A 113,553-nucleotide genomic window follows, 5' to 3' on the forward strand; every position below is an offset into this window, starting at 1 on the left:
ATTTAAATTTATAAACATAGCATAAAAGAATAACAATTATGTTTTATATTCGATGTTTAAGTTATTCAAAATATGGGTTTAACATGGTAAGGAGTTAGAACTTTTCTTTATCGGAGACATCTCTCGGCTTTTCCTTGTAATCTGGGTCTTCCAGGTTCCTCACGAATAGGTCTTGTCCTTTGGTTTCTTTCGTGTATACTTGCTTGCGCTCTCGTTCTTCTGGCCTAAGTAGATTAATGTCGACAAGCGCTCAAACAAAAAGAACACAAATGGACACATAAGCAACCAAAGGAACTCCAAAACAATGAAGAACTCCGAGGAAAATGATTCTAGCTAATCTAGAGGGGAAAACTCTCCTGTTATCTAATGTTGTGTGAATTTGAAGTATGAAGGTTTAGTTGTTATTTTACACTACTATTTGAACTTGAAGTATGAGAGCTAAGTGTAGTTATCTGGTGAAAACCAGATTTAAGTTATTATTTTACACTACTATATGATCTTAAGAGAAATCTTGATAAAATTATTATAATTACCTTAATGCGAGTCTACAGGTTAATTGGTCATGAAATGACAACTAGAGTTCTCTAGGTGTATGTGAGTGTATATGTATGTGCATGCGTGATACTTACGTCTAAATATATATGAGCACATATACATATACGCATATGTATACTCCTATGTGGTATCCTATTTGTGCCAGGAGTCATAATTAAATTTACAAGTGTAAGATACTAATTTAGTATTATCTAGCTCATATACCTAATTACATGGCACTTTACTTATGGGTTAAACTAATTATGCTATTATTTATTCCTACTAAAATTGTATTTATTTATTATATATAAATATTAAGCTATTATAGTATTGGTACTAAAATTACCGCTATAGCCTAAAACATGGTTTCTCATATTTATCTATATTTAAAACTATCTCTAAATTAGCTAAAAGGCTATTTATAATCCTAGGGAAAAGCACACTCACAATCAATTAAAACCAAACAAATATCCAAAAGAGCTCTTAAAATATGAGATTGGATGGGTAGATAGATCTTGAATTTAAATGAATATCTGTGGTAGAATCATCGAAATTGGAGTTGAAGCAGAGAAGAAACGTGCTTCGGAAGATTTGTCAAGCGGTTAATTTTGAAAAATGAAAAGGGGAGAATATCCCTAGAATATTCTTTGAAAAGGATTTTCGGATAATTATTTTTGAAAAACCAGAAATGGTATTGTGTTGTGGACTAGGTCCACAGAATAATGGACTCGGAAGTTACTATGTACGGTCCATAGTGGATTAGGTCCACAAAACAGTGGTGGCTTGGCTCGGCTTAGTCTTGGTTCGGTTCGGCTCACCCAGTTCGGCTCGGTTTGGCTAGGTTGGGCCTGCATGTTAGTCACACATGAGAGAGTGACTCAGTGGGGCCCGCTTGTCAGTGCACTGAGGGGATAGGTGAGGGCGTCTTGGGCAGAGGGAGATAGAGAGAGATCCAGAGAGGAGGGAGAAGGCAGCGGTAGCAACCTAAGGAGATGGGGTATGGAGTGCTGGAAGTCAAAAAACGTGGCCACGACCCAGATCTGAACCAGCTGGCCGTGGTGGAGGGAGCTTGACGGCGACGAGGCTCAAGTATGTGGGTCGGGTGCTAGGGCCGGCATGGGGTTTGGAGATCGGCCTGGGGTAGAAGGAAGGAGAAGGGGGAGAGAGGGGAGGTGCTCACCGGCAAAGGCAGTGGTCGACGTCGGTGGGGTTGGCTGAGGCAACGACAACTAACTTTTGGGGAGGAGCAAAGAGGAAGAGGAGATGGTGATGGCACCGGTGGAGAGGTGGGGTGCGGAGAGGGAGAGGGAACTCAAGCGGGTTTTATAGCCGACAAAGGAGAGAGGGAGGACGGTGACACTGTGGCCAGCATGGTTGTAACAGCATGTTCTCCTAAAAATACCTAATGCGAAATTTCTGAAAGAATACCAATAATAAAAAGATGTTAGGTGCTTGTTGTTCCTCTTTGCAGCTAGAGTTTTTCCTAATTAAAATAATTAAATTAAAGTGCATAATCTAATTAGAGGAAATATTAAATTAATTCAGTAAAAAGAATACAGAAAAGTGAAGAAGATAATAAAAACTCTTCGGTCCGAAATCCCTTCCCTCTTTCGTTGGGCCCACTTCCTTTCACGTGGCCCATTCCACTCTCGATTCCCCCAACCTGCCCACACTTGCCCTGGCCCATCTCCCTCCTTCCCTCCCCTATGATGGGCCGATGCCATCTCAACATAACTCTCCCACATGTCGCACCATCTCTCTCTCTCTCTCTCTCTCTCTCTCTCTCTCTCTCTTGCTGTCAAGCCAGATCCACCGATTGGAATCGTCTCCCTCCTCTGATATCCTTTTCATATTCTACATCAACGCTATTTTCAAAGTCCCGCCAAATCCATCACCAACTTAAGGAATTCAATCGTTGGTTGATGTCATAGATGGAAACCACAAACAATGCCATCACACCATGATCGTTTTCACTAAGTAATCGCTGCCCAAAACATGGAAACCAACACACGTGTGCATTGAACCCTAGCCTGCTCGAACCCTGCCTCCCAACCCTATAAAAGCCGCCTAAAACCTTCCCCGAGAACCCCCACGCCGCACCGAACCTATTTCAGTCCTCCTTACTATGAGAGTGGCGCTCGAAAGCATCTCTGTTGAGTTAGCATCACCGCCGTAGCACGTCATCATTGCCACGCCAAAGGAGAGCTTCTCGACACTCGTGAACCCCTCCATAGAGTTCGATGTCGCCTCCCGTTACTACTCCGCCGCTCGCCAGAGCTCTGCGACCACTGCAACACTAGTTTTGACTTCGCCGACAAGAGAGCTATTGTGGAAAGCTCGCCGTCGTATTCAAGCCACACCGGAGTTGAGGTAGGCCATCCACAGCCGTCCAATCTCAAGTGTACAATTAAGATTAGAAGCTGACAAACCCTTTCATTACATAGAAATCTAGCCGCTCAATTTAGATCCAACGCGCCATATTTAATGAGTCTTGACCTAGTAAGTTGCCTTGTCGGCGCCACCTCAACATGCCAACCTTAGTGCACACATGTCAACCCAATTAGAACTCAGTCAGTGCGTTCGTTTTCGTTTTCAATTGATGACATCAGCCGACGCAATAAACCTCATTTTTAGTACAAAAATAATTCGGTTAATTTTATAAATCTTAAAATAAGGTTTTCCTTAATAGTAATAATTCTAGAAATTGATAGATAATTATGTTAATGCCATAAATAGGTTTTCCCTTAGTAAATAATTGTTTTAGTTCTTTTAAATGTTGCTTTAATTCCTTTTAAATCCTATTAAATGTCAATAATTAAAAAATCCCAGAATGGTCCAAAAAAATCTAGAAAATTTCTCATTTCATTGTAATCACCTAACCTCGATCCTTTTACCATGTTTCATCTTTCGAAAGCCATATCTTTACCTTTGAAGCTCTGATATGATCGGTTCCTTCACCAAAAATCCTAAATTGTTTAATTAAGCTATTTTGAGTGTGATTTGATTATTTTGGCTTTTGGGGTTTATTGGCTTTATTTTATTTTCATGATTAGACACCAACGCCCGAAGGAGGAGTTTGTAGGACTTCAAGACTAGGATTCCAAGGAATACCTATTTTTGCAAATGATTTGTTTCCGAAACTGTGTGCTAATAATCTTGCTGGAAATCTCAAAATAGGCTATAACTTAGTTTTCCTTTTTTCCCCCTTATCGCCTTGGTTGGTTGGGTACTTCCCGGAACCAGACGATGCAAGAGGGGACCCTCTGTCGTAAAGTGTGTACTCCTATATGGGTAAAATCTTAGCGGATATACATATATTAGGAGGGGCTTTATAAAGGCCTTATAGTGTTTTCCTAGCCGCATACCTCAAAAGTGTATAAGTATTAGTAGACACGGGTAAAACAGAAAATCACAACTTAAAGGTAAAATGTATAACTTCTACAGCAAGAAACCCTCATATGATTAGAATTTGATGGTAATAATTTTAGGTTGGCCATACTGGTGGAAACTATGATCGCACGATTGAAACCCTAGCTAAGGTGAGGTGGTTGAAACCTTAGGTTAGAGAAGTTACGTTGTTGGAACTAAGATTAAGTAAGGGTAGTTGTAACCTTGTTAGAGAAGTTGGTTAGAAACTTTGATTTGGTCGGATGTTTAAATCTAGATGATTGAAATCTTAACTCTATTTATTACTGTTCATATAATTTATTTACTTATTTTTAATTATTATTTTTAAATAAAATATGCTTTATGCAAATATGGCACTGGCAGAGTAGGGCGGCGGAGGCAGGTCTGGGGGAGAGAGATTTCCTTTTTATTTTAATAATTTTTCAGCGCCGAAAAACGGTGCTGCCGTTTTTCTGCTGAACCGAAACGGCTCTGTGCAGCCCCAGCGCCCTCGCCTCCGGAGTTCCGCCTACAGTTACACTCTACAGGCGGCCAACCGCCACTTGTCAGCAGCCCAAGCAGCAGAGCCGGAGCGGGACCACGGCCTCATCGTGACGAGGCAAGCAGGCAGGCGGGCGGCGCGGGTCCCCCGTGCCGTGCCGTCCCAACAAAAGCGAAATCTCCCGCAGCCTTTTCACTCGCCCGCCGCCCTCCTCCCACCCTTGACGCGGAAAAACCCGACGCCGCTCCTCCGCTGCTTCGGCTTCTCTGTCCATCCATCGGGGCAGGGCGGGGGACGCCGCTGCGTGTGCAGCCCACGCTGACGAGAAAAAGGCCAAGATTATCTCCCGTCCCGGACCGTCGCCATCCGCGCCCTGTACTCCACCCCGCTCCGCCTCGGCCCCCCCTGTTTCAGATCTGCCGCAGTCGCCATCGCCGAATCCTTCCCAAAACAGAAACCACCCACCTGAATCATACCACCATGCGTTAAAAATCACTTCTTTTTTTCTCGCCCGTTGGGGGGTCGGTTGGTTCGTTGGTTGCTGGGCGTGGCGAGTGAGTGATCACCGATGGGGTGCGGGCAGTCCAAGCTGCCGCATGGCGCGGAGGACTCGGCGGCCGTCGCGCTCTGCCGGGACCGCTCCGCGCTGGTGGCCGACGCCATCAGCCGCCGCTACGCGCTCGCGGAGGCCCACCGCGCGTATGCCGTCTCGCTGCGCGCGACCGGCGCCGCGCTGCACGGTTTCCTCCGCGCCGTTCAGGACGCCGCCCCGCCGCCCGGGCCCGGCGCCGCGCATTGCCTCCCTGCGCAGCGGAAGGAGGACGGCGCCGACGCGCTCCCTCCCGCCGCGTTGGTGTCGCCACTCCCAGCGGCGGCAGTGCCCGACGCTAAACAGGTCGATGACGATGACGGTGGGCACATACATTTCCACTCGGACGAGGATGAGAGCTCCGATGAGGATCAGAGCCCCGATGATTGTGGCAGCCATATCAGGTTCTCCTACGACGAGGAGACCGAGCCACCTCTCCTCCCCACCGAGCCCCTCCTGCCCGCGGCGCCGGCGCAGCCCCAACCTCCGCAGATGGCCACGCCGTACGGGTCTGGTTACGCTCCGCCGCACAGCTACGGCCCCGGCCCCGGCCTGGCATATGGATACGGCGGGGGCTACGGCGCCGAAATGGGCGGCTACGGCCAGAGTTTCTTCAGCACGAACGCCCGCAGCCAGCCGCCGCCCTACGGCCAGAGTTTCTTCAGCATGAACTACGCTCTCAGCCAGCCGCAGCCGCCGTCTTTGTCGTACGATCACCGCCCCCAAGTCACCAATGCCACTGTCCATTACTACCAGCGTGACGGTGCCACCGGGCCACAGCTTCCGACCTCCCACGGCGGATATCCCTACCAGTTCCCGCAAGGCGGCGGCTTGCCTCCGATGGCCACCTCCTCTGGCCACGGCCAGCCGTCTACGCCGTTGCCTCCCCCGTCGCCGCCGCGGGTGTCGACCTGGGATTTCTTGAACCCGTTCGAGTCATTCGAAAGCTACTACCAGGAGCAGCCGGTTGGCCCGGCGATCCATACGCCTAACCAGAGCTGGAATGATGTCGGGGAGGAGGAGGACATCCCGGAACTGGAGGACGAGGAATGGGAAGAGGTGGTCAAGGAAGTGTACGGCAATGAGTGCACCTTTGTGAATGGAGAGTTGGCCAAGGAGGAAGGGAGGAAGAGCAGTGCCGGCGAAGAGTTGCACAGGAAGTCCAAGTCGTCGGATTCCAGTAGTAGCACTCTCCGTGAGGCGCTGCATAGGAAGTCCAAGTCATCTGATGGCAGTAGTAGCACCGGAAGCAGCATGGTCCATGTAGTGGAGAGGAGTGTGGTGGAAGAACAGCTGAAGCATTCAGGCGACGCCAAGCCACCTGCTGTGGGTGTGGTGGAAGAACAGCTGAAGCATTCAGGCGACGCAGAGCCACCTGCTGTGACTGGGAAGATGTACAATGACGATGTCGAGGTGGTGCAGGAGATCAAGTTGCAGTTTGACCGTGCCTCAAAGTTGGCAGGCGACATGCGCAAGGTGCTTGAGGTTGGGAAGATGCCTTACAACCAGAAAAACTCGGGATTAAAAGGTTTATGATGCATTACTTGCTTTGCTGTCCAAAGTTTCACTCTTTTGCTATTTTGGTTATGTGATGAAAAAAGGAGAAAAAAATGTTCTAACCCAATTGCTGTTGCAGTGCCCTCATTGATGATCTGTGGACTGCCTGCAATGGATGAGGAGTTCCTGCAGTTTGAGGAGGAAAAGGCTATGGAATGTGGCAACCTTTCTTCAACATTGCAGAAGCTGTACATGTGGGAAAAGAGGCTTCTTGAGGAAGTCAAGGTTCTCAGCGCCCTTTAGAGTTTTGAATTTCTAGCGGAATGATGTGGCAATTGCTTTGCCTTTAGATGTGTGATTGTCAAGATTTAACTATGCGATTTGCTATGATTAGCTAGCTATGAAGGTTCGCTATTTACTATGATTTGTTAGGAATAGCAAGGCAAGAGAGAAACCGACGGGAGAGAGAGGGAGCCTGCCGACCAGAGAGAGAAAGCCGGTAGCAGCGGGATAGATTGGATCTGGACGAGTTGCAACGTCCAAAAGAAAACCTAGCTCTGATACCATGTTAGGAATATCAACTTGTATCCAATAGTAGCCCCTGTGAGTAATATATATGGTCTGTTTGGTAAAGTTTTAGCCTCAAGATTTTTTGTAGCTGTATGTTTCTAGCTTCAAAAATTCGTGGAGTTGGAGTTGTGGGTACACAGAGGGTGTTTGGGTGAGTCATTTTATTTTTATTTCTGTATAAATATAGAGACTTAAATCACTTTATTTTAATCTACAAACTTAAAATCTGATGTCAAACAGGGCCATAGAGTACATAAAGAGTACATAATAAGGACTCTAGTAACCTAACCTATACATGCTGAATAATGACTCTATATTTATAACATGATTAATTGTGCTAGTTGATTAGTATTATCAAAGTTGGTTTAGTTGGAAGGTTTTTAGTAACGTTCTATGTTTACGAGTAATGTACTATATTTGGATAATGAACAGAGTTCAGCTACTTCTACGTGCTGAGTATGCTCCTTCTTTCTTTAAATGAATACTTGTCGGATAGTAACGTACTATGTTTATGAGTAACGTACTATTTTTGGATAATGAACGGAGTTCAGCTACTTCTACGTGCTGAGTATGCTCCTTTTTTCTTTAAATGAATACTTGCTGGATAGTAACGTACTATGTTTACGAGTAACGTACTATTTTTGGATAATGAACGTGAGTCTCAACTACTTTTACTTGCTGAGTACATATGCTCATTTTTTCATTAAATTAATACTTGTCGGGTAATAACGTACTATATTTACGAGTAACATAAATGAACTTAAGTCGCAGCTACTTACACTTGCTGAGTATGCCTCCTTTTTCCTTAGGAAAATACTTTCCGGGTATATAATTATAGGCAGTTATTGATTTTGCACTGCGGTTAAGTCCGATCTGGCACTTTATTTAGAGTTTCATGGCATGTTAAAGTTTTATTTTCGTTTTTGTTTTTCTTCGAATGATGTGTGCTACTATTTCCCTTATAGATACTGGTTTCTTGAAGGAATGATTATGCCTTGTAGTATTATAAATCGGTGGCCGGTGGGTTTGATGTTTCTTATGCTTTGGCTTCACCATTATTATGGCTTTCCTTTGACATGTAGTACCATGATCTAACTTTATCGGACTTGCGTATTCCTGATCTTGTACATGTACATTGTTTTTGTTCAGACTTGATTTCTGCCTTTTTCATGTTCATGTTAGTTAAACTCAGGTATTTCTGTTTATCACAGGCTGAGGAGAAGATAAGGGTGCTATATGATCAGAAACATAAGGAGCTAAAAAAATTGGATGAGAGAGGTGCTGAAGCTCATAAGCTTGAGGCAATTGACATTAATATCAGGAAGCTATCAACAAAGATAAGCATTGCCATTCAGGTTGTCAACACTACATCTAAAAAGATCAACAAGCTGAGAGATGAAGAGCTATGGCCACAAACACGAGAGCTGATTCAAGGGTATGTAATGTATTTCACTTTCCAAAAACAATGATGAATTAAGACGAGTATGCATATATAATTTTTTTGTACACAGTGCATGGATATTTTGAATGAATTGGGTAGATCTGGTAGGATTGCTCATCGCAAACCAAGGGTTTGGGTCATTTCTGGTGCGCATTTGGTACACATTTGTTTGTATGTAAAGTGATTTGTTTCAACTTTGTACATCCACCATTGAGTTCTAACAGAAAATCATTAAATTGCCCTATCCATTTGCTGTTCTTGGCTTCAAGCATGCCAATAGCAGCAGTTCGATATGCCTCATCTGAAATACTTTTGTTTGTTATCTTTTGTCTTTCCTAGTAAGTTGTTAGATCTAGTGAGGTAATTAAAAGACATAACTAGTCTCTGATGGGAAGATGAGTTGGAGCTTCAATATTTCCTGGTGGTTTATTTGACTGATTCCATGGTTAAAGGATACGGTATATAATCAGTTTTGCTTATAAATGCTGATTAAAGGCATGCCTTTCCCTTATGTTTCCTTGTTTTCATTTTTTAATTATGTTAAACCTCTTATGTTCTCAAAATCAATTAGTATCAGTAAATGAACTTGCGTTTCCACTTTTGGATGGCCTCATGGTGTTGTAGTCTTGCATCAAGCAGGCCTACCTGGCTGTGGTTGGTAGCTATAGCAGATAATATTTGATGTGAATGGCACTTGAGTGCCCTGTGAACAAATTCTTTAGCTTTAGTTGCATGACCAGAAACAAGGAGACAGGAGTCATAACATTCAGCATGTCAAAAATATTTTAACAAATTTTCCTATCACATGTTGGTTTACTACGCTACATTTTCTTCTAGCTTTTCTCGGTCAAAGCATTGGCACCTATTATTCTGTACGCATTTGTATGTTATTGTTTTTTCCGTACAACTTTGTTTGGGTGTTGTCATTATAAAGTTGAAAGGCTTCTACACTGCAGCTGTTTTTACTAAAACATTGGTACCTACTTCATTATTGGATGTTAACTTTGATACTTCAAATAGATAATTTTATTCGTTCCGACTGGAAAATATTTTTTTCAGGTTTATGCAAATGTGGCATACCATGTCAGAATGCCATCAGATCCAATGCCATGCCTTGTCCCAAGCTAAAAACATAGACTCTACCATAACTGCTGCAAGATTCAGCGAAGCTCATATAGATTTAATCAAGCAACTAGAGCTTCAGTTGCTGGATATTACTGCGAGTTTTGCTGCATGGTTCAATGCCCAAAAGAGCTATGTTAGCACTCTAAATGAATGGCTCAAGAAGGGAATTGAATATGTGCCTGAAGTAACTGATGATGGGGTTCCTCCCTTTTCACCAGGACGCTTAGGAGCACCCCCTATTTTCATCATCTGTAATAATTGGGCAATCAGCATGGGGAGGATATCCGAGAAGGAGGTAGCAGACACAATGCAGGCTTTTGCCTCCGATGTTCTGCGCCTCTGGGAGAGGCACATGTCAGAGTGGAGGCAGGGTGTGTTGGCCAATAAAGATACGGACAGAGACCTAAGGTCGATGGAGAGGGAAGATGAACTGTCGATGCACAAGGCGCTAGACACACAAAACAAGAAGCTCGTGCTCGTTTCCGATCAGAGTGGCGTATCTTTATCTGCACAGGAGGATGGTCCACCCACTGAGGCTGGTTTGCAATCATGTATGAGTAAAGTTTTTGAAGCTATGGAGAGCTTCGCTGCTGCCTGTACGAATGCGTACAAGGATCTGCATCTTCGCACTGAAGAAGAGGACTCGACAACTTGATCAAGGGAATGACAGAGTTTCCTAGTTGTTGGTACAGGACAACTTACCGAACCTGGTGGTTGCATGAACAGCAACATTGTACATAGCAGCATGACAAACTCATAATTCCAGTCTCACAAACATCTGTGGGATGAATCGTTGAATCTAGATGCATGATACTGAGACATGGTTGATGTTACTCTCTGTGGAGCTCTGCTCCAGTTTTCTTTAGGGCTGGACAAGGTCCTGAGACCGTCTTGCAAACTCAGTGGTTTATTCACCCGTCACCAAAAGTTTTCGTTTTATTCTTTTTGTATACATGGGATTCATTTGTACCAGTGACTTCTGTACAGCTATGGTACAAATTTTCTTCTTCTTTTTTTACCTGTTCATTGTGTTACTGTTAATTCGCGTCTTGCTGTTCAGTTTTTCTTGCACCGTGTTCCCTCGAGAGAAACGAACACTAGTATTGCACATCAAGTTGCAGAAGCAGGATCTGTCAGATCGTTGCATCCACAAACGGCGCCGCAGGAGACTGGCACCGGTTTGGGACGAGCGAAATGTTCCTCCATGCATCGCCGTGGCAGACGAGGAGAGCCGCAGTATAATCTCGCGATCTGGCCGCGCGCGCTGAATGATTTGTTGCGTGGCCAGCGTCGCGGTCGCTGCAGCTTCGCCGTTTCTCCGGCCTCCAAGAGAGCAACGCCGCGGCCAAGGCAGCTTCGCCGGCCTCCAAGAGAAGCACGTGACCCTACATTCCTACTCCGTCTCACTGCACCCTGTCGCTGGCTGTGGGCCAACTATCCCTGGGCCCCGTGCCTAGACACTGCTGGTGCCGAGCTGACGGGGCAAGTCTCTGCTGACCGATGGTGTCTCCATTTCTTCCCTCTGTCCACCTGGCCAGTGTGCTTCCGACCCCGCGCGTAAGTGGCCGTTCCCGTTATTTCTTTGATTTCCTTGTTATTATGGCAATTCATGTTATGCAAAATGGCACTCAAAATATTGTTTCGGAACTGTATAATGACAAGGAAATCAAAGAGCCAATGTTTTGAGTGACAATTCTGTAAAACCCATCTTTATACTGGCAAACCCATTCTTTACGGTGGCAAAAATCAAAATTTCTCGGGTGATTTTCAATGCATCCATGGGCTATCTGAATTTGTATGTTGGTTCTCTAACGTCAGTCCATGTCTGGCAATGAATAAGCTTAGGAGATTGTACATGAATAAGCTTAGGAGATTGTACAAGTACAAGCTACTATTCTAGCTGTAGAATAATTCAGATTGTGGTGAATTTAGTGATCAGACCACTGCTTCGATTTTGGACAGCTGCATAAATCATGCCAACTATGGAAACAAAGAAATATGACAGCAGCAAAGTTGAGATAACTCTCTAAGAAGTTGCAGAGTCTTGAGGGAAATAAGTTCATCTCCAGCAGATACTCTAAAAATTCATCATCTATAACGTTATTATAGCATCCCTTAACATTATTACAGTATCCTTTATTTTTTTCATCTCCAACAACTACTTTATTTTTTACCTTCTATTACTCTATCTACTTTTGTGCACAGTGTTGCCGCATTTGGAGAGCTCCCGCAAAAATAGTGATCCTTTCTCCTGACTCCATTACTGTAGCAATAGAAAACCGGCTCTGCTGGAGCCATTTGCTGCCCAGACAATCGGCAAATTTTGCCACAGTATTGCCAGCACAGTAGTATGATAAGCCTGCTGGAGCTGCCCTAATGCAACACTAGAACTGCAAACTTCACATATAGGCGTGCATACATGTAGTCAGTGGTGGACCTACATTGGATCAAAGATATACAGATGTACATATATATATATATATATATCATATTCTTCGTGTGGCACCAAGCCCAACGGCCCAAGCGGCCATGCTCAACACTTGGCCATGAGTTGTGGGCAAGTTCGTGCCGCCTCAGTGGCCTAATCAGCCAATGCAGCGCCCATGGCCCACGCCCAGCAGCATAGGCACCCAACTAGTCAGCTATGTCCATGACTCCATGCTCCACCTACATCGCCATCGGCCCAATCGGCCAATCCAACGCCCAAACGGCAAACACACACACGAGTCTAGATGGAGGGCAATGGCAGTGACGCGAGCGAGGCACGGTGGAGGCGACCCGAGGGTGGCGGGTCGCGGCGACGCTCAGGTGGCTGGGCGGGGCGGCACAGCACAACGGCCGCAACAACGCCCATTGGAGTTAGTTCTGATTCTGAAGGTAATTTGTTTTGTTGTTCGTACTTCATAGATGTTATTGCAATTTGCCAATTTGTTGTTCATACTTATAGAATCATAGTGCTAATTTGTTCATATTGCTAATTTAGAGTTTGGACGGGTAAAAGTTCTGACTCATGAATCATGCTGCATTGTTGGTTTTTTTGAGTTATGACCTGAATATATATAAACACAAGGAGCTTCGAGTTCTGTTGATTGTTCTAAGCGAGGCTTTGATCTTATGGCTTTTCTTGGGGGAGTTATTATTTATTACAATATGATGGCTATCTCTATATGATCTGGTTATATGAATATGATGGCTTGGCTTTGATCTTGTGGCCTGGTTGGCTGGTTATTAGACTTAGACATGTAAAAAATATCCAATTTGAAAATGTTAGGTCTGCCACTGCATGTAGTCTGAACAGTCCTGATGTGTGCTTCTTCTATCTTTTCTTCTTCTTTTGTAAAAACAGGAAGGAGCTCTACCGTTTCATTCAGACGAAGAAGAGATTACGGAAGATCCAAAGTTCTGACAACAATAGCCAAGTCGAATGTTACTGAAGAAATTCCGACAACAGCTACAAATTTGTCACAGGGAAGACACAAAACAGGAAATTTAACATTGCAACTTTCTCTGTTGGATGTCCTTCCAAGTTTGATGCGCCACCTGCAGTGAATCCAGCTCCCAAGTGCTGATGTGTGCTCCATCTGGACTGTCTACGATCCATGCCCTACCAACTGTTAGAGCAATCACCTAATCATCTTCTACCAGCTATGCCCAGATGCTGTAGTAATTATAGTGGCATAAGTAACAGTGTTAATCAACAGCATGTAGTATCAGTCATCAGACTGTAGCAGAGCATAGTGGGTTTGTCTGTATGACTACATCACACACCCCTGTCCTAATGATACCCCATATGACCACTAACCAATCATCTTATGCTCCCTAGAAATGTGTGATATGAACAACAGCACCAGTGCAATTTGCAGGTTCTGAAGGGTCAAGCTCAAACATGGCATGCAATAGTAGCACCAGCAACCAACAAAATTCAGATTTGGGGCAGCAATGATTAGTTTGACACTTCGCTACCCCATTTAGTGTTTGCTACAATTTCCGATCCATGACTTGATTCCTTTGTTCATAGAAGGCAAGAGGTACCTTGATGTAGCCGAGTAGTTCATCAAAATGTTTGTGTGTATTTCTGCATATATAGCTGAATGTAGTCATATGGATATGAGCCAGTTCGATCATATTATCTTTAAGGCCACAAATCGCCTGAAGAACCGGCAAATAGTTCCACCTCTCCCCCGCGGCAAGCTTTGCCGTCATTGCTCCATATATCAGGGTAGTATGTGATATCGAGAAGGCTTTCGCTCTTCTGGATGATAGTGAAACGTATACAACCAAATGGCTAATGCATAGCTCAGAGGTCATAGCTGTTGAAAGAATCACCATATCATGCAACTTGCACAAATTTGGGGGTAATATGACCGAAATTTCCACACCGTATTTTTCATTAAAAAAATTATAAGGGCGTAGATTGTTTCGATTAGAAGTAGATAGTAGGATTTCCTGAAGAATACTGCTCAAAAGATATGTTTATAGTATATCAATAGCAGTTACCACTAACTAGTAATTACGAGCTCAATTCTCGTGGCTTGGAGCTGGCATGTTTTAGCTATGAAGAGCAAGATCCACTGTATAAGGATCTTGTGCTTGTTGTTGAGGTACATCTCATGTGAACAAGAATATCACGACCAACACATTTTCTGAAACTAATGGTGAACACTGAACAACGTGTATTTCTATAACAGTCCAATAATGGTGAGCAAACAGCAAAGCCCTCTAAAGTTTAGTTATTGTTGAACTGCCCTTTGTATGACGTAAAAAGAGGGAATCACAGGCAAAGCATAAACACCGTAAGATTCTTCACAAGAGAGAGAACAATTAAACTGACAGCAGAAAATAGACCAAAAACTTCGCTTCACAATTGAGTAATTTTCTGTACACTTTTTCTCATATATATACATCAAAATTGTTTGGATGATCAGCGAATCCTCTAAAAGGCGGACGCCAATCACAGGGATCAGAGTTGGTTGGTGCCTTATCTCTCTACAAGCTAAGAGTATTCAGAAGAGAAACTCTGCTCTGGATCATTCTCCTGAACAAAGTTTCAACTCCGTTCTCAAGGGCCGCAATGTCCAACTCCAACGCCTGCAATTGCTCATCCTCACACACAACTCTTTTATTCTGTAATGCCTTGGATACAAGTGACCACTTGCTAGCACTCGGCACCGCAATCTGCTTCGACAGGAGATGCAATGTCGATTCGAGCACTGCCACAGCGATCTCCCTCGCTTCAGCCAACAGCTCGATCACCCTGCAGCACTCCTTGTCAGAAGCAGCCTTGCTGCTGCTGATCTTCTTGAACTGCTTCTGCGCCTTCTTGGCCAAGCGAGCGTAGGACTGAACCTTGACCTGAACAGCCGCATCGTCTCCTCTCTTGAGAACCAGCTGTGTCTCCATGACGTTTGCCTTAAGCTCCGCCAAGCTCTCTTGCATAGCGTTGCAGAGGTCGAGCAGGACGAGAGAGAGCTCGAGCTCCTCCTCCACCGCCTTCCTCTGCTGACGCTGGCTGCTGGGCTTGCAAGTGAGCTCGTCGATGCGTCCGTAGATGCTCCCGAGCTTGGTCAGAGCATCAACCATGGCATCGACGGTCGCTGAAGGTGAGCAGACCATTGCCTTCAGACTCTGCAGCTGTTCCTCGATGCTGCTTTTGTTGGAGCGAGGGCTTGAGGGCACGCTCGCGGATCTCTGGTGGAAGGCCATGCTGGAATGGAATGGAAGCTGTGATCAAGCGTCTTTTCGCTGGAAATGGAAGAGAAGGCAAGCTGCTGCGATGATGTCTTCTGGCTTTGGCTTCCCCCTTTATATAACGAAAGAGGTTGAAGCAACTGCACAGCTGAACCAGCAGACAACATGAATCATTCTCATGTGAGCTGCAACAGAAGGCCACCCAAGAGGCATCGCTAATGGAGCTTACGAGACTGTCATGTCTGCATTATTGGCGGCAAACTCACCAGCACGGGTGGAGATTAGCATCGCTACATCTGATCCAGATCGGGTTATGGATTAATTAGCATGCAACCTGCCGGTGGAGGATTGAACACCTAGTTGACTTCGCTCACCTCCAGCTCCAGGTGTCTCTCTAATTTTGATTCTGATTCTGATCTGCTCATGTCTCAGTCTCCTCGATCCTCCACGTGTTTCTCTAATTTTGTAGCGCATTAGGTGCAGCTCCTGAATAATTAGCTTACTATCGCTCTGTCGTGTTGCAATTACCAGCAGCAAAGAATCCGCTCAAGCGTGTAATATGTGCACGCTGAGGGAAACAACAGAAAAGAGAAAAGAAGTTGTTAATTGTGCTGTATCAGCACAACTCACAATTTTGTTTCCAGTGGTTTTCAGAGGTAAAGAGCCACTCTCATAGGTAAATATTTCCTCAAGTTGCATCATGGTCTTGTGTCACTGTTTCTTTTTAGTCTTTGTGCATTTATGAGCTCTATCTTCTATTTTTCATAACCCTTTGACATTTTAGCTTTTGTAAATGCTTTATGGTATATTTATAAAAGCTCATTAGGATTATATGTTCATGCATTGTATAACATTTTGTCCTTGATATTTGCATTGCTAAAGGGTGAGAAATGAATGAAAAAGGGAGGAATAAAAAATTTACACCAAATCAAAGAAAAATCTGGCATAAATGAAAAATATGCATTTATCAAGTGGGAGCATTTGATTTCATGTTTTTGAGTTGTTATTGTTATTTTAAGGTTTTTAGATTGTCTTTGCCTCTTTTAGGCCTTATGCAAACTTTCTTATGCCAAGTGATATATTTTTGCTCTTTCTTAAGTTTTTGTTCACTTTGATGAACCTATCTTCTTCAAATCAAAATTATTGTGCTTTGAGGTGTTGTCAATGCACTCATTAAGGGTGTGATTGAGAAACAAGTTAAAATATGTCTTGATTTATATGTGATAAGTGATTAATAAGATTGTCGATTTGGTTTGTCGAGTTTTGGATTGCGTGAGCTTGGTTTGAGCATTTTGATTATGAACTAACTGGAGTTGGAGTTGGAGGAATATGTTTGCTTTTCTCATGGTGTGCAGGTGACGAATGCAACTTGGCAGTCGATGACGGGTGATTGAGGCTAAGCGGGTGCTTGGTGCTGGATTATCAAGGAGGCTGAGCGGAGTAAGTGTCATCCTAGCTGTACACATGGAGGTTAAGCAAAGTATGAAACGAAGAATGAAGATGGCATGTTAACAAAGTTAAGAAAAAGGAATGCCGATGCAAGTGACAAGGCGGCCCAAGGGATTGGGAGCAGAAGAGACTTGTCGTCGATCAGGATCGCAAAACGGAGTACACGTGTCGATATCAGGGTGCTTACTTAAAGTGTAAGCAAGTGGCGAGTCATACTTTGAAAATTGTGCAGAGGGTTTCATAGTTGGGTCTCAAAATCATGAGAGGATTGTAGAGTATGTAACACCATTGTAAAGCATGAGTTGAGACAAAGCTAAGCCGCGAAGACGCTGTGACTGTTCGATGGATGGAGCCAGAAATGAACTAAAATACCCTAAGTGATAGGTAGAAGTGTACTATAAGAGAGTGATATTTTGGTAACAAATTAGGAAATTTAATGGTCAAAGTTTACTAGACCTATAAATAGAGGGGTATGGCTATAAAAAAGTTTGAACCAGCCACTTGAGGCTCTTATGTCACTCATTTGAGAGCCTAGTACTATAGTTTTAGATGAGAAGAAGATGTGTGCTTAGCCTATGTAATATGTGGAAGTTTTGAGAGAGAAAAAATCCTTGTAATCCGCCTAAAATAAGACTAAACTATTTAAATAATGAAGTTTATATTTTTGCATATGCTTGAATTCCCTTCTTCTGGTCTCTCTCTATTGGTTCCTTGCAATGTTGGAAGTTTTTCTTTTTTTTGTGATTTTGTTATTGATTTTCACTTTTGCCATTAATCTACAATTTTTCAACCTTTGAAAGTTTTTTTTTATTGCTAGAGGTATAAACATTCATATACTCACATATTTGAGAGAGTCTTGAATCCTTTTGTCTCTAGACCATCAATTTGAAGAGTTGCTTCTTTCGATGATTATCATTTTGCTTGGTTGTTCGATCAAGTTTCAAGTGTTTATGCTCAAAGACTCATGAAATGATCTTGAATAGAGCCTATGATTCATATTCCATCTGAAGAGTATGTTGCCTTGTAACTTTATTTCTTGTTTTGTCTCTGTAAAATTTATACTTCTGTTTGTACGTTTTTAAAGCATTGAGTGAACAAGAAGTAGACTATCTATTTCGTAAAAAATTTATAAGACGTCTATTCACCCTCTCTAGTCGTTATTGTCGGTTCTACGATATCAATAGCAGTTACCACTAACTAGTAATTACGAGGAGCTCAATTCTCGTGGCTTGGAGCTGGCATGTTTTAGCAATGGAGAGCAAGATCCACTGTATAAGGATCTTGTGCCTGTTGTTGAGGTACATCTCATCTGAACAAGAATATCATGACCAACTCATTTTCTCAAACTAATGGTGAACACTGAACAACGTGTATTACTATAACAGTCCAATAATGGTGAGCAAACAGCAAAGCCCTCTAAAGTTTAGTTATTGTTGAACTGTCCTTTGTATGATGTAAAAAAAAAGAGGAATCACAGGCAAAGCATAAACACCGTAAGATTCTTCATAAGAGAGAGAACAATTAAATTGACAGCAGAAAATGAACCAAAAACTTCGCTTCTCATTGAGTGATTTTCTGTACAATTTTTCTCATATATATACATCAAAATTGTTTGGATCATTGGATGATCGGCAAATCCTCTAAAAGGCGGACGCCGATCACAGGGATCAGAGTTTGTTGGTGCCTGATCGCTCTACAAGCTAAGATTATTCAGAAGAGAAACTCTGATCTGGATCAATCTCTGTGACGCCCGTTTTCTCTCCGCAGCCCAGCCCACCCCGTCCGCGCGCCGCTGCCCAGAGGGGCCCGCCCGTCAGCTCTGTCGTCTCCGCCGCGCCCGCAGCCCCGCGCGCCGTATCCGAACCGAACCCGCAGCTGCCGCGCGCCGAATCCGATTTCGCCGCGCCGTCTGCCCTACGCGCTGCGCCCCGCAACAACCCGCGCCTGCCTCGCCTATATAACCCAGCAGCGCCGCCTTTTCCCCCTGCACACGCGCAAAAACCCGAGGAAGCCGAGCGCCATAGCCGCCGTCGCCGAGCCATCCGCTGCGCCAAGTCCTCCCCGCCGCGTCCGAGCTCGTCGCCAGCTTCGCAGTAGCGGGAGGAGCTCGTTTTGCTGCTCGCCGGCGCTTCTCCGCCGCCAGACCGAGTTCTCTCCGCTCGCCGGTAAGCGCCGCCGCCCTTCACCGTCGCTAGCAGCGCCCGAAGCTTCCCGCGGCCAACTAACCCCCCCTCCGGCACTGCATGCCCCCCAGGAAGCTTCCCCGCCCGTCGGATTCGCCTCTCCACCGTCGCAGCCGGATCTCCGTCGACTTCCGAGCACCGCCGCCCGCCATTGTCGTCGCCGACCACCGCCAGAAGCTCCCCGGCCGTCGACAAACTCTCGGTGAGATTCCCCGTGCGCTCCCCGTCCGTTTGCGCCTTTCCCCGTAGAGTTTGGTAGCCCGTAGCGTAGTTTAGCGTGTCTCCGGCGATCCTCCGGCGAGATCCGAGGCGGCGCCGCCGTGTTCCGATCGCCGCCGGTCTGTTTTTCCCCCAATCAATCTCAGCCGTCGGATCCCCTTTGAACGCTCCTGATTAGATCGCAAGATACCCCTTCGCTAGCCGTCCAGATTGCGCCACGTGTCCTCTTTAATCCAGTCAGCAGTCAAGACACCTCAGCGCGCCACGTGGATGTCCCTGTCCTACGTGGCAGAGCCCAGTCAGCAGTGGATGCCCAGTCAGCAGCCCAGTCAGCCTGTGACGTCAGCATTGCGCATTAATTAGGATTTTCAGTATAAAAAGAATTCCACCTATTCTCGGAAAATAGGGAGATTTGCAAGGAGACCCCTAGGCTTCACTGTTTTTGTATTTAGCCCTTAGATAGTTCTGGATAATTGCAATTTGGCCCCTGGACTATAGGATAATTGCAATTAGGCCCCTGGATTTTAGGGTAATTATGTTTAGGTCCCTGAACTTTGCACTTAAGCCCCTAGAACTATCTGTTTTACAATTTAGACCCTGCAAACTTTCAGAAAAGTCCCTGTAGAGTAGAATTAGTGTAACTTTTCCATACGACCTCCGATTTAGGTGATTTTCGCGCTCCCGAGATCGTAGCAGCGTGTACTTTCCGTTCTTAGCCTTTTTAGAGTTAGTTTCTCCTGTTTAGTGTGTTGTACTTAGCTGTTTTGTTATTTCTTTCCGGTGTGTTCTTCGACTTAGGAGGAGAGCAGAGTGACAGCATTCAAGACCAAGTTTTCGAAGATTCTGAGCAGCCAACTTACGAAGGCAAGTGTCCTTGATCACCTTGATTTAACCATAGATCATTATAGTTTACTTTTCCTTAGTTGCATGCTTGTCTAATTTTGAATCCCATGAATAGGGTTTACTAGAATTTGTATGGCCATTCCTTGTAGCCTTTTTGGGGTTTTGGGTCTTGTAAAAGGGTAGTCATGCTAGTGCAGTCATGGATTAGAATCATTATGAACTTTGATTAATAACTATGGAACAAGTTCTTGGGAGAATTGATAATCTTGTAGTAACTTGAATTTAGGGATCCCAACTGGATGGCTAGTATGTGGTGGAGCTATACAGCAGGGTTTGTGTATGTTCTTGTGTGGGATCCTAAGGACCGGTTCTTGGAGTCTGTAACCCGGCAAAACAGCACAACCATGAGGCCTATATGGGTACGGCCTGGCTAAGTAATTAGTGTTCTTCGCATTCTGTAAGCACCAATGGTTGGTTCGGTGGCACAAGAGGGGGCCTCTGCAGTGGATGGGATCCCTGTTAGCGGTGAAACCTTAGTGGGTGCTTATAGATGTGAAGATACTTTGTAACAGCCTTGTAGTGAGACCCCGGCCATACACCCCGGAAGTGTAAGGCAAAAAGGGAATCACGACTCGTGGGTAAAGTGTGCAAACTCTGCAGAGTAAATAACTGATCGATCAGCCGTGCTCACGGTCAAGAGCGGCTTGGACTTCTTCAGGATTAGATGAGAACTTTAAGGGTTGGTTTGGGTAGTCGGGTGGTGGTACTCCCGATGAGTCGGTAGCCGGATATGGGATATCTGGTGAGTCTGGTAGTCGGATGGGATCCGATGAGATATGTTCTTACATTGTTGGAATAAAATCTAGTAAATAGGATTGCTAGGTTGTTTGAGTCTGTTTTTAGCTGAGCATAGTCGCAGTAAATCCCCAAGTTGAACTTTCCTTGTCAATAGCCTGCATGTCATATTTTTCCTCCACTTGCTGAGTACTTTATGTACTCACGCTTGCCTTTTCCCTACCCTCGGATGCTGCTCAGAAGGTGAAGTCTTCGAGGAAGTCCCGGGCGAGGACGCTGATTTCTAGAAGGAAGAAGGCGTTGATTGAAGACCATGTCCTAGGCTGGTGTTTCCCCCGGACAACGCCTGTGGATGGATGGGTGTTCCGCTGCCAATTGAAGATTTATTAGTATTTTCTTTCAGACCTACGGGTCCTTTTGTAAAGATTGTTTACGTTATTTGAGACACAGTTTATGTTATCACTAATGACGTCGCTGCATGTATGTAAACTTGATCCTGGCATACATGTGGAATACATCTGGTTGTTTCCTTTAAAACCGGGTGTGACAATCTCCTGAACAAAGTCTCGACTGTGCTCTCAAGATCAACAATGTCCAACTCCAACTCCTGCAACTGCCCCTCCTCGCACACAACTCTGTTCTTTTGGAACGCCTTGGAGACAAGAGACCACTTGCTAGAACCCGGCATCGCAATTTGCTTAGACAGGAGATGCAATGTCGATTCAAGCATCGACACAGCGATCTCTCTTGCTTCAGACAACACCTTGACCACCCTGCATCCTTCAATGTCAGAAGCAGCCTTGCTGTTGATCTTCTTGAACTGCTTCTGCGCCTTCTTGGCCAAGCGAGCGTAGGACTGAACCTTGACCTGAACAGTCGCATCGTCTCCTCTCTTGAGAACCAGCTGTGTCTCGATGACGTTTGCCTTAAGCTCCGTCAAGCTCTCTTGCATAGCGTTGCAGAGGTCGAGCAGGACGAGAGAGCGCTCGAGCTCCTCCTCCACCGCCTTCCTCTGCTGACGCTGGCTGCTGGGCTTGCAAGTGAGCTCGTCGATGCGTCCGTAGATGCTCCCGAGCTTGGTCAGAGCATCAACCATGGTATCGACGGTCGCTGAAGGTGAGCAGACGATTGCCTTCAGGCTCTGCAGCTGTTCCTCGATGCTGCTTTTGTTGGAGCGAGGGCTTGAGGGCACGCTCGCGGATCTCTGGTGGCAGGCCATGCTGGAATGGAATGGAAGCTGTGATCAAGCGTCTTTTCGCTGGAAATGGAAGAGAAGGCAAGCTGCTGCGATGATGTCTTCTGGCTTTGGCTTCCCCCTTTATATAACGAAAGATGTTGAAGCAACTGCACAGCTGAACCAGCAGACAACATGAATCATTCTCATGTGAGCTGCAACAGAAGGCCACCCAAGAGGCATCGCTAATGGAGCTTACGAGGCTGTCATGTCTGCATTATTGGCGGCAAACTCACCAGCACGGGTGGAGAAGCGTCGAGATTAGCATCACTACATCTGATCCAGATCGGGCTATGAATTAATTAGCATGCAACCTGCCGGTTCCACGTTTTTCTCTAATTTTGCAGCGCCCTTAGGTGCAGCTCCTGAATAATTAGCTTACTATCGCTCTGTCGTGTTGCAATTACCAGCAGCAAAGAATCAGCTCAAGCGTGTAATATGTGCACGCTTTGGCACAGAAAAAAAAACAAAGAAAAAAATTGTTTATTGGAGGGAAACAACAGAAAAGAGAAGAGAAGTTGTTGATTGTGTTGTACCAGCACAACTCACAATTTTGTTTTCAGTGGTTTTCAGAGGTAAAGAGCCACTCTCATAGGTAAATATTTCCTCAAGTTGCATCAGATTTTCTCTAAGGCATAACTATGTAGAGTATTTGACTTTTATGAAAATTTATCTTCAGTCCAAACATTTATAACACAAGCATAAAATAAGTTTCATGTTTATCGTACTCTCCAAGTCATTTTGCACAAGGAAATTTTCATCATAGACATATTATGTACCAAATGTGGGATTAAACCCTTCATATGCCCACAAATTTTAATCAAGATTGCTAAGGAATCTGCAACAACTGGGGGAGGGGATAATTTACTCATAACCTCACCTAGGTTAGCTTTTGTGACACCCGTTTTTCGCCACGCCGCAACCGTCCCGCTTGCAACCATCACTCGCCCATCTCCTTTGGCCGAAATCGCTGCTCCCCCACATTCTTCACACCCCCACATCTTGGTAGCCACCACTCGCGGCTATAAAACCCAAATCGAACCCTCGGTCAAGGCTCCTCTTGCCCCACCGCGCCCAAGCCCTCAAACCTCGCCAGATTTCCTCCACCATAGCTCCCTCATTCCATCACCGGACTTCCTCCGCTTCCTGGCGCCATCATCATACCGCTCCGCCGCTTCCTGATGTCGTTCGAGCTCAGGACACCGTTCGCCGTCCACATCTCGACGTCCCCGACTGATCCCCGTTGAGTTTCGGCCAGTGCAAGGAGCTCTAGCCACCGACGAACCTTTCCCGAGCCACATCATCGTCGTCGAGCCGCCTCAGACTTTGCCGACGCCCGCAACCCCATCAAACGGACTCGTCGTCGACGTATGGTCACGCTCCGCCGCTCACCGTCGCCTCCCGAGCACCGCAGAGTCTTCTCCGCCAACCTTTGGCCGTGCACCGCCGTGAAGACCCATCGCTGTCACCGACCAGAGTCAGAACTAAGAAAGCTTGCCCTCCACCATCCAATCGTAGATCAACGGCCAAGATTAAAAGGTGAGATACCCCTTCGCTAGCCAATCAGATGACGCCATGTGTCCTCTTTATCCCAGTCAGCACTCATAGTCCACGTCAGCGCCACGAGCCTTCCACGTGTTGGTCCACGTCAGCCGAGACGAGCCAGTTAGCAGCCACGTCTGCGTGCTGATGTCATAATTAGGTTTTCTAAATTAAAATTAATCTGTTAATTCTTTTAAATAGGTAATTTTTTAATTAGGTCCCTAGACTTTTTGGGTTTAAAAAAAACCCTTTTAGCCCCTATTATTTTACTTTTAACCCCTTATAGTTTATTTACTTATATATAGGTCCCTGAACTTTTATAAATAAGCCACTAGATATTTCTATTTTTACCAAATAGCTCCTATTCTTTTACAAAAATACCCCTGTAACTTCAAACCTTTATAACTTTTTTCACACGAGCTACATTTTAGGCGATTCTTGCGCTCACGCGATCGTAGTAACGAGTACTTTCTGTTAGTAAGCTTTTATAGTGCTTTGCTATTGTTTGGTATGATGTTCTTAGTTTTTTCCTTTGTGTCATTTATCGATAGTTCCCGTGATTAGTTGATAACATTATGTAACAGTTCGAGGTACTTCAAGATTAAGATTTCGACCACACTGAATAGCATCCAGTCAAGTGTCATTGATCACATTGACCCTATTGTAGGAAAGTGTGTCTTTTACTTTCTAAGTTGCATGCTTGTCGATATGAATCTCATGGCTATGGTTTACTAGATTCTTTCATGATTATCCTTATCACATGTGTTGTAGTTTGGGTGTCGTGGGTAGAAATGCTTAGTCATGTTGTCGTGTCGGGTAGTTTAAATATTAATCTGTATAATATTCTATGCAACATGAACTGGTCTGGTAATATTGGTAGCAACATGGATACTTAGGGACTTGGTTCAAGTGGACCAACGGTGGTTGTGACATTATGGTTATCTCTGGTAATGGTATTCTTCAGTTGGACTGTGGACGTGTTTTAGGCAGTTTGGTTATTGTGGTATTGATGATGGTTAATTTACCCATGTGACTTGTGGTAGTCTTGCCCAAGTCAATGGCTAAGGACCGGTTCATGGACATGTAACCCGACACAATAGCGCAACCACGAGGCCTATATGGGTACGTCCTGTCCAATTAATTAGTCACCCCTCTGGTTCTGTGAGCATTATTGGATGGTTGAATGGCACAAGATAGGGCTTCTACAGTGATGAAATCACTGTTAGCGGTGAAACCTCAGTGGGAGCTTGTAGGTCGGTGGGAGCTTTGGAAAGGCCTTGTAGTGATCTCCTGGCGCACACATTGGAAATGTGTAAGTGCTTGGTCGGTACGGCAATATGGAGACTGTCACCTGGTAATACGGGTGATGAAATCACGACTCGTAGATAAAGTGTGCAAACTCTGCAGAGTATAAAACTGATCGATCAGCCGTGCTCACGGTTAAGAGTGGGCTTGAACTTCTTTGTGATTAGTGAGGGATCTTGGATGGTTGGTTTTGGGTGGTCGGGTGGTACCTCGATGAGTTAGTAGTTGAATATGAAATATTTGGTGAGTCTGGTAGTCGAATGAAATCTGATGAGCTGTTCCTTTAATGTTGGTGTCATCACACATAGCAAATAGGATTGCTATGCCTTTTTAGTCCTAGATTAGGATGGCAAAGATCTAGTAAACCTGAGTCAAGTCTTTCTTACCTTAAGCTTTTATATCATGTTTTTCCACACTTACTGAGTACCCCTTGTACTCACGATTGCTTTCTCCCAACCTCTTTATGCTGCTCAGAAGGTGAGGACTTCGAGGACATTCCGACCGATAGAGCTGAGTTCTAGGTGAAAGAAGATTTTTACCTGAAGATCATGTTGTAGGCTGACGCTCCTCCGGACAACGCTTGTAGATAGATGGAAGACCCGCTATCGCTGGAAGTTATCGTAGTATTTTCTTTAAGACCTACATGTGCTTTTGTAATGAATCTTATTGTGATGTAATGACACTGTTATGTTATCACTTATGAAGTCGACGTATGTATGAAAATTCGATCCTGACATACATGTGAAATGTATCTGATTTGTTATTTGAAAACCAGATGTGACAACATGTTGATCCGGCTATGGTTTGGCTCTATATATAACAAAACAAGCAGAAGAAGTGGCGTAGCTGACCTTGTAGACATCAAGAATCTCGACGACAATTAGGTGCTGTGCTTCTGCGACAAAAGCCACTCATCTCCACGACCAGCTGATGTTTCTTTTTCTTTGTTCAGCTTAAGAGGCATCTCTAACTGTGGTTGAGCTTATAATCAGCGTGTGATGTCTCCATCGTCGGTGGCAAAATCATCTGCACGAGTGGCTAGTTTAATGTTAGATCCAGATCGCGAGATCAAAGAGCATGCTGTGCAACGAGAGAAGACGAGCTGTGGCTACGCTGGTTGATGCAGGCTAGTGGATGGAACAGTTGACTTCATCATTCATGTCTGGTGCGCTGTTACCTGATGTTGCTTTGTTGCAGCCTCTAGCATATGTGGCAATCTCAAGATCCACATGCTGCACAATGTTTTAGTTATCGGCAGCAAGAATAAACAATGCAATTCAGTCTACAGCATGCGTGCATTCTGTAATACATTTTTTAATGGAGATTGCTTCCAGAGTAGGATTGGAAAAATTGCACTATAAGTGTATAAGTTGTCAGTCTACAAGCCCCAGAACTAGTTTAGATTTTTTTCGAGACTAGAAATACTCAAATGATGTATAGACATTAAAGAAGAATCCTGATTCGCTCTGAGAGACTACAAATTACCACACTAGAAGAAAGAAAAGGAAAAAAGATCTAATAAATTCTTTTGGCGTACCCCGATTATAAGGGTGTCGATTAATCATATGTAGAGCGGAATCAGATGGTAGAATTTCGTGAGAAAAGCAAAGGTACCTGTGCAGTTGCATTGGATCCAGCACTAGTTAGTAATTGTTAAGTAGTTGGTTTCTTGGAAACAAGTCATGCTAATTACGAGATCAACTATCGTGGCTTGGAGCTGGCATGTTTTAGCCATGGCATGTTTTAGCCATGGCATGTTTGAGGCACATCTCATGTGAACAAGATAACCAACGCATTTTCTCAAACTAATGGTGAACACTGAACAACGTGTATTTCTATAACAGTCAAATAATGGTGAGCAAACAGCAAAGCCCTCTAAAGTTTAGTTATTGTTGAACGGCCCTTTGTATGATGTAAAAAAAGGTTAATTAAATCCATGTCATTACAAATTCATAGGAATCAAAAAATACTATTATAAATTGGTTATTTGTAATCATGTCATTACAAATATGGTTCTACCACACCAATACCATTTTGTATGCTCGGGACAAATTTTGACGTTCCCTGTATTTCCGTATGGTCCTAAATACCCCCGGTTCGAGCTGACTCATCTCATTCTTCTCCTCAGTCTTCTCTTGTGGTGAAGAAGAGCTCGAGCTTGGGGCTCTGGAGCTCTGCGGCGGCGGCTCCCCCCACGGACAGGGTAGAGAGCACGGACGCAGTGTCCTTGTCGACGGTGAGTGCGGACGCGACCTGTGCCAGGAAGTTGCACGTCCAAAGCAGCACGGGCATGCAGGGGAGGAGCCTGGAGGCGGACGCGGAGGCAGAGCCCGTGGTGCAACATGTGCTTCTGCAACGGGACGATGCTGAGGACCGTGTAGGAACCCGCGAGGTGGGAGTGGGCCAGCAGCTTGAGCCACGGCGATGCAAACAGGAAGGACGAGAAGAGGAGGAGCGCGTGCTTGAGGTGCACCTTGGCGACGGGGGTAGCATGGACAGGAGCGGCGAAAGGAGGAGGAGCGCGCGCTTGAGGTGCACTCGAGGAGGAGCAAGGCGAGGCGGAGCAGCGTGCTGGCCTCGGTGAGCGGGAGGAGCGTAGCGGCATGGAGAGGGTGCAACGCGGACTCGAGGCAGGAGGCGGTGGCCAAGAAGAGTCACGCCGGGGCTCGGCCAGGTTTCAAAAAACCATCGGTAACTGCCCAAAAATAGCGGTTACCGACCTTCTTCGTCCGGTCCGGTTTCAAAAACCGAACGGTAACCGAAATTTGAATTCAAAAAATTCGAAAAAATAAAAAAAATTCAAAAAAATATTAAAAAAAACTAGACACAATTCTAAGACCTTCTGTGAAAAACAATTTCAAAAATAATGTCGTTTGCATTATATTCTATAGGGAGAAAGTTTGAAAAAATGAAAAAAATTGAAGCATGCGGCTCAGTTATTAACTCACATTAAGGAAAAGTGTAACATGCAAACACATATTTTTCTTGTATAAAACATATTTTAAGAGAATCTTTAAAATTGATTTCACTTTATTTAGAGTTTTATTAAATTCTCTATGATTTTTACAAAGTTCACAAGCATAAAGTGAATATGTTAAGAAACAGCACTGTAATTAACTTTTTCATGTATACTATTATTTTTTATACGTAAAGCATAGTATAAATAAGCTAATGAAAGTAGTTTCACTAATTTTTAAGGTGTGATGGGTCAGTTATGAATTAATCTAGTCGCAACACATTTACACAATCATGCATGTTACAATAACTAATTCATGAGTTCATGTATTTTTAAAAGATATAGGATCATGTAAGAAGACTGACAAAATTAGTTTCATGATTTTTGGATTAGCAAAGAGTAAACTATGCATTTAACTTGGTTTAACAAATAAAATTTCTCACAGAAAATTTTGAACTTTTTTATGAGTATAAATACTTTTATCATGTATATCATGTTACAAGGAAGCCAAAAAAATTTGTTTCACTTGATTTGAAGCTCAGATGAATTAGTTATTGATTTTACAAGATTGTGCCCTTTTTTAGGTTTTTTGTTGAACTGCGCTGAAATTCGATAAAACCGCTCGATAAATCGAGAAAACCAAGCGGTTATCGACCCAAACCGCTCGGTAACCGACCAAATCAAAAATACGAGAAAATCGCTCGGTAACCGATCCAAACCGCTCGGTAACCGACCAAAACCGAGCGGTTACCGAGAGGGCAAAAACACGATTTTTTCGCAAAAATTCAAATTTTGCCGAATGAATTTTCTCCGAATTTTTGACCGGTAACCGCGGTTACCGTGAGATTTCGGTTACCGCTGGAGCTCGGTAACCGAGCTCCGGTCGGTAACGTGAACCTTAGGCTCGGCCTCCTCCGCCAGCACGAGGAGCCCATCCACTGCCACCGATACACTTGCTCATAAGCGCAGGAGAAGGCTAGGGAGAAGAGTGAGATGAGTCAGATCGGACTAGGGGCATTTAGGATCAATACCATTTTGTTCTGGGCATACAAAATGGTATTGATGTAGTAGAACTAGATTGTAATGGCATAGTTACAAATAGCTAAATTATAATGGTATTTTTTAATTTCTACAAATTTATAATGGCACAAATCTAATTAACTAAAAAAAAAAGAGGAATCACAGCCAAAAGCATAAACACAGTAAGATTCTTCACAAGAGGGAGAACAACTAAATTGACAACAGGGAGAACAACTAAGATTCTTCTGAATTGGGTAATTTTCTGTACACTTTTTCTTATATATATACATCAAAGTTGTTTGGATGATCAGCAAATCCTCTAAAAGGCGGACGCCGATCACAGGGATCAGAGTTGGTTGGTGCCTGATCTGCCCTCTAAAAGCTAAGAGTATTCAGAAGAGAAACTCTGATCTGGATCATTCTCCTGAACAAAGTTTCAACTCCGTTCCCAAGATCCACAATGTCCAACTCCAACGCCTGCAATTGCTCATCCTCGCACACAACTCTTTTCTTCTGGAATGCCTTGGATACAAGAGACCACTTGCCAGAACTCGGCATCGCAATCTGCTTCGACAGGAGATCCAATGTCGATTCGAGCATCGACACAGCGATCTCTCTTGCTTCAACCGAGAGCTTGACCACCCTGCAGCACTCCTTGTCAGAAGCAGCCTTGCTGCTGCTGATCCTCCTGAACGGCTTGTGCGCCTTCTTGGCTGAGCGGATGTAAGACTGAACCTTGGCCTGAACAGCCACATCGTCTCCTCTCTTGAGAACTAGCTGCATCTCCTGGACGCTGGCCTTGAGCTCCGCGAAGCTCTCCTGCATGGCGTTGCAGAGGTCGAGAAGGACGAGAGAGCGCTCGAGCTCCTCCTCTACTGCCTTCCTCTGCTGACGCAGGCTGCTGGGCAAGCATGTGAGCTCATCGATGCGGCTGTAGATGCTCCCGAGCTTGGCCAGACCATCAACCATGGTTTCAATGGTCACGGAAGGTGAGGATACGACCGCCTTCAGGCTCTGCAGCTGTTCCTCGACGTTGGCTTCGTTGGAGCGAGGGCTGGAAGGCACACTCGCGGACCTCAGATGGCAGGCCATGCTTGGAATGGAATGGAATGGAAGCTCTAAAGTTTTTTTTTCTCTTGAAATGAAAGAGAAGAGAAGACAAAAGAAGGCAAGCTGCTGCAATGGTGTGTGTCTTCCGGCTTTGGTTTCCCTCTTTATATAACGAAAGAGGTTGAAGCAATTGCACAGCTGAAGCAGCAGGCAGCAAGAATCATTCTCATGTGGAATCAAGCTGTGAGCTGCAACAGAAGCCACACAACCCAAGATGAAGAAGCACCGATCGCTAGTTGAGCTTGATTAAGAAAGATGCTGTCATGTCTGCATTATGGGCGGCAAACTCGCGTGCACGGGCCAAGGGGCGTCGAGGTGCCGGTGCAGGAGGGAGCAGCTAGTTGACTTCGCTCGCCTCCAGCTCGAGGCTCCCAAGTGAGCCGCATTTAATCATCTGATTCTGTTCAGCTCTGCATTACGTGCTCGCTGTCAGGGCCTAGTCTCCTCGTTCATACACGTGTTTCTGCCATTTTGTAGCGCATTACGAGCAGCTCCTGAATCAATAGTCTATTATTGTGCTTTCATGTTACAATTACCAGCATCATAAGTTCCTGCTTAAGATCAACGTTTTCTGTGTATTTATGTAAATGTGTCATTTTGATCAAAAATAATTCGGTCAAAAAAATTAGAATAGTAGTTTAAAATGTTGTTTTTGCAACCACAAGAAAAACATACATCATTTGTTCTTTGAATGTCATTTCGGTAGGTCAATTTGCAAATAATCTCTATTACCTTGGAAATTCAAAAATCTAACAGTATGGACCATATAACGAGGAATTGGCTTAGAAAAAGGGGAGCTAATTCTAATTCCCAAGTTGTAGTAGGGGCGGCGGCCATATTTTGGTCTATGGCTATGTCGAAATGATATTATCTTTAACAAAAAAACCTATATAACTTTGATGTAGGAAATTTTCAGATGACCTATTGGTTATGGTTCTGAAAACTGCTACAAAAGTAAACACAAAGAGAAGATATTATGAGGACATATCATTCTTTGGAGGTGGTGACCATACAAATCTTCGTCAAAAATGTGTGGTCGTTTAATTATAGGCTATATAATTGATGTTATATGTTTTCCTCACTTTTTTTTAATGATAAAACGATGATGTAATAATGAATTAAGGTTATATGTATCGAAGGATAAAAAAGTCGAAACTCTTTCCATTATTAAAAAAATTACCAGCATCATAGAATTCGTTCAAACGCTTAAGGACAGCTAGTGCATTTTACTCATTTTAAAGAGTACAATGGCAAAAGTAGAGGGAATATCTCATCTGTAAGTTGCCTAATTATTCTTTTGAACATAATTAAAATTTCTTAATCCTTTGGTTAGCTCAGCTATGCAGTATTTGCTCTTAATTTTTCTGCGAGTTCACGCTGTTTGGGTGTACTTAAAGCGTGGACACTAATCGATGGAACACCACGTGATATACGAGTGCTATCGTATCATTCTCCCCTTCGTCAAGAAAAACCACCCACAGTTTCTCATAGAAAATGTACTAAACAGAGAAAATACAGTGCATGGACAGCAATTCGCATTTTGGTGTTCATTTTTGCCGAACATATTGCACCTGAAAGAGAGCCAATGCATGATCTGTTAGGTTGTTGCAATGCTACTCATAAACTGACTCCACAGCGCTGCAATGCTACTCATAAACTGACACGTATTTCATTAGGCATGCAGGAGATTAAGAAAGGCAAACACAGCACAGAAGTCTCTTAACCTCCAATGATTAAGATTGATTAGACCTCGAGGATCCCAAGGATCTCCCGTTCCATTTAACAATCCAAATATGTCGACCTGTCCATCTCCGAAACATCCGGCATAAACTACACGTAATCGCAGGGACGTACAGGCTCATACGGATAATCTCATGATCCGGTAATGATTTCTGCGTGCGCAACGCCGCGGCAGCTTCGCCGCCTCTCCGGCCAGCCGTCGTTAGCCTCCGGGACGCCACGTGCCTGTACGAACGTACGCGCCGGCCCCGTCGTGCGTCGCGGCTGCCGAGGCCGCAGGAAGCACGGCAGCCAGGCCGTACCGGCTGGCGCCAACATGCCAGCGCACGGAAAACCTGCCATTGTTTAGAGCCGTGCATTTGCATGGTATATATGCGCTCGCACAGCGCGTTCAATGGATGAATCAGCTGCCTGCAACCTGGCGTATCCAAGTCTACGTACTAATCGAGCTCGAAGGTACGGACTGAAGTGATCGATCGGCTGGCATGGAGTACTGCGCCGAGCAGAAGATGTGCAGGCTGAGGCAGCACGTTGCCGCGTCCTCGTCGTCTGCGGCGGCGGCGGCCGGGGCTCTTAAGGGCGTGGCGTGCGTGTACGAGCGAGTGGAGTCGCTCGCGCGGTCCGCGCGCGCCGAGCAGGTGGAGGACGAGCTGGAAGCGTCCGTGGCGCTTCTCGACGCGTGCGCGGCGGCACGGGACGCGCTCCGCGCGATGCGCGCTTGCGCGCTGGACATCGAGGTCGCCGTGCGGCGCGGGGACGGCGCGGGAGTCGACGGCGCCGCGCGCGCGTACGCGCGCCTGGCAAGGAACGCGTGCGCGGACGTCAGGAGGCAGCGGCGTCGCGGCGACCCCAGGCACGAAGAGCAGGCGGACGGCGGGCACTCGCTGCAGGTGGCGCGGCGGCTCACCGTGGCCGTGCTGGAGAGCGTGGTGGTGGCGCTGTCCAAGAGGGTGGCCCCGGCCCCAGGGGCCCGGCCGGCCAGCGGGTGGTCCACGTGCATAGCGAGGGCGTTCCGGAAGAGGGCCCGGGTGGCGTGCGAGGACGCCGACGAGGCCACCACCTCCTTGTCATTGCTGTCGTCCAAAGACTCGCACGACGGCGAGGCGACGTTGCGGGCGCAGCGAGAGCTGAGAGCATTGGGCGACACGATCCAGCTTCTGGAGGACGGACTGGAGCTGCTGTTCAGGCGTCTGGTGCAATGCAGGGTGTTCTTGCTCAACATGGGCAGCTTGTAGCCATAGGCGTTGCTGCACACTGCACCTGTGCCTGGCTCTGTTTGTAGAACAGATAGGATAGAACACATGATTTGTGTATGCAAAAGTTTTGATACATGCCGGACTCATCAAGACCAAAATAGAATATGGGCGTTTCGAGTCACCGATGTTGTCTTAGTTGCTAATGCTTATATAGCTCTCAATCTCTGATGCATCATGGATCATGCTACAAGCAAAAGAAATAAAAAGTTCTCGGAATTCAAATATGTACATGCAACTGAACAGAATTTCACTTCTCTTTTCATATAATATCTCACTCATGTCAGTCTCTTCTCCCTTTTGCATTCGTATATGTTGCTTTCTAAGTAGGTGTTACACCTGGTATGGTGTAAGAGACTACACTTCAGCTGAAAGAAATCCGAACAGAAAAGACACACTACACTTGGCATGCCTCCTTCACCATGCAGGGTGAAGTTGTGCATCAATATGGCATGAATTAAAGAGGGTGAAAATATCATGAACAGACTCGAGACATTCTGCAGAGATATGTTTTTCAGCTCTGTTGGTTCTTTTCCTTTTACCAAAGTTAGTAAGCAGCATATTTGTCTGGACTCGGAGCAAATTCGACATGAAGCTTCCTGTAATATTCTCACCCTTGATGTCACTGAACTTGGAGCAAATTTGCCATCATTTACAGTACGAGAGGTTAATCACCAAGAAGTCATGCCCATTCAGTACTTTTGCGACTGCTGGTTTTGATGCTTTTTTTTTTTTTTTTTGACAGGAGAAAGATCTCTGCTTCTATTGAAAGCAAAAGGACTGCTGGTTTTGATGCTGCCTGATGAATGATGGCAAATAGGCTGCTGAATGATGAGCAAAAAGAACCGTCCATCCACACCTGCTGAATGAATTGAATTCAGACATTCCTGGAACATGCATTTTACCAGTTGAACATAAATGTCGGATCCTGCTTCAGATTGCACAACCATGCCCCAACACAGATGAAGCTTCCATGCACCTCTGACGTTCTATCTGTTTCAGACTTCTGACCATCTACTGAACCCAACAGCACATCAAGCCCTAGGGCATGGACATTACTCTGCTGGCAACGTATCCAACATGACAACCCAGCCATTTTAGTTAGCGATACGTTTTGAGTTAGACAACAAGTGAAGGCCATCAACTTGTCTGTGCCCTGCAATCAAGAGCAGATGGAAGGGTGGTGATGGAGATTCCTTCTGTCCTTCCAGTTTGCCCTCACGCCACACTATCTTCTCAACCTCCTGATTATAAGTAGGGAGAGCGAGAGCACCAACACGATCAATTCATCGTTTGCTCCCTTTGCCTATCTCATCTCCCATCTCAACACCGAAAGATCAAACCAAACCTCCTTCCAAACATGGCTGGCCATCAAAGATCAGCAAGCTGGCCGTCTATGGCTCATCCCAACAAGATCAAAATTGACGAAGCTCTGCACAGCATAAGTTCAGTCATTTCTTCGCCATCTGCCACCATTGAAATGGTATGCAAAGGGCTGAGGAGGCTTGGAGATATCTACAGCTGCATCAGCGAGATCATATGTTTGCATCGCGGCCAAGTACATAGAATGAGGCTGGAGGAAGAAATGGAGAGGTCGCTTGAGGTGCTGGATCTCTGCAATACCATGCAAGAGAGCTTCACTGACTTGAAGATGACCATCCTGGACCTGCAAATGGTTCTCAATAGAGGAAACCTTGCAGTAGTTCGAGTTAAGGCTCAATCCTACATTCGCTTGGTGAAGAAGGCTAAGCATCACCTGAAGAAGGCCATCAACAAGACTACCTCCTCCGAGGATGGATGGTTGGTCAGTTTACTGACCACAGCAAGAGGGATCACTGTCTCGGCCCTCAAATCTGCAGTGGAGCTCTTGTCGAAGCAAATGGCCACCTGCAATGCAAGCAAGTGGTCTCTTATCTCCAAATCATCCCAAAAGAGAATAGTTTTGTGCGAGGAGGTGCAATGGCAGGCACTGGAGTTGGACATTGTAGGCCTGGAGAGTTCAGTTGAGAATCTGTTCAGAAGTTTGATTCAAACCAGGGTTTCTCTTCTGAACACTCTCAGCTCGTAGATTCTCCACTGGTGCGCTGCGATTGGCATCCAACTTTTAGAGGACCTGTCAATCGGCATGAAATTTGTAAATCATTTGTATACAGCTCCAAATATATAGCAGTAGATACAAGTGAAAAGACACGGTTCTGTTCTTTGGAAAAAGAAATTGCATAGCTTTCATAATCTATGGTTATTTATCCCGTTACTTATGCTGCCAAATTGTATAATGGACTTCATGTTTACCTTTGGCCTAGCGCCCCGTTTGAACAACATGTGCTATCTCTATGTAGTATGTACGATCAGAAGTTACCTAAACTGAAACCACAAAAACATTTATCTTAACAGTGGTTGCTTGTTTCCTAGTAAAAAACAAATTGTACAGTATTCATAACCTGTGGTTATTCCTTCAGTTTTGCTAACAAGTGGTATAATGGACTTCATGTATACTTTTACTGACCTAGTGGCCCATCTGAACAACAAGTGCTAACTCTAAGTGGTACTGGCATGCACAATCAGAAGTTATCCAAACTGAAACCACAAAGTCATGTACCTTAACAGTGATTACATGTTTCCCACACTTCCTTCTACACTGCAGAGTTAAAAATTTCAAATATCTCGCCAGACACTCTCTGTATTCATATGCTACTGTTGTATCCTATAAGTTTGCTGTCAGATTTACTAATTCTTTTCATTACATTTCTGATGCGTGCTTATAATTTTTTCTAATAAATTTAATAGGACATGATTATCTCAGGACAGCCAGCAGAAACTTAATGTTAAACGTGAAATACTGTTCCCTGAGTCAAAACTCGTGCATTTACGTGGTTGTCCTCGCTGTTGTTATGGTTGGCTGAAACATGCCAGCGACGCTGCACGAGCAGTGGAAGCGTAGAACACAACCTAAGATCGAATTATCAGCAGACCAGACAAATTATTCCTCTCATCAACACCAAAACTACAATTCTTCCCTTCTTCCTTCATGATCCCATATCAAGATCTGAAAGTAACCTAAACCCTCATGCAGAGTGAATTGTTACCAATAATTGAGACATGCCAGGCACATAAGCACACTCATTAACTTATGCTGCTGTATTAAAAAACAGTCCAATAACAACTTGTCTGGGCTTCGGTGGCTATGTTCCTCAACACATCACTTAACAACGGCACAAAACATATGAAGGGCAGTAGCCAAGATTCTTTCTGTCGCCCGCTCTATTCATGCCATTGCTTATGCCGCTCTGTTATATAGAGAGAAGCCATGGTTGAGCACCAACAAACTGTAGCTTGTCTTGCCTAATCTTCCCTCCCCTTTCAGTTCTCCATACATAGCTCAAATCTTCAACCCCAAGCATGGCTTGCAATCTGAGATCTGCAAGTTTGCCTTCTAGCCTTCGCTCAAACAAAGCCGATGTCGAGTAGCAACTGCAGAGCCTGAAAACAATCATCTCTTCATCCTCGGCAACCATTGACACGAAGTGCGATGGTTTGAGGAGGCTTGCAAACATCTACATCGGCATTGAGGAGATGATTTGCATACCGAGGAACCAAGTTAGCCTCTGCCAGGCCATGCAAAGGAAATCAGTGGAGGACGAGCTTGTATGATCACTTGTCTTGCTTGACCCCTGCAATGCCATTCAGGAAAGTTTCATCGAGCTGAAGATGAGACAATGCAGCTGCTCAAGTCAAGGCATACATCCAGCTAACCAAGAAGGCGCACAGACAGTTCAAGAAGGTCTGAAAAAAGACTACTTATGATGAGAAGGATTGCAGGGTGGTGAAGCTACTAGCAGAAGCAAGACTAATCACTACCTCGCTGCTCGAATCCACCTCGTGCCTCTCGTTAAAGCAAATTGAGATGCCCAAGCGGTCTCTTGTCTCCAAAACATTCCAGTAGGGAAAAGTAGTGTGAGACGAGGAGCAATTGCAGGCATTAGAGTGCAGTGTCAGGGATCTTGAGAGTGGAGTGGAGCTTCTGTTCAGGAGATTGATCCAGAGCAGAGTTTCTCTTCTAAATACTCTTAGCTCATAGTTACCCTCAGCTCTAATCCCTTACGATTGGCATCCGATTAGTCGATCAGAACAACAGTTTTGTAATATATATACGAGTAAATATCAGGTGCACAAGACTATATTGGTGAATACAAACTTAATCACATCCTTTGGATCTATCACAGTAGTCCAAGTTGGAGGTGGGAGTTCACCCATTCCACTTGGGCCAGCTTAGGACCAATCTAACTTGGTCAAATGAGATTAAGTTTGTGAACTCCTACCTCCAACTTGGGCCGCTGTGATTAGGTCCAAGAGATAAGATTGAGTTTGTGTGTATGTTCACTAATATGGTCTTGTGCACCTGATATTTTCTCTATATATACTTGTGTATATGTATAGAAAGTTCATTGAATCAAAAAACAATGTTCTTTTGCCAATTCATGTTGCAAATTTCATCATTTATGAATGTCTGTGATGTTATTAATATCCTGACTAAATCATTTAGTTTCTCACAGCTCTAAAATATAGTGTGCTTGGGGCACATCATGATTTACTAGCAATAGAAAAATAAACCAAGATTTGGGCCACTCCCGTCCAATTAACCTTTTTATACAGTTAAAAAACTTGATATTATTGATGCTAATGAAGTGATGTCTATGTTACAGGTCTCAAGGCAGTAGTTAGTTTGCAAAAGTCATGTTACGAACATGTGCCTCGACTGCATGATCCTTATGAAATGGATCTTGCTCTGTGCAGCTGAAACATGCCAGCTCCACTACCGCGGAAAGCACTTATGTTAGTGACTAACAAGAATCAGACCAATACAATATATGCATGACACCAATAATGCCTAGTTAACAACCTGTTGAACAACTGAACCTGCACTATATTCAAGACCCAATGCAGATTCTTGCTACCAATAGTTAGAACATGACAGAGTGTCATGCCCATTTTCGAGATGTCTGGTGGTCTAAAATAGCGTACATCACGTGGAAAACCTTGATAGCTTGACTACTCTGCAGCACTGTCATGAAACCACAACAGACAGCATCTTGGAGATGAAATGGCATGATTCTTTCTGTGTACCACTCATAAGATGCTCTCCTAGCTGCTTCTGGTGTATAAATAGGCCTTGCAGAAGGGATAGACACATCAAACCAAAGTTTCTTCTTTCTTCCCCATCACCTCAAGTCCTCAACCTCAGATACTCCAATACAAAAATGGCTTTCCATCTAAGATCAGTGAGCTTGCCATCTAAGAGGCAGTCCAATGAGGCCCAAGTCGAAGATGAGCTGCAAAGCCTAGAGGCAGGCATCTCTTCCCCCTCTGCAACCATCGAGGCAATGTGCGACGGTTTGAGGCGGCTTGGAGATGTCTACAGCTACATTGAGGAGATCATCCACTTGCCCAGCAACCAAGTTTGCTCCATCCAGGAAAGGAACATGTTGGATGGGGAAATGGAAAGTTCTCTCGAGCTAATTGATCTCTGCAACGACATGCAAGAGAACTTCACTGAGTTGAAGAACATTATCCAAGACCTGCAAGTGGTTCTCAGAAGAGGAGACGATGCCAGCACTCGGGCCAGGATCCAGTATTTCACCCGCTTGGTCAAGAAGGCGCAAAAACAATTCAAGAAGACTAGCAAGAAGACCACCTCTGACAAGGAGGACTGCAAGCTGGTCAAGCTAATGACAACGGCTAGACTGGTCGCCGTCTCTCTTCTCGAGTCGACATTGTGCCTCCTATCGAAACAAGTAGCCATGCCCAAGAGGTCTCTTGTCTCTAAGGCACTCCAGAAGAGAAGCATAGTTGTTTGCAAGGAGGAGCAGTTGCAGGCATTAGAGTGCGTCATCGGAGATCTTGAGCATGGAGTGGAACTTGTGTTCAGGAGAATGATCCAGAGCAGAGTTGCCCTCCTAAACATCCTTAGCTCATAGGTGAAGTCACTCTAATATCCTGTGATTGGCCTCCGCCTTTTAAAGGATTTGCCAATCCTCATAAATGTACAGTACTTGTAAATGTATAGAGAGTAGTACAATTGAAGATAGCAGTTTTGATCCAGCCAAATTTTCTGTTCAACTATTTATGCATGCTTCTGATTTCAGTGGCATTTTGAAATTTGGGTGATGAACACAAAAACTAATTATACTAGTACATGATCACAGCAATAATGCTCTGGCCAACCACTATCTACCGGTTAGTGGGTCTCAATATCTTAAAAGCCTGTGCACTTGTATGCCTAATTGTTTGATTCTTTAGATGGCCATGTGACCCCGCACTTGTTTAATCCCCTACCTCCTTACTCGGCGGATCATGCTGGCTTGCTCTGCATACGTGAAGCATGACAGATCCAGACCACGAGCTCGAGACCTTATCATGCGATTAGCATTAAGCACCGTTGGGTTCGTTTAGGGTGTGTTTGGTTGCCCGAATGTCTTCAGCTTGGTTCGTACGAGTCATGCAGGCTGAGTTGAGTCAGGTTGAGTTGATGCATGAGGGTCTGTTTGGTTGTCTGTATGTGGTGAGTCTGGCTGAGAAAAGATTATATTTGGTTGCCCGCATGAGTATACGTTGCATTACAAAGAAACTCACTTTTTTACCAAATAATCTAGGTTGGAAATATTTTTATAAATTAGTACATCACAGGATAAGAATAATAGTGAATTTTTTATGATTTTTGAAGAATTTTAATTAAATATTGACTTAGATTTTTTGGATCAAATTAATTAAAATGGGTTGCTAGTGAGCTCTAGTTTGCTCACAAAAATGGTTAGAATTTTTGAATCACTTTTATACCACTAAATAAAATCTAAATTTAAATAAAAAAATTATTATGCACAGTATTTTTGCACCGAGCGAGCCAGCCCCGGCGCGTACGCGCGGAGCCAGGCTCGCTCGATGCGTTTGCACGGGCGGGTGCAGGCCAGCGACCAACCAAACAAGCGCTGAGTGGATACGGTTGTACGCGCGGATGCAAGCACGCGGAGAACCAACCATCCAAACACGCCCTTAACAATCCAAATTGCAAACGCGACTGCAACAGTGGACGGCTGTGGTAGGGCATCGCAACGCAAATAAACAAGCTAGGGTTCATTCGAGACCGACCTCCAGCGAGAAGCAGGGACAATGGGAGAGCGGGCTTCGGCCTACATGTCGTCGTGGATGGCGTGCCGGCGGCTCCGCAAGCGGCGACCTCGTCGCCTCGACTCCTCCCTACTACGTAGTTCTCGCTCTGTTGTTGGCCTAGTTAGGGATGAAAACAAAACAGGAAAATCCTGACCCGTCCTGGTATCGTTTTCTATATTTTACTGCCTGTTTTCACGGGGGAACGAGATGAAAATATGACGAGATAGCCGGAAAGCGGGAGCGAAAACTATTCTGGTCCCATCTTGATTGTTTTTACAGTATCCCATATTTAGGCGGGATACTTCCATTTTTTGCCCTCGGGACCGATGCCCAATAGCAATAGCCTATCCACCGAAGTGCTGAACGATGTTACCAAAGCCCAATGCTCAGGCGAGGCCACAAGGAGCCAACCCAACCCTAGCCACCTGCCCACCTCTCCAGCCGACTGTCGTCACCACTCCTGCTGACTGCCGTCGCCACTCGGCAAGTCGCCATCTCCTGCGCAACTACACGAGTCTGTCGTCGCCGCCGCTCGTGCCGTCACCACCTAGCAAGTCGTCAGCTCGCTACCCGCCTACTCCTGTGTGACTACAGTAGTCTCTCGCCGCCGCTGCCGCACTTGTCGTCGCCAACTCGCCACCCGCCTGCTCTTGCACGACTGTGCCACCTCATGCCCGCGACAAGTTGCTGATGGCGCCCACCGGAGAAGCCCCTTTGGGCTCAGACCACCGGAAAAGTTTTTGGGCTTGGGCTGCATGCTCATGTTGCCGTTGCCGCCACCGTCTTCAGTACATATTCGACTCTTTGATTCGATTGTGTGCACCTCGGCTCATTGCAGGTGGATTCGATCGTGTTTATCCTGGATCCGTGCCCCTGGATCCGCGCCCATTTATCCATAGAACTTGTTATTACTGATGAAGTGATGAACCCATGCGCCCATGTGTGCTCCTCGCAGGCCACCGGAGATTGCGGGAATTCTATGATTAATGATGAACTTTTTTTGGATCGGGTTACTGATGGACTGATGATACATTGATACCCATGCTTTGTTCTGCCATGTGAACCTAATGAAATAATTATTAGTCTTGATTTGCATGTTTAAGTCATCTGTGTGTAGTTCCATGTAAAAATGCATTATTGATCATGGTAATGCTCCCTGCAATGAACATATTTGCCTACAATTCTGTTACAGCTCTACATTCTTTCATATTTGCCTGCAATTAGAGATCTATATTAGAAATTGAATCCATTTTGCAGTAGTAGTGGCTTTGAACATCTTTATATTGTTGCTTCTTGTCAGGATCCAAAAGGAAGGCAAGTGAAAGTACTAGTCAACGTCTACCTCTCAGTGTGTTAGTATCATCTTCAACACATTCCATTGCAGTGGGAGGAACTCATGAAGTGTGCCATTGAGTGTGGGTTGGATACAACAAAGGGTCTCTCACTTTGATGTTTTAACTAGGTGGAATTCAACCTATCTAATGCTTAGGGATGCCTTGTACTTCAAGAATGCTTTTGTGAGGCTTAAGTCATCGGATCGCTGTAGGTATGAGAAAATTTCTCCATCTTCTAATGAATGGGACATGACTTTAACACTTTTTGAGTGCTTGATGATATTCTATGATCTTACTGAACTTCTCTCTTGTACTTCATATCTAATTGTAAACTTGTTTTATAAAGGTTTCTGTGACATAAAGGAATTGCTTGATACATGGAAAGTTAGTGAAGATATCACTATTAGTACAATGGCAATTGCTATGAGTGCAAAGTTTGAGAAATATTGGAGCAAGTCCAATATTGCTCTTGTCGTGGCATGCTTTCTTAATCCTAGATACAAGAAAAAGCTTATAGAATTCTATATGAGAAAGTTCTATGGCCATTTGTACCAAGTTTAGTTTGAAGAGTTTGTTAGTGTTATAAGAAAATTGTATCAATTTTATGTTAATTCTACACCTGCATCTACAAGGGCAAAGAGTAAGGTGAATGAACCAGCACATGTGTTCAGGGGAAATAAAATGTAGACCTTGAAATGTTCTTATATGATGATGATGGCCCTGATGGAGATGGCTCAAATGAATTGGAGAAGTACATGGCCAAACCACTTTTGAAGTAGAGGCAGTTTGATGTCTTAGGATGGTGGAAGAATAAAACAGAAGATTATCTTATTCTTTCACAAATTGCTTGTGATGTGATGGTCATACAAGTGTCAACCATTGCTTCAGAGTCTGCTTTTAATGCTGGTGGCCGTATCATTGATCCATATCGCAGTCGTCTTGATCCTGAGATGGTACAAGCATTGATCTACATCAAAGATTGTACAGCTGCATCAAGAAAAGGTGATAATTTAAATAGTTTGTCAGTTTCAATTGTGTAAGAATTGGTTAATTTTCTTTACTAATGTATACGTGGTCTTTCTTTGATTTTGCAGATTTCAAAAATGTTCCATCTCTTACAAGTACTCTCGAGGATCTAGATGCCATTTATAATGTATTGATGCATTAGGATGAAGTATGCATGTGCTGCAACTATGAAACTCAAATAATGCTATATGGCTTGCTATATACATATATGCTTGCTACTTGTAGAGAATAGTTTGCAATATGTATTAAGCTACTACAACAATACAAGTGTTTCTTCATGTACAACCATAAATTGCTATCTAAATTATTTACTTTTCATGCATTGCAAAATTGTAGGAGGAAGAAGAAGCAAGTAATCCAGACGTGATGCATGATGAGGATGAGCTTTAGGCCCATAGTGAAGCCGTGAAGGAATAATGTTTGTCTTGCATTTGTTTTCCTTGTGTTTTGTTGTCCTATAAATGTAATATGTCATTGTCATGGACCGATGAACACTTAAACACTTATGTAATATTATGGATACTCATTTGAGTGCGAGTGTGAGACATTGTCTTTTGGTTTAGCCATTAATGTTATACATGTCTACAGCTGTTATAATCAACCATATATGATATATGCTTATGGGCTTGTATGATATATTGTGCAAAGTCAAGGTTCTATATTCCTATGATCAAAATCTTTTGTTCTTGTTTTCTGCCAGGACATTGGACACAGTGTTTGATCTAGTCTCTCTTTCCTGTGGTCACATATTTTGCTACTTGTGCTGTTGTTCTGCTGCATCACAGCGTCTGTGATGATTGTTGACGGGCTGAAGTTTGCAGATCACAAATCAAAATGTATGCTAACAGGTAAATGATTTATCATTTATATCAATGAGTAGACACTTGCAAAGTGCCCATCTAACCATGCTATTTTCCCTTTAAGGAAGGGGTCTTTCTTGATGCTGTACACGGTACACCTTGATGAACTTAACATGCTCTTGACTACTGAGGCACAGGTAAGTGTAAGCCATTATAACTTTCTAGGATTAAAGAGGGATGTAAAACCTGCTCTTTTGTGTCTGGTGGTTATGTATTACAAGTGTGTTTTCTGTATTCCCGATATAAATTATCGGTTTTCAACCATTATTGGCATATTTTCGTTCGGATTAGATCGTTTTCGAACAACCGAAAGTGCCTCGTTTGCTTTCGTTTCCGGCTTTCCCGTTTTCATTTCCATTCAGGTGAGAAAATGTGAAAGTGAAAATGATTAGAGGGTTTTTCCGACCGTTTTCATTCATTTTTATCCCTAGGCATAGTCCCATTTGTGAGGCCGTACGTGTGGTTGATATTTTTGTTTTTTATATTTTGAAAATCAAAAATTGCAAAACTAGATATCCGTTTAAAAAATTGTAAAAATATAGCATTCCAATGCTCTCATAATTCAAACACCTATCAAAATAGTTATGATTTTTTTTAAAAAGTATGTTATAGAGGATGCTATAATCTAGATCTCCAAAAAATTCAACTCAAACAACTATTTTTACAATGAGGGGAAAAAACAAATTTTATTGTAAAACTGTGCAAAATGATTTTTTTCCTCATTTTACCTATTATTTTTTTATCTTAATTTTTTTAATAGCATAACTCTACACCACCAATTTTTTTTTAAAAAAAAATTGGGACAATTTCGATATTGTTTTGAATTTTGAGAATATTAGAACGCAAACAGGTTTATTTTTTAAACCTACCGCTAGATGAATGGGTGATAGGTGCTAGCCATTCTTTTAACGGGTGACAATAACCTATTTTTAAAATTTTTCAAACAGACATATTTTTCGTAATTTTTTGATTTTTGAAATAAAAAACTCACGTGTGGTGTGGTGGTGGCCTCTGGACCACTTGGGCTTTCTGAGGCCCAACCCATCAACAGGCGTGACAGCCCAAGCCAGCCCATTTAGATCACTCGGCTGTCGTTAGGGTTTCCCAAGAAGAGGCGGCGGCGCTCGAGCACGCCCGCTCCTCTCCTTGTTAAAAACGGAGCTCACCTTCCAGCTCGATTCCGTTGCGGCTCACCTCGTCTCCAACTCCGACAGGCGCCAGCGCGTTCCGCCGCCGGGACACCTCGGGCGGCCGCCGGACCTCGCCTCAGTGGTGGATCTGCCCCTGCCCGTCCGCCCTCCTACTATTTCTATCGCTGTGAGCTTGTGCTTCTTGCTAAGTTACGCTTGATTCTTGAAATTTCTTGCTCTTTAATTTGTGTGATCTGTAATGGAGGGTAACTTGAACTTCAGTTTGATAGCCATGTCTGTTGGATAATCTCATGATGCGATAATCGTGTGGCTGTTCTAGGTTTCTTACAAATAATATGCAGCCTCCTAAGTGGGTATGGTTATGTTTTAGTATGTATTTGGCCTTGGTGATTAATTAGCCAACCACACACCGCAGCCATCATGGCAGCAATCCCTGTGTGGATGGTCAGTAAGCTCACCTACATTAACTCGTGTTGTTGTGTCAATTGAAGGGATGACACTGCCTAGTGCTTCCTTCTTTGATACATCAGCTCACACCACATCATGAACAGATATGTTTTTCACCTAGATATGTTTTTCGTGATTACGTCTTGTATAATGGGCTCATGGAGCAATCGGCCAAATTGGCCCTTCAGGTTGTAGTCACGGACAATACCGCCATATTGCATTTTTAGGCGCCTGTACTTTAGTTGTCCGCCGCCTAATAAATCTCTTAACAGAAAAGAGTCTCTGAACAGCTTAGTGGACTCCAGTTCATAACAAGTAATTCTTTTGTCAGTTAAATCGATATTCTCAGCCCCTCTAATCAAATATTGTCAGTATCGTGCTATGCCCTTATTCTTTCACAAACAACGAGGATGATGTTTATCAATTCTTCTCTACACCAATCCCTCACTGTTGCCCCCCTTAAGAAAGACATGAGGAAGCTGGGTGAAGGGATAATCTCATGATGCGATAATCGTGTGGCTGTTCTAGGTTTCTTACAAATAATATGCAGCCTCCTGAGAGGGTATGATTATGTTCTAGTCTACATTTGACCTTGGTGATTAATTAGCCAACCACACACGACAGCCATCATGGCAGCAATCCCTGTGTGGATGGTCAGTAAGCTCACCTACATTAACTCATGTTGTTGTGTCAATTGAAGGGATGACTCTGCCCAATGCTTCATTCTTTGATACATCAGCTCACATCACGTCATGAACAGACTAAGAGTTTAGTTTTTTTAAGATCAATAATTGAAGAGTTTAGCTTGTATGATGGGAAAAAATGGACTAGTTGCGTTTTGAGGGCCCATTGTTACGTATTATTGTTCTGTTTTGAGGGCTTTGGATATGGAGATGTATGGTGACTCGTTAGCCGGCTTCATATTTCAGTTGTTCACCTAGATATGTTTTTCGTGATTACGTCTAATGGGCTCATGGAGCAATCGGCCAAATTGGCCCTTTTGGTTGTAGTCAGTGGATACTACTGCCATGTTGCATTTTTAGGTGCCTGTACTTTTAGTTGTCTGCCGCCTAATAAATCTCTTAACAGAAAAGAATCTCTGAACAGCTTAGTGGACTGCAGTATTTTTGGTTCATCACAAGTAATTCTTTTGTCAGTTAAATCGATATTCTCAGCACTAAATCTAATCAAATATTGTCAGTATCGTGCTATGCCCTTATTCTTTGACAAACAATGAGGACAATGTTTCTCAATTCTTCTCTACACCAGTCCCTCACTGTTTCCCCCCTTCAGAAAGACATGAGGAAGCTGGGCGTCAGATGAATTTTGTGTAGCAAGGAAAAACTTGAAGGGAGTTGAGTGGGAGCAACAAAAATGGTGGGGGATGGTTGATATGCTTTCACCTTAATGAAGGCCTTGTCTTGAATATGTCTTATGTATAGAGGTAGCTAATGAAACCATAGGGGGACTGTGATTATAATGTGTTTTGTTGAATTTATCCTGCTTCCATGAAAATGTAGTAATTGTTATGATGATCTGTCTTCCTTTTTTGCGTGCATTTGGTCAATATTGGCTTGAATCTTTTTTAAGGTTGCTTCCTGGTTCTCTATTTGCCTGGGTTAGCAATTGTAGCACTTCTCCAAATAAACTGTCGGCTTCCATCCTTTTGAAGGATGCATTCCATTTGATCAATTAACTTGTAATTTGCAACGGAGGCTAACAAATAGGACAATAGATACATAGATGCCTGAACATGTAATCTGTATTTTGAGAAGGGTAGCAAGAGGTTTGCGAATATGTTAGGACAGTTGAATATGTGAAATTGAGCCTTCTTCTGAGGATTTGCTGTGTAGGTTTTTAACAGTCCACATGATTTTTTTAGTTGTATTACTCAATTCTTGCATGAGCTTTGCGTGCTCAACTATCTGCTTTGCACCTCGTGTTGCCTGTCTTGAATATGGTGGAAGTTTGAATTTTACTTCTGGATTCTGATCATATGTTTATATCTTCTATTTAGATTATTTTGGTGCAAATTCATAATCACTGATGGGGAAGGCAAAGCGCGCATCCATCTTCATCAGGCTGGTTTCAGCAGCTGGTACTGGATTTTTCTATGTGAAGCGCAAGAATCCTCGGCGGATCACCGAGAAACTTGAATTTAGGAAGTATGACCCCCGTGTGAACAAGCATGTTCTATTTACAGAAGCGAAGATGAAGTGAGATTTTTCGAACAGACGACAGGAGGTTGCCAAGTTTATATCAGCTTAATTGGCCCCTCCAGGTTGTAGTCACGGTCACAACTGCTGGCTTGCATACTGATAACTGATCAGGTGGATCATTTGCATGTTGTCTGTCTATAAATCATTAAGGGCTCGTTTGGATCCTCTGAATTGGGTTGAATTGGATTTCGATTCTTGAACCCTTTGGCATACTCCTCGTGTAGATGTCATCCATGCGTCTGACTGATAAAATTTATTTTTATTTACAGTTCCATCAGACATTTTACAACAGTTTCACCAGCACTGAGCAAAAGCAACCTATTAGAAGAGAAACACACCCATCTTTCTCTTCCCTTTTCTTTTTCATACTGTTCTTAACATTTTGCCTATTGGCACCTGTCTATCTACAAGTGCGTCACAAGTATGACCAAGGCTGCACAAACCAAGCGCTAACTGAGCCAGCGAGCCAACTGCTCCTTCCCGGCGACATGGAGGCGGCGTCCTGCGCGTAGAGCGAGCTGAGACTGAACCCTGGGTTGGACCCATACAGCCATTGGACGCGTTCGACGTCGTCCACGGTGAGCTCCGCCTTCTTTTCCCGTGGGCTGAGGCTCGGCTACATGACAGCTTTGGGCGAGGACGTGCCCGGTCTCGTGCGTGGCCACGGACTCCAAGTCGATGGCCGAGTGCACCGTCTCGGGCTCTCGGCGTCCATGTCCACCGCCCGCCGCTCCGCAGCCTCGAGGTGGAGCCGCCCGTTCTTCGGAGAGAAGGCGTGGCCGAGCGGCCCGTCGAACGGGATCCCGTCGCCGTGGCTGCCCACGTAGAACCCCTGATGTCGGCGGCGTCGTAGTCGTCTCTCGGCGAAGCCCACTGGCATGACCCGCGCCCACCGCTTGAATGCGCGCCGGAACACGACGCGCACGGGTAGTTGTCACAACTGGTTTCAAAAGTATAAATTAGATACTCCGTATTATATATATATATATATATATATATGATATTATCAGTAATAATATGAAAATAATTTTATTAAAATAAATACTAAAATTTTAAACAACAGCAAAAGAACACGAGAAAACTCCAACTAAAACTTTAGAGCACACCACAAACAATTGACTGGGAGCAATGCGACATAGAACGCTCCATCTTTACTATAGTCTTCAGCTTTCTTAATCTTCGTGTAGTCTTCTGCAATTGATTAGCATTTATTATTGAAAATAACAAGAGTGATTATATGTAAGTACTCAACAAGTGTGGAAAAACATGATATGAAGACTTAAAATAAGAAATGTTTGACTCAGATTTACTGCAGCTAAGTCATTCTAACTTAGAATTCAAGGAGGTATATCAGTCGTATTTACTATGTGTGACATCAAGACTTTACAATATACATCTCATCAGATACAATCTGACTACCAAACTCACCAGATACTTCATATCTAACTATCAACTCATCGAGTCACTACCACTCGACTACCAAAAATAACTATTCAAGATCCCCCACTAATCATGAAATCTAAACCCGCTATTGATCGTGAGCATGATTGATATATCAGTTTTACACTCTGCAGAGATTGCACACTTTGCCTATGAGTCATGATTCGCGTGTTGTTGTACACTTCCAAGGTGTAGAGGCAGGGTTACTACGTGAAAAAAAAAATCATTAATAACGGGTGATAACCGACATAGTGATGGGCCATGTACGCGTTACTCTTATCGCATCACTAATGATAGATCATTAGTGACGGATCATAACTGTGACCCGTCACTAAGTCACTATTGACTGAACATTAGTGATAGGTTGTAATCTTGATCCGTCACTAATGACCGATGAATAATTTTCATATTTTTTTGACAAAAAAAGTCATAGTGACGCGTCATTGATGACCTAGTCCTTAGTGGTTGACATAGGATGATCCATCACTGATGACCTAGTTATTAGTGACGAGTCACTACTTGACCTGTCACTATTATCATCAGTGACGGGTCATGTGACGATCCATCACTAACGACCACTCATTAGTGACGAGTCTATATCTAGTCTCGATCAGAAGGCACATTAATAACATGTTCTTATTAGACCCGTCACTAATAGGACATTAGTGACACGTGTTGAGCAGTCGTTATTAATGTGGTGTCTCCTTTGCTGGTTTCTTACGTAGTGATCTCACTACAAGGTCATTACAAAGCATCTCCTAATCTATATACACTCACTAAGTTTTTACCGCTAACAATGATTTCATCCACTACAAAGGCCACTTCTTGTGCTACTTAACAGCCAACTGGTGCATACAGAATAAAACAGACATCTAATTAGTTGGTCAGGCCATACCCATATAAGCCTCGTGGTTGTATTATTGTGCTAGGTTATATGCTCTACAAATCGATTCTTAGGATCCCAAGTAGGTATTACCATCAACCCACAATGCATACCCGCATTTGTGCATGCCCACACCATCATCATACCACATCTTGCTCAGAATCCCTATGCTTCATGTTGCTAACAAGATTACCAGATTAGTTCATGTTGCATAGACCATTAAACAGATTAATATTTAAACCACCTAACTTGACAGCATAACTAAATAATTCTACCCATGACACCCAAACTGCAACACATACGATAAGGATAATCATGGAAGAATATAGTAAACCCTAGTCATGGGATTTATATTGACAAGCATACAATAGAAATAAAAGACACATTTTTCTACAATGAGGTTAATGTGATTAAGGACACTTGCCTGGATGCTGCTTAGTGATATTCGTAAACTAGGTCAATGGGATCAAGGACAAAATATGATGAATAAGATGAATAGCTGGAGTGGTGTTTGAATTTGAATGAAATTTGTTGGAAAGTATTTGTCGGAGGGTGAACTCCTGTCGCAGGGATCCCGAGAGACCCCTTTTTAGAGATTCGGCCGGGGGGATGATTATGAATAAGTTCGTCGGAGAAATAAATGGAAGCGGAAATAAATGCAACGGCCGGTGGTGGGGGACGATCGACCTAGTGCAAAGAGAAGTAAATGCACCGGAGTTTAGACAGGTTCGGGCCGCACGGAGGCGTAATACCCTACTCCTGTATGGATGCAATAACTTTTCCTGAGGGGGATCCCTCAAGGAATATGTATGGTTACAAGAATATATTGTCTAACTAAGAGCTTGAGGCTCCTTGTTCTAGCTCTGCTCAGGCTTGCTTTGCAGTGTTCTTCGTCTAAGTGTGGCACGGTCGATTGCTTGGGCTTGTTCTCTCCTCCGATGTTTCGATGGTTGTTCGATTTTTTTTCGCTGTTGTCTGATTTTTCTCCCCCTCCTCTTTCTGTATGCCCATCCTTTTATGCACTCGCTGGCCACGACATACCCCGAACGGGAAAGAAGGGGCACAAGTTCCCAGACGCCACGACTGAGAAAGGCGTCATCATTTCCTCTGGGCGAAATGACAGGGGCGGTGGAAAAACGCGGCGCGCGTCCGGTCACTCGTCACTGTGGACGCCCTGGCGCCGGGCGCCATTGAGAGGGCCCACCGAGCAGCCACAGAGGCACCCGGCGCGCCCACCCTGTCTTGTTCCTCTGCCGCGGCAGGGTGGCAGGCGGAACGCCTTGATCCTGGCAACGTTATCCCGAATACACCGGATGATACGGGACGGGACCCGTGCAATTAATGGCCCCACGCCTTTCTGCCAAAGCATGGCAGGGACTGACACTGCGGTGGGAGCAGTTGGGGATGTCAGGATGTCAGGCCGCGCATGCCCATTAAATGCGGCCTCGGACCTCTGACCGCTTAACACCTCGTCGGCGGGTCCCTCGGGAGCCCTTCTGGGTCGTCGGGGCACCGAGTGCTCGGGGGTACTGTTCACCTCCCCGAGCACTCTCTCCCGGGCACTCTCGCACGAACCTTCGGGGAACCGAGTGCTCGGGAGCTGCCACGTGCAACCCCGAGCGCTCTCTCCCGAGCACTTTTGCGCTGGCCCTTCGGGGAACCAAGTGCCTGGGGGCTGCCACGTGCAACCCCGGGCACTCTCTCCCGAGCGCTTTTGCTCGAACCTTCGGGGAACCAAGTGCTCGGGGGCGGCCACGTGCGACCCCGGGCACTCTCTCCCGAGCACCTTTGCACTGACCCTCGGGGAACCGAGCGCTCGGGGGCTGCCGCACGCAGCCCCCAGAGCGCTCTCTCCCGGAACTTAGCTCTTCTGATCATCGGGGGACTAGGGTGCTCGAGGGCGACCGGGCACCCCCCCCAGCACTTTCTTCCCGGCGCTTGGACTCTGCGGGTCATCGGGGAAAATGGGGTGCTCGGGGACCAGAGGCTGTGGCCCCGAGCACCTTCTCCCGGAACTTAGATTTTTCTCATCCCGCAGGAGGGACCTCGCAGGATGGTGACACGTGGTGGACGGCTGGCTTGGCTTCGGGACTCAGGGATCCCCGGTTCCTGATACACCGACAGTATTGAAGATGAATTTGGATTTGGATGGAATGTGGTGGAAATAGAATTAAACCTAAACTAAAGGGCTAGCTTGTAAGAATTCTAAAGTAGAAAAAGACAAAAGGAAAAAGAGAGAAAAAGGGTTTTCTGTGATTCTCACCAAGAGAGAAAGAGATAGTAGAGCAGGGGAGGTCGTCATATAACATGGGGAGGCTAACTTAATGATATGGTTGGTATTGGTAGGGGTATTCTAAAGTAGCGGAATAACAATGAACGCTCTTAGCTTCGATCATGGCCGTGTCTAGATATAGCGATGAAGATGCAAGTGTTTTCGGGGACTGACTGTGAACTTTGAGAAATCGTCTAAATAGAAATGTTCATATTTCTTAGGAACATGATGATATTGCACAAGTTTGGACATACCTCCTCCTGAGAAGGAGATCGATAAGTAGAAATGAGATGGGTGACGGCTGCGGCATGCTACGGTTGGCAACCACGTTTCGGTTGTGTCGCTGCACAACTGGTGAAGGATCCTAGGTTAACGTATAAGAATCCATAGGACATGCCGTGACGTAGTTGGCACATCCATATGGCTTATGTATTGACGGGGAATGCGAATGCAAACCCGGTGTGCGCGTAGAACACGATCAGACACCGGACAACGGGCATGACGACCTTGATCCCGACAGCTTTGGCCGATATACTTTGGGACATCGTGGAGGGCGACTAGGAGCACATTCTTCTAAAAGGGCTCGATGTTTGGTGCTCTGAAACGCCGGGAACGTGGCTGTCTACTGGAGGTCTTGTGGCTGCACGCGGCTGGCGGTTGTGGCGAGGGCGGGAGGCGGGGATCGTGGAGGCGGTTGATGCGGAGAGAACCAAAGTCACTGTAATACCAATTTATTTTGAGAAAAAAGAAGAAGAGAGAGTTGACAAAATTTGACTTTTTGATCCGTTGCTCGTATGGACGATCGGAGACCGTGGTTGCGTTCATCTTGTCGAGACGAACCCATTTTTCTATTCATATGTTCGTTCCGGGCACTGTGAGACCCGTAGCGAGCTCAATCAATTTAGACTGTTCGTTGTTTAAAAAAGAAAATAAATATAAAAAAAACGGGAAGATAAGTATCGGATGGATCGCTCGATCCATCCAGACACTTCTTGTGCTCGCGTTTTTTTTTCTCTCTCTCTCTCTCTCCGTTGTGCGCTGTGTGTGCTGCTCGCTGTCCGCCGGGCTAGCCCAGCCTGCCGTCGCCGGCCTGCGCGCCGCCACCGCTGCTGCGTGCGCGCGCCGCTGCCGTGCGCCGTCGCTCCGGCCCCTGCTGTCGCCGTGCTCTGCGCCTGCGCATCGCGCTGCTGCCGCTCTCGGAGCCGTGCGCCGGGCCGCCGCTGCCGCTGCCGTGGCCATGCGCCGTCGTGCTGCCGTGCAGGCAAGCAAGCCGGCCGCCGTGCCTCTGTGCTAGCAGCTGAGAGAGAGAAAGCAAGCAGAGCAGCGCGGGAGAGAAGCCAGGAAAGAGAAGGGAAAAAGGAGAAAAGAAAGAAGAAAAAAAAAGAGAAGAAGAAAAAAAAAAAGGAAAAAAATTGGAAATTTTCGGTTTTTCGTCGGATTCGTCGTCAATCCTTCGCAGGTGATTTCTCGGTAATTTCTGGACGTTTGTGGTTGGATTAAATCAAATCAATCAATTCCTGTCGTATTATTTCATGTGATCAATAGTCTGTTTCGTTTCGATAATTGTTATTGATTCGAAGATACGATATCCGAGTCGAAGTATTCTTTTCGTTCATCGGAGCAAAGTCTAATTAGTGAGAGCTTTGGTTCGACTCTGAATTGGAAATAGTATATCATTTCATGTGATACAGTTTCCTGTATAGTTTTCCGAAATATAGGCGTACCGATGGCGTTGACATTATTCCTTTTCGGTAATTGGTTTAGGTGCTTTTGGCGTATTAGCGTGCGTCCTCTTCTTTTTCGTCGTTGTGGCATCTTTGTATTAATGGTGTGTTTGTTCAGGTGGTGCGACCTCACGTCACGACTAGTGCCCGGCTTCATCGTTGGTAAAGGCAAGTGATTGTAGTGAATGGCTACGCTTTAACCTCTTATTGGATTGCCCACATTCCTTAATTACAATGCATTCATCTAATCTGAATAACTGATTATGAGATGGTTACTATGTTGTTTATGTTTTCAGAAGTTTACTCGATGATGGATTTATGAAGTGCAGTAAGCACGATATGCCATTATGCAGTTGTTCATTATTGTTTAATGCAATGTTTTATTTCGAAGTCTCAAGCATATTCCGGGAGTTATGATAGTATGCTTGAAGCACGTCATACATATTCATCTCATGCATTGGAAGTTTGTCGCCGTCTTCTGACCGCGACTGTACCGGTACAGTACCGTATGTTACCCGAGAAGGGGTACGGTGCACACCCTTACGTTACCCGAGGAGGGGTAAGGGTGAGGAGAGCATGTCATGTGCATGGTTATGTCTTCTTATGAAATTCAATGGGTTATTTGCATCAAATCTTATTTCCTTTAATTAGCTTGTATATAGATATATATGCAGCTCTGAAGGCTTATACCAACCGAATGTTAAATGATTAACGTTATCGTTGGACTTGCTTAGTCATAATTGTTTCTCCTAGTGTTGGCGGTCTGTTTCATTACTAGTTTCTATTTAGAATTGTTAGCACATTCATCTGTGGCTAATAGCTTTTGCAAAGTACCTTTCACTTGCTGAGATTTTCGAATCTCACCCGTGCTTTCTTTCCAGGTCCCTTTTGAGGTGTCAATCGCTTGCGGGATGGGTAGCTACACGTCGCCTGCACGTTTACCTTCTCTCTTGATGCCCTGTTAGATATTGTCTTTTGCTCTGTAATGTATATAATGAGTTTGATGGTGGTTCAGTTGTTTGGTCGAGGCTTGTACCTCGTTGCCAGGATCTTTATTTTGCTAGTGTGATATTCTATATCTGTTCTGTCTGGTGTTGTTGCCTGTTATACCTCCACTTTTAGGGGAGGTGCTGCTAAAATTTTTCCCTTAGCTTTCGGCAGATTTTTTTTGGTTGGCCTAAGTGACCCTCCGGGCTTGTTTTGGTCCCCGGGGTGTTACAGTCACAGTAGTCGACGGTGGCCATCGGAGAGACGGCGTACAACACGAGCGGGTCTGGCTGCGACCACCGCGACTTGCCCTTGAAGAACATGAACCGGCTGACCGCGCCGCCGCCGCCCCCGCTCGCCATCGAGGCCAAGAGGGACACAGACACGCCGTGCCCGTCGTCCCTGACGCCGCAGCGCGGGGCCATGATCCGGTCGAGCGTGGGGGAGTCAAGTTGGCCCGTGACCGGTAGGCTCAGCATGGACTGGTACCGTCTCACGGTGACCTCCAAGTGCGCGTAGAACGTGTCCGTCGGGTCATGCTCCAACTTGGGCATGTACCCTAACCTCGCCAAGTACCGCTTCAGCTCGCCAAGCCTCACGACGCCGCTGCCTTGCCGCGCGTCCAGCCGCTGCTTAAACGAGCGCCACGTCGCACAGCTGTCTGGCCGGTGCACGCTCACCGGTGCAGCCCGCGCGGCGGCGGCCACGTGAAGGCACGAGAGTAGGAGGTCAAGTAATATTGTACAGGCGCGAGCGTGGCATGGCAGCATCGGAGCTAGGCGCCGCTGCCGTGGCCGTTAGGCTGCCGGGGTAGCTGTGTGCGGGTGGTTATTCTCGTTAATGGACCCGTGGCGAGGACTGGAGGTGAGCGAGGTCAGCTGGCTGTTCGCCCCTTCACCGGGTATATTTGGCTTCTTTGCCCATTCTTCCTAACTAGTTTTGCTTGGTAAAGTTTTTTTTAGATAATGGAACAAAGTTTCAGCCTCTACCATCCGGGGATGGTACACAGCTGAGCGTCAACCACAAAACAAGCCATAAGACTCAAGTGCTTACAACAAAGCGGGGAATAAAAAAGCAACAAAGTTTAAGCCCATCAAAGGTGAGCGACCAAACGACTGGAAAGGAACTAATAGCTACGCTTCAATTCGATTCCGGAAGCACCAACCAAACTTTGCAAAGACCGCCATCAACATTGTCTCCAAGTCTCTGCAGCCACGCTTGAACAAAGGGCACTCCTCCATCTTATGCAGCAGGGACCACTGTCGGATCCAATAAGTCGCCCTGAAGATTACCTGTAGATATGTATTAGACTTAACCTTGTTAAAAACCACTTCATTCCTATTCAACCATAAAGCCCAACATAGTGCAGCAGCCCCCAACAAAATCTAGTTTCGAAGCTTAGGACCAACACCATACAGCCAAGAACCAAACATATTAGAGAAACTAGTGGGTGGTTGAATTCCAAAAGTAGTGTGCACCGCATTCCAAACAAATCTCGCAAAATGGCAATCAAAAAACAAATGTTGAATAGTCTCATCGGCACTACAAAAACAACATTTGATATCTCCTTGCCACTTTCTTTTTGCTAAATTATCTTTAGTAAGAGTAACTCCCTTTATTAAGTACCACAGGAAAACCTTGATTTTCAGCGGTACCTTTAAATTCCAAAGTGGGGTTTTATCCCGTAGAACTCCTTGCTTAATCATAGACCTGTACATAGACCGGACTGTGAAAAAGCCATTCTTTGTTAGATTCCATCGAAACAAGTCTGTACCCGGTGTGAGACAGACCGGGACAACTTTGGACACCAAGTCATACCAAGAGTGCAGATTAGCATTTACCAAACCTCTCCTAAAAGATACATTAAGTGGTACAGTCCGTAGGACATTTGCCACCGTATCATCTTTTTTTCTTACAATTCTAAAAAGATTAGGATATGCCTCCCTAAGAGGTTTGTCTCCTAACCAAATATCCTTCCAAAACCTGACTTGTTCCCCACTTTGCACTTTAAAACACCCACCGGCCAAAAAATCATCTTTAACTTTCAAAAGGCCGGACCAAAAATGGGAGTCCCCTGGTCGATGCTGCACTTGTGTTAGAGTTTTGTTAGGCAAATATTTCTTTCTTAGAAGCCTTTGCCAAACTCCATCTTCATTTATGAGCCTAAACAACCATTTACTCAATAGGCATTTATTTTGAAGGTCTAGGTTTTGAATTCCTAGACCACCAAAATCCTTGGGTTTACAAAGAACACTCCATCTAGCGAGACGATATTTCTTTTTGTGATCATCACATTGCCAGAAAAAACGTGATCTATAGTAATCTAGTTTCTGAAGGATTCCTCTAGGGACCTCAAAAAAAGATAGCATGAACATGGCTAAACTAGTTAGCACTGAATTAATCAGGACCAATCTCCCTCCAACCGAAAGTAACTTTCCTTTCCAACTACTTAGTTTTTTCTGGAACTTATCTTCAATGTGGGCCCAGTCTTTGTTGGATAATTTCTTATGACTCATAGGTATACCTAGATACCTAAAAGGAAGGCCACCTACCTTACAACCAAACAATTGTGTATACTCTTGTTCACAATCTTTGGCTGCACCAAAGCAGAACAGCTCACTTTTGTGAAAATTAATTTTCAGCCCCGATAATTGCTCAAAGGTGCTAAGCACTATCTTAAGATCTTTGGCCTTGATCGTGTCATGATCTAAAAACAGGATAGTGTCATCCGCATACTGGAGGATAGACAGACCATCCTCAACCAGATGAGGGACTACTCCCTTGAAATTTCCATTAGACTTAGCTCGGAAAATCAAGGTTGTTAGCATATCTGCAACTAGATTAAATAAGATAGGAGACAAAGGATCACCCTGCCTTAATCCTTTCTTAGTTTGAAAAAAATTCCCGACATCATCATTGACTTTAACACAAACACTGCCTCCCCTCACAATTTGATCAATCCATTTGCACCATCTCTGTGAGAAACCTTTCATTCTCAGAGTCTGTTGTAAAAAAGACCATTTTACCTTGTCGTAGGCTTTCTCAAAGTCTAGCTTTAAGATTACCCCATCTAACTTTTTCCTATGCATTTCATGCACGGTTTCATGCAGAATGACCACCCCTTCCAGAATATTCCTTCCTTTCATAAAAGCCGATTGAGATGGTTGAATCACCTTTTGAGCCACTAGGGTAATACGGTTAGTCAATACCTTTGTGAAAATCTTGAAGCTGACATTTAACAAACAAATGGGTCGGAATTGTTGGATTCGTGTAGCTTCCTTTTGTTTTGGTAATAATGTAATTATACCAAAATTAAGACTAAAAAGGGGGAGGCTACCCTTGTGAAATTCATTAAAGAGAGGCATGAGATCGTGTTTTATTAACTCCCAAAAAACTTGGTAAAACTCGGCCGGAAACCCATCGGGCCCTGGAGCCTTATTATGCTCCATTTGAAAAATGGCCGCTCTAACCTCCTTTTCTGAAAATTCCGCCGTTAAGACGTCATTTTCGAACTGTGAAACCTGTGCGATGTCGTCTGTGAAGGACTCTATCATAGAAAAGTTGTTACTATCCGGATCCCCAAAGAGACCTTTATAGTAATTGGTGATGAATTTCTTAAGATTTACGTCACCCGTGATTGTTCCTTCATCTTGCTCCAACCGGAAAATTCTAGTCTTCCTATGTTTTCCATTGGCCACTAAATAAAAATACTTGGTATTGCAATCGCCAGATAACAACCTAGTTGTCTTGGCTCGTTGATACCATTTGATCTCCTCTTCCCTTAGCAGGAGAACTAGTCTCTCTTTATAAAAGTTTTTAAGATCTATTTCCCGACTACTAAGAGTCTGCAACTTAGCTTTTTTATCTAATTCGTCAGATTTTCTAATCAGCTCCGATTTTTCTTTTTTATACTTGCCACTAACATTCTTGGCCCAACCCCTTAGGAATTGGCGAAGCCGTTGAATTTTATGATGCCATTTCTCTAACGGAGTGTTACCTCTTAGTTCCTTTTTCCATACATCAACAACCAACTCATGAAAATCATCCCTTAATAACCAACCTAGTTCAAATTTGAACCCTCGTTGCTTATTTCCATGAGTGCCATTACCAGTATCTAAAAGCAACGGAGTATGATCTGATATTTCCCTTGTTAACGCTTGCACCGTCGCAAGAGGAAATTTAGATTCCCATTCCGTACTTACTAAGATCCGGTCAAGCCTTTCATAAGTTGGTGTTTCTCTGTTATTGGCCCAGGTATATTTTCTGTTTGAGAGATCAAGTTCCCTCAGATCCAAACTATCAATGATAGCATTAAAAAGGAAGGGCCACCGATCCTCATAGCGGTCATTGTTCTTTTCCTGTGGGTTTCTAATTATATTAAAATCACCCCCCACAAGAACCGGGCCAGTTTCCTTTGCACAAGTTTGAACCAACACCGCAAGGAAGGATTCTTTGTGATCTACTTGAGCAGCCCCATACACTGCGATTAGAACCCAATGAAAACCATCCGATTTATTTCTAAGTCGAAATTTGACATAATAATCTCCCTCATCTATACTACCAATATCGAAGACTTCCAAATTAATCCCAAGTAGGATACCCCCGGACCGACCATGAGGTCCAGTCCAGTGCCAAATAAATTCTTGTCCTCCACAGATATTATTAAGGACAGTCTTCGAAAAATCTTTCTTCCCTGTTTCAAGAAGAGCGATGAAGTCTAGCTTCTGCTCTTTTGACAAATCAGAAAGGAACCTATTTTTAGCCAAGTCACTAAGACCTCTGCTATTCCAGAAGATTCCTTTCATTGTGAAACTTTTTTATGCTTTTTAATCACCCGAACTTTTGGCTTTCTCTTGGATCTAGTCAAAGAGAGAGCCTTATTTCTCTTGAAGACAGTTCTAAATTCACAGCTTAGGTGCTCACTGTCATCATCCATAACCTCATCCATCAAATCACCACATAAGTGGCCAAGAGTAATATTTTCTAACTCATTATCTTCTTCGTCACTTAAAAGATTATTATTAGAAAAGACGTCCGTCCTAGACGGCTCGGCTCTTAATCTTGACAATTCAATATCTTTTAAAGAATTAACCGAGTCAACAACTAGATTAGGATTGTTACCCATACTAACTCCAAGAGAAGAAACATGCGAAGAAATTTCATTAACAGAGAAAGGAATGAAAGAAAGGTCCGTGGTGTTACCTCCACTGAAGTCCAAATTCTTCCATGCCGCCCTCTTCTTTGCCTTCTGAATAGAGTCATCGTCATTGTGCTTAGCCAGCCGAGGACTCGAACGCTTTGGAGTGTTGCGCACCTCCTCCACAGCTGCAGCAGCAACCACAGCCGCAGGCGCACCCACTCCTGCAGCACCAAGAACTGCTGTGCTCGCAGCCCTGACACAAGCAGCCTTGGCAAGAGTGGCGCCGGCGCAAGTAGCTAGACCACCAGAACTGCAACCACTATAGCCACGATCAAAATCAGCACCACCTGAACCTTCACCAAGAATACCTGCAGGAGGGCTCTCTGAACTATGCACATCATCATTCGCTGAAAAAACCTCCTCCACCTGACCATCAAGCTGTAAATCATTTTCAGCAAGCACGCTGTCTGCACACTCGATCAGGACCTTATCCACCGCCATATCTATAATATTTTGGGCCATAGATTTGAGTTTATCTTCCAAAGCCAGGCCATCCCCCAAGGACGCATCGCCATCGGCAGTCCCATCCCCCTCATCACCACAATCCTCCTCCAAAGCATCAGCCGGCCTAGCCCTTTTAGCATCTCTATCCGCATTATTCTCCTCCTCCTTCTTCCCATCTCCATCATCACCATACTCTCCGAAGTCCAGCTCCACCTCATCGCCAAAATCATCGAAACCCACCTTCTCCTTCTCAATCTTAAGCTCAAAATAATGATCCCCGATGACTACATCCATACTAGATGGGAGTAAAGCGGGATCCAACACAGCAACTAGAATCCGCCGAAAGTCACTCATCCGAGTTGTAACCATATCCACCATCTGCGTTGACCCAAACATAGTGCCAACGGCCTAAAGAATTAGATACTCTCTCAACCTTTTATGAATGCCGGTGACCCGAAGCCAAACCTTAGGAAGAAGGTACCCTTCCTCCTTGATCTGCCACTCCTGAAATTTCAACCGCACCCCTGTGGTGACCCCGTTTTCCATCACATCAGCCCCACCATAAGCAATAGATCTCTGAAGCTCAGCCTTTGATGGAAACTGAACCACAAAAGAAAACTCCTCATGTGGTACAGGTTCCCACCTCCATTTAATAGGCACAATTCTCTGAAGCTGCACCACAAGTTGCTCCCTAGTGAGAGAGCCGCCCACAACAGTCACTAGAGCACTTTTCGAGTCTTTCTTCTTTGGCAGCGGGGCGTGAGGGATATGAAAAAAACCAAGACCGGCTACCGAGTATCCCACTGCATGAGCAACAGGCTTAGGCATCTTGAGCACCGGGCAACGATGATTGACATGATCATGCCCGTCACAAATGCAACAGTACACCTCATTCACACATTCAGCAACATTGTGTCCCTTCTGAGCACAGCGACTGCACACCTTCGACTTTCCACCCGCCTTACTGCTAGCGGTCACACCATCTCCTGCAACTGCATCAATCCCGTCAAAATCCATAGCAGCTTCCTCCAACGGTGCAACCTTGGGCTGTTGAGGTCCGCCGGCAGGAATGACCGGCACACGAGCATTAGTGGCCGCCGGCGCCATCGCACCACGTGACTGTTTCGGCACAGCTCCCGCGAACGACGTCCTGCCGCCACCGCCATGGCCCCGGCTCGCCATCCCACCATGCCGGCCCGAGAAACGGCCACTGCGGGGGCGGAAGCCACGCCTTGGCCAGCCCTGACCATGGCCAAACTCGCCGTAGCCAGGATCAAAGCCTTGGTTCGCCCCTTGGAATCCACCTCCGAAGCGCTGAACTTCCTCTTCATCATCCTGACGGCGCGCTTGCAACCCGCCTTGACCGCGCCCCGCGCCCCTGGCCGCGTGGATCAACTGTCCAGCGCCACGAGCAGAGCCCCGGCCACCAGCGCCGAAAGCTGCACCTCCTCCATGCATCTCGGCCGCGTTACCGTGCTGTCCATTGCCACGAGCAAGACCCCGGCCAGCAACGCCAAAAGCTCTGCCTACTCCCTGCATCCCGGTGCCTCGCGTGCGTGATGGAGCGGATGAAGACGCGACAGGAGTCGTCTGCCAGTGCCGTCCCGCGCCACGAGCGAAGCCTCGAGCAGCCGTGCCAATTCCTCTGCCGCCTCCCTGATTCCCGAAGCCGCACGCGCGTGGAGAAGACGACGCAACAGGAACCCTAGGCCTCCCTGCACGCGAGAGAAGACCGACGAGACCAGAAGGAAAAGCAAACTGGACCGCAGATTTGGACTGGCCCAAAGCCCTCGGCCCAACACGTACCGTTGCCCCTTCCACTGTGCCGACCTCCCTTGCGGTAATCACGCCTGAAGATTCAAATTTTGAATCCACGCGCCGCCGACCCTCTTCAGCGATCGCCGGGAACGACGAAGACGACGGCGAAGTCTGCATCTTCCGACTCTGCGAACAACGCCTCGACGACACCGTCGCCTTGGCCATCGCGACCGCCAGCGTAACTTGCGGCGACGTTCGTCTAGCCGGCAATGGCCCGCGCCATGGCTTGCCGGCCGCCTGCCGCGTAACGACAGTGCCCGCACGGCAACTACGGCGATCCACCTTGGAACCTGCAGAATCCGAGACTCGACATACCTCAGTGGCACAAATCTCCACCGCCACAGCCTCCTTCGCTTTACTAGGATCTCCGATGCCAGGGTTGTCGTCAACCTCCTCATCCGAGCTGATATCACCTGCCAGAGCCCAGAACCTGGGTCGGGCAAAGTGCCGCCCCCGGCCAGCCGACGGATCCGCCACCGCCGACCCCGCCTGCTCACCGTGGCCCGGCGAAACGACTGCCCATGGCACCGGAGCCAGCGTAAGCCGGCGTCGGTTAGGCATCTCTCCGTCAGCCCTTCCTCCCTTTACTTGTGTGTGCAATTCTGCATTATCGCTTGGTAAAGTTAGACAAGACAAATTTTATTCGAAGAGGATACCTGATGTGACTCTCTCAAAAGCAATTTTTTTTTATCCATCTTACCTAATTCAAACCAAGTAAAAGAACCAAGCTTACCCTTACAGGTTGATTAATCCATCGCACGATCTGTATCAGATGCTCATCTCGACGCCCCTTCGCCCGTGCAGGCGAGTTTGCCGCTCATAATGCAGACATGACAGCATCTTAAGCTCAACAAGCGATGCCTCACCACTTGATTACACATGAGAATGATTCTTGCTGTCTGCTGGTTCAGCTGTGCAGTTTCTTCAACTTCTTTCACTATTTAAAGAGGGGAACCCAAAGCCCGGAAGACACACACCATTGCAGCAGCTTGCCTTCTTTTGTCTTCTCTTCTCTTTCATTTCAAGAGAAAAGAAGCTTCACAGCTTCCATTCCATTCCATTCCACGCATGGCCTGCCATCTGAGGTCCGCGAGTGTGCCTTCCAGCCCTCGCTCCAACGAAGCCAACGTCGAGGAACAGCTGCAGAGCCTGAAGGCGGTCGTATCCTCACCTTCCGCGACCATTCAAACCATGGTTGATGGTCTGGCCAAGCTCGGGAGCATCTACAGCCGCATCGATGAGCTCACATGCTTACCCAGCAGCCTGCGTCAGCAGAGGAAGGCAGTAGAGGAGGAGCTCGAGCGCTCTCTCGTCCTTCTTGACCTCTGCAACGCCATGCAGGAGAGCTTCACGGAGCTCAATGACAGCGTCCAGGAGATGCAGCTGGTTCGCAAGAGAGGAGACGATGTGGCTGTTCAGGCCAAGGTTCAGTCTTACATCCGCTCAGCCAAGAAGGCGCACAAGCCGTTCAAGAGGATCAGCAGCATCAAGGCTGCTTCTGACAAGGAATGCTGCAGGGTGGTCAAGCTCTCGGTTGAAGCAAGAGAGATCGCTGTGTCGATGCTCGAATCGACATTGGATCTCCTGTCGAAGCAGATTGCGATGCCGAGTTCTGGCAAGTGGTCGCTTGTATCCAAGGCATTCCAGAAGAAAAGAGTTGTGTGCGAGGATGAGCAATTGCAGGCGTTGGAGTTGAACATTGTGGATCTTCAGAACGGAGTTGAAACTTTGTTCAGGAGAATGATCCAGATCAGAGTTTCTCTTCTGAATACTCTTAGCTTTTAGAGGGCAGATCAGGCACCAACCAACTCTGATCCCTGTGATTGGCGTCCACCTTTTAGAGGATTTGCTGATCATTCAAACAATTTTGATGTATATATATAAGAAAAAGTGTACAGAAAATTACCCAATTCAGAAGAATCTTAGTTGTTCTCCCTGTTGTCAATTTAGTTGTTCTCCCTCTTGTGAAGAATCTTACATTGTTTATGCTTTTGGCTGTGATTCTTTTTTTTTTGTTAATTAGATCGGTGCCATTATAAATTTGTAGGAATAAAAAAATACCATTATAAATTAGCTATCTGTAGCTATGCCATTACAATCTAGTTCTACTACACCAATACCATTTTGTATGCTCAGAACACGTTCTGACACCCCGTATTTTCGTATGATCCTAAATGTCCCTAGCCCGAACTGACTTATCTCACTCTTCTCTCTAGCTCCTGCGTTCATGAGCAAGTGTGTCGGTGGCAGTGGATGGGCTCCTCGTGCTAGCGGAGGAGGTCGAGCGCCGACGTGACTCTTCTTGGTCACCGCCTCCTGCCTCGAGTCTGCATTGCGCCCTCCCCATGCCGTCGCACTCCTCCCGCTTGCCGAGGCCAGCACGCAACTCTGCTTCGCCTCGCTCCTCCTCGAGTGCACCTCGAGCACGCGCTCCTCCTCCTCTCGCCGCTCCTTTCCACGCTGTCTCCGTCGCCAAGGTGCACCTCAAGCACGCACTCCTCCTCTTCTCGTCCTTCCTGTTTGCGCCACCGCGGCTCAAGCTACTGGCCCACTCCCACCTCGCGGGTGCCTACGTGGTCCTTGGCACCGTCCTGTTGCAGAAGCACATGCTCCACCACGGGCTCGGCCTCCTTGCCTCCGCGTCCGCCTCCGGGCTCCTCCCCCACATGCCCGCGCTGCTTTGGACATGCAACTTCCAAACACAGGTCGCGTCCGCACTCATTGTCGACGGGGACGCTACGTCCGCGCTATCCACCCTGTCCGTGGGGGGAGCCGCCGCCGCGGAGCTCCAGAGCCCCAAGCTCAAGCTCTTCTTCGCCACATGAGAAGATTGAGGAGAAGAGTGAGATGAGTCAGCTCGTACCGGAGGTATTTAGGACCATACGGAAATAAGGGGCATCAAAATTTGTCCCGACCGTATAAAATGGTATTGGTGTGGTAGAACCATATTTGTAATGACATGATTACAAATAGCCAATTTATAATAGTATTTTTTTGATTCCTACAAATTTATAATGACACGGATCTAATTAAACTTTTTTACATCATACAAAGGGCAGTTCAACAATAACTAAACTTTAGAGGGCTTTGCTGTTTGCTCACCATTATTGGACTATTATAGAAATACACATTGTTCAGTGTTCACCATTAGTTTGAGAAAATGAGTTGGTTATTCTCGTTCACATGAGATGTGCCTCAACAACAAGCACAAGGTCCTTATGCAGTGGATCGTGTTCTCCATGGCTAAAACATGCCAGCTCCAAGCCACGAGAGTTGATCGCGTAATTAGCATGACTTGTTTCCAAGAAACCAACTACTTAACAATTACTAACTAGTACTGGATCCAATGCAACTGCACAGGTACCTTTGCTTTTCTCACGAAATTCTACCATCTGATTCCGCCCTACATATGATTAATCGACACCCTTATAATCGGGGTATGCCAAAAGAATTTATTAGCCCGGGATCTCTCTCTGTCCAAGGCTATTCTGAGTTTCTTTGGACATACTTCTGGGTTGCATACAAACATGCTAAAGAGTTCTTTTGTTCCCATTAGTTGCAGCGAGTCGGATTTGGAGCTGGTCGCCTCAGTCCTGCCTTGCCCGGTTGCAAACCTACCGTGTAGGTACCTAGGCCTACCTCTCTCTGTTCGCAAACTGCAAAAGACGGACCTACAGCCACTCATCGATAGATTTGATGACTTGCTGCCTGGCTGGAAGGCCGGCTAATTGACCAGCGCTGGTCGCTCGGTCCTGGTGCGCGCGGTGCTCATTGCCATACCGATATACACGCTTCTCGCTCTGGACATCCTGAAATGGGTGATCAAAGCTCTTGACAAGAGGCGAAGAGCATTTCTTTGGATAGGGCGAAAGGAAGTTCAGGGTGGTCATTGTGCGGTTGCCTGGACTCGTGTCTGCCAGTCGATGGAGCTTGGAGGGCTTGGTATCCACAATCTTGAGATCTTGGGATGGTCCCTTCGGATGAGATGTCTCTGGTTGCAAAAATCGCTACCAAACAAGCCCTGGTTGATGTTCAACCTGGACATACCCACCAAAGTGCAAGTGATGTTTGTGGCATCCATGATATCCGAGGTCGGAGACGGGCACTCGACTCTCTTTTGGTCGGATAGATGGTTGTTTGGTCGCTCTCTGAAAGATTTGGCGCCGGACTTACTTCCTTTTGTTGCGAAAAGGGTGGTCGCCAAAAGGACGGTGTATGCGGCCTTGCAGAACTGGGCTTGGCTTAGAGACATTGGTGCAGCCTTGAATGGGCCGGCGACCTTGCAATTCCTGCAGGTGTGGGATGCTGTTGCGGGCTTTCAGTTAAATGAGGGGATTCTGGACCAGCACCGCTGGACCCCGGTGGCTTCCGGCACGTTCTCGACGCGTTCGGCCTGCCGTCGTTTCTTCACGGGTGCTATTACCTTTGAACCATACATGAGGATTTGGAAGACGTGGGCTCCGCTGCGAGCCAAGTTCTTTGTTTGGTTGGTGACTCTGAATAGATGTTGGACTGCGGATAGGCTCGCGCGGCATGGCTTGCAGCACCCACAGAGCTGCCCGCTTTGTGATCAGGTGGAGGAAACGGTGCAACACTTGTTGACTGATTGCGTTTTTGCTAGAGAGATCTGGTTCAAAATGCTACAATGGGTGCACCTGGGGTATTTGACACCAACGCATGATGACACGAACTTTCAAGCTTGGTGGAGTCGCGCGATGAAACAAGCTCCCAAGGAGGTCCGCAAGGGTTTCAACTCGTTAGTGATTTTGGTGGCATGGTTTATTTGGAGGCTGCGGAATCGATGTGTGTTCGATGGATCTCGTCCCTCAATTGATGGTCTTCTAGTAGACATTCGTGAGGAGGCTTGGTTGTGGTGTTTAGGTGGAGCATCTTGGTTGCGTGTCTTGCTAGGTTGACCTACACTTCTTGGTTGTACTGAGTTTATGACGCGCTGTTTCACCTCTAACTAACGTGGTCGTTGGAACGGTATTGTATTTAAACTCATCTTCGAGTTCTCCCTGTTCTTAATATATTGACACGCAGCTCTCCCGCGTTGCTTGCAAAAAAAAAAAAAGAGAATTCATTAGATCTTTTTTCCTTTTCTTTCTTTAAGTGTGGTAATTTGTAGTCTCTCAGAGCGAATCAGGATTCTTCTTTAATGTCTATACATCATTTGAGTATTTCTAGTCTCGAAAAAAACCTGAATTAGTTCTGGGGCTTGTAGACTTACAACTTATACACTTATAGTGCAATTTTTCCATTACTACTCTGGAAGCAATCTCCATTAAAAAATGTATTGCAGAATACACGTATGCTGTAGACTGAATTGCATTGCTTATTCTTGCTGCCGATAACTAAAACATTGTGCAGCATGTGGATCTTGAGATTGCCACATATGCTAGAGGCTGCAACAAAGCAACATGAAGAGTCATCAGAACCAGGTAACAGCGCACCAGACATGAATGATGAAGTCAACTGTTCCATCCACTAGCCTGCATCAACCAGCGTAGCCACAGCTCGTCTTCTCTCGTTGCACAGCATGCTCTTTGATCTCGCGATCTGGATCTAACATTAAACTAGCCACTCGTGCAGATGATTCTGCCACCGACGATGGAGACATCACACGCTGATTATAAGCTCAACTACAGTTAGAGATGCCTCTTAAGCTGAACAAAGAAAAAGAAACATTAGCTGGTCGTGGAGATGGGTGGCATTTGTCGTAGAAGCACAGCACCTAATTATCGTCGAGATTCTTGATGTCTACAAGGCCAGCGATACCACTTCTTCTGCTTGTTTTGTAATATATAGAGCCAAACCATAGCCGGATCAACACAATTGCCACAGTTTTTCTACTGCTCTCTTCTCTTCCATTTCAGAGGAAAAAGCACTACAGCTTCCGCTGCAGCCATGGCTTACCACCTTAGATCAGCTAGTGTGCCATCCAGCCCTCGCTCCAACGAAATCGATGTCGATGAACAGCTCCAGAGCTTGAAGGCGACCATCCATTCATCCTCTGCGACCATTGGATCCATGTGTGATGGTTTGAGAAAGCTTGGAGAAGTCTACGGCTCCATGGGTGAGCTTGCGTTCGTACCCAGCAGCCAAGTTACACACCAGAGGAAAGCTGTGGAGCAAGAGCTCGAGCACTCGCTTGTCTTGCTCGACCTATGCAACGCCATGCAAGAAGGCCTTGGAGAGCTAAAGACGAGCATCAATGAGCTACGCATTGTTCTCAAGAGAGGAGACAATGTAGCTTTCCAAGCCAAGATCCAATCCTACATCCGCTTGGCGAAGAAAGTGCAAAAGCAATTCAAGAAGATCAGCAAGAAGTCCACCGCAGCTGATCAGGGAAGCTGCAGGGTGATCAAGATGTTGTCTGAAGCCAGAGAGATTACCGTCTCCGTGAGGAGGAGCAATTGCAGGAGCTGGAGTTGGACATTGTTGATCTTGAGAGAGGAGTTGAGGCTTTGTTCAGGACACTGATCCAGAGCAGAGTTTCTCTTCTGAATGCTCTTAGCTTGTAGATAGATCATACAACAACTCTGACCCCCTGTGATTAGCATCCGCCTTTCAGAGGATCTGCTGATCATCCAAACAATTTTTGTGTATATACGAGAGAAAGTGTACAGAGAAGTACTGAATTAAAAAAGCAAAGTTTTGATCCATTTCATGTTGTCAAATTCATTGTTCTTTTTTTTTTGCAAAGAAATTTATTGTGTAATTGCTAAAATACTTCCCTTTCTTTTTCTTTCCTGCATAAACAATTTCACCATATTTCCACCAATGAAGCAGGTTGAGTAAATGCTGTAAAAAATAACGAAGCTCTAATACTGAAGATTCCAGTGCCATCTACATTTTATTATATCAACTAACTAATTTTGCGCACACATAACCTATCTCGATCGTAGGTCCCTCCCGTATAAATCTCAAAGTAAATGAGCGGTCCAAAACGTGACTCATGTGGAAATTTCTCTTCCGCCGTTGGATCTGCGATTTGCGGCTCGGATTGAGCTATAGTCCAAACAGAACGACCTCCCCTGCTCCCCCTCCGGTCGCCGGCGGCGGCGGAGGCTCCCGCCGCCCTTGTTCCGGGTGGAGAACCCTTTCGGCATCAAGCTGCTCCAGTTCTTTATCCGCTTATTCGAAGGAAGCCAGCAGGAGGTGGCGGCGGGAGGAGCGAGGACACGGGCGGGGGAGGCTACGCAGGACGGACTCCCCACAAGTCGCCACCGCCGCTGTCTCGCGTTCGCAGCAGGACTCGTGGGGGTGACACTCGCGGCCCTCGGCCGCCGCACCCGAGAACGACGGTGACGAACTGATGAGCCCCAGCCCGCCTCCTCCCCTCTTCCATTAACACGGTCGATGTACTTCCTTGTGTTTCCTGCAGCAGCTATTCTGTTCAGCGTTAAACCATGGCACTATGGGCTTTCAAAATTTGCAGGTGCAGGGACGATTTTTATTCATCTCAGAGCTGCCTCTTCTGAACATTCTTGGGATGCAGAGCTTCCATGTTTTAGACCGGAAGCGTCGACAACTCAATGAAATCTGAGATCTGAATTCAGGACAAAGGTTGAAGTGAACTCAACTGAGGTTCAACGATGCACTGAACTGACTGAACTGAGGTGAGGTTTAGTTGCTCATAAAAATAGCACGAAATGTACTGATTATTTACCAAATATCTTCAACAAAATTGCAAAGCTAACTCATGTGAGGTTATGAGTAAATTATCCCTTCCCCCAGTTGCAGATTCCTTAGCAATCTTGATTAAAATTAAAAAGAACACAAGCTTGTGCGCATGTGAAGGGTTTAATCCCACATTTGTTACATAGGGGGGCATGCCATTTCATAATATGTATATGATGCAATTTTCCTTGTGCAAAATGACTTGGAGAGTGCGATAAACTTGAAATTTATTTTATGCTTGTTTTACAAATGTTTGTACTGAAGATAATTTTTCACAAGAGTTGAATACTCTACATAGTTATGCCTATAAGAGAAAATCAGATGCAACTTGAGGAAATATTTACCTGTGAGAGTGGCTCTTTACCTCTGAAAACCACTGAAAACAAAATTGTGAGTTGTGCTGATACAACACAATTAACAACTTCTCTTCGCTTTTCTGTTGTTTCCCTCCAATAAACTATTTTTTCTTCTCTATTTTTTTTTCTGTGCCAAAGTATGCACATATTACAAGCTTGAGCAGATTCTTTGCTGCTGGTAATTGCCACACGGCAGAGCGATAGTAAGCTAATTATTCAGGAGCTGCACCTAATGCGCTAGAAAATTAAATGCGGTTTTCAGCATATTAAGTGATAAGATTGTTTTTGCCTCCTTTCCTTACTCACCCGTTTTCAGTATATTAAGTAGTATTTTCTTGTGGCGTGCTTATGCACTTTGTCTAGCATTTACAATTTGTAGACTCCCATGCTGCTTCCTGCTATTTTGGATTCACAGAATGAAATGCATGCTGAAATCATTGGTCCTCGTTAATGATATGATTCGTGAGTGTCTGGTCTTATTGTTTGTTTGTCCTTGTGCAGCAATGTGTGATCATTGTGTGCACTTCTGAATGGTGACATGTCTATGAGTATCTTGATATGGGAAGAAAAAGCATGCTCTGATCATTCAGTGTAAGCATTAGTCGACTGCTACTAGTTCAAGCAAACCAATGTGAGAATAACAAGTATTTCTGCAGGACTACCAATGTCAATTCCCCTCCAAGCCTAAAAAGGTAGTGTTATCCTTGTTTTTTTTTTTCTTTCTATTAGATGTCTGCAGGCTGGCTCTTATACTTGATGTCTCCTGTTTCTTGAAGCAGGCCAGCCAGATGCCCTGGACGGCTGAAACTGAATCCTTGGAGATTACCACTGGGTCCCTTTGGAAGCTAATGACAATATGACATTAATTTGGTGGCTCCAAGTTGAGAAGAGGAGAGTTCACAAGAGCAAGAGGAGGAGGTATTGGGACTTGTTCTTTAACACTCCATGTCTAGCAGGACACTAGAAAATAGCGCGCCGTGTGACCTGTTGCCGATGCAGTATGTTATTTTTAAAAATGCGGCGGTCTGCGACAGGGGGCGCTGGCGGAGGGCGGCAGCGGCGCGCCGGGGAGGGCGGTGGCAGGCCTCACCAGCCGGATCCGGCTAGCGGGTGGCCAGGGCGGCGGTCTGCGACAGGGAGACCGGCGGCTGGTAGCGAGAAAGCGGCGGCGGCCCGGCGACGGGAGGGCAACGGCCGGCGACAGAGGCCTAGGTATGTCTAAAGGGGAGGGAAATGAGAGAAAGAGAGGAGAGGGCCGGGGAGGGGCTCACCGGCGGCGATGGCGTTCGGAGGGAGGCGGCGAGGTGCTCGGAGGGAGAGAGAGGGGATGTGAGGAACGGAAGTGGGGAGAGGAGTCCGCACTGTTCATCTTCTTATATAGAGGTCGGCGACGGGCGAGCACGTGGGGCGAGGCGGCTCGGGGCGTGAGGCGGCGCGGGACGCGAGGTCTGTCGGCGCGGCGATGCGACAGCAGACGCGGGGCGGGGCAGGCAGTGGGGTCACGGGGAGGGAACGAGAGAGACAGAAGAGAGAGGAAGAAGAGAGAGAAAGGAAAAAAATTAGGAATTTGACACCCCCTGCAGTTCTGCAGTTGCCTTTTCAGATCACAAAGTCTTTTTTCAGGTTTTCCTTTCCTCATCAGGGCTGCTCCAGGCGCTTATAATTTCCATTGCTCACAGCAACATGGAAAGCTGATAATCCAGTGAAGGTGTTAATAGTTAAGTTCCCTTGGCCCTATTGTCTGGAATTTTCAACAAGTGGCCTGAACGCATGTTTCACACCGTAGTCGCGTGGTCTAATTTGGTCTGCGTTGTTCCGCTCTTGGTCTGCCGTCACTCAACCACTATTGGTCTATCGGCACGCGCACAAGTTAGTGTCACCCACTCGAATTTGTCGTGCGCGTAGCGTCCACAAATGTCTTCCTTCTCGGTGCCAAGTCCCTTTCCTCTTCTTTTTGTTTATTCGGAACAGAAGTATTTCGGAAAGGTAGCAAGGAGTAGACCCCTTTTCCTCCAGTGAGGAACAAAGTCCTCCTACACTAGTAGCACTGCATCATATTGCTTCCCACCTTCATCAGCTTGTGTTAGCACCTGAGAGCGATTCCAACCAAGTTGTAAGATGGCGGAAGGGCTGCTTCTCCCCGTGGTGCGCGGCGTGGCCGACAAGGCCGCCGACGTGCTCGTGCAGAGCGTCACTCTCATGTGGGGCGTCGACGACGACCGCCACAAGCTGGAGCGCCAGATGGTGTACGTGCAGTCCTTGCTGGCCGACGCCGAGGTGAAGGGCGAGACCAATCCCGCCGTCAGGAGGTGGACGAAGGAGCTCAAGGCCGCCGCGTACCAGGCCGACGACGTCCTCGACGACTTCCAGTATGAGGCGCTGCGTCGCGAGGCCCTGAGCGGTCGGTCAATGGCAAGCAAGGTACTGAGCAACTTCACCTCAAAGAATAAATTTGTGTTCAGTCAAAAGGCGAGCACAGACCTCAAAAACGTGCTTGACAAGATCGACGAGCTGGTGACGGAGATGAACAAGTTTGGTCTGCTGGAGCGCGCGGAGGCTCCGCAAGCTCTGTATCGGCAGACACACTCAGCACTAGACGAGTCCGTGGAGATCTATGGCAGAGACGATGACAAGGAGGAGGTGGTGAAGCTGTTGCTCGATCAGCAAGATCAGCACAATGTGCAGGTGCTTCCCATCATTGGAATGGGGGGATTGGGGAAGACCACGCTAGCCAAGATGGTGTACAATGACAGCAGGGTTCAAAATCACTTTGAATTGAAGATGTGGCATTGTGTGTCAGAAAACTTCGAAGCCACAGCTATTGTGAGATCTGTCATTGAGTTGGCTACAAATGGAGGACGTGACCAACGTAGCACCATCGAGCTATTGCGAGGAAAATTACAGGAAGTCATTGGTCGGAAAAGGTTCCTACTAGTTCTTGATGATGTGTGGAATGAAGAGCAGCGTAAGTGGGAGGATGACCTTAAGCCACTATTGTGTACTTGTATTGGTGCATCAGGAAGTATGATAGTTGTCACAAGTCGAAGCCAAAAAGTAGCGTCTATAATGGGCACCCTTCCACCCCATGAGCTAGCATGCCTGAGTGAACATGATTCATGGGATTTATTCTCGAAGAAGGCATTTAGTAAAGGAGTACAAGAGCAAGAAGAGTTTGTCACGATCGGCAAGCGTATCATCAACAAGTGCAAAGGACTGCCACTTGCTCTCAAGACAATGGGTGGCTTGATGAGTTCAAAACAACGAGTCCGTGAATGGGAGGCCATTGCAGAAAGCAATAGGGGTGGCAAAGATGAAGTATTGTCCATACTAAAATTGAGTTACAAACACTTGTCATCTGAAATGAAGCAATGCTTTGCCTTCTGTGCAGTTTTTCCTAAGGACTATGAGATGGAGAAGGATAAGTTGATCCTACTATGGAAAGCAAATGGTTTTATTCATGAAGAGGGAGAGATGGATTCGGAACAGAAAGGTGAATTTATTTTCAACGAGTTGGCTTGGAGGTCCTTTCTTCAAGATGTGAAAGTGAAGAGCTTTTATGTCGAAAGCAGCGTAAGTTCATTCAGCTTCTCTCGTGAGACAATTGGATGTAAAATGCATGATTTAATGCATGACCTAGCAAAAGATGTCACAGACGAATGTGCTTGTGCAGAAGAGTTGATTCATGGGAAAGTATCGAGTAAAGACGTACGACACATGCAAATTTCAAGTAATGATGACCTGAAACAAATCAGTGGATTACTGAAAGGCACATCATCTGTCCGCACTTTATTACTAACTCCATTAGAATATGAGTATCTTAAGGTGTTAAAACTGACATCATTAAGAGCGTTGTGTTGTGACGATCCTTCTATTATCCCGAGCCAACTCATAAATATGGCACATTTAAGATACCTTGATCTTTCTGGGTCATCCGTTGAGACATTGCCAAATTCAGTATGTATGTTGTACAACTTGCAGTCGTTGTGGCTCAACGGATGCACTAGGCTACAATATCTACCGGAAGGTCTGGCAACTAGTTTGAGGAAGCTCAGCCATATTTATCTTTTGGGATGTTATCATTTGAAACAGACGCCTCCAAAGCTTAGTCTACTGCACAACCTGCACACACTAACAAAGTTTATTGTGGGCACTGAAGATGGATGTGGAATTGAAGAGCTCAAAGACCTGCGACAGCTTGGCAATAGGTTGGAACTGCACAATTTGAGGAAAGTAAAGTGTGGGTCAAAGGCAAATCTACACGAGAAACATAATCTAAGTGAATTGTTTTTGTATTGGGGCAGTGACCGAATTTACAATCTACATGAGGAAGAAGTACTGGAATCTCTTGTACCTCATGGTGAGCTCAAAATTTTGGAGGTCTATGGGTATGGTGGCCTCGCAATCTCGCAATGGATGAGAGACCCTAAAATGTTCCAGTGCCTAAGAGAACTCGATATTACCATGTGCCCAAGATGTAAGGATATACCAATAGTATGGTTGTCATCCTCTCTTGAGAAGTTGGTTTTGCGCTACATGGAAAGCCTGACCACATTATGTAAGAGCATAGATGTGGCAATGGCAGGATACAATACCCCTCTGCCAATTTTCCCAAAGTTAAAGAGGATGGAGTTATGGCATTTGCCTGAGTTGGAGAGATGGGCAGAAAACAGTGCAGGAGATCCTATTAACTCGGTGATGTTTCCCCTGCTTGAAGAGCTAAGTGTTTCTTCTTGCTATAAACTTGGAAATTTTCCAGAGAGCCCAGTTCTCAAATATCTAAATTGTAGACGTGGAGGTGGTCTTGTTCCTGTGAGCATGCCCTTGGGCTCTTGGCCATCTCTTGTTTGCTTGGACATTGGGCTGCTGGCAGACGTGGTGCCTCCTCTCGAGGACCCTCACAGCCAAGGCCGAAGACCTCTGGACACCCTGCAAAGTTTGGAGGTAGAGGGTGATGACGGCTTCTTATCAATATTTGACTTGTCCAAATTGCAACTTGGGCTTGGGGACTACTTGGCCTTCTTGGAACGTTTGGATATCTCAAGTTGCTGCAATATTGTCCACTGGCCTGTGGAGGAGCTCCGATACTTGCCTCGCCTCCGATGTCTGAGTATTGAGAGTTGTGGGAACCTGGAGGGGAAGGGCTCATCATCCGAGGAAGAGGAAATCCTTCCGCTGCCCCAGCTGGAAAAGTTAATGATAGGAGATTGTCACAGACTGCTGGAGATTCCGAAGTTGTCCGCATCCCTTGAAGAAATGGTTATTCGCAGATGCAAAAAATTGGTGGCGCTGCCTTCAAACCTTGGAAATCTGCCCAAGCTGAGGTATCTCAGTGTGCAGGACTGCGGTGCGCTGAAATCACTACCTGATGGGGTGGATGGATTCACTTCCCTTGAGGGGTTGGATATTAAAGAGTGCCCAGGGATAGAGAAATTTCCGCAGGGTCTGCTCCAGCGGCTCCCAACCCTCGAACACCTGAGGATATTTAAATGCCCCGATCTGGAGAGATGTTGCGGAGAAATTCAATCCACCAGCAACAGAACCTGAAATAGAGAAGCCCGTAAAGGGGCTCCTCCCCTTGTGTTGTGGTGACTGGTGACTCTCAACTGAGGTGCGTAAGCTCCTGCATCACCTCTCTCCATCTATCTCGTTCTCTTGCTAATCCGGAGTCCAGCACCATTTTATTTATTCCTTTTTTTATGCATTACCTATATACAGTAGAACTCAATTTATTTGATCTGAATGCATTTTCTCTCCCTTATTTTCAGCTATCTTGGATTCTGAGATTTAAAGCTGAGTTTGATGGGAAGAGGTGTTCCAGATGATCCCTCCATGGCTCCTTGTTAGGATTGCAGCCTGAACTTTACTTTTGCATTACAAGCCTGTACCTTTTCTCAGCACGACCGATATCAGAGCAAACAATTCTTGTTCCGTTCTGGGCTACATAAACTGTACCTTGACTTGCTGATCAACCTAAAAAAAATGCAAAGGTAAACATTTGATCCGATGCCTTGTATACTTCGACTCAACTCTCCCGTCTCCTTGTAACTCTCCTTGTAACTCTCCCGTAGTTTTCATCAGAAAACTCCTCAACTGCTGTTCAACTGTTAACCATGCAAATGTGTAGAACTTGTCACCTGTAAATTTCTATTGTGTGAGAAGATTGTTTTTTGCCTCCTTTCCTCACTCACCCGTTTTCACCATATTAAGTAGTATTTTGTTGTGGCGTGCTTATGGACTTTGTCTAGCATTTACAATTTGTAGACTCCCATGCTGCTTCCTGCTATTTTGGATTCACAGAATGAAATGCATGCTGAAATAATTGGTCCTCGTTAATGATATGATTCGTGAGTGTCTGGTCTTATTGTTTGTTTGTCCTTGTGCAGCAGTGTGTGATCATTGTGTGCACTTCTGAATGGTGACACGTCTATGAGTATCTTGATGTGGGAAGAAAAAGCATGCTCCGATCATTCAGTGTAAGCATTAGTCGACAGCTACTAGTTCAAGCAAACCAATGTGAGAATAACAAGTATTTATGCAGGACTACCAATGTCAATTCCCCTCCAAGCCTAAAAAGGTAGTGTTACTACTTGTTTGTTTTTCCTATTAGAAGTCTGCAGGCTGGCTCTGATACTTGATAGTCTCCTGTTTCTTGAAGCAGGCCAGCCAGATGCCCTGGACGGCTGAAACTGAATCCTTGGAGATTACCAGTGGGTCCCTTTGGAAGCTAATGACGATATGACATTAACTAGAAGTTCGGCGCGGCATTGCCACGCCGGATGGCCCATGGCCACGTAGGGTGCCTATAGTTGCCGTGTTCCGTTCATATTAGTTGGATCATTGAGGTCTTGAGTTCACGCGTTGGATCTTTTATTTACTGAAGTCTTGTATTTCCTGATATTCAATAGTATTATTTGTTTTACTCTTCAATCCCATATTTTCTGTCAATTTTATAATCTGAACATAGTTCCACAAGAACGATTTTATAATAGCTACACTTATTATTTGTGATTTTGTACCGTTTCCTATAACATGTAATATTGGTCGAAGGTCACATCCTAACATAATAATGTTACCTCCAAATGGAACCATTTTAGCATGTGGATTTTGCTCACTCATTATATCTTTGAATGATCTATCTAATGGCTCAAAGAATTGTCTATTTGTCATAATCACTTTATCCCATATTATGAGTGATATTTTTATAAATTTGTGTTTTTTCTGTTGCATGGTTTAGATGCGCAGTGTGGAGGCACCGGTGATAGATTCACTGAAGTACTTATTTATGCTATACACATAAACAAATATGTAAATAGTACATTCGAAGATAAGGAATATCCATTAGAGGAAAACTGGAGTAAGACAACACTAATAAAATTCTTGATAATCAGGAATTGATAGCATTCCTTGATTGAATACGCCAAATAAAGTTCTCAAACAACACTTCAATTAGGTTGCAAAATAAATGTTGAGAGCATTAGCTTTAAACAAATGGCTAAATTTCATGCCAGATTAAAAGGAAAAGATTTTCCTTTATGGGTACAACTGTAAGTGGAAGCTTGTCCTTCTTCTGAATAAAATAATTGGCTTCAATTTGTAGTAACATAAAAATGAGGTCTTATCAGAACTTTTGTAACAAAAGAGGTATTTTAGAATGTTGATCAGTTTATTTGATCTATCATTATTCAATGCAAGCATGTAAAACTGTCATATTAACTCAACAACAGCATTTGAACCACTTTGTATCTGAAAAATGCATTATAATTTTATCACAGGATTATCATGCAGATAAATAGACTTTTGGTCAAAGTAACACTCTAAATTTTAACATAGTTGGCACCCATCCGTAGTAATATAAAAATGAAGTTTGTCAGAATTTCTATAAAAAAAAGAAGTCTACCAAAATGTCGTTCAGCTTTTTTGGTTCATAACTGTACAATGCCATCTTGTAGAAATGTCATATTAACTCAACATGTAGTATTTGAACTCCTTTGTATCTAAAAACTACCTTATAAATGTATCAGAGGATCATCAAGCAGATAAATAAACTTCGATCAAAGTAATGTTCTAAAGTTTTTCATAACTTATCTATTCATATTTAAATATGACTTGTATTGCCACTGAATATGAAACTCTATCGAGCACCGAGGTGCCTGTGTGAGGAGGGGAGTGATCAAGGAAGAGACATAGGTATGAAGCTGCAAATATTTAATTCATAGTTGGTGGAATAAGTTTTGCATTGTACCATAGAAAACATTCATGAATTTTGTAATGGTAACATAGCTCAATTATCCACTCACCTTTAAAAGCATAGCATTCTCTTACTGCATTTCAGTTTTTTCTCCAATTATCTCTACCTAATTCCTCTATCAATGCATCAAAATTGTTTGCATCTCTGTATGGTAAAATGAAATATGAACATCTAAAATTACACATATGTATGTGCAATCTTGTTACTAGTTGAGCCATCGGGGTGCGTAAATTGAGTTTGAGTATCATGATAAAAAGTATTATAGGAGTACACAGAGCGTTCTCTTAGAATACAAAAATTAGGAGAAAAGTATAATGCAGTAGGTTGAGATAGTTGTGAAACACCTTGTATAGAAGATTCTGATGGTGATAAATTTGAGAATTTTGTGGAAGAAACAATAGTTGGAACTTCACAAACCTTGAGGTAGCATTCATTTTTTTTATCCAAAGAAATGGTAGAAATTCCTGGGACTTCTCTCTTTGAAGCAGTAGGTTTTGTAGCAGCTTTATCCTCATAAGATTCACAAGCTGTATTTGTTTAACTTGCATTCAAAGAGGTTACAGAGGTGTTCTGTTGTCTTTGAGTTTTAGATAAAAGAAAATTTTGATGACATGTTTTTGCCAAAAAAAAAAGGCAATAACTATCAAATTTATAAAATAAGCATATTTGTGTTAGCTTAAAATTAGATATAAGAAGTTGGAGAAGCAAATAACAATTTTGAAGTAAAGATTTCAAATTACTGATGGGTTCTTTGGAAAGGGCATGCCAAAGGTCTTCTATCTCTCTTGAGTTTTTTATACTCACTGTTATATTAACTGATAGTACCGGATGAGACATGGTATAATGATGAAAAGGCACAGGATTTGATAAATTCTGAACAATATGGACCATTTGACCAAAGCATCAGCCAAAAATACTTATGAACATGCTTCATAATTTGATTGGAACTAAAGCAAGAATTAAAAATTTAGGATCAGATTATCTGAACATCACTGCTATAGCCTATGTTCAATCAGATTTGATGTGACCTCTCATATATACCTTAAAGGCAGTTTGTGCATCCATCTTAGAGACCAAAGCTGAAGTTGCCGCTGGTATTTTGCTTATGAAACAACATTTAGATAAGGAAAAATGCATTAATTCTTTCAGGTGGCATTTTTTGAAGTGCTAATCTTTTGGTTGGTATATTAGTGTTGCATTCGCGATTTAAATGGCAGTATAATCGCAAACAAACCTACTATGCCATCGTAATCTTGGAACTTTAATAAAGCTCAGAAAGCAAGTACATAATAGTTGCATCATAGGTCACTCCATACTTACTAAGACCAATATGGTCTAGGTATCTATTCTTTTTCCAAAATTTGCATATAGTTAAAAAATAGCTTTAATATTTGTTCTTGGTACCACACAATCAGTAGCATAATTAGCACGAACAAGTCTACTACTGTAAGTTGTTGATGAATCCTGATTTATAATGTGATCTTGATCTTTTCTGCCTTTACAAATATTGTTGAATTGAAGTGTATATAGAAAGTGTTAACACCTACATTTAAGTTTAGATTCAATATAATCGAATGATTTCAACTGTTAACACAACAAAAGTCATTTCTATAATCTATACAACAAAAGATTACAGGAAGTAGATAATTAATATGCTTGCAAAAAAAAATCACATGAGGCAAGTGGAAAGGACAGTACTTGTTGTAGTGGATGAGGATAGTCATGCATTCATGCGAGACGCGATGTCGGCGGTGCACCTTGGTGCGCGTGCGAACACGCCCATCCACCCAGAGCGTGACACGGCGCACATACGTGATTGCCATCGCAGACAAACAGGTGTGTGGGCGAGATCCGCCGCTGCCACGGTCGACTAATGACAATTTTACTGCCGAGCTTGCACAGCGGTGGATGGTCCGGGCGGCGGAGGAAGATACTGACTGAGGGCTTGACGCTCGCATTCTATTTATACTTCTTCTAATTAAACACGATATATACTATTCTTTTTTTATTCCTGCTAGCTACTACTATTGCTTTTCTACATGTTATGTATCTTGGTCTAGTTGATAAGCAGTGTATATGGTATCTTCTTATCTCCCTGCTTGTGTTATTTGTCATGCATGTTTATGGTTGTGATTGAATCGAACTGCTTTGTCAGTATCCATGAAGTGGCACTAGTACAGAAACATGCTTCGCCGCCGGCTCCAAAACCCCCTTCACTGCCGGTTTTGGAGCCGGCAGTGGGTAACGGGCAGTGATAGTCCCCAACTATCACTGTTGGCCCGGGGAACCAGCAGTGAAGTGGGTTATCACTGTCGACTGGTAGCCTTCAGCCAGTAGTGTTTTGCCTCTTCTCACTGCCGACTCTTTTTCCTCTCTCTTTCCTCCCTTCGTCTCTCTCTCTCCCCTCTCTCTCCTCTCCCTCTCTCTCTCCTCGATCTCTCTATATCTCTCTCCCTCTCAATATACATGCATAGAATGAGACACATATTTAATATAAATCAATAATTAATAAAGACACATTCATTAATACATAGCAATTCATATCATTCATTAATACATAATAATTGATGTCATTCATTAATATTGTGTCATTTGTCGAAATATAATAAGTTGTCAAGCCTTTTGGTAGACTTTCTTCTTGTCGCATACTCTCTATTAGAAGGTACAGTGTCATCTGAAGGTCTCTCACGCGTCGATAGCACGATGGGTTCATGAAACTCGCCGTTTGGTTTGATAACATGTTCCATGAAGAACCTGACGATCTGTTCTTGAAGGGCATGTATTTCTGCAGGTTGTAATGCACTTGTGCGTAGTTTAGAGCGCTGCGTTTAAAGAATTGAAAGAATTAATCATTGAACACGTATAGAAATTGAAAAGAATACATCGGTATGTAATTTCATACCTCAAGATCATTGAACCTGACAGTGTCTCCGTCAGGACTAAATGCGTGCATGAAAGTAAAAACATAAAACCCGTAGAGATTGTTGCTGGGTGGCTACCTCATACACTTCAAGAGGAAATGATTTCGTCAGTAGAATGAATTGACCCTTTTTATTCAGTAGAAAATGCAAGACATGAATATTCCCTGCGTACCGAAAAGTCAGTTTTTACATTGTACTGCTTTCTAAATAAAAAGTATAGTGTTATGCATATGGTATGTGGTATATCATCGTATAGGCAATCATCCTACTCTATGCAAGATATCATGAAAGCATAGATTTTAAATGTAAGTGTTATGCATATGGTATGTGGTATATGACAAACATAACTACTTCAATCTCATATATAAGACAAACAAATATGTGTCATCTCATGTGCGAAGGCTCACTAACAAGAAGTACTTCCCTAAAATTTAACTTTATGAACAACATTAAACGTAATAACCATGCTAGAGCAGAACTCACCATACTCAAATTATTAGGTTCATCATGTGTGCTCAAATTTAAGGGTAGAGGTAGTAAAAATAATAATTTATGTTTGCAGCAAACCACCGTTACGTTTACTTGCTTTTATCAATGGCGAAACGACGCTAAACACGATTCGGAGCACTGCCACCTGAACAAGCGCACTTTCAGCACCATCAACAACCGCGAAACACATATAAAACAGGCACATGCTTATTACACCCAAGAACCCTACACTCACAGCATTACCAGAAAACTGACGTTTAGCCAATGGCAGCAAGGTTGCTTTATAAATCCATATCTAAATATCTACTGTGCCGACCATAGCAAAAAAAAAAAAAAACTAACATTTCTAAATTCTATAGAACGAGGGTTAGAATTTTCACGTAGACTACAAATTTTAATTCTATCCACACCTAGACGTAACATGCATCACAAAACCGAAGACCTAACCTGTCTACGCACTTTGAACAAAAACATTCAACAGACCGCCGTTGATAACCAAAGCTCCAAAAGAAATATGAAATTTATACAGTGGATAGATTACTTCATGTGCTACAACTTTTGCTTGAATCTTATGGCCAAAATCCGACACCAAAAACCTCAATTTTTAATATACGCCGCTACACGCCAAACAAATAGACTAAACCCGAGCTCCGGTGACAAAAACACCATCCAACTAAATCTACCGTCAACTAGGGACTAATTAGGGGATTGCCCTTGCAGCGGAGATTGCAAATTGATGATAAATTTGGGGAAAATCCCAAAAATCCCCCTTCTCTTTCCTTCTTATTCTTCTTTCTTCCTCCTTCATTCATTCTTCTTATTCTTCCTTCCTTCTTCCTCTCTCTCTTTGCTGCAGGCTCCCTGCTCCCCTTTGCCTTCGCCAGTTGGTGGCTCTTCGGCACTGGTGGAGGCGACGGTGGCCGGCGATGGTGGCGGCCGGTGGCTGCAAGCAGTGGTGCTAGGGTTTTAAGGCGAGGGCGGCACATGTGGCGTCGAGGGCGAGCGGATGGGATAGGGGTGGTGACCGATCCCATCCAACTTATCTTTATCTCTTTTTTTTTCTTTTTTATTTTCATCCAACCAATGATTTAGATTTATTGGCCTCGCTACGGATTAACCGGTGTCCAAATGGGACGCTTAGATAGTGAAACGGAATCATCTCGACGAGATCTACGTATCTATAGTATCTGATCGTCCATACGGGCAACGGATATAAAAATAAAAAATTTGCACTTGTATAGACCCCGCGGTCAACACCCTATTATTGTAAATATTCGGGTATTACAGATAGCCAGTGTGTCGTTAGGTGTCGATAACTAACTGTTCAATCCTCCACCGGCAGGTTACATGCTAATTAATCCATAGCCCGATCTGGATCAGATGTAGTGATGCTAATCTCCACCCGTGCTGGTGAGTTTGCCGCCAATAATGCAGACATGACAGCCTCGTAAGCTTCATTAGCGATGCCTCTTGGGTGGCCTTCTGTTGCAGCTCACATGAGAATGATTCATGTTGTCTGCTGGTTCAGCTGTGCAGTTGCTTCAACATCTTTCGTTATATAAAGGGGGAAGCCAAAGCCAGAAGACATCATCGCAGCAGCTTGCCTTCTCTTCCATTTCCAGCGAAAAGACGCTTGATCACAGCTTCCATTCCATTCCAGCATGGCCTGCCACCAGAGATCCGCGAGCGTGCCCTCAAGCCCTCGCTCCAACAAAAGCAGCATCGAGGAACAGCTGCAGAGTCTGAAGGCAATGGTCTGCTCACCTTCAGCGACCGTCGATGCCATGGTTGATGCTCTGACCAAGCTCGGGAGCATCTACGGACGCATCGACGAGCTCACTTGCAAGCCCAGCAGCCAGCGTCAGCAGAGGAAGGCGGTGGAGGAGGAGCTCGAGCTCTCTCTCGTCCTGCTCGACCTCTGCAACGCTTTGCAAGAGAGCTTGGCGGAGCTTAAGGCAAACGTCATGGAGACACAGCTGGTTCTCAAGAGAGGAGACGATGCGGCTGTTCAGGTCAAGGTTCAGTCCTACGCTCGCTTGGCCAAGAAGGCGCAGAAGCAGTTCAAGAAGATCAGCAGCAGCAAGGCTGCTTCTGACAAGGAGTGCTGCAGGGTGGTCAAGCTGTTGGCTGAAGCGAGGGAGATCGCTGTGGCAGTGCTCGAATCGACATTGCATCTCCTATTGAAGCAGATTGCGGTGCCGAGTGCTAGTAAGTGGTCTCTTGTATCCAAGGCATTCCAGAAGAAAAGAGTTGTGTGCGAGGATGAGCAATTGCAGGCGTTGGAGTTGGACATTGTGGCCCTTGAGAACGGAGTTGAAACTTTGTTCAGGATAATGATCCAGAGCAGAGTTTCTCTTCTGAATACTCTTAGCTTGTAGAAAGATCAGGCACCAACCAACTCTGATTCCTGTTATTGGCGTCCGCCTTTTATAGGATTTGCTGATCAACCAAACAATTTTGATGTATATATGAGAGAAAGTGTACAGAAAATTACTCAATTGGAAAGAGAAGTTTTGGGTCCATTTCCTGCTGTCAATTTCACTGTTTCTTTTTTCTTTTTGGTTTCCTAACTTGATACAGAGGACTGTTAGAAATAAATTTGTGCCTGGTCTTTTGTTTCAGTTAGCTGTTCTTTTTGGTCAATAGTTAGCGCATGCATGAGGCCACGGTTTGTGTGGATGCCGTGCGTGCGCCGTTGGGGCGTGGCGAGAGTAGCTCGCGGCATCCGAGCCTCGCGCCATGAACGGGAAGCATGTTGTGCGTCGTGGGGATGGACGCGGCACAAGCGCGGCGTGAAAATCGCTCGGGCGTTGGTTGTTAACGTTGTTTTTCCTTTGCTTTATATAGCGCAAGAAAGGGTCTAGAAAAGCAGCTTGCGCGCAGCACAAAAATTCCTCTCGGTGCTCAATTTCTCTTCCAAGCATTCGCGTGTGTTCTAACTTGTGCGGTTAGGTTTTGCCGGGGAGCTCTGACAACTGGTATCAGAGCAATGTTGGTTCCCGCACCTGGCCCGTGCAAGGTCGCCTCATAGGCGGCACCGTGCGCGCTCGCCCTCACGAGGACGACCTCGACATCGCGACGATGGCGGTCGCGAGGTTGTTGTCCAGCGTGTGCTCAAGGAGGTTGGCGGAGCGGCTTCCTACCCGATGTTGATGAAGACGAATTACAACGATTGGTCGTTGCTGATGAAGATCAAGCTGCAGGCACGCTGCCTGTGGGACGCCATCGATCCGGGCGACGTCGAGCTCCATGAAGACCGAATGGCGTTGGATGCCATTTGCAGCGCAGTCCCACCGGAGATGATCTCCACACTGGCGACCAAAGCGTCGGCCAAGGCAGCGTGGGATTGCATCAAGACCCTCCGAGTCGGTGATGATCGAATCCGCAAGGCTAGCTCTCAGAAGGTGCGCGCGGAGTACGAGTCAATTGCCTTCCGCGACGGAGAAACAGTGGAGGACTTCGCCATGCGGCTCACGGCGGTCGTCAACCAACTCGCCACTCTCGGCGACCCGGAACCTGCCAACAGAGTCGTCGAGAAATATCTTCGTGTTGCTCGCCCCAGGTTCACGCAACTCATTCTCTCCATCGAAACTTTACTTGATATATCCACACTCTCGCTCGAGGAGGTCACAGGAAGACTTAAGGCGGCAGAGGACTCGGGGCAGTCCTCGGCGTCATCCTCCCAGCACAGTGGAGGCAAATTGTATTTGACGGAGGAGGAATGGCTGGAGCGGCAGAAGAAGAGAGATCAGGAGGCCAATCGCAGTGGCGGTGGCACTGGTGGCCGCGGCAAGCGCCGTGGCAGAAAGGGGCGCAACGGCGGCGGCGGGGCTGGCAGCTTCGAGGGCTCGTCCGCCGGGCAAGCTCGCAAAGATGATAAATGCCGCAACTGCGACAAGCTGGGCCATTGGGCCAAGGATTGCCGAAGCAAATCCAAGAAGGAGAAGCAGGCCCATGTGGCCGAAGATGATGAGCCCACACTTCTTTTGCTCACGGGCGGGAGTGTGGATTTAATCGATCCGCTTCCACCGGTGGGCCGAGATGTCTCGCCACCAGCTGCCCGGGAGCCCGTGTCCGAGGTGAAATCGAGCGCGCCACAAGATTTTGAAGTTTTCCCCATTGCCGGCAATTGGGGGAGAAAGAGATCGGCACCTCCATCGCACCGCACGGTCGAGCTGGTGGAGAAGAAGGTGTACGCGGCGCTGGATGATGTTGCAGATCGTGATCCACGGCGCTGGATTGTGGATTCCGGCGCCTCAAATCATATGATCGGGTGCAGAACTGCATTCGCCGACCTCGACACCGGCATCACCGGCAACGTTCGTCTTGGCGATGGCTCCATCGTCCGGATCGAGGGATGTGGGACGGTGCTATTCACCTGCAAGAATGGTGAGCACCGCATCCTCGCCAACTTCTACTTCCTTCCGCGACTCTCCGCCAACATCATTAGCGTCGGTCAACTCGACGAGGCGGGCTTCGACGTCCACGCCAAAGGAGGCTTCATGCGCATTTGGGATGAACGAATGCGACTTCTTGCTAAGATACCGCGCAGTCCAGGCCGGCTATATGTGCTCGACATCACCCTCGCACAGCCGGTCTGTTTGACAGCGCGCGCCAGTGATGAGGCGTGGCGGTGGCATGCTCGGTTCGGGCACACGAACTTCGCCGCGTTGCGGAAGATGGGGCAGGAGCAGATGGTCCGCGGATTACCCGTACTGAAGCAAGTCGATCAACTGTGCAAGGCATGTCTTGCCGGGAAACATCATCGAACACCTTTTCCCCAGCACACGTTGAGGAGATCCAATGAACCACTCAAGCTGCTGCACGGGGATCTTTGTGGTCCGATCACGCCGGCGACACCAAGTGGCAACCACTACTTCCTCCTCCTCGTCGACGACTACAGCCGCTACATGTGGGTGGCGCTACTTTCAAGCAAAGATCAAGCGCCGGATGCCATTCGGCGGATCCAGGCGGCGGCCGAAAGGAAGAGTGGCAGAAAACTCCGTGCGCTGCGCACGGACCACGGAGGCGAGTTCACGGCCGGGCACTTCCAGGAATACTGCGCCGAATTGGGAGTGCGGCGCGAGCTCACTGCACCATACTCGCCACCTCAAAATGGCGTCGTCGAAAGGAAAAATCAGACGGTGTGCGGGACGGCGAGAAGCATGCTCAAGGCAAAAGGTTTGCCCGGTATATTTTGGGGGGAGGCGATTACCACTGCAGTGTACATCTTGAACAGGTGTTCCTCCAAAAGCATCGGCGGCAAGACTCCCTACGAGCTGTGGAACGAGAGCACACCGGATGTGCATCATCTACGGACATTTGGGTGCGTAGCACATGTCAAAGTCACCACGCCGAATGCAAAGAAACTTGACGACAGGAGCAAGTGGATGATTTTTGTTGGATATGAACCTGGATCTCCTCCGTTTTCGCAAAATTGACGACGTGCTGGGCCCGAGCATGGCGCCGGACCTAGCCACTCGGGAACTCCAGGAGGAGCTGCTGATGGTGAGTGGCGAAGAACCTGCGACATTTGCACAGGCCGAGCTGGAGGAGGCTTGGAGGAGAGCAATGCTCGATGAAATCACCTCAATCGAAGAAAACAACACTTGGAGGCTAGTCGATCTGCCGCTGGGACATCGACCAATCGGCCTCAAGTGGGTGTACAAGCTCAAGAAAGATGCCCATGGAGTGATCGTGAAGCACAAAGTGAGATTAGTGGCAAAGGGCTACGTGCAGCGTGCGGGAGTGGATTTCGACGAGGTATTTGCTCCTGTAGCTCGTCTCGACTCAGTACGTCTTTTACTTGCAATTGCTGCTCAGGAGGATTGGATGGTGCATCACATGGATGTTAAGTCTGCTTTCTTAAATGGAGAGCTTGCCGAGGAAGTGTATGTCATTCAACCTCCGGGCTTTGTTGTTGATGGACAAGAAGACAAGGTCTACAGGCTCGACAAAGCTTTGTATGGCCTTCGCCAAGCGCCCAGAGCATGGAACATCAAGCTTGATCACACCATGAAGAATCTCAGGTTCAAGCAGAGTCACTGGAACATGGCTTGTATGCGTGAGGTGGTGATGGAGCTCGGCTCCTGGTGGGTGTGTATGTAGATGACTTGGTGATTGTGGGCGGTGATGGCGGTGTGATCAACAACTTCAAGGCACAAATGAAGGCGGAGTTTAAGATGAGTGATCTCGGTCCCCTAAGTTTCTATCTGGGCATTGAAGTTCACCAAGTCGGCGGCAAGATCACTTTGAACCAGGCGGCGTACGCGTCACGGATTGTTGAAAAGGCAGGTTTGAAGGGATGCAATCCTTGCGCTACACCTATGGAGCCCCGACTGCAACTCAGCAAGAAGAGTACCGCACCATTGGTTGATGTTGCCGAATTCAGGAGTTTGGTGGGGAGTCTACGGTACTTGGTGAACACCCGGCCGGACCTTGCTTTCTCGGTTGGGTATGTGAGCCGTTTCATGGAAAGGCCCACGGACGAACACCTGGCGGCAGTAAAGCGAATCATCAGATATGTGGCTGGAACAATTCGGTTTGGCTGTCGCTATGAGAAGGAAGGTGACAAGGGGCTGATCGGCTACAGTGACAGTGATATGGGTGGCGACGTTGACACGCGCAAGAGCACTACCGGAGTGCTGTTCTTCCTCGGCAAGAATCTTGTAAGCTGGCAGTCCCAGAAGCAGAGAGTAGTGGCTCTCTCTTCATGTGAATCGGAGTACATTGCAGCTGCTACGGCAGCCTGTCAGGGCATTTGGCTTGCCCGACTGCTCGGCGATCTCAGGAACACTGAGCCTGACGGTGTCGAGCTCAAGGTGGACAACAAATCTGCCTTAGCCCTCATCAAGAATCCTGTGTTTCACGAGAGGAGCAAGCATATTCAAATCAACTTTCATTTCATTCGTGAAGCCGTGGAGAGCGGTGAAATCAAGCCGGAATTCATCGGCACAGGAGGGCAACTCGCGGACATCCTAACGAAGGCGCTACCACGAGCAAAATTTCAGGAGCTGCGAGACCAACTCGGTGTGATATCCACAGGTTAGGCACAAAGTTTAGGGGGAGTTTGTTAGAAATAAATTTGTGCATGGTCTTTTGTTTCAGTTAGCTGTTCTTTTTGGTCAATAGTTAGCGCATGCATGAGGCCACGGTTTGTGTGGATGTCGTGCGTGCGCCGTTGGGGTGTGGCGAGAGTAGCTCGCGGCGTCCAAGTCTCGCGCCATGAACGGGAAGCACGTTGTGCGTTGTGGGGATGGACGCGGCACAAGCGCGGCGTGAAAATCGCTCGGGCGTTGGTTGTTAACGTTGTATTTCCTTTGCTTTATATAGCGCAAGAAAGGGTCTAGAAAAGCAGCTTGCACGCAGCACAAAAATTCCTCTCGGTGCTCAATTTCTCTTCCAAGCATTCGCGTGTGTTCTAACTTGTGCGGTTAGGTTTTGCCGGGGAGCTCTGACAAGGACAGCTAAAAAAACAAACAATCGCCGTAAAATGGGAGCGGTTCAGTTGAAATTTCTTCAGGAAAAAAAGCAGTTTACTTAGAAGATACTCATGATTATTGGCTAGCTTTTATATAGAAGCAATTTTCATCAGTACACAGTTCAAGTTTTTATTTCAAAGATTTACCATGAGATGGCCACTGTTACTTTAAACATGAGATGTGCCTCAACAACAGGCACAAGATCCTTGTAAAGTGCATCTTGCTCTCACTGGAGTAAGCTTCAGGCAGATGAAATAACACGCATGGCACATATGACAGTAACCAGCATTAGAGTAAGCTGCCATGCTGATTCATCCTGCCAATACTTGGAACAATAAGTTTGGACGGCATGTGGATCATCTTGAAATTGCAAAATTCAGATTCTAACTGTTGTAAGCACAGTAGGCAGGAGAAACATGCCAGCGATGCGATGCCACATGAAGAATCATGAATGATGAAGTCAACTGCTCCTTCCACAGCTCAGCCACAGCTCTTCTCTAGACTCTAGTTGCATAGCTTGCTCACTGATCTCAAGATCTGAATCTAACATTAAACTACACCTCGTGCAGATTATTTTGTTGCTGTCGACCGAGACATGACACGTTGCTCATAAGCTGTAGTTTAATGTAGTTAGAGATGCCTCTGAAGTTGAACAAGAACAAAGGCACCAGCTTGTCGTCGAGATAGCTGGCTTTGTTGCAGCAGCACAGCACCTCATTATCGATGCGATTCTTGCTGTCAACAAGGTCATTGATGCCACTTCTTTGGCTTGTTTTGTTACATATAGAGGCAAGCCATGTCTGTGGTGATACCATCGCAACAGTTTCTCTTCTGCTCTTTTCTCTTCCGTCTCTAGAGAAAAGCAAACCACTACACCTTCCACTACAGCCATGGCTTACCACATCAGATCTGCTAGTGTTCCTTCCAGCCCTCGCTCCAATGAAATCGACGTCGAAGAACAATTGCAGAGCTTGAAGGCAACAACCTCTTCATCCTCTGCGACCATTGGAACCATGTGCGATGGTTTGAGAAAGCTTGGAGAAGTCTACAGCTGCATCGGCGAGCTTGTGTGCTTACCCAGCAGCCAAGTTACACAGCAGAGGAAAGCAGTGGAGCAAGAGCTCGAGCAATCCCTCGCCGTCCTTGATCTCTGCAGCGTTATGCAAGAAAGCTTCTCTGAGCTCAAGGAAACCATCCTCGACATGCAGTCGGTTCTTAAGAGAGGAGATCATACAGCTGTCCAAGCCAAGATCCAGTCCTACATCCGCGTGGCCAAGAAGGCGCAGAAACAATTCAACAAAATCAGCAAGAAGTCCACTACAGCTGATCAGGAAAGTTTCAGGGTGATCAAGATATTGTCTGAAGCCAGAGTGATTGCCGCCTCCATTCTGGAATCCTCATCGCATCTCCTGTTGAAGAAAATTGCCATGCCAAGTTCCAGCAAGTGGTCTCTTGTGTCCACAGCATTCCAGAAGAGAAGAGTCGTTTGCGAGGAGGGGCAATTGCAGGTGTTGGAGTTGGACATTGTTGATCTTGAGAGCGGAGTTGAGGCTTTGTTCAGGACATTGATCCAGAGCAGAGTTTCTCTTCTGAATGCTCTTAGCTTGTAGTTAGATCATACAACAACTCTGACCCCCTGTGATTAGCATCCACCTTTTAGAGGATCTGCTGATTATCGAAACAAATTTTGATGTATATATGAGAGAAAGTGTACAGAAAAGTACTCAATTGAGAAGCAAAGCTTTTGGCCCATTTCCTGTTGTCAATTCCAATGTTCTTATTTTTGCAATGAAATTTATTGTGTAACGGCTAAAATACTTCCCTCTCTTTTTCTCCCCTTCGGGAAGTATTTCGCCATGTTTCCACCAATGAAGTAACTAGTAAGCTGAGTAAATGCAGTGAGAATAGCCAAACATTCATACTCCAGGTTCAGTCCTACGCTCGCTTGACCAAGAAGGCGCAGAAGCAGTTCAAGAAGATCAACAGCAAGGCTGCTTCTGACATTGAAGGATGCAGGGTGGTCAAGGTGTTGTCTGAAGCAAGACAGATCGCTGTGTCGATGCTTGAATCGACATTGCATCTCCTGTCTAAGCAAATTGCGACGCCGAGTTCTAGCAAGTGGTCTCGTCTCCAAGACATTCTGTAACACCCTACTTTACAACCAAGCCTATTTATTAAAAAAAAAAGAAATTTTGGCAGTATTTCCTCTATAGAGAGGTATAACTGACCAAAAAAATATCACAGGCAGGCAGGAACAGATATAACCAGCATATATATAGAGTCCGCCACGACGCTACCAGCGTCGTACCACAACATAAACAAAAACAAACGACGGACCATCAGACACACCACTTGTATACACCGATTGAGCTATCGACATCGTGATAAGTTAGTGTGTGCAGCTACCGAGATCCATCCCCAAAATGCACGTCAACATCTAAACATACCTGTAAAGAAAACACGGGTGAGATTCGAAAATCTCAGCAAGTGAAAGGTACTTTAACAAAAAGCTATATAGCCACAGTTGAATGTGCTAACAATTCTAAATAGAAACTAGTAATGAAATACACCGCCAACACTAGGAGAAACAATTATGACTAAGCAAGTCCAACGATAACATTAAACATTTTAACATTCGGTTGGTATAAGCCTTCAGAGCCGCATATATATCTATATACACGCTAACTAAAGGAAATAAGATTTGATATGAATAATTCATTGAATTTCACAAGAAGACATAACCATGCACATGACATGCTCTCCTCACCCTTACCCCTCCTCGGGTAACGTAAGGGTGTGCACCGTACCCCTCCTCGGGTGACATACGGTACTGTACCGGTACGGTCGCGGCCAGAAGACGACGACAAACTTCCAATGCATGAGACGTATATGTATGACGTGCTTCAAGCATAACCAACATAACTTCCGGAATATGCTTGAGACTTCAAAAAAACATTGCATACAACACTAGTGAACAACTGCAGAATGGCATATCGTGCCTACTGCACTTCATAAATCAATCATCGAGTAAACTTCTGGAAACGTAAACAACATAGTACTCAGCCCAGAATCAGTCATTCAGATTAGATGAATGCACTGTAATTAAAGAATGTAGGCAACCCAATATTAGGTTAAAGCATAGTCATACAATACATTCACTTGCCTTTACCGACGATGAAGAAAATTCGATCAAGAACGTCCGGAAATAGTACCACCTGTACAGGCATACTATTAGAACTAAAGCACATTTAAAACACATAAAATATGAAGTGTCAACTCTACGCTTGAAAACGTCGCGTCTTCGCCTATATTCCGGACAACTGAATAGAGAACTGTATCACAAGAAATGATACTCTATTTCCAATTCAGAGTCGAACCAAAATTCTTACTAATTATACTTGGCTTCGATTAATTGAATACTTCGACTCAGATGTCGTATCTTCGAATCAACAACGATTATCAAAACGAATCAGACTATTGATCACATGAAATGATACGACAGGAATTGTTTGATTTGATTTAATCCAACTACAAATGTTCAGAAATTACCGAGAATTCACCTTCGAAAGTTTGACGATGAATCCAATGAAATTCCGAAATTTCCAACTTTTTCCTCTTTTTTTTTTTCCTTTTCTTTCTTTTTTCTTTTCTTTTCTCTCTTTCTTTTCTTTCCTTTTCTTCCTTCTTCTTCTTCCTGGCTTCTTCCTCTGTGTCGCTTGCTTCGGCCGGCTGGGCTATCACGGCAACACAGAGGGAGAGAGGGGGAGGCAGCCGGCGGTGGCCGGCGGTGGCGGCGGCGGCGGGCGCGGCGCAGCGGCGCGCGCGCACGGCGACGCAGCAGGGGCGCGGCGGCGCAGCTGGCACGGCGCACGGCGGCCGGAGCAGGCGGTCGGCCGGCGGCTGAGCTGCGGCGGCGGCAGGGGCACGGCGGCGGGCTGCGGCGGCCGGAGCAGGCGGCCGGCGCGGCAGCAGTATTCGACGGCGGGAGAGAGAGAAACGAGAGAGAGAGAGAGAGAGTGTTCGCGAGAGAGCGAGACGGCACATGACGTGAAGAGTCTGGATGGATCGGGTTGAGGACCGATCCATCCAGCACTTATCCCCTCTTTTTTATTATTTTTTTTCTTCAAAACAACGAACGGTCTAGATTTATTGGGCTCGCTACGGGCCCCAGAGTGCTCGGAACGGACATATGAATAGCAAAATGGGTTCGTCTCGACGAGATGAACGCAACCGCGGTCTCCGATCGGCCATACGAGCAACGGATCAAAAAGTCAAAATTCGGTCAAATTCCTTTCATTTCTTTCCTTCAAAAATTCGGTATTACATTCTCCCCCCCTTAAAGGAATTCGTCCTCGAATTCTGCCGCTTTCATAGCAACTATGGAATAGAGGTAAAATATTTCAAAACTTATGACTCACCAGTCTCAAGGAGCTCAGGATACTCCTTGCGCATTCGTTCTTCAAGTTCCCAAGTAACTTTTCGTTCTGTTTGATTTGTCCAAAGGACTCTCACAAACTTGATAGTCCTCCTCCTCATAACTCGCTCTGAGGAATCCAGAATACGTACTGGGTGGCACTTTACGGTCAGATCTTTCTCTATCGTAATTGATTCAACATCAATTTTATGCTCAGGGTCTCTCAGATATTTTCTTAACATAGAACATGGAAGACATTATGTACTCCACTCATTGAGTCTGGTAAATCAAGACGGTATGCCAAACTGCCTACTCGGTCTGTGATTAGAAATGGACTAATGTACCTCGGATTAAGCTTCCCAGAGATACCAAAACGTACAACACCTTTAGTTAACGACACTCTGAGAAGAACATAGTTACCAACTGAAAATTCTAAGTCTCGTCTCTGAATATCTGCATAGCTCTTCTATCGACTCTGAGCAGTCAACAAGTTCTGATGTATTTGGTACACCTTCTCTAAGGTTTGCTGGACCAAATTTGGACCAAGTAGTGATCTCTTTCCAACGGAATCCCAACACAAAGGGGAAACACACCTTCGACCATACAAGGCATCAAAGGGAACCATCCGAATACTAGCTTGATAGCTATTATTATAAGCAAACTCTGCTAAAACTGGGATACAAATTTAGAATCCCGATCTGAAATGATCGGTTTTGGCACATCATGCAACCTCACTATTTCCCTGATATACAAGGGAACCAAATCATGTGCCGAACTAGTTGTCTTCATTGGAATGAAATGTGCAGATTTTTGTAAGCCTATCCACGACAACCCAAATAGCATCTCTGCCTCAAGGTGAATGAGACAGCCCAACAACAAAGTCCATAGTGATATGTTCCCATTTCCATTCTGGAATTTATAAGGATTGCATTAATCTTGCGGGTCTTTTATGCTCAGCCTTTACTTGTTGGCAGACACCACAAGCTGCAACATACTTAGCAATATTCACTTTCATCCTTTTCCACCAAAAATTTTGTTTTAGGTCTCGATACATTTTGGTTCCACCCGGATGAATTGTATAAGGAGTCCGGTGAGCTTCTCTCAATATATCCATTTTCACATCTGCCTTCTGTGGTACACAGAGACGTCCTCTAGAGCGTATTGCACCATTCTCATCAATGGTAAATTCCTTTGAATTTTTTTCATCGAAGTCCTCTTTCGAACTTCTAAAAGAAGACAATTATATTGTTGAGCTTCACGTACACACTCAGGTATAGCAGATTGGATGATCATTTGAGTTTCTATCTGCACAGTGCCAGCAAAGCAAAAAGATATCCCCTTCCGATCCAAATCCGAATGTAAAGACATTATTGCTTTAGGTACACCTGTTCTGCTAAGGCGTCAGCTACCATATTTGCCTTTCCGGGATGATACTGAATTGTCAGATCATAGTTTTTGATTAATTCTAACCATCTTCGTTGTCTCAAATTCAGATCTCTTTGAGTGAAAATATACTCGAGACTCTTTATGATCAGTGAAAATATCACATGACCCACCATACAGGTAATGCCTCCAACTCTTCAAGGCAAAAACCACTGCAGCCAATTCTAAGTCATAAGTGGGATAATTCTGTTCATGAGTTTTCAATTGTCTGGAAGCATATGCAATTACCCGACCTTCTTGTATAAGCACCCAGCCAAGTCCAATCCGAGAAGCATCAGTGTAAACTGTGAAACGCTTACCACACTCGGGCAAAGCTAAAATAGGAGCGTTCACCAACTTATTCTTTAATGTTTGGAAATTGTTCTCACATTCATCAGTCCATACAGATGGAACACACTTTTCAGTAAGTCTAATCATAGACTTTGCAATAAAAGAAAAACCTTGTATAAAATGTCGGTAATGGCCAACGAATCCAAGTAAACTCCGAATCTCGGTTACATTGGACGGTCTTTAACATTTTGTTGCCTTCTCACTCTTAGAAGGGAAAACGAATCCAAGAACATACAATATTTCTGCTAATACTATACCAGCCATTTATGAGACAATCTCTTCGACTAGTTCTAAAACCAAGGCATTAGTTGCCAGAAATATCCTTTTTGGTGGATGCAATCACACCAAAAATATTATTGGCTAACTCCACAAACTCGGGTCGAAACCCCCAATAAGAATATAAACCTTCTTCGCTTCAACTTCAACTCCTTCACAGGGAGGATCAATTTAAAACCTTTATGGTTCAAGATTAAAGAAACATCAACACTTCACCTCTTCTACCAACATCACTAACTCCAAAAAAATACGTGTAGGTAGATCTACACAAGAGACAGTCACAACGTTAAGATATAAACCTCCAGTTGGTCATTCTCATCTCGATGTATCATCAAGTCTAGAAGGGGTGATCAGGAGATTACAACCACTTGCCTAATTCAACCCTTCTAAACATCTAACAACTTGTCCTTCATGGTACAAGTTTAGACTTGCACTTTCCATCTTGAATACCAAAACACTTCCATCCAAAGGCAATTGCACCAATAGATAAGCTGTGTTGATCGGTACATTCAGAAACATGCCAAACTGGCATACTAAAGAACTTCACATCTTGCTCACATTCCCAGGCCAGTCATATTATCGGTAACCACGCCACAACTTCTTCAAAGTAAAATTGCATGCAAAAACATATCCTCCTCAAAAGTTGAAAAGACATCGGTTAATCTAACCGACAAGATGATCACTTGCAGAATGCTCATGGAGAGGGTTGAAAATATGACTTCTGCAAACTCAACCCTGTTAATCCAACTCCAATTTAATTATTTTACAAATTTAGTTTAGCAAGCACCATTCGCAACACCAGTTTACTGTCAACGGGTTGAGCGTTAGCATACAATGCTTCTCTCCAGGTCCTTAGAAGGCATACCCTCTCCTTAACAGCAACAAAACTACGGAGATACACCCCAATAGTTCATCCTCTTTCACAACACTCCTTTAAACAGAGGAGCAACCCTTAGCTCCTAAACATAACTCTAATCTCAGCACTTAAATTTCGGAATGAACCCCACTCTTCCCTTGAACCAGGGTTTGGATAGACTTACTCCCAATAGAGACAAACTTCTAGCATGTAAACCTACTCAGACATCTCTCAATCAAATCTCCGTCCTTAGAGAAAACTGGGTCACCAACAGAAATCCAAAACTTTCAAGTCAGAAACTAGTCAATTACTTCTTTAACTTCATTCACTCCACAAGAGCCAACAAGAAACAAAGTTCTAGAACGGATCATGTTAAAAATCTGTCAAAAAAAAACACCACGACAAGCCCTAACAACACCTTCGGTAATTAGGTCAGGAAAAGTTCAGGCGACCTTAAATTTCAACATTCACTTCAACGAGCAAAATTCACTAGTTCAATTGATAATGCTCCCATGGTGACAAGCCAACTTAGCATCCTATCATAACGTTATAGGTCACAGACTATTCAACAAACCCCTGACAACGACAATGCTCCTACAATCCAAGTATATTCTTGGCTTCAAGCTTCAAAGCAAACGACAGGTTTAGCTAAGCGATATCAGAAACATAACACGTTTCAACCAAAATCTCTACCTCAGCCCCGCAAGAGCCAACCTTAGGTATTCCAATCGTGAAACCTCATAAAACAGGTTTGAAACAACTGATGCATCCTTAAGGAAGGTGTCGCTCCATTAGCATCACTTCGATACAAATCAGTTGTTTCAACGCAATCGATATCTCCAACTCCCATAGCCAGTGGACTATTCCACAAAGGCTAACTTAACCAAAATAACTACCTCAAATAATCATTTCAAAACATGCATAGATATTCCAACCACAAAAGATTATTCTCAGATATTAAAGAAACTGACACATAAGATATGTAAACATTTCAACTTAAACACGAGGTGTTAACTAACCCTCAAACATCAACAACTAGGGTACAAGTCTAGCAAAAGATTAGAAAAACTCCCAGAACCCTATTAGGATCTCACTATCAACACATCTTCACTCAATCGGCAAAAGATCGCCCCGACTCCATGGGGGAAAAAAAAAATCCTACACCATTCTAATGTTTAGGTTGAAAACATTATCACCTTATCTTCTATGGTAAGGCACACATCGATCCATTTCTCCGACATTCCGAGAACGAATAGTTAGGGTCAACGATATGGGGGCCAGTCCATCTCGTACCCAAAACATTCGGTCTGTATGTGGATAGTTGGATCGCAAACCTAACTCTTGGTCAACCTCACCTAGCAATGCAGAAAAGGCATCATGGGGGCCCTCCACTTAACCCATCTGCAGTGCCATACAACAGTCATGCTATTGATCCTCTGAGGCTTCTCAGGTTCTAATGACCAAGGTAACTATTTTAACGCCCTGACAAAAACACCATTCCAACGGAACTGACTCCAACAACTTAACAATATATATCAACGATAAAACACTAAGGAATATATGGACAATCAAACAAACAACTTCAATAGTACTTATCTGAGGTAGTGAACATAAGCAAACAAAGATAAACGAGACGTATGCAATGCAATGCATCCCATACCCATTCTATTTGTGCAAGTGTGTCAGGTTCATCATTCAATTACCTAGGACCTAAAGCCTAGGCTCTGATACCAAGCTGTAACACCCTACTTTACAACCAAGCCTATTTATTAAAAAAAAAAGAAATTTTGGCAGTATTTCCTCTATAGAGAGGTATAACTGACCAAAAAAATATCACAGGCAGGCAGGAACAGATATAACCAGCATATATATAGAGTCCGCCACGACGCTACCAGCGTCGTACCACAACATAAACAAAAACAAACGACGGACCATCAGACACACCACTTGTATACACCGATTGAGCTATCGACATCGTGATAAGTTAGTGTGTGCAGCTACCGAGATCCATCCCCAAAATGCACGTCAACATCTAAACATACCTGTAAAGAAAACACGGGTGAGATTCGAAAATCTCAGCAAGTGAAAGGTACTTTAACAAAAAGCTATATAGCCACAGTTGAATGTGCTAACAATTCTAAATAGAAACTAGTAATGAAATACACCGCCAACACTAGGAGAAACAATTATGACTAAGCAAGTCCAACGATAACATTAAACATTTTAACATTCGGTTGGTATAAGCCTTCAGAGCCGCATATATATCTATATACACGCTAACTAAAGGAAATAAGATTTGATATGAATAATTCATTGAATTTCACAAGAAGACATAACCATGCACATGACATGCTCTCCTCACCCTTACCCCTCCTCGGGTAACGTAAGGGTGTGCACCGTACCCCTCCTCGGGTGACATACGGTACTGTACCGGTACGGTCGCGGCCAGAAGACGACGACAAACTTCCAATGCATGAGACGTATATGTATGACGTGCTTCAAGCATAACCAACATAACTTCCGGAATATGCTTGAGACTTCAAAAAAACATTGCATACAACACTAGTGAACAACTGCAGAATGGCATATCGTGCCTACTGCACTTCATAAATCAATCATCGAGTAAACTTCTGGAAACGTAAACAACATAGTACTCAGCCCAGAATCAGTCATTCAGATTAGATGAATGCACTGTAATTAAAGAATGTAGGCAACCCAATATTAGGTTAAAGCATAGTCATACAATACATTCACTTGCCTTTACCGACGATGAAGAAAATTCGATCAAGAACGTCCGGAAATAGTACCACCTGTACAGGCATACTATTAGAACTAAAGCACATTTAAAACACATAAAATATGAAGTGTCAACTCTACGCTTGAAAACGTCGCGTCTTCGCCTATATTCCGGACAACTGAATAGAGAACTGTATCACAAGAAATGATACTCTATTTCCAATTCAGAGTCGAACCAAAATTCTTACTAATTATACTTGGCTTCGATTAATTGAATACTTCGACTCAGATGTCGTATCTTCGAATCAACAACGATTATCAAAACGAATCAGACTATTGATCACATGAAATGATACGACAGGAATTGTTTGATTTGATTTAATCCAACTACAAATGTTCAGAAATTACCGAGAATTCACCTTCGAAAGTTTGACGATGAATCCAATGAAATTCCGAAATTTCCAACTTTTTCCTCTTTTTTTTTTCCTTTTCTTTCTTTTTTCTTTTCTTTTCTCTCTTTCTTTTCTTTCCTTTTCTTCCTTCTTCTTCTTCCTGGCTTCTTCCTCTGTGTCGCTTGCTTCGGCCGGCTGGGCTATCACGGCAACACAGAGGGAGAGAGGGGGAGGCAGCCGGCGGTGGCCGGCGGTGGCGGCGGCGGCGGGCGCGGCGCAGCGGCGCGCGCGCACGGCGACGCAGCAGGGGCGCGGCGGCGCAGCTGGCACGGCGCACGGCGGCCGGAGCAGGCGGTCGGCCGGCGGCTGAGCTGCGGCGGCGACCGGTGGCGCGGCGGCGGCGGCAGGGGCACGGCGGCGGGCTGCGGCGGCCGGAGCAGGCGGCCGGCGCGGCAGCAGTATTCGGCGGCGGGAGAGAGAGAAACGAGAGAGAGAGAGAGTGTTCGCGAGAGAGCGAGACGGCACACGACGTGAAGAGTCGATCCATCCAGCACTTATCCCCTCTTTTTTATTATTATTTTTTTCAAAACAACGAACAGTCTAGAATTATTGGACTCGCTACGGGCCCCAGAGTGCTCGGAACGGACATATGAATAGCAAAATGGGTTCGTCTCGACGAGATGAACGCAACCGCGGTCTCCGATCGGCCATACGAGCAACGGATCAAAAAGTCAAAATTCGGTCAAATTCCTTTCATTTCTTTCCTTCAAAAATTCGGTATTACACATTCCAGAGAAGACTTGTGTGCGAGGAACAATTGCAGGTGTTGGAGTTGGGCATTGTTTATCTTGAGAGTTTCTCCTAACTTGTAGACTGATCATATGCCAACTTTAATCTCTTGCTGTTAGCATCCGCCTTTTAGAGGATTGGTTGATCAGTGAAACATTTTTGTTGATGTATACATGAAGTGTACAGAAAATTAGTCAAATGAGAAACAAAAACAAGAGTTTTGGTCCATTTCTGTTGTCCACATCACTACTTTTGCATACCCATGTGTTGCCTCCCTCATTTACTTGATTAGATGAATTTCATGCAATTGCATTAGTAGATTTGGAAACACATTTCTGTTTGCTATACATTTCTAATATGTATTATTGAAAAACAGTTGTATTCATTACGCAACTGTAATACGTATAATATATTTGATTAATCTACATAGTTATACAACGCCCCCACCAAAATAAATGGTGCAGTTCCATTTATTTTTCTCTACATTTATAAGACATTTTTCTACGATTATCTACAATTTTTGCATGTTATTGCATGAGTTTCTAGAGATTTTGATATTTTGTTTTGTGATATTTGTTGGTGACCAGGGGTTCGGGGTCCATATTAGCGAAAATAAAATAAACCTGCAACATGTTGCAATGTTTAAAAAAATCATAAAAAATCATGCATCTAGTACACATAATGTTTAATTAAACCTGCAAAAGTTCAATTTCAAATTCATCATTGATATCAAGATTCAAAAAAACACAAGTGGTAGTTCACCAACACTATTCGGTTAGCAACCTCCATTAAAGAAGTGTTAGAGCATGCATGCATGGCAAGGTCCAGCCCTAGAGTAAGCTGCCTTGCTGATTCTTGCTGCCAAGAGTTGGAACATGGCAAGACCTATTGCACTAGGAAGTTGTGCATCAGAGACAGACTAGTAGTGATGAGAACCAGATAACAGCTCCTTTTCTCGAGTTTCATTGCATGCTCACCGATCTCATGATCCAGATCTGACATTAAACTACACACTCGTGCAGACGAGTTGCTGCTGATAATTGGGACATGACACACTGACAGCTTCATAAGGTCACCTTCAGAGATTCCTTTTGCTCTGGGTGAACATACACAAAGCATCAACCCGCCGTGGAGATGGGTGGCTATGTCGCAGCAGCACAGCACTTCATCATCGTTAAGATTCTTCTTGTCGGACGGGTCTGCGACGCCATTGTTTTAGCTTCTTTGGCTATATATACAGGCAATCCATAACCGGATCGACACCAACTCGGTTTCTCTCCATTCTCTTCATCTCTGTTTCCAATTTCCAAAGAAAAAAAAGGAAAACACTACAGGTCCCATTGCAACCATGGCTTCCATTCTCAGATCTGCGAGTTTGCCTTCCAGTCATCGCTCAGATGAAATCGACATAGAAGAACAGCTGCAAAGGCTGAAGGCAACCATCTCTTCGCCTTCTGCTACCATCGAGACGATGGTCGATGGTATCAGGAGGCTTGGAGGAGTGCACAACAACATTGAGGAGATGATGTGCTCGCCCAGCGGCCAAGCTACCATTTGCCGGCCACGGCAAAGGAAAGCAGTGGAGCAAGAGCTAGAGCGCTCTCTTGTCTTGCTCGATCTCTGCAACACAATGCAAGAGAGCTTTTCCGAGCTCAAGACAAGCATCCAAGAGATGCAGCTGGTTATCAAGAGAGGAGACGACTCAGCTCTTCAAGCCAAGATCCAGTCTTACGTTCGCTTGGTTAAGAAGACACAGAAACAGTTCAAGAAGATCAGCAAGAAGCCTACTTCAGTTGATCAGGAGAGCTGCAGGGTGGTCAAGCAGTTGGCTGAAGCCAGAGAGATTGCAATCTCCGTGTTTGAATCCTTGTCATATCTTCTGTCGAAGCAAATTGCGACCCCAAGTTCTAGCAAATGGTCCCTTGTCTCCAAAACATTCCATAAAAGAAGAGTCACATGCGAGGAGGAGCAATTGCAGGAGTTGGAGTTGGGCGTTGTTGATCTAGAGAGCGGAGTAGAGACTTTGTTCAGGAAATTGATCCAGAGCAGAGTTTCTCTCCTCAACATTCTCAGTTTGTAGATAGATCGTACGCCAACCCCGACCCCTTGTAATTGGTGTCCTCCTTTTAGAGGATCTGCTGATCGTCATACAATTTTGCAATATGCAATTGAGCAACTGTACAGAAAATTACAGAAAAGAAAGTCACGTTTTTTTGGTTAATTTTCTGTTGTCAACTGCACTGTTTATGAATGTCCATGATACAATCGCCTTTTTTTGGCATCAAGTAATCATGTTATGAAGTTTTAACAGTTCAGTTAATTTTCTTTTTCGACAAAAGAATGCCCAGAAGATGCTCATAATTACTGACATTTAACGAAGCGGTTCATTGTTCAAGTTGATCTTTGAAATGCTTTACTATTAGATGGGCATGTTATGCAGATGCCATGTGTTGCCTCAGCAACAAGCAAAGGATCCTTGTGCAGTGGATCCTGCTACCCATAACTAAAACAAGTCAACTCCAACACACGAGGTTAAGCGTGTAAGTAGCATGAATTGCGCTGAACAGAATATCTATTCAAATTAAGAACTGCACAACAGCTCGATTACACGCGTGTCACCAATAATACTTGGTCAACAACTCCACTAGATAATGTCTTGAGCATGCAATTATGTCAAGATTCATCAGTTGAGTAAACTAACCTGTCGATTCTTGCTGCAAGTATCTTGGACATGACAATGTGATAGCTCATTGAGAGGATAGCTACTGGACTTAAGAAAAAAACAGAACACACTTGGGTCATGCAACAGATTCCATATGCTGCTGCCAGGTCTCAAACCATAGTAGACAGCATCTGGAAATGAAATGGACGGTCGCATTTGAAGCTTCTTGCGCTATCCACGTCAATAAAAAAACGCCGCCACCAGGCCAGCTGGTTGGCCCCTTGTGTGGTGCTCTTGTCTGTCCTAGCCGGCTCGTTTGTTTGTCTTGTACAAATCGATGTGTTTTTACTACTGTTAGCCTTTATATGTTGGTTGCAAGCTCTGGATCATACTACGTCGTCGTGATGCCTTGATTCATTGATTTGTTGTCGCTGGATTCACAATCCAAGGCGACGGATGCAACCGAGCCTGCTGGTACCAAGAAGGTAGTGATAGAACAGTAGTACTGATGGGTTTTCCTGTTGTGTTAATTCATGATTTGCTCCAGGTGATCTGTGATTTTGATTTGTTTGCCTGTTGTTTGATTCAGCAAGGTGCTGCAGCTAGCCAGCTGCTCAGCATGTCGATTCCGTCGGAGTGGTCCATCACACCGGTACTTCAGGATTTGATGGATCCCAACCTGTTCTATCTGCCAGCGTGGTACCATGGAGGTGAGGAACCTGGGATAAATATTAAAGTGATCATGTCCTAGATTGCTCGGCTGCTTTGGATCGCTTGTTTGTTTGATGAGTTCCTCTGTGATTATTGTAATACCAATTTATTTTGAGAAAAAGAAGAAGAGAGAGTTGACCAAATATTGACTTTGTGATCCGTGGCTCGTATGGACGATCGGAGACCGTGGTTGCGTTCATCTCGTCGAGACGAACCCATTTTGCTATTCATATGTCCGTTCCAGGCACTTTGTGACCCGTAGCAAGTCCAATAAATTTAGACCGTTCGTTGTTTTGAAAAAATAAAATAAAAAAAAGGATAAGCATCGGATGGATCGGTCCTCAACCCGATCCATCCAGACACTTCGAGCGCCCTGTTCTTTTTCTTTCTCTCTCTTGCGTCTCTCTCTCTCTCGGTGTGTCGCGCGCCCGAGCTCGTCGCCGTGCTCTGCGCCGAGCTCCTGCCGCGCCGGCCTGCCTGCGCCCCCGTGCTGCTGCTCCCTGCGCCTCGCCGAGCGCCGCCGCGCCTGCTGCGCGCGCCGCGCGTTGCCGAGCCGCCGTCGCGCTGTGCTGCTGCGTTGCTGCCGTGCGCCGCCGTGGTTGCTAACTCCGTGTTGCTGCTAGTTGCTGCACAGAAGAAGCAAGCAAGCAACGCGGGAGAAGGAAGCCAGGAAGAAAAGGAAAAAAGAAAAAGAAGAAAAAAAAAGGAAAAGTTGGAAATTTCGGATTTTCGTCGGATTCGTCGTCAATCTTTCGAAGGCGATTTTTCGGTAATTTCTGGACGATTGTGGTTTGATTTAAATCAAATCAATCAATTCCTGTCGTATTATTTCATGTGATCAATAGTCTGTTTCGTTTCGATAATTGTTATTGATTCGAAGATACGATATCCGAGTCGAAGTATTCTTTTCGTTCATCGGAGCAAAATCTAATTAGTGAGAGCTTTGGTTCAACTCTGAATTGGAAATAGTGTATCACTTCATGTGATACAGTTTTCTGTATAGTTTTCTGAAATATAGGCGTATGGATGGCATTGACGTTATTCTTTTTCGGGAATTGGCTTAGGTGCTTTTGGCGTATTAGCGTGTGTCCTCTTCTTTTCCGTCGTTGTGGCATCTTTGTATTAATGGTATGTTTGTTCAGGTGGTGCGACCTCACGTCACGACTAGTGCCCGGCTTCATCATCGGTAAAGGCAAGTGATTGTAGTGAATGGCTACGCTTTAACCTCTTATTGGATTGCCTACATTCCTTAATTACAATGCATTCATCGAATCTAAATAACTGATGATGAGATGGTTACTAAGTTGTTTACGTTTCCAGAAGTTTACTCGATGATTGATTTAAGAAGTGCAGTAAGCACGATATGCCATTATGCAGTTGTTCATTATTGTTTTAAGCAATGTTTAATTTCGAAGTCTCAAGCATATTCCGGGAGTTATGATAGTTATGCTTGAAGCACGTCATACATATACATCTCATGCATTGGAAGTTTGTCGTCGTCTTCTGGCCGCGACCGTACCGGTACAGTACCGTATGTTACCCGAGGATGGGTACGGTGCACACCCTTACGTTACCCGAGGAGGGGTAAGGGTGAGGAGAGCATGTCATATGCATGGTTATGTCTTCTTATGAAATTCAATGGGTTATTTGCATCAAATCTTATTTCCTTTAATTAGCTTGTATATAGATATATATGCGGCTCTGAAGGCTTATACCAACCGAATGTTAAATGATTAATGTTATCGTTGGACTTGCTTAGTCATAATTGTTTCTCCTAGTGTTGGCGGTCTGTTTCATTACTAGTTTCTATTTAGAATTGTTAGCACATTCATCTGTGGCTAATAGCTTTTGCAAAGTACCTTTCACTTGCTGAGATTTTTGAATCTCACCCGTGTTTTCTTTCCAGGTTCCTTTGAGGTGTCAATCGCTTGCGGGATGGGTAGCTACACGTCGCCTGCACGTTTACCTTCTCTCTTGGGATAAACTTGATGCTCTGTTAGATTTTGTCTTTTGCCCTGTAATGTATATAATGAGTTTGATGGTGGTTCAGTTGTTTGGTCGAGGCTTGTACCTCGTTGCTAGGATCTTTGTTTTGCTAGTGTGATATTCTATATCTGTTCTGTCTGGTGTTGTTGCCTGTTATACCTCCACTTTTAGGGGAGGTGCTGCTGAAATTTTCCCGCAGCTTTCGGCAGATTTTGTAGGTTGGCCTTAGTGACCCTCCGGGCTTGTTTTGGTCCCCGGGGTGTTACAATTATACTGACTGAATTGTGTTGGCACTCGTCTTCCAGGCTATGACGGTTCCATGACCGAGTGGGATGATTATCCTAGATATCTATTTCCTTTGTTGGCCTCCGGTTCAGTTGGAGTTCCTTCTCCACCTTCCATATATTATCTCTAGGTGCCTTCCTTGTGCGACAGGGCCTCGATATAATTCTCTTTTCACTCTCCGGATAAAGTCCACATCCTCGGCAATGCTAGGTTTCCATGCGTGAACATCTTGTTGATATCTTGGATTACATAGCCATGAAGCAATGCACAGAGTCGACGTGGGCCTATGGGGCCTAGCTGGAAGCTGTGCCAATCGGCACGGTGGAGTCTTGGCCAAGTAGCTCCTAGCGGATCCTCTGAATATGCAGTGTCTTCGAGGCCTCTTTTTTTTTTCTTTTTTCTTTCTTCTCTATAAGGGGCAAGCATCTCCGGCCTTCTTTGAGACCTGCAGAGACCAAGGATCGATCCCTGGCCGGCTAGCTCCACCCTTGGAGCTTTGCCAATTGACCTGGGGTCAGTTCCTCAAAAAGGGGCGGAAAAGGGTCGGGGCCTCTTCCTTGATGAGCCAAAGTCACCTTGTTGTGCTGCATTTAAGCCTTATTTGGAAGCATACTTTGAAACAACACAACCTTGCGAAATTGCACTTTATAGAGAATAATCAACAATAAAGGTCACAATTAAGCCCGATAATTATGAGAATATGGCGCTAAAAAGTTACGATAAGGAGCGCCAACACCCCCCATGCTTAAACCTTGCTCATCCTCGAGTAAAAAAATAAACATAAACTATTCTCTTAATTGGAGGTCAGCGTTGCAATCATGAAGCCATACCTATAATCAACCCAAACATAAACCAGTCCAACTGCTCTCAAAGGTTAAAAGTTTAAGTTCAAGTATGTACCAGTTGCATTGCTCATATAAAAGGGGATAGACTAAGGAGTAGAACCAACCATAGCATACGAGTCATTAGATAGCTCTTACTCTCAAGACTGAATATTCCGAAGACCTTTATGTAGGACTGAAACTACTAAATCATGAAAACCAAAGGGGGTGAATGGTTGCGGAAACTAAAAGCTTGAACTATGACGCCTAAAAACTCACCCAAACTAAAAACTCAAAGACTCACACTTCCGATGGTCTAACCAAGCTTTAGAGACCAGTCTGATCGTAACAGGGCTGGTCTACCCATAGATCAGACAGTGGTCTGGTCGCAGATCAGTCCGTGGTCTGTCCGTCAGTCTGAAAAACTGCCTGACAGAGCGTTAGTAAAAAGCCTGTAACTTTTAATTTGTAAGTCCAACAGATCTGAAATTTGGACTGGAGAAACTAGACTCTAATATGAAACTAACCCAAAAAGAATTTTCCAGATCGGAGTTATAGATCAAAAGTTATGGCCCCTGAAACCAAATGCTAGGTAAAATCGGGACTTCTCTAAAACGCGATTACTCTAAAACAACGAGGAATTAACCAAAGAAACTTTCTAGAACTCTTTCCTAATGTTCTAGTAAGATTTTGGATGGATCAACTCGAATAAATTCACACTAGAAAGCGAAATCACAAATTATAGCCAAAACCGAGCAAAACGAAGAACATTAAGAAAAAGCAACGAGATTATCACACTTCTTGATGCTTGAAGATTAATCTTTATTTCATTGAAGTGTTTACAAGGTGCATCCACAACACCCCTCTCCAAATCACGTCCAAAACCCTAGAAGGTAGAGCAAAAGTCTAACCCTAATCTTTTTCTCCAAAAGGTTGTCTTATTTTTGCTCTCCCCCTCTAGTCTATTTATACCCTGAACGTTGCTGCCACAAAGCCACGAAAATTACTTCCACTAGCACTCCTAATCCACCTAGGAAAGCCCTATCCACATGTTCCAACTTGTCCACAATCTTACATAATTCGGACTCCCTTCCAAATTTGAATCCAATCTTCCCAAATCCAGACTCCTTCCGAATTTAACTCCTTTTCCATAATACGCACATCTCCCATGTACGCCATATAGAAACCTCGCCTTCACATTCACCGTTCTCTACCCCGAGCGTCCCACATAACATTCTCGACTGTTCTGAACCTTAGCTCCTCCCTGAGCCTAGTTTCGATCCCCATCATCGACCATGCTTGCCCTCAAGCAACGTCTGCACATGAACAAACAAAGAAACCATTCTAGGAGCATAATTTCTTCCCAACTTGACTCAAATTAGCGCAACCACAATATTTGTAACGTACATAAATCATTAAGCATCATCCATGAACCATGAACATGAAAATCAACTCGGACTTCCAAAAGCCCGACTCAAACCGTGACAAACTCGGCCTCTGCTAGTCTGATTGCCACACCTCACCAATGTAGACTAGTCTAGTCCAGTTTTAGACCAAGTCCTAGACCAATTAGAATAATTTCAAGATCAGTTCCTAAACTAGTTAGACCAATTTCGACCAATCTATACCAGTTTCGACCAATCTAAACCTATTCCAAGACTAGTTCACTCGCTTCTCGAGTAGCTTCCAGACTACCCTGACACTTTGCCCACAGATACTAAAGTCCCTTGTGAGGGACTCAAGGTGTTATATGATCGACGGATAATTATACCTCATATGAATCCTTAATGCTCTTTGATGTATGTTGTAGGGTGGTGATATCGGTACGTGCAGAACATAATCGATTCGTAGATGGGAAATACTTGGTTGAGTTTGAATTTTCACGTACTAACTGCAACAGAGTGAGCTGTATGATTGCAGTTGGATGAATTTTATTTAATGATGTGGTGTGTAAAGCCGCATGTCACCAACAAGATGTTGGCAAATTGCAATTCTATAGTTGGTCATGCAAATAATTTGATTCTCTTGATGAGAGATTCAATTATACCATTTTGAGTATAAACATAAGATATTTAATATTGTAGTGCCCAAAACCAAGCTATTCAATGTAAATGGATTTAATCCTACGTCCAGAAATATTTGCTCAAATTTTGATAATTGGAACAATGAGTTTGGTATAAATGTGGTGCCTTATGTATAAGGGATATATACGAGACTATTTTGAAGATGCATCAATCAGTATTATAGAGTACCTAGATGGTCTATAAAATTACTGAATAGAGTCACATTTATGTTCTTGAATGCATGCAAGAAATAGGGTGACGCATTATGAATTTTAAGGTAAAATGATCTTAAAATTAAATTTCTTATGACACATGTGGTGCACACAAATATGAGGATTTTAGGAATTTATGATGTGAACAATAGAATTGTTAATAATTTTTCTCATCATCTTTAAGGTAGAATGATCAAGATAATCATGCCAAGTCTTGATTTCATCAAGATAAAAAAATTATTTTGTACGTAATATATGGTGCGAGTTTAATGTATATATAGTACAATCTAGATATTATGTAGGGAAACTTGTCATAAACGTTGTTTTTTTGCTAAGAGGAGATATTCCTCTTTATTTTCATCATGGGTTTCAATATTAAAATCATTCTGACAGATATTTCTATAACTTAGTAAGGTATGAGTTGAATTGAGATACAATAGAACATCATCGATTATGACTTGAATACTCATATGGAGAGTAATTATGATACGACCGGAGCCAACAATCACTGCATCATGTTCAGTGATTATTAAAATATTTTCTTATCTCTTAGTAAGAGTTTGAAAATATTTTGTTTCGCTAAGTATAAAATTTGTGGTGCAACTGTCCATTAGGCACATTTCCTCTTCTATCGAATTGACTCCCGTAGAAATATAGAAATGAAGAATTTAGTATAAAATTCTTTATCATATATATAGAATACATACAAACTTTATTTAGTATCATAGTGCTGATACAATATTACGATATACAATATATAATGATGACAACGTATTTATTACAACAATTGATAGACGTAGATAAGCTAACATCTAGGGAGTTAGGAGACTAGTTAAAGCCTCCAAACATGTTATTCGAAGCATATTCAATGATCATGTTCTCTATGCTCATGGGGCCTTCTAGCAGCTAGAGAGTATGGTTGTTACTTGGTTCTTGTAAAATTTGTTGTGAATAACAAGCCTCCGTGTTATTGTCCAATTGAAGATTGAAGTGTGTTCTATATCTTTTTCCTTAATCAGATCGATTACATCCCATGAATTTTAAATACAGATCAATGAAATGTCTAGAGGTACGATATTTTTTAGTGATATGCTTGTTACATCCACACTTATAATAAATATTAGATTTGTCAAGTTTGAGTTTCGAAATGACTTTACCATGGTACGGTGCACTGGGTTTCTGCTTCTTGTTGCGTATGCACTTACCTCTAAAGTTTGTTGGTTGGCATCTAAAAGAGCCATCGAACTTGTTATTCTGAACATTAGCATGTACTTCAGATAAAGAAGCAATACCTATTGGACGCTAATGATGATTCCTTAGGAGTTCATCATGTTATTCGGCCTGAAGTAATACATGTATTAAGTTAGAATAAACTTGATATTCTTTTACATGGTATTGTTGCTGTAAGATCCTATCAGCGAGAAGTATAGTAGTTAAAGTTTTCTCTATCTTCTCTGCATCCGTAGGTTCTTTTTTTAGAAACGCAACTTAGAACATATTTTATGAACATCATGATTGTAATCTCCGACGGATTTGAAATCCTGAGTCAAAGATGTATCCATTCATGACTTGCACCAGGTAGAATGATTGCATTCTGCTGTTCATATCTTGTTTTGAGAGCTAGCCACAGAGTGCTTAAATTCCCCTCCATCAGATACTCAGATTGAGATCCGAATGGATATGATATCTTATTAGGTATAAAGCTCCATATTTAACTTGATCTTTTAGCGGTGGGTCTCCCTCCTGGAGCGATCAAAGTGCCGCTACAATTCCACGAAACGCAAGACTGACTTTGACGTCCATAGCCCATATTGGATAGTTATGACCATCGATAACAAGTTCATTGAACTCTTTCTCAGTCATCTTGACCTACATAGAATTAAACCATATATTTGATTAATTTACTTATGAGTAAATTAAATATTATCATGGTAATGTTGTAATAATTATGCAAAATTTGTAAAGTCAAGTGGAGACTTGAATTTTATAGTGTAGATCTCAAATTACGTAATTAACACATTGAAGATAATCACCAAATGTGGTGTAGATCTCATAATAGTAGAAGACATAATCCAACATTTGTTAGTAGATGCATATGTTCCTATTACCTTGAGTTATGCTTTAATAGAATATTTAGAAGAGCACATTAAACGTATTCATTAAGTCAATGTGACAAAATGTAGATCTCACAGTAATGGTGGATAATCTGCAAATGTGCAGTAAATTCTATAGTTACATCACCTTATATTTCTCAAATATTAAATTGAGGTAATCACTTAATTTGATTTGCATGTTAATTCTACTTGAATTAAGCATTGTTGAGCATAAAATCACTTTGGGATTAATTAAAGAGAATTAATATATAATTCTGCAAAAAAATAATCTCAATTACAAAATTAACATGGTCATTTAACACAACTGCATGTTATAGACATTGTATAAAGCAAACACATTGAACATTACAGATTTTTTAGAAATTAGGGTCTAGAATATGAAGTTATAACAGTAAACAACACATGATGCAATTACAGTAAACTCCAGGGGCCTAAACATAAAATATACTTAATAAACAATACTAGTATGAAAGGATCGAATGGCCCAAGAGCGGGGTGAATTGGGCAATTGAAAATTTCTACTGAAATCTAGAACAAATAGCAATCTTAGCCTAGAGAAAAGGAAATGTAACTATACGAACAAGCTAGGAGAGGGCAACAAAACAAGCAAGCACATACACTAAAAAAAAATACGGAATTTAAAAGCTTGCAATAATGCAAATGCTCAAATTAAACTGTGGAATAGTAAAGAGATGGACAAGATAATATGGATTTTTTTCCCGAGGTATCGGGAGTTGACACTCACTCCTAGTCCTTGTTGGAGCATCCATCAAGGATATCGCTCCGCCTTGAGTCACCAAGACTCAAGTACTCTTTCATGATTATCACTTCTCTATCTCCGGATTGACGGGCATCAAACCAAGTATAAAGATCTTCCCGAGGCTCCCACAAGAACTCCAAGAGCTCACCGAAAACACCTCTAATCACCAAGACCGGCTAGGTGTTGTTAACCACCAAGAGTAACAAGTCAATAGCTTCACTTGATAAAGATCAAGCCTAGACTACAACTAGATGCACACTTGCTACTCTCCAAACAGTAATAAAATCATTAATCTTCACTTAGGGACTTAAAAATCAACTTAAGTGTTCTCTCTTTCTTCTAGATGACACACACAGTGTATGAGCTTCTCTAGGTCGCTAGCAAGCCAAATAAAACCAAGTGAAAGGTTATTATAGGCTAGAGATCTAAATTATAACCGTTGCCTAACCACCCAAGTGAAAACGTTGTTTTGTCTTGCTACAACATTTGTCTGAGTTTTGGACCTGTGGTTGTGGTTCATGGCATGGGTGATGCTGCCATGTATAAATTTGATGTTTTGTGATACAAAACATGCTCAGGTTATAGTTCTTTTGTGTTGCTCTTAATCATGTAAAAATCTGAAGCTTCCCCTTATAAACATATAACAAACTGAAGCTTCCCCTTAATCATGTTACAAGCTGAAGCTATATTGTATTTGACTCCTTATTTCCACCTTGCGACTTGTGCCATCATTTCTAGATATGAGAAATATTTTCAAATTATAATTATTTAATTTCTTTGTTCCTCTTACTCCTCATTCCAGCAACTAACAAAGTATAGGTTGCTGTTTTCTTGTATTGAATTTATAGGCTAGGACAGGTTGTACAATGCGTCCTGCCTTCCTCCATATTATATTGTGTAGCTATAGTGTTTTGAGCACCTCATGCTTTATTTGTCAAAAGAAGGAAATTGGTGTAGTAGAGTACTCCAGTTTTTTGCATGCTTATCTAGCGCTACTCACCACTCACTCCCATCACCCAAAAAAGATATGAGCGACCAAGTGATCTCTGCTGAATTTCTTCCGCGTGCAGTGAGGGTCGCAGAAACCGGTGATACGTGTAGCAGGACTCTAAAGAAACTAAAAAAACCATTTATTTCTTAATACATCTGTTACGTTCATTAGATTTACTTATCTATTAGTCATCCATGCATGTGCTGATCAGATCAGATAGGTTATCTGGGCGGGCAACATAGAAGTGGGCTGCTGTAGCATAATTCAATTCAATTAGGCCCAGTGTGGCAGTATCCTCTTGTTTATTTTCACTTTCTTTTTTCCAATACAAATTTGTTAGATGGGGAGATTGGACGGACATACTCGATTAGCCAACTGATTGCGACAATTCTGTGCTCCCGAGTCTTCACCATCAGTACTACTACTACTACCTAACCTAACTCCGTGCCAACCAAGGCTCCAAATCTATCGATCCAATTGCCTACCTAACTCGATAAAAGTTCATGTTGAATTGTACTTGGTCATTTTAGTAGCACAATCAAGTGCAGGACAGATCTTTCCTGCGCCTGTCTTGCTATTCGCA

The 113,553-nt window shown here is 44.5% G+C and overlaps 14 protein-coding genes, 4 long non-coding RNA genes and 3 pseudogenes across 30 annotated transcripts in view; 15 read left to right on the forward strand and 6 right to left on the reverse strand.

The window, feature by feature from the left end:
* The first annotated feature begins 4,991 nt into the window (after positions 1-4,991).
* Positions 4,992-10,560, forward strand: LOC133895223 (protein ALTERED PHOSPHATE STARVATION RESPONSE 1-like). The gene is made up of 4 exons (XM_062335379.1): positions 4,992-6,540; positions 6,649-6,794; positions 8,291-8,514; positions 9,580-10,560. Exons 1-4 carry the CDS (start codon positions 4,992-4,994, stop codon positions 10,298-10,300), a joined length of 2,640 nt encoding a protein of 879 aa, XP_062191363.1. The 3' UTR covers positions 10,301-10,560.
* A 3,961-nt stretch (positions 10,561-14,521) lies between these two features.
* Positions 14,522-15,348, reverse strand: LOC133896258 (uncharacterized). The gene has a single exon (XM_062336831.1). The coding sequence runs from the start codon at positions 15,346-15,348 to the stop codon at positions 14,632-14,634; it is 717 nt and encodes a 238-aa protein (XP_062192815.1). The 3' UTR covers positions 14,522-14,631.
* A 5,879-nt stretch (positions 15,349-21,227) lies between these two features.
* LOC133895224 (uncharacterized) lies at positions 21,228-22,120 on the reverse strand. Its single transcript, XM_062335380.1, has 2 exons — positions 21,361-22,120; positions 21,228-21,236 (listed from the first exon to the last, which is right to left on the reverse strand). The coding sequence occupies exons 1-2, from the start codon at positions 22,039-22,041 to the stop codon at positions 21,228-21,230; spliced, it is 690 nt and encodes a 229-aa protein (XP_062191364.1). The 5' UTR covers positions 22,042-22,120.
* A 7,019-nt stretch (positions 22,121-29,139) lies between these two features.
* Positions 29,140-30,122, reverse strand: LOC133896135 (uncharacterized). The gene has a single exon (XM_062336655.1). The coding sequence runs from the start codon at positions 29,969-29,971 to the stop codon at positions 29,255-29,257; it is 717 nt and encodes a 238-aa protein (XP_062192639.1). The 5' UTR covers positions 29,972-30,122; the 3' UTR covers positions 29,140-29,254.
* A 2,092-nt stretch (positions 30,123-32,214) lies between these two features.
* LOC133895225 (uncharacterized) lies at positions 32,215-32,964 on the forward strand. The gene has a single exon (XM_062335381.1). It carries the CDS (start codon positions 32,215-32,217, stop codon positions 32,962-32,964), a length of 750 nt encoding a protein of 249 aa, XP_062191365.1.
* A 1,378-nt stretch (positions 32,965-34,342) lies between these two features.
* Positions 34,343-35,050, forward strand: LOC133896034 (uncharacterized). Its single transcript, XM_062336551.1, has one exon. The coding sequence runs from the start codon at positions 34,343-34,345 to the stop codon at positions 35,048-35,050; it is 708 nt and encodes a 235-aa protein (XP_062192535.1).
* A 1,331-nt stretch (positions 35,051-36,381) lies between these two features.
* On the forward strand, positions 36,382-37,060 carry LOC133896117 (uncharacterized; annotated as a pseudogene).
* Positions 37,061-38,190: 1,130 nt separating this feature from the next.
* LOC133896020 (uncharacterized) lies at positions 38,191-39,077 on the forward strand. The gene has a single exon (XM_062336535.1). It carries the CDS (start codon positions 38,241-38,243, stop codon positions 38,955-38,957), a length of 717 nt encoding a protein of 238 aa, XP_062192519.1. The 5' UTR covers positions 38,191-38,240; the 3' UTR covers positions 38,958-39,077.
* Positions 39,078-44,460: 5,383 nt separating this feature from the next.
* LOC133895628 (uncharacterized) lies at positions 44,461-47,395 on the forward strand. 2 transcript variants are annotated; one of them, XM_062336086.1, is made up of 2 exons: positions 44,461-44,705; positions 46,982-47,395. In XM_062336086.1, exon 2 carries the CDS (start codon positions 47,011-47,013, stop codon positions 47,182-47,184), a length of 174 nt encoding a protein of 57 aa, XP_062192070.1. In that variant the 5' UTR covers positions 44,461-44,705; positions 46,982-47,010; the 3' UTR covers positions 47,185-47,395. The 2 variants fall into 2 exon arrangements, with proteins under 2 accessions (XP_062192070.1, XP_062192069.1); XM_062336085.1 differs by having other exon boundaries at positions 44,465-44,683.
* A 192-nt stretch (positions 47,396-47,587) lies between these two features.
* LOC133895226 (metalloendoproteinase 1-MMP-like) lies at positions 47,588-55,259 on the reverse strand (annotated as a pseudogene).
* Positions 53,797-54,587, forward strand: LOC133895629 (uncharacterized). Its single transcript, XR_009905628.1, has 2 exons — positions 53,797-53,830; positions 54,384-54,587. It is a non-coding gene; the product is annotated as an uncharacterized LOC133895629 (long non-coding RNA).
* Positions 55,260-62,694: 7,435 nt separating the features above from the next.
* Positions 62,695-63,847, forward strand: LOC133896201 (uncharacterized). The gene has a single exon (XM_062336756.1). The coding sequence runs from the start codon at positions 63,020-63,022 to the stop codon at positions 63,734-63,736; it is 717 nt and encodes a 238-aa protein (XP_062192740.1). The 5' UTR covers positions 62,695-63,019; the 3' UTR covers positions 63,737-63,847.
* Positions 63,848-67,183: 3,336 nt separating this feature from the next.
* Positions 67,184-68,616, forward strand: LOC133896412 (uncharacterized; annotated as a pseudogene).
* A 270-nt stretch (positions 68,617-68,886) lies between these two features.
* Positions 68,887-71,002, forward strand: LOC133896413 (uncharacterized). Its single transcript, XR_009905750.1, has 4 exons — positions 68,887-69,309; positions 69,393-69,573; positions 70,492-70,682; positions 70,767-71,002. It is a non-coding gene; the product is annotated as an uncharacterized LOC133896413 (long non-coding RNA).
* Positions 71,003-71,930: 928 nt separating this feature from the next.
* On the forward strand, positions 71,931-76,998 carry LOC133896410 (disease resistance protein RGA2-like). Of its 7 annotated transcripts, none has more exons than XM_062337010.1 (5): positions 71,931-75,598; positions 75,756-75,977; positions 76,374-76,463; positions 76,529-76,564; positions 76,646-76,998. In XM_062337010.1, exon 1 carries the CDS (start codon positions 72,109-72,111, stop codon positions 75,532-75,534), a length of 3,426 nt encoding a protein of 1,141 aa, XP_062192994.1. In that variant the 5' UTR covers positions 71,931-72,108; the 3' UTR covers positions 75,535-75,598; positions 75,756-75,977; positions 76,374-76,463; positions 76,529-76,564; positions 76,646-76,998. The 7 variants fall into 7 exon arrangements, with proteins under 7 accessions (XP_062192994.1, XP_062192995.1, XP_062192996.1 ...); XM_062337011.1 differs by having other exon boundaries at positions 76,649-76,998; XM_062337012.1 differs by having other exon boundaries at positions 76,377-76,463.
* A 6,276-nt stretch (positions 76,999-83,274) lies between these two features.
* LOC133896295 (uncharacterized) lies at positions 83,275-84,051 on the forward strand. Its single transcript, XM_062336869.1, has one exon. The coding sequence runs from the start codon at positions 83,310-83,312 to the stop codon at positions 84,024-84,026; it is 717 nt and encodes a 238-aa protein (XP_062192853.1). The 5' UTR covers positions 83,275-83,309; the 3' UTR covers positions 84,027-84,051.
* Positions 84,052-89,858: 5,807 nt separating this feature from the next.
* LOC133896131 (uncharacterized) lies at positions 89,859-90,881 on the forward strand. Its single transcript, XM_062336650.1, has one exon. The coding sequence runs from the start codon at positions 90,020-90,022 to the stop codon at positions 90,737-90,739; it is 720 nt and encodes a 239-aa protein (XP_062192634.1). The 5' UTR covers positions 89,859-90,019; the 3' UTR covers positions 90,740-90,881.
* Positions 90,882-92,100: 1,219 nt separating this feature from the next.
* On the reverse strand, positions 92,101-92,905 carry LOC133895907 (uncharacterized). 2 transcript variants are annotated; one of them, XR_009905673.1, is made up of 2 exons: positions 92,690-92,905; positions 92,101-92,344 (listed from the first exon to the last, which is right to left on the reverse strand). It is a non-coding gene; the product is annotated as an uncharacterized LOC133895907 (long non-coding RNA). The 2 variants fall into 2 exon arrangements; XR_009905674.1 differs by having other exon boundaries at positions 92,679-92,905.
* Positions 92,906-99,014: 6,109 nt separating this feature from the next.
* LOC133895887 (uncharacterized) lies at positions 99,015-99,819 on the reverse strand. 2 transcript variants are annotated; one of them, XR_009905670.1, is made up of 2 exons: positions 99,604-99,819; positions 99,015-99,258 (listed from the first exon to the last, which is right to left on the reverse strand). It is a non-coding gene; the product is annotated as an uncharacterized LOC133895887 (long non-coding RNA). The 2 variants fall into 2 exon arrangements; XR_009905671.1 differs by having other exon boundaries at positions 99,593-99,819.
* Positions 99,820-101,647: 1,828 nt separating this feature from the next.
* LOC133896150 (uncharacterized) lies at positions 101,648-102,566 on the forward strand. Its single transcript, XM_062336672.1, has one exon. It carries the CDS (start codon positions 101,714-101,716, stop codon positions 102,443-102,445), a length of 732 nt encoding a protein of 243 aa, XP_062192656.1. The 5' UTR covers positions 101,648-101,713; the 3' UTR covers positions 102,446-102,566.
* A 10,869-nt stretch (positions 102,567-113,435) lies between these two features.
* LOC133895775 (rhamnogalacturonate lyase B-like) overlaps positions 113,436-113,553 on the forward strand; it is a 6,737-nt gene continuing 6,619 nt past the window's right edge. The window contains exon 1 of one of the 4 annotated variants that reach the window (XM_062336278.1): positions 113,436-113,553. This exon is cut by the window's right edge and continues 355 nt beyond it. The gene's annotated coding sequence lies outside the window, so the exon portion shown is untranslated. The other 3 variants (XM_062336277.1, XM_062336281.1, XM_062336280.1) reach the window with 3 other exon arrangements.

This window comes from Phragmites australis, chromosome 16, assembly GCF_958298935.1.
Source record: "Phragmites australis chromosome 16, lpPhrAust1.1, whole genome shotgun sequence".
Lineage (NCBI taxonomy): Eukaryota > Viridiplantae > Streptophyta > Magnoliopsida > Poales > Poaceae > Phragmites > Phragmites australis.

What these genes read in the sequence shown, in the direction of transcription:
- LOC133895223 (XM_062335379.1), top strand. Translation starts at nt 4,992, where the DNA reads ATGGGGTGCGGGCAGTCCAAGCTGCCGCATGGCGCGGAGGACTCGGCG. An exon ending in GGCTTCTTGAGGAAGTCAAG is followed by an intron (nt 6,795 to 8,290) that starts GTTCTCAGCGCC and finishes TGTTTATCACAG; the next exon opens with GCTGAGGAGAAGATAAGGGT. An exon ending in ACACGAGAGCTGATTCAAGG is followed by an intron (nt 8,515 to 9,579) that starts GTATGTAATGTA and finishes TATTTTTTTCAG; the next exon opens with GTTTATGCAAATGTGGCATA.
- LOC133896258 (XM_062336831.1), bottom strand. Translation starts at nt 15,348, where the DNA reads ATGGCCTTCCACCAGAGATCCGCGAGCGTGCCCTCAAGCCCTCGCTCC.
- LOC133895224 (XM_062335380.1), bottom strand. Translation starts at nt 22,041, where the DNA reads ATGGCCTGCCACCAGAGATCCGCGAGCGTGCCCTCAAGCCCTCGCTCC.
- LOC133896135 (XM_062336655.1), bottom strand. Translation starts at nt 29,971, where the DNA reads ATGGCCTGCCATCTGAGGTCCGCGAGTGTGCCTTCCAGCCCTCGCTCC.
- LOC133895225 (XM_062335381.1), top strand. Translation starts at nt 32,215, where the DNA reads ATGGAGTACTGCGCCGAGCAGAAGATGTGCAGGCTGAGGCAGCACGTT.
- LOC133896034 (XM_062336551.1), top strand. Translation starts at nt 34,343, where the DNA reads ATGGCTGGCCATCAAAGATCAGCAAGCTGGCCGTCTATGGCTCATCCC.
- LOC133896020 (XM_062336535.1), top strand. Translation starts at nt 38,241, where the DNA reads ATGGCTTTCCATCTAAGATCAGTGAGCTTGCCATCTAAGAGGCAGTCC.
- LOC133895628 (XM_062336086.1), top strand. Translation starts at nt 47,011, where the DNA reads ATGGGGAAGGCAAAGCGCGCATCCATCTTCATCAGGCTGGTTTCAGCA.
- LOC133896201 (XM_062336756.1), top strand. Translation starts at nt 63,020, where the DNA reads ATGGCCTGCCATCTGAGGTCCGCGAGTGTGCCTTCCAGCCCTCGCTCC.
- LOC133896410 (XM_062337007.1), top strand. Translation starts at nt 72,109, where the DNA reads ATGGCGGAAGGGCTGCTTCTCCCCGTGGTGCGCGGCGTGGCCGACAAG.
- LOC133896295 (XM_062336869.1), top strand. Translation starts at nt 83,310, where the DNA reads ATGGCCTGCCACCAGAGATCCGCGAGCGTGCCCTCAAGCCCTCGCTCC.
- LOC133896131 (XM_062336650.1), top strand. Translation starts at nt 90,020, where the DNA reads ATGGCTTACCACATCAGATCTGCTAGTGTTCCTTCCAGCCCTCGCTCC.
- LOC133896150 (XM_062336672.1), top strand. Translation starts at nt 101,714, where the DNA reads ATGGCTTCCATTCTCAGATCTGCGAGTTTGCCTTCCAGTCATCGCTCA.